This window comes from Panthera onca, chromosome B3, assembly GCF_046562875.1.
Source record: "Panthera onca isolate mPanOnc1 chromosome B3, mPanOnc1 haplotype 2, whole genome shotgun sequence".
Lineage (NCBI taxonomy): Eukaryota > Metazoa > Chordata > Mammalia > Carnivora > Felidae > Panthera > Panthera onca.
In genome coordinates this window covers 6,087,157-6,209,937 of record NC_138344.1, presented here as the reverse complement: position 1 = coordinate 6,209,937, position 122,781 = coordinate 6,087,157, and the positions used below count along the sequence as shown (strand labels likewise).

At 47.3% G+C, this 122,781-nt stretch overlaps 2 protein-coding genes and 1 long non-coding RNA gene across 7 annotated transcripts; 2 read left to right on the top strand and 1 right to left on the bottom strand.

The window, feature by feature from the left end:
* The first annotated feature begins 1,780 nt into the window (after window positions 1–1,780).
* Window positions 1,781–10,842, top strand: LOC132668689 (uncharacterized). Its single transcript, XR_009605700.3, has 3 exons — window positions 1,781–2,610; window positions 5,178–5,287; window positions 9,202–10,842. It is a non-coding gene; the product is annotated as an uncharacterized LOC132668689 (long non-coding RNA).
* Window positions 10,843–42,021: 31,179 nt separating this feature from the next.
* Window positions 42,022–89,534, top strand: TICRR (TOPBP1 interacting checkpoint and replication regulator). The gene is made up of 22 exons (XM_078449011.2): window positions 42,022–43,610; window positions 49,630–49,909; window positions 51,353–51,591; window positions 52,726–52,960; window positions 53,929–54,058; window positions 58,281–58,420; window positions 59,221–59,439; window positions 61,899–62,050; window positions 63,038–63,135; window positions 63,446–63,539; window positions 63,635–63,714; window positions 63,877–64,116; window positions 64,605–64,701; window positions 67,171–67,228; window positions 68,833–68,982; window positions 79,332–79,422; window positions 81,925–81,986; window positions 83,291–83,425; window positions 84,009–84,166; window positions 86,257–88,396; window positions 88,517–88,642; window positions 89,422–89,534. Exons 1-22 carry the CDS (start codon window positions 42,948–42,950, stop codon window positions 89,532–89,534), a joined length of 5,700 nt encoding a protein of 1,899 aa, XP_078305137.2. The 5' UTR covers window positions 42,022–42,947.
* KIF7 (kinesin family member 7) lies at window positions 88,515–118,252 on the bottom strand. 5 transcript variants are annotated; one of them, XR_013556441.2, is made up of 21 exons: window positions 116,939–118,248; window positions 115,007–115,358; window positions 113,375–113,575; window positions 112,596–112,989; window positions 111,822–112,377; window positions 111,188–111,301; window positions 110,451–110,678; window positions 109,542–109,690; window positions 109,082–109,197; window positions 108,753–108,905; window positions 106,877–107,079; window positions 95,226–95,423; window positions 94,805–94,930; window positions 94,453–94,629; window positions 93,437–93,652; window positions 92,536–92,742; window positions 91,607–91,805; window positions 91,337–91,483; window positions 90,529–91,198; window positions 90,135–90,285; window positions 88,515–89,686 (listed from the first exon to the last, which is right to left on the bottom strand). XR_013556441.2 is itself a non-coding variant. In XM_060617668.3 (19 exons), the coding sequence occupies exons 2-19, from the start codon at window positions 115,332–115,334 to the stop codon at window positions 90,855–90,857; spliced, it is 4,053 nt and encodes a 1,350-aa protein (XP_060473651.3). In that variant the 5' UTR covers window positions 115,335–115,358; window positions 116,939–118,252; the 3' UTR covers window positions 90,361–90,854. The 5 variants fall into 5 exon arrangements, 4 of the variants coding, with proteins under 4 accessions (XP_060473651.3, XP_060473653.3, XP_060473648.3 ...); XM_060617668.3 differs by lacking the exons at window positions 88,515–89,686; window positions 90,135–90,285 and having other exon boundaries at window positions 90,361–91,198; window positions 94,453–94,626; window positions 116,939–118,252; XM_060617670.3 differs by lacking the exons at window positions 88,515–89,686; window positions 90,135–90,285 and having other exon boundaries at window positions 90,364–91,198; window positions 108,753–108,902; window positions 116,939–118,249.
* Window positions 118,253–122,781: the final 4,529 nt, after the last annotated feature.

Here is a 122,781-nt window from a genome sequence, read left to right as displayed (position 1 = left end):
CTAAGCCCTTCGTGAGCTCTGTACTACCTCTGCAGGTTCCTCCTGCGGAGCAGGGCTGGGGGTGGGAGGGCTGGACGTGGCTTCTGTCCTCCCGCTGCCCTTGCCTCCGCAGCTGCGCTGGCTGCTCTCCGTGGGGAGTCCAGTGCGTGGCAGCCCCACCGGGACAGACGAGACGGACAGAGACAGGCCGAGCCCTGTTCATCACCCTCGGCCCCCTGGGGGAGGTCTCCCAGGCCGGCGCCCCAGAGGCCCCAACGTGCAATGTGCTTTGAGGAGTGTCGGTGGCCTCAGGGTTCCTGGCCAGGCCTGGCCTTCCAGACAGTGAGACGAAGGGAGAGATCTTGCACGGGGTCGACCCCTCTGTCCCCACGGGGGCGTCTGGAGTTCTCTGTGCAGCCTAAATGGAGGTACTGCTCTCCAGACAATTTTAAATAGTCCCTGAGTCCTTGGACAGCCAGGCCTCTGGGAATTTGCCACTGGCACTAAAGTGCGGCCAGAATGCAGTGGTGTGGCCAAACCGGAGTGCTGACCTGGACCCCGGGCTTCCCCCAAACCAGCCGCTGAAACATCAACACTCTTCTAATGGGGACCCTCCAGAACCTCCTCTCCACTCCCACCACCTCCTCCAACCCCACCCCCCCCACCCTTTGCTGCTACCCTGATGGTTAGATATTTTGACCACCTCCTCTTTGCTCACTTTATCATCCAACACACATTTATTGCAAACCTATCATGAGCCAGGTCCTATGCTGGGTGCTGCTCTCAATGTTTTCCTGAGCCCCCAGGGGAGAGAGACATTCGCATGCCTTAATATAGTATGGCAGGTGTAAAGACAGAGGCCTGTAGAGAAAAGACAGAGGCCTATAGAGAGCCTCCTGGGGGCACCATTGGAGGTAGGGAGTGTCTGTGGTGGAGTCTCAGAGGAGTTATACATACTGGGTCTTGAAGGATAAATGGAGGTTCATAGAAAGACAAGGGAAGGGAATTCTAGGAAAAGGGAGCAGCATGTGCAAAAGCACAGAGGTCATCCATAGGACGTGGAGAGAAAATATTAGAACTTGTATTTATATTCCTTTTTAGTCTCATACTTCTATTTTATAGACATTTAATGGTGGGCCTAACATATTAACATATATTTGTGGTTTATTTTTAATACACATATTCTGAGGTGTACCTCCCCACATTTTTTACTGATGCATAATCCAAATTGTTGCCAAGCCTGGTTTAGGACGGGTTGTATTTGGACATGTAAATGTCCAAGAGGCAATATCTAGTCTTGGAGCTAGACATGGGTGTGGGTCAGGGAGATAGCCTTGGGTGCTGGGTGGGGAGGAAGAGGAAAAGGTTTAGATTGAGTGGAACAGAGCGGGGTGGAGGAGGAAACCAGTGGTTCTCAGCCTGTCTGCTCTTTGAATCACCTAAGGAGCTTTTAAAAAGTACTCACTCCCAACTCCTTTGATTTTATTGGCCTGGAGTGAAGCCCAGGCATCATCCTCTTTCAAGTTCCCCAAGTAATTCCAATTGTAACCAGGAGTTGAGAACCACTGCCCTATAGATCAGGTTTCTTCAAACTTTCGTGCTTGTGCACCCCCTAAAAGGATTCTGGAAAACGACATACTCTCATATTTTTAAATTGATATCTAAATTTTTGGTCACAATCTTTTTTTTTTTAATTTTTTTTAACGTTTTATTTATTTTTGAGACAGGGAGAGACACAGCATGAACAGGGGAGGGTCAGAGAGGGGGAGACACAGAATCTGAAACAGGCTCCAGGCTCTGAGCGGTCAGCACAGAGCATGACGCAGGGCTCGAACTCACGGACCGCGAGATCATGACCCGAGCCGAAGTCGGCCGCTCAACCGACTGAGCCACCCAGGCGCCCCTGGTCACAATCTTTTTAAGTTTATTTTTGTTTATTTTGGGAGAGACAGAGACAGCACAAGGTGGGGAGGGGCAGAGAGAGAGAGAGGGAGGCAGAGAATCCCAAGCAGGCTCTACACTGTCAGTGCAGAGCCCGATGCGGGGCTCCAACTCACAAAACTGTGAGATCGTGACCTGAGCTGAAACTAAGAATTGGATGCTTAACCGACCGAGCCACCCAGGCACCCCCTAAGCATAATTTTAATAGCTGCAAAAATATCATTTCCTGCATGTTGTATATATTTTCTTCAGAACCTCAGAGTTACAAATTTGGTTGATTTCATTTATGGGACAGTTCTGCCATATAAGCGAATTGGCAAAGCCAGAATTCATTGTCAAACCAGTCAACCCAGTTAGACTATCTGTCCAAGGAAAATCTGGATACAGTTTTCACTTCAAACAGATGTATTAATGCATAGGCTGGTGACAACCATCTCACTTCCATATTCTAATTCTAAGCTAAATAGATGCCTCATCACCTAGAATTTGTCCCTTCGATGGAATAAGATGCTTCCCCTTTAATATTTACGGCTGATGTTCAGTGTGCTTTTTCGAAGGGGTCTCTCTCTCAGGAGCGCACACGTTCTAATTGCCCCTTTGTTTATTTAGGTCCCCAGTGGTTTGCACACATCTAGATGATGCACCATGGTCAGACTGGGGTGGAGTGAAAAGTGAACCCTACTTGGAAAGGTAAGTGAGAGGACAAAGGAAAACTGGCTTGATGTTTGATGACAGAGGCAAATACATTCATTAAATAAAATGAAAATAAAATAAAAATAAAATAAAAAAATAAAATAAAGTAAATTTTTTTAACGTTTATTTATTTTTGAGACAGAGAGAGACAGAGCATGAACGGGGGAGGATCAGAGAGAGAGGGAGACACAGAATCCGAAGCAGGCTCCAGGCCCTGAGCTGTGGGCACGGAGCCCGACGCGGGGCTCGAACTCACGGACCGCGAGATCATGACCTGAGCCGAAGTTGGACGCCCAACCGACTGAGCCACCCAGGCACCCCACAAATAGATTCATTTTAGAAAGGAGGACCTAGGGACACCTTGGTGGCTAAGTCAGTTAAGCGTCTGACTTCGGCTCAGGTCACGATCTCATGGTTTGTGGGTTTGAGCCCCGCATCAAGGTCTGTGCTGATAGCTCGGAGCCTGGAGCCTGCTTTGGATTCTGTATCTCCCTCTCTCTCTGCCTTTCCTCCACTCGTGCTCTGTCTCTCTCTGTCTCTCAAAAAAAAATAAATAAACATTAAAAAAAGTTTAAAAAATAAAATAAAGAAAGGAGGACCTAGGGAGGTTGAGGATCTAGAAAGTGGTATCTTTAAAATTGTTCATGGTAAAAAACAAACAAACAAACAAAAAAAAAAAACAAAAAAAAATTGTTCATGGTAGATCCATACATATATGGTATAGAATTGCTTCTGCAATTCTGTGGGGAACACAAAGTTTTTATGCCTACTCCCAAGGGGAAAAAAAGTGAGCTCTGATCCCTTCCTCATGCCATAAACATTAGTTCAAGATGGACCACAGACCTAAATGTGAAAACTAAACCAATAAAGCTTCTGGAAGTAAACACAGGAGGGAATCTTCACAAACAGGCAAAGATCTTATGAGCAGGACATAAAAAGCACTTTTTTAATTGGTAAATTGGACTTCATTAAAATAAAAACCTCTGTTTATCAAAAAATGCCATTAAGAGAGTAAAAGAGCAAGAGAAGACTTTCACAATATATACATTAGACAAAGGACTTGTGTCCTTAATATGTAAAGATCTCTTTCAAATCAATAAGAAAAGGAAAACCAAACAAACAAAAATGTGGGCAACAGTCTTGAAAAAGAGGCTATTTAAAGGGCTTGTAAGCATATGACAGGGCTCTCAACACAATTCGTCCTCAGGGAAACGCAAAATAAAACCTCAATGAGATTCTATAATACTCATCAGAATGACTCAAATTGAAGCAATCAGCAATAAGAAAAGCTGTCAAGGATGTGGAGCATCGGGAGCGCTCATGCCTTGCCTGAGGGGAGAGTAAATCAGTCAAAAGAAAACATACCCCTACTCTTTGTCTCGAAATTCCACTCCTAGGCATATATCCAAAGTGAGGGGGTAGCTGCAGTTCAGTCAGTGTGTGGCCAATAAGGGAGTATGTTGTTGCAGAGAATTTAGGACAGTAATGAAAATGACTAAAAGTCAGTCTGTTTTGGGGGATCCTGGCGGGCTCAGTCAGTAGACCATGGGACTCTTGATCTCAGGATCATGAGTTTGAACTCCACGTTGGGGGTGGAGTTTACTTAAAAAAAAAAAAAAGTCAATCTGCTTTTTATTATCTGTGCACCAGGACCAGCAATGCCAAAAGATGATAAAATGTGCCCCCCCCCCACATCTTTTTTGGTCTAAGTTCTAAACAATTGCTATAATTACCATTATTTGTTTGTTTATTTTTGAGAGAGAGAGAGAGAGAGAGAGAGAGAGAGAAACCACACGTGGGGGAGGGGCAGAGAGAGAGGGAAAGAGAGAGAATCCCAAGCAGGCTCCAGGCTGTCAGCGTGGAGCCCAATGTGGGGCTCAAACCCACAAAACCATGAGATCATGACCTGAGCTGAAGTCCGATGCTTCACTGACGGCACCACTGAGTTTTAAAAATGGTCTCAAATTAACATATTCACAGTATGTAAATGAATGCTTTTGTAAGCATTGCATTCTTTGTGGAAGTTGATTTAGAGGATGTCTGGTTATGCACTTGGCCCCCGAGACACATGGGCTTTGTGCATTTATGTATTTATTTAATGACACTTTTTCTTTTGATTGTGGTCAAATATATGCAATCTACAATTTGCCATTGAAAACCAAAACTGTGTTTGAACGTACAATTCAGCGACATTAATTACATTCACACTGTTGTGCAACCATCAATCACCATCCTCCACCTCCAGATTTTTTCATCTTCCCAAACGGAAGCTCTACCCATGAAACACTAACCCCCCACCTCCCCTCCCCCTGTCCCTTGGTAACCTCTCATATACTGTCTCTATGACCTTGTTGACTCGAGGTACCTGGTATAAGAGGAATCCTACAGGATTGGTCCCCTTGTGTCTGGTTGATTTCACTTGGTACAAAGTTTTTCAGGTTCCTCCATGTTGTCACATGGATGATGACTTTATTCCTTTTTATGGCTGAGTCATATTCCATTGTACCTGCATTCATTTTGAGGATAATTTTCCTAAAGGTTTGGAACCATTCAATCCTTTTCAGATTACAGTTCCAGTCTCCAGTCCCCATGGTATGACAGACTCCTGCACTTGACTGTGTATTTGAAATAAGGGTAGCAGCATGATTTTAAAGACAAAGAAGCAGAAACTAAGGTACTTTAGTTCTTTCATTTTATGGGATTACTGGCATTTTTGTGTTTAAAATTGAGAACAGTAAAACAGAGTATAAACTGATAAAAGTTTTGGTCTTCTTTTTAAAAAGTTAACACACTTTAGGAAAGAGCCGAAATGTCCATCGACAGATGAATGGGTAAAGAAGACGTGGTATATATATATATATATATATATATATATATATATATATATATACACACACACACACACACACACACACACACACACAATGGAATATTACTCAAAAAGAATGAAATCTTGCCATTTGCAACAGCGTGGATGGAACTAGAGCATATTATGCTAAGCAAAATTAGTCAAGAGAGAGACAAATATCACATGACTTTCCTCATATGTGGAACTTAAGATACAAAACAGGTGAACATAAGGGAAGGGAAGCAAAACTAATATAACAACTGGGGCAAAACACAAGAGACTCTTGAATACAGAGAACAAACTGAGGGTTTCTGGAGGGGCTGTGGGTGGTGGGATGGGCTAAATGGGCAAGGGGCATTGAGGAGGGCATTGAGGAAGGGATGGATGAGTCAATGATTTCTAGTCCAGAAATCATTACTGCACTATATGCTAACTAACTTGGATGTAAATTTTAAAAATAATCATAATAAAAAATAAATAATTAAAAAGTTAACATATTTTAAAAGTATTAATCCTTTTTTGGATATGGTAATATTTTCTTTTCATTTTTTTGCCAGTGTGATTACATGTACATGAAGTACAATAAAATAAAATATCACTGTCTCCTTTCTTGCCATTATTATTAGTATTATTAATTTCATTATTATTGCTGAAAGCAATTTTGCTGTATCGAGGGCTGGGAGCATTACAGAGGATCTATTCCATGGGGCACCTGAGTGGCTCAGTTGGTTGAGCATCTGACTCTTGATTTCAGCTCAGGTCATGATCCCTGGGTTGTGGGATCGAGCCCCACATCGGGCTGTGTGCTGAGCATGAAGCCTGCTTAAGATTCTCTCTCTCTCTCTGTCTCTCTCTCTCTCTCTCCCTGTCTATCTCTTCCTCTGCCCCCTCCCCTATTCCCACTTGCTGTCTTCCTAAAAAAAAAAAAAAAAAAATTCATTCCAAGTGTCAGATACTCTAGGTTCACCACTGGATATACTCCAGAGAAATGAGCGTAAATGTCCACCAAAGACAAGAATGTTCAGAGCAACTTTATTCACAAAAATGTCAAACTGTAGATAACTCAAATGCCCATCACTCAGGGAATAGATAAACAAGTTGCGGATTTTTCACACAATGGAATACTGTGCAGAAATAAAAACTCAGTAATTACTGACACATGCAGTCAACCTGGATGGCTCTCACAAACAAATGAAAGAAGTCAGGAGCCAGAGTACGTGCTCTACGACTCCATTTACATACATTTTGAAGACAGGCAAAGATTTTTTAAGGTTTTATCTAAATTCCTGTTAGCACACAGTGCGAGTGATTCAACGGTTCCCGTACATCACCCCATGCTCATCGCGACAAGTGCCCTCTGTAGTCCCCATCCCGTTTCCCCCATCCCCCACCCCCCTCCCCTCACGTAACCAGCAGTTTGTTCTCTATAGTTAAGAATCTGTTTCTTGGTTTGCCGTTCTCTCTCTTTTGTTCCCCTTTGCTCATTTGTTTTGTTCCTTAAATTCCACATATGAGTGAAATCACATGGTATATGTCTTTCTCTGACTGACTTATTTTGCCTAGCATAACACTCTAGCTCCACCCATGTTGTTGCAAATGGCAAGATTTCATTCTTTTTATGGCTAAATAAAAAAAATATATATAATATTCCACATTATACACACACACACACGCACACATATATCATATCTTCTTTATCCATTCATCTATTGATGGATATTTGGGCTGCTTCCAGAATTTGGCTATTGTAAATAATGCGCACACACACACACACACACACACACACACACAGGCGTGCATATATCCCTTCGAATTAGTATTTTTGTAGATACCCAGTAGGGTGATTGCTGGATCATAGGGTAGTTCTATTTTTAACGTTTTGAGGAACCTCCATACTGTTTTCCAGAGTGGCTGCACCAGTTTGCATTCCCACCAACAGTGCACGAGGGTTCCCCTTTCTCCACATCCACGCCAACACCTGTTGTTTGTGGTGTTGTTGATTTTAGCTATTCTGACAGGTGTGAGGTGACCTCTCAGTGTGGTTTTGATTTGCATTTCCCTGATGATGAGTGGTGTTGAGCATCTTTTCGTGTGTCTGTTGGTCATCCACATGTCTTCTTTGGAGAAATGTCTGTTCATGTCTTCTGCCCATTTTTTTTTTTTTTTAAGTTTATCTTTGAGAGAGAGAGAGTGTGTGCGTGCATGAGTAGGCAGGGAAGGGGGAGAGAGAGAGGGAGACAGAGAACCTCAAGCGTGCCCATTTTTTAATTGAATTATTCATTTTTGGGATGTTGAGTTTCGTAAGTTCTTTATGTATTTTGGATATTAACCCTTGATCAGGTATGTCATTTGCAAATATCTTCTCCCATTCTGTAGGTTGCCTTTTAGTTTTGTCGATTGTTTCCTTTGCTGTGTAAAGACAGGCAAATTTCATTGATGGTGAAAAAAGTCAGGGGAATGGTTATGTTGGCGAGGGGGAGGCAGTTATGGATTGGGGGTGGTGAGTACTCGGATGTATATAATTCTAAAAAGTTATCAGGCTTTACATTTAGGATTAATATATTTCACTGTACATAAATTATTCCTTAGTACAGAAGAAAAAAAATGTAAGCTCCAAAGGGCAGAGATTTTTGTCTGGCTCAACTCTATCCTCAGAGATTAGAGCAGGGCCGGCATATGGCAGCACACAGGAAGTACTGAATGAATGAATGAACTTGAGATTGCTCTTAGCACACCATCATGTAAGTCTCACAAGGTGACGTTTATGGATCTGTCTCCCTTGTTGGTTTCTGGCCTTGGGGATCTGGGACCTGGTGGAGGGGCCATGAGCAGTGAGGCTGGTCTGTGCCTGGGGTTGGGACAGTTTGAAGACCTGGGTACATTCCTCTACCCCCAACTCCCTTTAGGGGAGATTAAGGTGGGCTGGTCTCTGGAGCTGCAGAGCATTCAGGATGCACTCAAGGACTTTGAGATGGGCCACCAGTGATAATAGAATAAAGGAAGGAGAGAAATAAAGGCCCTAAAGTCTTTCACGTTCCCCAACCTTAGATCATACTGTAGACACTGCTTCAGCCCAGGGTCCCTCTGTCTGGCTCGGGTGGGAGATCTGCCCCGGACAACTCTCCCAGATGTTTTTGCATCCTTCTCCATGGTGGATGCTCCCTTCTGATTGCCTCCAGCAGCTTCCCTGCCTCTCTCTCTCTCTCTCTCTCTCCTTTTTTGAGTAGAATTTATTACAATCTTATTTATTTTTTTTAATGTTTTGTTAATTTTTTGAGAGAGAGAGAGAGTACGAGCAGAGGAGGGGCAGAGAGAGAGGGAGACACAGAACCTGAAGCAGGCTCCAGGCTCCGAGCCGTCAGCACAGAGACCGATGCGGGGCTCAAACTCACAAGCTGCAAGATCATGGCCTGAGCTGAAGTCGGACGCTTACCTGATTGAACCACCCAGGTGCCCCTGCAATTTTATTTCTTATCACACAACCGTGCATATTTATTTGTTCTCCTTTCTTTAAACAGTTCAATGGGTCTCTTTCCTCTCTCTTGCTCCAAACCTCTTATCCCGATCTCCAGCTCCCATGTCTGGAGTCACTTTCAAAGGTGACTCATCCTGAAACCAACCTCCCTTATACCTGTGTTCCCATGAAACACCTTTCAAAACCAAGAGAAACATGGGGAGGGCAGTGGCTTTATCCACAAGGGCTAATAACCCCCCCGCCCCCCAATTGGGTCTTTTAACAGCTTATAATCCAAACATGGCAGGTGGATCGGTGTGCCCAGGAGGGGCCCTTGGCAGAAGTGAGAGCAGTGAGAAAGATCTCTGAACACCTTCCTGCTCCCTCCCATCTCGGCTTAATGTGGCTCCAGGAGCTGAGCAGTGACAGAGACATACCTAATCACACCTGTCCAGCACATAAAGAGCTGTTTGCCAACAGAGCGAGAAGACAAGATTTTAATCTTCATTTTTTAAATCCTTGGGGATAAAGCAAATGACCCTGGATTAAAAGCAGCAGGAAGGATCTGGGCTCCAAATCAGAGAAGAATTGCCAAACCGGCAGTGAGAACGCGGAACTTGGGCATGACCCGGCAGGAGCGGTGGGACAAGCCCCTACTGGGAAGTCCTGAGCACAAAGGCAATTCCTGAGTCAGCTGGATTTATGGGCCGAGCCTAACCCTGGAGGGATGGCCGGGCCAGGTGAGCTATATTGCCAGGGAGTCGGTGACACGAAGCGTCTAGGGAGTCTGTCCCCACCAAGGAGGGCTTCTGGGCAGGGCTGGTCCTGTGGAGGCCGGTTAGGAAACTGAAGCAACAACAGATTTGCCCAGGAGGGTTGACTCTTGTCCATTTTCTTTCCTGACCAGCTCCTCTGAATCTGTCAGGATTCAGCACAGGTATTACCTGCTCCAGACAGCTTTCCCTCAGGGCTCTGAGCACAAGGCACCCTGGACCCAGCTGTTTCCCTCTCCAGACCACAGATCCCTTGAGGGGCAACAGTGGGTGATTCATCATCGTGTCTCTCTTGCCTGACAGGGGCTCAGCGATGTGGAGGGAAAGAGGAAGGTATGGAGGGAAAGACAATGGGAGGAGGGAGAGAGGAAGGAAGAGAGAGGTGGGGAAGGAGGAGTGAGAAGGAAGGATGGAGGGGGTAGTGGAAGAAGGAGAAAGGAAGGGAAGAGGGTAGGAGGCAGGGACTTCTGTGCCCAGAACTTACACAGGCACCCAAAGCTCACCCCTGCTCCATAGACAGTGGTTCGTCCATAGCAACAATCCCCCAGGCTTCCCGGCAGCTGGGACCGGGGCTGCTCCGAGGTCCCTCCCTGCACCCCCAGGCCCAGCCCAGGGAGAGAGGCCCCCCAAGCCGGTGGTTGCTGAGCGTCAGAGCTGGGGCTTGCCATGGCACAGGTTACAATGGGGTTTATGGGTGAGGGCGGCCCAGCTCTGGGGGCCGAGGGGAGAGTTCAGTGGTGGTGATTGCTATTAGATGTAGTTCTTGTTTGTTTAAAAAAAAATTGTTTTTAATGTTTATTTATTTTTGAGAGAAAGAGCACGAGTCAGGGAAGGGCAGAGAGAGAGGGAGACACAGAATCTGAAGCAGGCTCCAGGCTCTGCTCTGTCAGCACGGAGCCCGACACGGGGCTTGAACTCACGAACCGTGAGATCACGACCTGAGCAGAACTCGGACGCTTTACTGACTGAGCCAGGCGCCCCAAGCCCTTGTTCATTTCTACTAGATTCACGTAATTTCCGCGCTGTATTCTTACGGGGAAATGTGCTTTCACTTAATTTAATGTTTTCATAAGGTGACAATAGCAGTCTTGTTCTTTCTGAATATAAAGGAAAGAAAGCGCATTATGGCAAATAGAAACAAAGGAAAGAATACAAACATGACCTGAAATCCCAGAGATAACCGTTGTCAACATTTCGTTGCACGTCATTCTAGAATGTATATGTATGTGTGTGTGTGTGTGTGTGTGTGTGTGTGTGTTAACATGTTTCAATATAGAAAATATTTTTTGAAACAAACAAAACTGGAATCACACTGTACGTAATGTTTTGTAACCTGCTCTTTTCCACTCAGTAATGCCTTATGAACACTCTTCCCTACCAGCAAATGCAGTTTCGCATCATTTTGATGGCTGCCGGTATTTTAAGTGAATGAAGGTACCATAATTCACTTATTTTACCTCTTTGAACATTTAGGATCCCCCCCCCCAGTTTTTTACTGTTAAAAAACAACTTTGGGGGGGCACCTGGGTGGCTCAGTCGGTTGAGTGGCCGACTTCGGCTCAGGTCATGATCTCGCGGTCCGTGAGTTCGAGCCCCGCGTCGGGCTCTGTGCTGACAGCTCAGAGCCTGAAGCCTGCTTCAGATTCTGTGTCTCCCTCTCTCTGACCCTCCCCCGTTCATACTCTGTCTCTCTCTGTGTCAAAAATAAATAAACGTTAAAAAAAAAATTAAAAAAAAAAAAAAACAACTTTGGGGAAGGTGCAACAGCCCTCACAGTGTCATTTTTAAAACACACAGACACTGGGTGGCTCAGTCTGTTGGGTGTCCGACTCTTGATCTTGGCTCAGGTCATGGTCTCATGGTTCCTGAGTTCAAGCCCTGCATTGGGCTTCTGCACTGACGGCAGAGAGCAGGACGTGGGGCTTGAATGCACAAACCGTGAGATCATGACCTAGGCTGAAGTAGGATGCTCAATGGACTGAGTCACTCAGGAGCCCCAAGATATAATTTTTATTTTTTTCCCAAAATATAATTTTTAATTAAAAAATTTTTTTAATGTTTATTTACTTCTGAGAGAGAGAGAGAGAGAGCGAGTGCGGGAGGGGCCAAGAGAGAGGGAGACAGAATCTGAAGCATGCTCCAGGCTCTGAGGTGTCAGCACAGAGCCTGACGTGGGGCTCAAACTCACAAACTGTGAGATCATGACCTGAGCCAAAGTTGGATGCCTCACCTACTGAGCCACCAGGGTGCTAGGGATCCCTTACTGTTCAGGCACCGAGGGAGGCTCTGGAGGGGAGAAGGAGCAGTGAACAGGACCCACCCACTTCTTCCCCTCCTGACAGGCTTCATGGAGAAGCAAAGGAGACGCTCACGCCTTCAGTAAAGAGGGCACGCGGGGTCCCTAAGAGCCAGCCTTCTCCCCGCTTCTGTGGTCCTGAGCAGCCGCTGTGGGTAAGCAGTTCCTGGGCGCTGGTTCTGTGTGGCGCACGCCCGGAAAATGGGAAGATGCTTCTCTCAGACAGACCAACTTGTTGGAATCCCCTGCCTCGTCCAGAGTCACCCGGCCCTCCCTGTGCTACACCGCACAGCACACACCTGCCCCCCACACCGGTCAGGCACACGGTGTTTGTACTCCCGTTCTGGAACTCAGGCAAGTTTCACAGTTGTTTTCAGGAGGCTGGAAAAGAGCTTAAAGGTCACCTTGTCTAACCAACCTGGTCTGCTGAGGATGGAATCTTCTCTCTGATCCCCCACACCTCAGGGGATACCTTAGGTGGCAAGAAGAATTTTCTCTCTCAATGCGGCCCACTTATTCTGTAGGAGGCCACTACTCACTGATTCGTTCAATCAAATGGTGTGTATTAAGTGCTATGTACTCAGTGCTTCCTATGCACTAAGAAATAAGCCAGTGAGGGGGCGCCTGGGTGGCTCAGTCGGTGAAGCGGCCGACTTCGGCTCAGGTCATGATCTCACGGTGTGTGAGTTCGAGCCCCACGTCAGGCTCTGTGCTGACGGCTCAGAGCCTGGAGCCTGCTTCGGATTCTGTCTCTGTCTCTCTGCCCCTCCCCTACTCGCTCTCTCTGTCTCTCTCTCAAATATAAAAAATAAAACATAGAAAAATTAAAAAAAAAAGAAAGAAAGGTATCAGTGAGTAAAACACAAAAATCTCTGCTCTTCCGAATCTTACCTTCTAATGATATGGGTTGGGGAGGACAAACATTAAACAAAGTAGATAAATTATAAAGTGCTACAGAGTAATACACACTAGAGCAAAAAAAAAGGGGGGGGGGAATATGCAGGAATGGCTCAGGAATGGCTCAGGAATGGCAATTGTAACTAATATTAAAACATTAGTGTTATTATGTGTTAACTAATACATGTTAACTAATAAGTGAGTTTTAGCAGGGTCACGGGATGCAAGGTCAATAAACAAAACTCAAATTTATTTCTATATATTAGCAATAAACAAGAGGAAATTGATAAAAATTGAAAACATCATTTACAGTAGCAACAGAAAACATGAAATACTTCGGTAGAAATCTAAGAAAATATGTGCAAGATATGTATGCTGAAAACTACAACACACTGGTGAAAGAAACCAAAGAAAGCCCAAAACACGGGGAGATAGACCATGTTCGTGTTTTGGAATCTGGGCTTAATAAAATTCTCCCTGCATGGATCTGTAGATTCAATGCCAAAAATTCCATTTTTGCATTTTGCATTTTGGCATTTTTTTTTTTTTTAGAAACTGACAAGCCGATCTTTTTTTTTTTAAAAAAAGGGAACTATAGGGTTTTTTTTTTTAAGTTTATTTATTTATTTTGAGAGAGAGACAGAGAGTGCAAGTGGGGGAGGGGCAGAGAGAGAGGGAGAGAGACAATCCCAAGCAGGCTGTGCACTGTCAGCCCAGAGCCCCCGGCCACGGGGGCTCGAACTCATAAACTGAGATCATGACCTGACTAAAATCAAGAGTCAGGGGCGCCTGGGTGGCTCAGTCGGTGAAGTGTCCGACTTCGGCTCAGGTCATGATCTCGCGGTCCGTGAGTTTGAGCCCCGCGTTGGGCTCTGTGCTGACCACTCAGAGCCTGGAGCCTGTTTCAGATTCTGTGTCTCCCTCTCTCTGACCCTCCCCTGTTCATGCTCTGTCTCTCCCTGTCTCAAAAATAAATAAAAACGTTAAAAAAAAATTAAAAAAAAAAATCAAGAGTCAGACACTTAACTGACTGAGCCACCCAGGCTCGTCCCCTGACAAGCTCATTTTAGAGTTTATTTGGAAAGGCAGTGGAACTAGAATAGCAAAAGAATTACAAATAACAAGTCACTACTAAGAAGAGTGTTGAGAGTGGAGGTGAGGACTGAGAAGTAAGAGAGGGGAGGTCCGCGGGACGAAGACTTTCACTGTGTGCCTTTAATACTTTTCCAGTGAATGTGCTGCCTGTTCAAACATGAAACATATAATAATATTAAAAAAATAGAAGTCCTTGGGGGTGCCTGGGTGGCTGACTTTGGCTCAGGTCGTGATCTCACGGTTTGTGAGTTCGAGCCCTGCATCGGGGTCTGTGCTGACAGCTCAGAGCCTGGAGCCTGCTTTGGATTCTGTGTCTCCCTCTTTTTCTGCCCCTCCCCTGCTCATGCTCTGTCTCTTTCTCCTCAATAATAAACATAAAAAAAAATTTAAAAAAATATATAAATAAAGTGGCTCTAGCAGACTCAAACTCTACAACATGGAGGTTTGATTCAGTGGGTATGACCTAGAGGGAAGCACCAGAAATCAGAGTTCTACTGGGCTTGGCAGGGCACTTACCCTCTGCTAGGCAGGGACCGTAAAATGGGGCCTCTGTTTATGCATACACAGCTCTGGGTGGGTTAGGCAGGTCACCTGTGGAGCACCCTGAAAATCTCTGGGAAGGCCAGACCCTCAAAGGCTGCTTGCTTGGTCCTCCGGCCCCTCACTGGGTGTGGAGAGTGAGAACGAGTTCTCATGGTCTCTTTAGTCATAAGGCTACAGAGAAGCTTTCCTGGTGGGCAAGTGGGTGGCATTCAGATGTCATGCTAGAATGATCATGTGTCCCATTTGCCCAGGGCAGTCCTGTTTACACCTGCTGTCCTGGTGTAATTATTAATAATGTCCCCTCTCACTCTGTTTTGGGTGATAGCTAGGGTCACCCTAGCGATAGTTCAGGTTTGATCCCCAGAACGAAAGGAAGATGATTCTAAAAGAGCACTGGTCCAGGAGTCAGGAACACAAACTTTTGTCCTGCTGCTGACAAACTGGGGACCTTGGCATGTTTTCTCTGGCTGAATTGAAGAGTTTGGATCAGACAGCCCCCTTTTAGCTGGGCAGTTCATGCACGGGAGATGTGGGTCACAGGGCGGGGGGTAGGGGGGTCTGATTCAAGACCTTTCTGAACCCAGACCTAATACAAATAAGTAAAAAACAAACAAACAATAATGAAATGAGCCCTCGTCTCAGTTGTGAGGGAAAAGGTTGGACAACTGGGGGACATGGTCAAACCTGGAAGGGACTTTGTGAAGTGTCCCGGAAGAAAGTCTTTCCTGGAGGTTGGACAGGACTTGGTAGGGGGCGAAAGGAAGGGAAGAGAAGGGAAAGAAGAAGAGATTTAGGGGGAGGTTACAGTGCCATAGGATCAGAGAGGGGATGGGAGCGCTCCAGGCTGTAGGTCCTAAAGGTATCAGTCTGTAGGGAGGTGACACTTCTGAGTGCCACCTGGACAGAGTGATGCCTTTGGGCTACAATCTACACGGCTCCGTCCCATGGGGGCCCATATGCAGCATCTCTGGCATGTGAAGAAAGATTTCGAAAACTTCTCTCCCACCTATGACTTAAATTGGCTGAGCCTACTTGCTCCCGCTTTGGGGTGGGTCCCCATTGTCACACCCAAAGGAAACACCGATGTTACTTAGAATGTGTTTTTATGCGTTTCCTGGAGGCTTTCCTGGACTCGGGATAGGAACAGCGGAAGAGAAATCGTCTCCCCCAGTGTCAGCCAAAACCCTCCTTACCCATCTCTACCCCTCCCTAGACACCCTCTTCTCGGGACAGCTTGACCTCATTTGGATCTCATTCCCTGTAAACTCCAAAGTGGTGGTTCTCAAAGCACGGTTCCCAGACCAGCAGCATCAGCCTCACCTGTAAGCTTGTGGGCACCTGGGTGGCTCAGTCAGTTGAGCATCTGACTCTCGGTTTCAGCTCGGGTCATGATCTCACGGTTCATGGCATCAGGCTCTGTGCTGATGGCACGGAGCCTGCTTGGGATTCTCTCTTTCCCTCGCTCTCCCCTACTTGTGCCCTCTCTCTCTCTCAAAATAAATAAACATTAAAAAGAGAAATGCAAATTATTGGGCTCTGTGGTATCCAGAATCCTGGCTCACATTATTGTTATTTTTTTTTTAACGTTTATTTATTTTTGAGACAGAGAGAGACAGAGCATGAATGGGGGGAGGGTCAGAGAGAGAGAGGGAGAGACAGAATCAGAAGCAGGCTCCAGGCTCTGAGCTGTCAGCACAGAGCCCGACGCGGGGCTCGAACTCACGGACCGCGAGATCACGACCTGAGCCGAAGTCGGAGGCTTAACCGACTGAGCCACCCAGGCGCCCCTATTGTTATTTTTTTTAAAGGGTTCAAATACAATTTATTGTCAAGCTAGCTAACATGCAGTGTGTAGAGTGTGCCCTTGGCTTCGGCGGCCCCCCCACGGCCCCCCAGAGTCTGTGAAAATGTTACTTCACGTGGGCTCTCATGCTGATTAAATTAAGGATCTTGACCTGGGGAGATTATCCTGGGTAATTTGAGTGGGCCCAGGACAGTCAAGAGGTTCATGGTAAGTGAAATGGGGAGGCAGGTGTGCTAGGGTCAGGGCGGGAGATGTGATAATGGAGGGCAGGAAGGTGGAGGGAGAGGCCACAAGCCCAGGAAGGCAGGTGGGCTCCAGAAGCTGGGACAGGTGACGGAGCCGGCCTCCTCCGGAGCCTCCGGAGGGAATGCAGCCCTGTCGGCCCCTTGATTTCAGCCCACCGAGACCCATTTCGAACTCCTGACCTCCAGCACTGTAAGGTAACAGATTTGTGCTGTGTAAGCCATTAGATTTGTGGTGATTTGCTAAAGCCGTAAGAGGATGGACCTGGAGAGCATTAGGCTAAGAGAAATAAGTCAGAGAAACGGTAGCTATACCTGCAGGGAGCACGGCAAAATGTGGGGAGCGACTCACTATATTGTACACTGGAAACTAACATTGTGTGTCTACCTCATTTAAAACAATGCAGCAATCGGAGACTCACGCAGGCTCCATCCCAGACCTGCTGAGTCAGAAACTGCAGGTTGTGTGTTATAAGTTCTTCCAGGGATGCAGAGGTGGGCTCCAGTCTGAGGACCAGTGCTCCCAAACAATGGTTCTTGGCTTTCATGGCACAGCTGACTTACCTGGGGAGTCTCTTTAAAAAACAAACAAACAAACAAAAAACCCACGAATACCCAGGTCAACCCCCAGAAGTTCTGATTAATTGCTCTGGAATAGAACTCAGGCACCCCACTTTCAAGACCTCCGTCTCTGATTCTGGTCCCAGGCCAAAGTTGAGCCTTGGGATTCTTGTCCCCCCTGCCTGCTTCGGCCTCTGCTCCCTCCTGACCCCTGGGTATTGGTTTTCTCTTCCCCTGCTCTGGGCTGAACAGTCTGTGAGACTTCATCCTGAGACACAGGCTTGCCAGTATTCCTAATTAAAGAAAAAATATGTATATTATATATACATATATAATGTATTATAATTATTATAATGTATTATATATATATATATATATATATATATATATATATATATATATATACATACCTGTCACAAACTCACTAAGCCATGCAGGGCACAGATTTAGTCACACTCCTAGAAGGAAAAGATCTTGGAGAAGTGTCTCGTCCAGCCACATTCTTCCCAGTTGAGGAAATTGGGGCCCAGAAAGACGACGTGACCAGTCCAAGGCTATACAATGAGCGAGGTTCAAAGCGTGGAACAAAATTCTAGTTTGAGGCCTGCTATCCTTTCCCTTCTTCACATCATGGTCCCCTGACATGGAAACTAGAGGACTCCGGAAAGGAAAGGAGCTGGCTCTTTAAAACCATCCCCCATTTCCAGGCAGAAGGGAGCCTGTGTAGTGAGCAAGCCAACCCTCTGGAGGTGACCTTGGCTTGGGGGGCAAGGCAGGAGAGATTCTGATGGTCCAAGATAAGGGAGATCTGAGGGGGAGGAGAGGCAGCCAGCTGAGACTAACGCCTAAGGAACAGCTAGCCTGTTCCCAGCCACCTACACGGGGTGGGCACTGGGGGTTGGGATGGAGGAAGACGAGAGAGGGTGGAGGGGAGGAGGGAGCATGGGGCAAGGGCCTGCAAATAAATAGCCCCCTACCCATTGCAGGGGCCCCGGGCTAACAGGGGGTAGGACACCACCATGAGGCTACAAAATGGTCAGTCTGGGAGGGGCAACAGCTTGCTGTATGTAAAATCAGAGGCAGTGTTTGGAATCACACACATGGGGATTCAAATCCTGAATCTGCCAATGTTTTTTGTTTTTTTAATGTTTATTTATTCACTTTGTTTTTTTATTTTTATTTTTTTTACATTTATTTATTTTTGAGAGACAGAGAGAGACAGAGCATGAGCAGGGGAGGGGCAGAGAGAGGGAGATACAGAATCTGAAGCAGGCTCCAGGCTCCGAGCTGTCAGCACGGAGCCCGACGCGGGGCTTGAACCCACAAACTACGAGATCGTGACCTGAGTGGAAGTCGGAGGCTTAAGCGACTGAGCCACCCAGGCACCCCTATTTATTCACTTTGAAAGAGGTAGAGAGAGAGAGAGAGAGAGCGAGTGAGCATGAGTAGGGGAGGGGTAGAGTGAGAGGAGACAGAGAATCCCAAGCAGGCTCTGCACTGTCAGCACAGAGTCCGATGCGGGGCTGAAACTCACAAACCATCAGATTATGACCTGAGCTGGAACCAAGAGTCAGGTGCTTAACCGACTGAGCCACCCAGGTGCCCCTGCCAACACTTTTTTTTTTTTAATGTGTTTTTGAGTTTATTTATTTTTATTTTGAGACAGAGAGTGTGTGAGCAGGGGAGGAGCAGAGAGAGTGAGAATCCCAAGCAGGCTCTGCTCTGTCAGCTCAGAGCCTGACATGGGGCCCAAGATTGCATGAACCATGAGATCATGACCTGAGCAGAGATCAAGAGTTGGACACTTAACTGCCAGGTGCCTCTGCCAGCACTTTAAAAAAAAAATTTTTTTTTAATGTTTATTTATTATTGAGAGACAGAAACAGAGCATGAATATGAGAAGGGCAGAGACAGAGGGAGACACAGAATCCAAAGCAGGCTCCAGGCTCTGAGAGGTCAGCACAGAGCCCGACGCGGGGCTCGAACCCACAAACGGCGAGATCATGACCTGAGCTGAAGTCAGACACGTAACCGACTGAGCCACCCAGGCGCCAGCACTTTCAACCACATGACCTGGGCCTCTCTGAGCCAGTTTGCCTTCCTGTGAAATGGGGCTAACAATCCCTGGCCCTTGTGAGGATTTTGAGAGAATCAGGATCAGAGAGGTTAAGCCAATTTCCCATAGTCACACAGCTGATGTGTGGTGGGGGTGGGACCCACCCCAGAGCCTCCCTCTTAACCACACTGCACTAGCCTACGTGCTCAAGCATGCCAATCTGTGCCGTTCAGCATGGGACTCAGGATCTAGTGCCCTTCCCCCGTCCTCCACAAGTCATGAAAGTTGCCAAGATCACTGTGTGAGCAGAGAGGGCAGTGGGGAGGAAGGAGGCCCCGGTAAGGACTGAAACTGAAGGCCCCTCCGGCCTATTGGAGTCAGACTTAAGCTGATTTCAAGCAAATGAGGAAGGGCAATGTTTCTCGGGCACCTGGTTGCAGCTGCAAAGTCTTGCCTGCCGTACGCCCTTTATCTTATTTAACTCTCAGAGGAACCGTGTCTCCATTTCACTCATGAAGAAGGTGAAGCTCCTCGAAATTCGGAGACTCATTCAAAGTCACAGAGCTGGGAAGTGACAGAGGCAGGCGTTCAATCCCAAGTTCAGCCTCCTAACTGACAACTGTCTGGACTTTTCCACATCCCTGGGAGCCTTGCGAGTGGCCACTGCACAAGCATGGGGTGAAAAGGCTGGAAGGGACCAAATAATGGGGGGAGGGCAGAGACAGCTTCTGGGTGAAGGTGGCCTTCGAGCCAAGTTTTCGGGGATAAGTAGAAAGGAGCTTGGCAGAAAAGGGCCGGGAAGAGAGTATCGGGCGTGGAGACCCAGAGATGAGAAACAGCAGGTTCTGTCAACAGCTAGGAGCTCAGACGGGAGAGGAACTGGCCCAGGACACGCCTTCTGTAACCGCTGGTGACCAGTCCAGCATTCCTTGGGGCCCCTCACTGGCCAAGGGCAATCACAAGGCTGCCTGGCCCCGGCTCCCTCCCCAAGCCTCCCTGAATTATACCACCGCATTCTCAACGTGCCTCTGGAACATCAATGCGTGTCCCATCACTGGGAATGCCGTGAAGACAGGGATTCTGATTTGTCAGGACTGGGACGGGGCCTGGCACTCCTCAGGCCTTTCTGTCATGACCTCAGGCAATGCTCCTGGCCCGAGGACCACACTTTGAGTGGCATCATCCAGAAAAGTATATGTTGAGCCCCTGCTGTCTGCCAGGCATTGCGCAAGCTACCTTCTACACTTTTGCTAATGTACTAATCATCACAATGCTCTGAAATAGGACTTATTATTTCTACTTCCCAGAATAGAGAACGGAGGGGCTGAAAGGTGAAATATTTTATTTACAAAGTTAGTAGCAGAGCTGGGCTTTGAACTTGGGTCTGTCCAACTCTATAGCTGATGCTGGGCCTCCTGGTCAGAGGGACGGCTATAGACTGACTTGTGTCTCCCCAAGACTCAAATGTTGATGCCCTAACTTTGAGTGGGGCTGCATTTGGAGTTAGGTTGAATGGGGTCATAAGGGTGGCACCCTGATCCTATAGGACCAGTGTCCTTTTAAGAGGAGACATCAGAGAGTTCTCTTTCTCTCTCTGCCACATGAGGGCATAGTGAGAAGGTGACCTTCTGCAAGTCAGAAAGGCTTGCACCAGGAACCAAACTGGCTGGCACTTTGTGGGGTTTTTGTTTTGTTTTGTTTTAAAATGCTTATTTATTTATTTTGAGAGGGTGTGTGTGTATGAGTGGAGGAGGGGCAGAAAGAGGGAGAGAGAGAATCCCAAGCAGGCTCTGTACCACCGACACAGAGTCCCACACGGGGTTCAAAGTCATGAACCGTGAGACCATGACCTGAGCAGAAATCAAAAGTTGGACACTTAACCCACTAGGCCAGCCAGGCGCCCCTGGTCAGCACTTTGATCTTGGACTTGCAATCCCCAGAACCATGAGAAGTGAATGTCTATTGTTTAACCCATTCAGCTTGTGGCATTTTGTCCTGGCAGCCCAAGCAGACAAAACAGGGGTCCAGCTGCTACCGGTCAGCCAAGGATGCCAGTTAAAAGGAATGGCTCCCCTTCCATGGAATGTGGCTCTTCCCAAACTGCATGGGACAGGAGGAGAACCAAGATGGTGGTGATTATAATGGTGATGGGGATGATGAGGATGTTGATAATGGTGATGGCAACAATAATAACTCACACCCAAGCCAAAGCCACCTGTACCATTTGCAAAATGAAACCACCACAGAACGACGTAGCTATCCCAAACCTCACGCCCTGATTCCAAAGACGTTTCAGGAGAAGACAGGAAATGGCCCAGTAATCAGGTGCCATCCATTAATTTGCTGCATGTACTGTGATGGCTGAGTCTGCATCCTTGTGGAGTGGACACATAGCACAAACAAGCAAAGCCTGCTTCCTCAGTTAGCCGGGCCCCCTGTGCCCGTGTGTCAATGGAAAAGGGCAACATAGTAGACTAGATACCTGAGTGAATCTCCCAGTGACAAACCTAAAAACCAAATGCTGAATACAATATTAAACAAAATATCCTCTTAAACGAATCACTGAATTGACACAAAACTGAGCAATCCACAGACTCCCAGACTGGAGTTAAGGAGCCCCAAAGCCAGCTGGCATGCTGAGGTTTCGTGCAGGACACGGGAGACCTTGAGCTTGTGCTTTGCTGCCCCCCGGTGAGAGATGAGAAGATAAATCTTAGGGGTCCACCAGAGGATGTAGGGAAAATGTATGCACACATATGTACACAAATTTTACTGATTCAAAGATTGTATAGCACATCATTTATAACAAAAAAAAATAATAAGGTGTGCTTGGGTGGCTCAGTCAGTTAAGCGTCCAGCTTTGGCTCAGGTCATGATCTCAGGGTTCACGGGTTTGAGCCCCATGTCGGGCTCTGTGTGGACAGCTCAGAGCCTGGAGCCTGCTTCAAATTCTGCGTGTCTCTCTCTCTACTCCTCCCCTGCTCATGTTCTGTCTCTCTCTCTCTCTCTCTCTCTCTCTCAAAAATAAACATTTAAAAAAAAAAAGACATACTAGGGCACCTAGGTGGCTTCGGATTCTGTGTCTCCCTCTCTCTCTGACCCTAACCCACTCTCATTCTGTCTCTGTCTCTCTCAAAAATAAACATTAAAAAAAAGTTAAAAAAAAAAAGACATACTCTTTACTGTAAATTCGACACAAACAATTGATTCACACAAAACACTTACGATGGTTTATGCTAAACCCTCATATCCATTGCCAGCCTATGGTTGTGGTTCACTCTAGATCTAACGTGAATGTTGGTGGACACTTTTCTGGTTTACATAAAGGAGGAAGATGAAAGAAAACAAAGACATGTTGGAATTTCACTCATTAATCAACAGCATAAGCTACTTCTTTGCTAAATCAGGTTATTATTATTTTTTAAGTTTGTTTATTTTGAGAGAGACAGAGATGGTGTGAGTGGGGTAGGGGCAGAGAAAGGGAGAGAGAGAGACAGAGAGAGAGAGGGAGAGAGAATCCCAAGCAGGCTCCACACTGTGAGCACAGAGCCCGACATGGGGCTTGAACTCACAAAACCGTGAGATCATGATCTGAGCTGAAACCAAGAACCAGATGCGCAACTGAATGAGTCACCCAGGTGCCCCAGATCATTGTTTTTGAATAGTGGAAGAATAGTTCCCCAGGCTTGTGTGTGTGTGTGTGCGCGCGTGTGTGCTTGTGCACGCGTGTGTGCACTATTCACAGTGAAATGACCACAGGCATAACACACTTATAAGTTTAATCTGAATGCTTAACATTTTCCCAACACTTTGTCTAGACAATCGATAAAACATTAAAGCAAGGTTTGACTTGCGGCTCTTAGAATGGTGTGTGGTACACAGTGGACGTTGTCAAAATGCTGGCTATTATTTATTGTTATTTGCAGTGTAAGTCACTCCATGATGTCTCCTGAGTTTCAGTATGGCTGGCTTCTGGATTGTGGCCACATGTGTCTGGAGAACTATGTTCCTGGTTCAAGTCCCAGAGAAAGGCAGGAAGGTGGGTGGACCCAGGTGGCTAAGGACAAGTTTGGGCTGGGTGAGTGGAAAATCCAGTGGAAGTCTTCCCCTCCCTTCCACCGTGTGCTGAGAGGGACCCTGGGTGGATGGCTGGAGCCCGGGACGTGCGCGGGTTTCATCCCCATGATGGCACCGACAGAGCTGAGTCACAGCACAGTGTTTAGACCTGGCTGCTATACATCATTGGGCTAATTGATTTGGGTGTCTCTTGCTCAATATTCTGAATTTATGGGTGCGGCTTTCTTTTCTTTTACTTCCCCCTTTTCCCCGCTCATATCTACCGCACTTGGTCTCTAGGAATCTTGGGGATCCCAGGCTCATGGGGTCCTCGGGCCAAGGTGATAACTATCCGTTGAGTTTCGCGAGCCCCTGAAAGAAGTATTCATCACAGGACACTCTTAAATTTCAAACAGGCCCCAGGGAAAATCTGCTGGGCTGGCTTGGCAGAAGTCCAGCTCTCATTTGTATGATCTGATTAAGGAGACTGACTCCTCTGTGCCAAGAAACACGAAGTAAATTGCCAACGTAGACAAGACACTGCTCTTTTTACAGACATCACCAGTGGAACAGTGATTCTCTCCCTCAGCATCTGTCCTGCTGGTGTCACCCCAGCACCCTGGGGCTTCGCGTCTCAGTAGGGGCTGACTCCCCGCACGACTGGGGCTTGGAGAAGTGGAGGACATGGGCGCAAAGGGCTCTGACTGCATCCCAGCAACGTTGTCTCCTTCGCTCTTTAGGCACAGGATGGGGAGATCAGGTGGTAAATTACTCTGAGCTCTTAGCTGCAAACAACAGACCCCGCTGTGGCGAGTGTGAACAGAAAAGCCTTTCGGGAGCCCCTGAGAATCGCTGTGAGGACGCCAGGCCAGGTTGGAGAGCTGGGACAAGGCAGAGCTGCTGTGAGGAGACGCCACTGCCATCCCGATGGAGTGTGGGCCACATGTGGCTGCTTGCAGGGCCGTTGCTGCCTAGGGCAGTGGGGGCTTCTGACACCCTCCCCCCAAACTGGCCCTCACTTCCCAACTCGTGATCGGTGGACACCAGTCACACGTCTATGCCCCTACTGCAAAGGAAGCTGGGAAGGTACGTTTCTGGTTTCTGCTTTAGGGAGACATAAACTCGAAAGGTAGAGGCATCCCCAAATAAGAAAAGTGTGTGTGGGTGGGCAAGTAGAATGATAAATGTTCACACGTAATCAGTGATCTCACATCACATGATTAAGACATCCCCCCCCCCCCCCCTCCTCGGGCGCCAACCGCACTGCCTTGAGAAAGTCCCCTGGGCCCTGACCCACTGCCTGGGTCCTCAGATACTCACTCTGCCGGTCCTGAAGCTGGTCCTGAGTCCTTACCAGGAGCCTTCAATCTCTGTGTAACTCAGAGGTATGGCTTAATTGTTGCTCGTATGTTTGGTTGGGTCTTTGGGTTTTTTTAAGTTTATTTATTTTGAGAGACAGAGAGAGAGAGAGAGAGAGAGAGAGAGAGAGAGAGAGAGAGAGAAAATGAGAATATATCCCAAACAGGCTCCACACTGTCAGCCAACTCTCAGTGCAGAGACGGATGCGGGGATTGAACTCAGGTACCGTGAGATCATGGCCTGAGTCGAAGACAAGAGTCAGACGCTTAACGGACTGAGCCACCCAGGCGCCCCATGGTTGGGTCTTTGAAGGCAAACACAAATGTCTTCAAGGGCCAGGCAGGTAAATTAGTGGAGGAAGTGAGCAGAGAGAAGGGCATGTGGAGGACAGAGGAACTGAAGGAGCAGTCCCTGCCCAGATGTTTCCATTTGGAAATATGGACCCAGTGGCCAGATCTCTGTGGATTTCTTGATGTGAAATACCCAGATTTGGTAATAATTGGTCAAATATTCTTGATCTGTTAAACATTTTCATTATATTAAAAACTCCAAACATAAAGAGAAACAGAGTGATAGTATGATGAACACCCACATCCAAATACACTCATCACTCAGATTTAACATTTTGCCACATTTTATCTACTTTTCTTCTGCTTCAGTATTTTAAAGTAACAAAATCAGAGAAGCTAATAAAATATTTTATCCTTAAACATTTCAATAGGCATCTCTTCAAAAGTAGATGCTACTTTTCCAAAGTAGTAGCTAGTTAATAATACCTAAGAAAATTAACAAACACCAGGGCAACTGGGTGGCTCAGTTAGTGTCCTACTCTTGATTTTAACTCAGGTTTTGTTTTTTTTTTTAATTTTTTTTTTTTAACGTTTATTTATTTTTGAGACAGAGAGAGACAGAGCATGAACGGGGAAGGGGCAGAGAGAGAGGGAGACACAGAATCGGAAGCAGGCTCCAGGCTCTGAGCCATCAGCCCAGAGCCCGACGCGGGGCTTGAACCCACAGACCATGAGATCGTGACCTGAGCTGAAGTCGGACGCTTAACTGACTGAGCCACCCAGGCGCCCCTTAACTCAGGTTTTGATCTTGGGGTCGTGAGTTCAAGCCCCACGTTGGGCCCCACGCTGCACACTGGGTGTGGAGCCCACTTAGAAAAGAAAAGAAAATTAACAAATACCCTGTCTTCATTCGTATTTCTTTCACTACCCCAAAGACGATGCTTTAGATGGATTGTTCAAACCAGAATCCAATAGAGGACCAAAAATTGGATTTGGTGGTTATGTGTCTTAAGTATCTTTAATCTAGAAGAGATTCCCACTGGTCTGTTCGTTTTGTTGCTTTTTTAATGTTTATTTATTTTTGAGAGAGAGAGAGAGAGAGAGAGGGAGAGCGTGGGCGGGGAGGGGCACAGAGAGGAGGAGACAGAAGATCCAAAGTGGGCTCTGAGCTGACAGCAGAGAGCCCAACGTGGGGCTCGAACTCACAAACCATGAGATCATAACCTGAGCCAAAGTTGGACGCTTAACCGACTAAGCCACCCAGGCGCCCCTGTTTTGTTATTTTTTGTGTGTGTTTCAACTGACACTGATTTGAAGAACTCAGACCAGTGTCTTGTTGACTGTCCTATTTATCTAGATAGGTCTGGTTGTTTCCTTGTGATGTCACTTAACTTGTTCCCTTATCCTCTGTATTCCCTGCAAACTGGAAGTTAGAGCTAAAGGCTTGATTACATCGATGTTAACGTTTTGTCAAGAATGTACCCCGGGTGGTGCTGACTGCCTAATCCAGGACCTCAGAAGGCACAGGACGCTGTCCTATTAGTACAGACGTTAGATGAGAGACTGGGTTGAGATCATTCCCTGTCTTGTAGCTTTGCGTTTTCTTCCTTAGATCATCATTGCCCCCCAGGAGCATTTTACCAAATGGTTTTAGCATCCCTTGATACCCCCTGCCCGAATCAATTACTTCATTAGGGATTGCAAGAGGGTGTTTTTCTAAGGCTCTTTCTTTGACATTTATTAGCTTGCATTGTTCTATGACGAAGAGCTTTCTTGTGTCATCAACTGGGGCTGCCTGAAACTGGGTCTACTTGTTCTTTCTGGATGGCAGAAAAAAAAAAATAATGTTTTGGCTTTAATTACCAACTCTCGGAGTAAAGAGTTGGTGCAACAGCTTTGGCCAATAGAGTAGTCCCCCCTTATCCATGGGGAGCATGTTCCAAGACCCCCAGTGGATGTCTGAAACCACATATAGCACTGAACCCCATAGATACTATGTTTTTTTCCTGTACATACATACCTATGACACAGTTTAATTTATAACCTAGGCACAGTAAGAGGTTAATGACAATAATAACAAGATAGAACAGCTGTAACATTATGCTATATTAAGACTCATGTGGATGTGGTCTCTCTCGCAAAACATCTTACTGTTCTGGACTCACTCTTCTCGCGAGGCTGTGAGGTGATAAAATGCCTACGTGAGGAGATGAAGGGAGGTGAATGACGTAAGCACTGTGACAAGCGTCAGGCTATTACTGACCTTCTGACGATATGCCAGAAAAAGGACCCTCTGCTTCCAGGCCGCACCTGACTGTGGGTAATTGAAACTGCAGATCAGAAGGGACCACTGTAACGACAAAGTGTTCTTTTCCTTTTTGAAGTATTCACTATTCTGGCTGCTGGATTTTTACGTATTCAATATTGTATCATCAGTTACAGCCTTTAGTCTTTTTTTTTTTTCTTTTTAATTTTTTTAATGTTTATTTATTTTTGAGAGAAAGAGAGAGACAGAGTGTGAGCTGGTGAAGGGGCAGAGAGAGGGAGACACAGAATCCAAAGCAGGCTCCAGGCTCTGAGCTGTCAGCACAGAGCCTGACGCGGGGCTCAAACCCATAACCGTGAGATCATGACCTGAGCCGAAGTCGGGCGCTCAACCGACTGAGCCTCCCAGTCGCCGCTGCTTTATTCTTTAAAAAATTTATTTATAAAACATATTTAAATGTTTTTATTTATTTTTGAGAGCGAGAGAGCAAGAGAGCACAAGCAGGGGAGGGGCAGAGAGACAGGGAGACAGAGGAAGCCTCTGAAGCAGGCTCTGCACTGACAGCAGAGAGCCCGATGCGGGGCTTGAACTCATGAACCATGAGATCGTGACCTGAGCTGAAGTCAGATGCTTCACTGACTGAGCCACCCAGGCTCCTCTCATAGACTTTATTCTTTTTTGATGCTCAAATTGTTCCGTCTTGGCCAGGGGGAGCCCTTGAGGATGGTTTCTGTGTGGTTTTTGATGTATCTCTGCTGCCTTTGGTCACTCTTCCCCTCCAGGCACACCTTGATGTCCCATGTTCCCCAAGGGAACTCTTCCTGCTCCAGCCCTGAGATGAACCATTTCTGCAAGAGCTTAGGTTCCTTTTTTCAAATACTTTAAAGGCATTCTGCAAGTTACACAAACCATGTAGCTCAGCTGGATACAGCCCATGGCATGCTAGTTTGCCACCTTAGCTCTTAAGTTTCTGCAGTTTTATGCTATAAGACGCAAGCAATCAAACGTCCGTGCATGTGGTTGTTGCCCTTATTGGTGGACCATTTGTTTTTAAACCTAACACATGTCTGTGCGGGACCCACCTGTCCATTGACTACTATGCTCACTGGAGCCTGTGCGTTTCCTGGTTTCATGCAGAATTCTGGGGAATGATTTTCTCACAATCTAGGTTTGCCTTGTCACCTCCCACGTTTGGTCCCACTACTTTAGGATTATACTGTGTCCCTCCCGCACCTTCACGACCCAGAGCATTTCAGAATAGCTGACTGCTTCAAGCCCCTAATCGTGACACGGCAAGACCTCCATGATATACTGTTAACTGGGTGGCAAGGAGGAGGGCCTTGGAAATTGGCATTTTCATCTCATGCTATTGAGAATATAAATTTGTATCACTTTCCAGTATTATTCTGGACTCCCTCACTTATAAGTGACAGCAACCCAGGCAAAACTAGCTTAAACAAACACACAAAGGATGTTCACTGACTCAATTAACCGGGAAGACCGAGGGAGGGAAGGCTTCAGGCATAGCTGGATTCAGGGGCTCTATCTTTGTGACTTCTGATCCAAAAGGGAGAGAAAGAGCCCCCTGTGACAGTAGTTTATAGAGTCTCAGGGAATACTTTGATTAATTCTCTCTGGATCTTATGCCCATCTCTGAACTGAACACTGCAGCCAGGGTTAAGAGAGGATTCTGGCTGCCTCAAGTAGAGGAGTGGGGGAAGCCTGGCTCCCTACAGGAAAAACAGAAGGCTATTATTAGAAGACGGGGGGAAAGAATTCTGAACAGGGGAGCACATCGGATGTCCATTTCATTTAGCAAAAAAAGCCAACAAAGATTTTGAAACTTTAAAACAAAGATTTTACCTTCATCTAAGAGAATAATTTCACATCAAAGAATTCACGAACAAAAAGATCACGGACAAGGGCAGACTTGTGTCCAAGGATGTTTGTAATCACAGTACTGTGTATAATAGCAAAATATTTTAAGAATCTAAATGTCCATCTAGAGGAGATCAAACAACTTAGTGCACATCCGTGTTACTGGGATGCTAGGCAGCTCTTGAAAATGATCATTATTTCCTTGTATTTCATGACCAGGAAAGACCCCCATGATATACTGCTAAGTGGAAAAGACAGTCTACAAAATAGCACACATGTTATAATCTAATTTTTTTTTTTTAAATTGGCTCTATACCCACTGGGAAATAAACATGGTCAGAAACCACATCACAGGATTAATAGAGGTCATCTCTGGGTGATTATTTCAATTTATTTAATTTGTCTACATTTTCTATGATAAGCACGTATTACTTTTTAATAACAGATTTTTTTTTTTTTAAGAAAAGAAATCAGGATAAACACACAAAGATACTCAAAGAATAGACTAACAAGTAAGGGGGGGGGGGTGGCCCAGGACCATGCCCACAAGGTCAGAGATGCTCAGAGGCAAGGACACCAGGCCTGTAGGTACCTGTGGGGGCTTAGCACACCTATTCATCAGTGCTGATTCCCTGTCATCTTGACGATTCACAGTTGCCACATTAATCGCAGGGTGGGGTGGGCAGGATGGGCTGACCAGGGCAGGCCACCACTGGCCCTCAGCTGAAAGAAGTCAAGTCCTCTTTGTCTTTTCCTCATCTGGTCCTGCCTGTGAAGACCTCCTTTTCCCAGCCAGCCCTATCCCCATCCCAAGCCCTGCCAGTTCTGGTCTCTGCACTCTCAGGTTAACTGAGAGTTAACCCATCACCCAACTTGGCAGTAAAAGCCAGCGGGCCAGAAGGCAGGGAGGTGCCATAGTGACCTGGGAGGATCCCCTTGGCCTGATGCCCTGATGCTCAGCTCCCCAGCACTGGCTCAGCAGACCCCAACCCACCTCTTCCCTTTACTCCCCCTAGGGGCTGGGATAAAAGGCTTTGGCCAGGCAAGGACCTCCAGCTCCAAACCAAAGTCAGCCTCTGCGCTGTGCCTGTTGGGGGATGCTGGGGCTCCAGGCCTTGGGTCACCTCTGTGTCTCCACTTGGGGAATGCTGAGGGATCTGTCCGGTTCTGCATTCACAGTGGAAGTCCCGATGTGGAGCTTGAACTCATGAACGATAAGGTCATGACTTGAGCTGAAGGCGGATACTCAACCGACTAAGCCACCCAGGCGCCCCTGTTTTCCACATTTTAAATGAAACATTTCAAACATAATTATTTTCACAGTGAAAATATCCCTATACCCACCGCCCAATTTCTACTATTAGTAGTTTACTATATTTGCTTTATCATATGTCTCTCTGTCTATCCATCCATCAATACGTTTTATTTTTTGTGCATCTCAAAGTAAATTGCAGACGCCGGTAACTTCCCCCGAGTTACTTCAGTATGTTTATGTTAACTAGAGCTCAGTATTTGTTTATAGTTTTTTGAAGTGAAATCTATAAGCAATGAGATACAGACCCTTAAGTATACAGCTGCCAAATTCTGACAAATACATAAACCTGTGCACCCCAACCTCTATCAAGATGTAGAACCCTACCATCACCCCAGAAAGTTTCCTCATGTCCCTTCCCTATTGATACCTGCCCCCAACCTCTCGGAGAACAACACTGTTCTGATTGGTTCTACCCTAGGTTAGTTTTACCTGTTCTGGAACTTTATATAAATTGAATCATACAGAATATACTCTTTTGTTCAAAGTTTATGTCACTAAACATAATGATGTTGAGTCACTTATGTTGTTGCATGTACCAATAGTTTGTTCTTTTTTTTTTTTTTTAAGTTTTAAAATTTATTTTTGTGAGAGAGAGAGTGCAAGCCAGGAGGGGCAGAGAGAGAAGGGAACAGAAGATCCAAAACAGGCTCTGCGCTGACAGCAGCGAGCCTGATGTCCCATGAACTGTGAGATCACAACCTGAGCCAAAGTCAGATGCTCAACCAACTAAGCCACCCAGGCTCCCTGTTCTTTTTTTTTGTTTACTAGGAATAATATTCCATCGTATGAATCTAGCCCCGTTACCCATGTTCCTTTTGATGGATGTCTGGGCTGTTTCCAGTTTTTTGGCTCTTAGGGAAAAGCTGCTATGAACATTCTTATACATATTTTTTTGTAGACATATACATCCTATCAGGTCAATACCTAGAAGTGGAATTGTTGGGTCATAGGGTTGGCGTATAATTAGTTTTTAAAAAAATATTTATTTTGAGAGAGCAAGAGTATGTGCGTGCACGAGTAGGGGAGAAGCAGAGAGAGAGGGGAAGCGAGAAAATCCCAAGCAGGCTCCACGTTGTCAGCACAGTGCTTGACACGGGGCTTGATTCCACAAACTGCAAGATTATGACCTGATCTGAAATCAAGTCAGAGCTTGAGGGCGCCTGTGTGGCTCAGTGGGTTAAGCATCCAACTCTTGATTTCGGCGCAGGTCATGATCTCACAGCTTCGTGGGTTTGAGCCCCACACTGGGCTCTGTGCTGGCCACATGGAGCCTGTTTGGGATTCTCTCTCTCTCTCTCTCTCTCTCTCTCTCTCTCTCTCTGCACCTCCCCAACTCGCTCTTTGTCTCTCTCAAAATAAAGAAAAAAAAAAAAAGAGATGCTTAACGAACTGAGTAACCCAGGCACCCCGGTGTATAATTAATTTTAAAAGAATTGGCCTTTTCATCATTTCTTGATGTGTCAGGTGCTTTACGCGCTTTATTTATTACTTTATTTATTTATTACTTTATTACTTTATTTATTACTTTATTTATTTACTTACTACTTACTATGTGTCAGGTGCTTTACTTGCTTTATTTAATTTTGGAAATAGCTCAATGTGGAAGGTGAGGAAGGTGATATCATCTCATTAAAAAATAAATAAAGAAAAGAACTGGCCTTTTCCAAAGTGGTTGTATTATTTTACATTCCCACTAACAATATAGGAGAGTTCTGGCTGCTCTTTATCCTCGTTAGCCTTTGGTGGGGGTCAGCTGTTTAAATTCTGTTGCGTATGTTGTAATATTTTAATTTGCACTGCCCTGATTATTAATGATATTGTCTTTTTCATGTGCTTGTTATCCAGTCATCTATCATCTTTTATGAGCCATCTGTTCAAATCTCTTGCCAGTTTTTCACCGGGGTGGTTTGCCTTTTTATTTATTGAGTTGTAGAAATTCTTTACTCATCCTGGATACCAGTTCTTTTCAGACATGGTTTGCAGATGTTTCCTCCAGTCTATAGCTTGCCTATTTGGGTTTTTAAAAAGTTTGTTTATTTATTTTGGGAGAGAGGAACAGAACGCACGAGCAGGGGAGGGGCAGAGAGAGAGGGGGAGAGAGAGAATCCCAAGCAGGCTCCTTGCTGTCCATGCAGACTCTGATGTGGGGCTCGAACTCATGAACTGTGAGATCATGACCTGAGCTGAAGAGCCAGATGCTTACCAACTGAGCCACCCAGGTGCCCCATCATTTTTTTTTTTTAAAGATTTTATTTCATTATTATTTTTTTAAAGTAATCTCTATACCCTGTGTGGGGCTTGAACTAACAACACCAAGGTCAAAAGTCACATGCTTCACTGACTGAACCAGCCAGACGCCCCTTGCCCATTCATTTTTAAATGAGGTCTTTGAGAGCTTAAACTATTGATAAAGTCTTATTTATCAGTTTTTTAACTTATGGTTATTGCTTTCTGTGTCCTAAGAAACATTTGCTACTCTTAGCCACAAAGATATTCTCCTCTGTTTTCTTCTTCTTCTTCTTTTTAAAATGTTTATTTATTTATTTTGAGAGAGAGAGTGAAGGAGAGAGAACAAGCAGGGGAGAGGGGCAGAGGGAGACAGAGAATCTTGAGCAGGTTCCACGCTGTCAGCACAGAACCCAACACAGGGCTTGATCCCACAAACCATGAGATCATGACCTGAGCCAAAGAAATCAAGAGTTGGATGCTTAACCCACTGAAGCACCCAGGTACCCCACCTCTGTTTTCTTCTAAGAGCTTATGGTTTTACCTTTTATGTTTACATCTATGATCCATCTTTAATTACTTTTTGTGTACAGTGTGAGGTAGGAATTAAGGCTATTTTTTTCTATATAGAGATCCAGTTTTTCAGCCCCATTTATTAAAAATATTTTCCTCTCCCCCTTGGATTGGCTTTGGCACCATTGCCAAAACCAAATGACTAAATAAGTGTGGGTCTATTTTCAGCTCTCTCTTCTGTCCTTGATGCATTGCTTGATCCTTATAATGGTACCACACTATGTTGATTACTGTAATTTTATATTAAGTCTTGAAGTAAGGTAATGTAAGTATTCTAACTTCTTTTTCAAGATTGCTTTGGATATTCTAGATCCTTTGCATGTCTACATAAGTTTTATTTTATTTATTCTTAATTTTACTTTTAATTTTTTAAAATTTACATTCAAATTAGTTAGCATATAGTGCAACAATGATTTTAGGAGTAGATTCCTTAGTGCCCCTTCCCCATTTAGCCCATCCCCCCTCCCACAACCCCTCCAGTAATGCTCTGTTTATTCTCCATATTTATGAGTCTCTTCTGTTTTGTCCCCCTCCCTGTTTTTATATTATTTTTGTTTCCCTTCCCTTATGTTCATCTGTTTTGTCTCTTAAAGTCCTCATATGAGTGAAGTCATAGGATTTTTATCTTTCTCTGACTAATTTCACTTAGCATAATCCCCTCCAGGTCCATCCACGTAGTTGCAAATGGCAAGATTTCATTCTTTTTGATTGCTGAGTAATACTCCATTGTATATATATACCACATCTTCTTTATCCATTCATCTATTGATGGACATTTGGGCTCTTTCCATACTTTGGCTATTGTTGATAGTGCCGCTATAAACATGGGGGTGCATGTGTCCCTTCGAAAGAGCACATCTGTATCCCTTGGATAAATGCCTAGTAGTGCAATTGCTGGGTCGTAGGGTAGTTCTATTTTCAGTTTTTTGAGGAATCTCCATCCTGTTTTCCAGAGTGGCTGCACCAGTTTGCATTGCCACCAGCAGTACAAAAGAGATCCTCTTTCTCTGCATCCTCGCCAACATCTGTTGTTTCCTGAGTTGTTAATGTTAGCCATTCTGACAGGTGTAAGGTGGTATCTCATTGTGGTTTTGATTTGTATTTCCCTGATGATGAGTGATATTGAGCATTTTTTCATGTGTCAGTTGGCCATCTGGATGTCATCTTTGGAGAAGTGTCTATTCTTGTCTTTTGCCCATTTCTTCACTGGATTATTTGTTTTTTGGGTGTTGAGTTCTGCATAAATTTTAGAATTAGCATGTTAATTTCTATAAACAAACCTATGGAGATTATGATTTATGAATCAAATCTATAAACCAATTGAGGAGAATTAACAATATTGAATCTTCTAATCCATGAACATGGTATGTCTCTCCCTATGTTTACATCCTTTAAACATTTACCTTAGGAATGTTTTGTAGTTTTCATTATGTAAGTCTTGCACATCTTTTGTTAAACTTATTCTTAGGTATTTTCTGGTTTTTTGTCTTTATCGTAAATTGGATTTTATTTTAATTTTACTTTTCAGCTATCTACTGCTAAAAGAATCTGGAACACTTCACAAATTTGATGTCATCCTTATGTGGGGACTGAGTTAATCTTCCATATCATTCTAGTTTCAGTATATGGGTTGCCAAAATGACATTGTATGTTTTTAATAAAAACAGAGTATCATCCACTCCTGTGAATTTTTAAGATACACTCCAGGCAATGGGGCACCTGGGTGGCTCAGTCAGTTAAGCATCCTACTCTTGATTTGGGCTCAGGTCATGATCTCACGGTCAGGAGATGGAGCCCTGAATCCAGGCTCTGTGCTGGACATGGAGCCTGCTTAAGATTCTCTCTCTGCCCCTCCCCTACACACACACACACACACACACACACACACACACACGTGTGTGTGTGTGTGTGTGTGTGTGCTCTCTGTCTCTCTTAAAAAAGAAAAAAAAAAGATACACTACAGGTAAGGAAGTCGCTTCTTACCTGGATCCCTTTGGGCTCCTAGCACAGTGCCATGGACCCCGACAGGGAGCATTATGGGATCTCTGCCCAGGGTGCCTTCTCCTCTGGGTCACTGTCTGGCTCTCTGAGGTTGGAAGCCTACATTCTCCACTACAAACTCCACACACTCACATCAGCTGTGATTTTGTAAAATGGTTCATCAGTCCTAAAACATGGTGGCAAAAAAATGCTTCCTGAGCCAGAACCTGATTTACTGGCTCGTTCCTCACATTCATCCCCAAATATTACTGGAGAGAGAAAATCCCATCTCATGGACCTAATGATAGCCAGAAAGACTGAAAAGAGAGGCACATCTGTCAGGCTCTTTAAAAGCCATTTCTAACCTCTTGGGTGGGTCATGATGACCCTTGAGGAGAAGACAGTGCCTCCCGCAAAAGCTGGGTGGCCCCAGCCTACAGGTGCTCTTGGAGGGCGCGGAAACCTCTCTTCAGCCTCAGATGAGACTGGCCTGACATGCTTTCTAAGCTAAGCACAGTATCATATTCTTCTTCTTCTTTTTTAATTGTAGTGAAATATGCATAACATAAAAGTTACTGTTTTAACAATTTTAAAGTAAACTGTTCAGCAGCCTTAAGTAAGTACATTTGCACTATTGTGCAAACATCACCCCCATCTGTCTCCAGGACTGTGTCTCATCCCCTATCACGGTTCATCTTAGAAAATTATTTTTCATCTGACCTATGCTTTTTGAAGAATGAATTAAAAGCAGGTTGCCCAGCCCTCCACTCCCAAACCACTTCGCAGTCCTGGGATCCACAGTGTGATAGAAATCTTTCCTCCTGGCTCGCATTAGCTGGTCCAGGCCTCGTGGGCTTAGCCCAACGCAGGGCTGTGAGCCCTCGGGCCCCCTGTCCGAAGGGGGTGGGTGGACGCCTAGGGGGTGGGGCTTCCAGATTAGCTTCCGCCCCATCCTCTGGTCTGGCCCTGGGTCCATTAGGGAGATTGCAGTCCTGCCCACCACCCCCCTCCCCCCCAAATTGTCTGGGGCTTCCGTTCCTTCCTGCCCTGCCACGAGGACCCCACAACTTTCCCGAGCCTCTACAAGCCCCTCCAAGCGTCCTGAGGGAATGTGAGATCCTTCTTTCAGGGTGAAGCTAGCCCCGCCCTGGGGCAGAGCCTGAGGCCATGATCTTTCCCTGCCTACCTGCCTCCTCACGTGGCAGACCCAGTTTAATTTGTAGTATAAATGACTTCAGAGAAGGGCTTTGATTCTGTAAGGAGTTTCAGCGGGTGCAGTGGCCCCACAACCACCGCTTTGGCCTCATTTCTTCATGGGCTTCTGCCTGCCAGGGGACCTTCCTTTCATCCTCCATTTCTCCCATGGTGAGTGGGCCTGGTGTTCCAAACGATTGTCACAGGGCCCAAGGTGAAGGGTTTCTGAGCTCTGTGCCGTCCTGATAAGGCAGGCCTGGGCCATGCCTCACTGGCTTCAGCCACAGCTTGGCTTTCTCAGCCAACAAAGAAGGCCAGGCCCACAGGACTCTGGAATCACACTGGCCCTCAGACCTGGTTTCCCAGGGAGCACTGCTGGGGTCGGAGCAGAGTGAGGTTGGAACCAGAGATTAGGGTCCCAGGCCTTAGGTCAGGAGGGGTCTGAGAGAGGAGAGGGCAGGGGTGAGGCAATCACCGCCCAGCCTGCACTCCTGCTCCCCACTCCACCCCATCTCTGAGCCACAGCCCTGCTCCTCCAGGAAGTAGAGCGACCACTCAGTGAGCTGTGTGACGTCCAGCAACTTACTTAACTTTTCTGAACTGTTAAAATGGAGATGTACACATGGTTTTGGGGATTAAATAGGAATGTTCTGGTTGAACAAATGCCTGGCGTGGAAGAGAAACAATCTCCTCGGAAGACCCACCCCTTATCCAGACCCACCAAGGACACAAACGCTGTATGTCAATGCCAGTAAAAATCCCCAGACCTGTGACCTCAAGATTCCCTGCCCAACGGGAGCTGGAGGGGTCCAGACACCTCAGCTCCTTTCTCAAAGGAGGGTAAGGACATTTGTGTCATCATCACCCTCAAGGAGAAACCAGAGTTTCACTGGGCCCCTGGGTGGCTCGGTCGGTTAAGCATCCGACTTCAGCTCAGGTCATGATCTCACACTTTGTGAGTTAGAGCCCCGCGTTGGGCCCTGTGCGGACAGCTGGGAGAATGGAGACTGCTTCGGAGTCTGTATCTCCCTCTCTCTGTGCCCCTCTGCCCCTTGTGCTGTTTGTGTCTCTCAAAATAAATAAACACATAAAAACATCAAAAAAAAAAAAAAGGGGGGGGGGCGCCTGGGTGGCTTAGTCGGTTGAGCATCTGACTTCAGCTCAGGTCATGATCTCACGGTTCATGGGTTCGAGCCCCGCATCAGGCTCTGTGCTGATGGCTAGGAGCCTGGAGCCTGCTTGGGATTCTGTGTCTCCCTTGCTCTCTGCCCCTCCCCTGCTCACGCTCTGTTTCTCTCTGTCTCTCAAAAATAAATGAGTGTAAAAAAAAAAATTTTTTTTTTTTTTTTTTTTTTAGAAAAGAAAAGAAAAAAACAAACAAACCAGAAACTCAGAGCAAGGAGGGAGTTTGGTGGTATGCCCAAGCCCCACCGCAACCCAACTCAATTAGAATCTTTGCCGGGTAGGGCCAGCTTTGGATAGTTTTTAAAAGTCCCCGGGTGCTTCTAATGTGTAACCAGGGTTGAGAACTGCTGGTTTAGTCCAACCTCCTCATTGCAGAGATAAAAGAACACACAGGGGGAGAAAACCCCAGAAAGGTTAACAGAAATCAAGTATTTAAAGTGAGAGAGTATGGTTCAAATTAGTTGCCCTAAAGAGGGAAGTTGTTATGATTTCCCTATTTCTCTTATTGCTCTAGGCAGGCTAGCTCTGTGGACATGTGTCTTATAGGGTCACACCGGCCCCTCGTGCTTGGAAGGGCCCTGTGCTTGACTTACTGCTCTGTTGCTGCTGTTTTGAAATGTTTAATTTTTTTAATAAGGGGTCCCACATTTTCACTTTGTACTGGGCCCCGCTGGTCCTGGCCCTAGATCGCACAGCTCTTAAAACCAAACTGGATTATCACCCCTTTAAAGGAAGACGAAGAATGCAGGGCTCAGAGGCTTGCTGGATCTCCTGGGCTCCATTGCCCAAAGAGGTCCCTTCTGTCCACTCCATCAGGGGAGGAGGCTGTCCTGGGATCTCCTGCGGGAAGCAGTGAAAGAGTTCCAGTGCTCTCTCTTACAAGCTGTGAGAGCCCCTCTGAGCCTCAGTTTTCTCATCTGTAAAATAATGCCTGCCTCACAGAATTACTGAGAGTGGCCAGAATTATGCCTGTCCCTCTAGATGCTGGAAATATGTGACTTCCCTTGCTTTATAGGAACACAGAACGCATCGTTCCCCAAAAGAATGGGACCCACGTGCTCCAGGTGCAGCCTTGTCAGCCACCCCAAGGTCCCTTTTTCTCCCTCAGAGGCCCAATTACAGTAAGTTCCCAGATTTTTGCTTTTCTCACCCAAATGAAGGACAAGCAGTTCTGGGGAAAGCTTTCATTCTGGAGTGGGCTTGTAGGCTTGAGAGTCCCTGGTGAAGGGTTGCTGCTGCTGCCCTCTGGTGGTAATGTGTGTATATGCACAAATTCCTAATCTGGGAAACGCTTGGTAACATACTGCATTTCAATTATGATAATAATTTACTGCTACTCTGCTAGGCAAGAGGGATACAAAGACAAATAAAACATAGTTCTTGCCCTTTAAGAACTTTAAGAACTCACAGCTTTTAGAAAGTGAAAGGGAGATAGCTCGAATACAGTGTAACGTGAGAAGTTATAATAAAAACAACTCCCTGGGCACCTGGGTGGCTCAGTAGGTTAAACATCCGGCTTCAGCTCAGGTCAAGATGTCACGGTTTGTGAGTTCAAGACCGGCATCGGGCTCTGTGCTGACAGCTCGGAGCCTGGAGCCTGCTTCAGATTCTGTGTCTCCCTCTCTCTCTGCTCCTCCCCGGCTTGTGCTCTAGCTCTCTCAAAAATAAACATTAAAAAAAAAAAAAAAGCGAAAAAACAAAAACAACACCACCCGACTTCTAGCTCCAGACAAAATAGGGTACACATATTCCTATTATTCCCACTAAGTAAAGCTGAAAACTTATGGACATTCTATATACACAGACATGAGAAGACCTCTTTGAGGTTGAGAGAAGAGGCAAACTTTGCTAGGGGCCTTGAGACCCAAAGAATGACATGGCAGTGAGTTCCCAGGGTTTTCTTTTGTCCTTTTATATCTGACTGGATACTGGAGAAGCTGGCGACCTTATACATCCATGGACGCAGACTAAAAAAATCCCCGAGAAAAGTGTGCTCTCTCCAGTCAAAAGACCAGGAAAGGGGTAGACAAGCAAGACAGAAAACTTCTAGACAATAATCACTCCCGTCAGGTAAAACTCCAAAAAACACCAAGCCAACCCAAATCAAACCAACCAACAAACAAGCAAACAGTGTCCCAGCCCCATCAGCAAAGGCTGAGTGGGATCCCACACTTGCGCCCACGCTGGGCATCACGAGGCAGCCCCTTCCCCTGCCAGGGTGGCATCAGAGGCCAAGTGGGGAGCTGGCACTTTTATCCCCACCCGATGGTAATGAGGACCAAAGTGGAGGTCCCTTAGGGAACCTGGACTCCCACATCTATCTGCTGGGAACAAGATGCCCCCTCTGCCCCTGCTGGGGTGATGTCGGAGGAGGCACAGCGGAGAAACAGGACTGGCACAACCCCTGTGGTGACACAGTTCCCCCACCTGCAGTGTCAGCAGAGGCCACAGAGGCCAGGGGGAAGGGGGTGACATTTTCTAAATGATGGGGGTGGGGAAAAAAAAAAAAAAAGATCTGTCAACCCAGAATTCTATATCCAGTGAAAGTCCTTCAGAAATAAAAACATTCTCAGAAAATTAAGGAATTTTCTGCAAGCAGACTTACTCTAAAAGAATGGCTAGGGGAAGCTGTAAATCACAGGAAAAAAATGATAAAAGAAGGAATCTTAGAACATCAGGAAAAAAGAAATAACAATGGAAAGAGTAAAAGTATGAGTAAAGACAATACAATTTCCTTCTCAAGTTTTAGAAGTTTGATGGTTAAGGCAAAAATTATAACCAATGTAGGTATTAATATTTATAAAGGAAACAGACAATTTTAAGTGAGGAAGGGTAAGGGGACTTAAAAGGAGGTAATATTTCTATACTTTACTACATTATACTTCACCAGACTGTGGTTAAGTTATACATACATATTGTAATACTCAGACAAAACCCTAAAAAAATCTATACTGGGGCAACTGTGTGGCTCAGTTGGTGGAGCATCTTACTCTTGATTTCGGCTCAGGTCATGATCCCAGGGTCATAGGATCGTGGCCGCGTTGGGCCCTGTGGTGAGTGGGGAGCCTGCTTAAGATTCTCTATTTCCCTCTGCCCCTCTTCCCCCACCCGTGCACTCTCAAATAATAATAATAAAAATCTATATAAAGAAATACACTAACAAAATTAATAAATAAAAATTGAATTAAAAAAAAAGGTTCGGGGTGCCTGGGTGACTCAGTCAGTTAAGCGACCAACTTCAGCTCAGGTCATGATCTTGTGGTTTGCAAGTTCGAGTCCCACGTGGGGCTCTGTGCTGACAGTGCAGAGCCTGGAGCCCCTTTCAGATTCTGTGTCTCCCTCTCTCTCTGCCCCTCCCCTGCTCACGCTCTCTCTTTCCTTCAAAAATAAATAAATATTAAAATTTTTTTAAAAAAGTTTCAATTAGCACTGAGGGAAGGAGGAGGAAAAAACAAAAACCAAAAAATGAAATGGCAGACTTAAGCCTTAATAATCAATAATACATTACACATAGATAGTCTAAATACATCAATTAAAAGATAGATTGGCAGAACAGATTTTTTTTAATGTTCATTTATTTTTGAGACAAAGAGAGACAGTGTGAGCAGGGGAGGGGCAGAGAGAGAGGGGGAGACACAGAATCTGACGCCGGCTCCAGGCTTCGAGCTGTCAGCACAGAACCCCACATGGGGCTTGAACCCATGAACCGTGAGATAATGACCTGAAGGAAGTCGGACACTCCACCGACTGAGCCACCCAGGCGCCACTGGCAGAACAGATTTTTAAAACTGACTCAATTATATGTTATGTAAAGGAACTCACTTCAAACATAATGATATAGATAAGTTAACAGAAAAAGATCCGAGCCAGATATACTATGCAAACACTAATCAAAGAAAGCAAGACAGGCTATATTAATAGCAGATAAATTTATTTCTGAGCAAAGAAAAGCACCAGTTACAAGAAAGGACTATTACATAGTGATAGAAGGGCCAATACACTAAGAAGACACAGCAATTCTAAGGGTGTACGCATCAAACAGAGATGCAAAACATGTGATGCAATATAATGATAGAACTGAAAGAAATAAGACACATCCACAATTATAGTTGAAGACTTCAACATCTTCCTCTCAACAACTGAGAGAATAGTTAGAAAATCAGCACAGATATAGAAGCACTCAAAAAACACACTAACCAATGGGATCTAATTGGTATTTACAGAACACTCCACTCAAAAATGGCAGAACATGTCCCTTAAACTGGTCCCATCTCCCACCCTTCCTTGACCTCCCTACTGCTTACAGTAAACACACTCCCCCTTTGTCCTCAGCCTCTACCTTGAATATTCCCTTTACCTTGTTGCCTGATTAGAAACCTGGCTTCTTCTATTTGCAACAGGAAATGCTTTTTAGTCACTAAGTATATTTCTTCCTGACTATAAAAGTAACAAGGGGATACAGAATAGAAAATTCAGAAAAGTGTGAAATAGGTATATATGTTTATGTTTAAAATCACCATAATGTCCTCATTATGACAACTTTCGGTACAATTTTATCATAACAGTTTAAAAATATACGCACAGAAAATTGGGGGTTCTCACTGCATGTGCTGTTTCACAGTCCTTTTTTAAAAAATCTAATGTTACATATAAAAATATTTTTGAAAGCTGCTTGATGTTCCTTCCCTTTAGGCCGTACCGTACTTTAGTCATGCCCATTTGAGCTGTTTTCCAATCTTTCTCAAATTAAGTAAGTAACTCTATGATGTACCTAAGTCTTTTATTTGGATCTAATTACCTTCTTCAGAGAAACTCCTTGAAATTATTGGGGCAAAGTGAACTTTTGATTGTTAATAAATTTTTCTTAAATTACACAAAACGAAAATTTCATCATCGGATTCTACTCCATAGAAAGTCTAGGGCGGCTTCCTGCCAGTTTGAATCGGACCGTCTCAAGTTCCCCTCCAGCCCTAAATTTTCAGTCTCGGTAAACATCTCCCAGCAGCCCGCACCCACGCCTGCGCACAATCGCCCAAACCCAGGCCTCCTGACCAAAGGGGAAACTTAAGGACACGCCCCCGAAGCGCAACCTCTTTAAATTTTAAAATGAAGGCCCAAGCCAATGAATGTTAAGTTTCTCCCGGAACTGGGTGACCCGCTCACAGCCACGCCCTCCACCAATCGGGCAGAGAGCTTCTCCGTCGTCCTTCCAATCAGCGCCAAGGCTGGGAGTTACTCACGTAAGTTACGTAAGGGGAGCGACCAATAGGAGCTGACTCTGGGGGCTGACTCCGCCAATGGCAGCAGCGCTTGGAGAGCGCGGGAGCTTTTCCACCGGGACTCCTGAGGGAAAGTGGTGAATGGCGCTGGTTCCCTGAGGCGAGGGCCGAGAGGACGGCGGCGCGGGCCCCGGCCGGAGCCCGGGGGCGGCGGCGCGGCCGGCATGGCCTGCTGTCACAACGTTATGTTGCTGCTGGACACCGCGGGCGGTGCCGCCGGCCGGAGCCCGGCCCGGCGGGCCGCCCTGCGCCTCCTCACTTACCTGAGCTGCCGATTCGGCCTGGCCAGGGTCCGCTGGGCCTTCAAGTTCTTTGACTCCCAGGGGGCGCGGAGCCGGCCGTCCCGCGTGTCTGACTTCCGCGAGCTGGGGGCCCGCTCCTGGGAGGACTTCGAGGAGGAGCTGGACGCCGTGCTCGGGGACGGCGCCCACGGCGCCCACCTGCCGGGCCCGGCGCCCAGGGCCAGCCACACGCACGGCGCCCTGATGGAGACGCTGCTAGACTACCAGTGGGACCGGCCCGAGATCACGTCGCCCACCAAGCCGATCCTGCGCAGCAGCGGGAGGAGACTGCTGGACGTGGAGAGCGAGGCCAAGGAGGCCGAGACTGCGCTCGGGGGCTTCGTGAACGCGGTCTTCCTGCTGGCCCCCTGCCCGCATTCGCAGAGGGAGCTGCTGCAGTTCGTGTCCGGGTGCGAGGCGCAGGCCCAGCGCCTGCCGCCAGCCCCTAAGCAGGTGATGGAGAAGTTGCTGCCCAAGCGAGTGCAGGAGGTCATGATCGCCCGAAAAATCACCTTGTACTGGGTGGACACCACCGAGTGGCCCAAGGTGAGTTAATGGTTAGGTCCGACTTGGTGCACGGTGTCCTGCGGGATCAGCCGGAACCTGGCGGCGTCCGCAGAGCCGCCAGTGGACCCAGAATGCGACCGGCCTGACCCGCATGGGTCCGTTCGGGAGGAAAGTCCTGTGGTCACAAAGTGGGACAGTCTTCACGACAAAGCAGGTAGGTCCTTGGGCCCTGCTGAGGTCAGCGTTTAAAGCCCTTCACAATTTGGGCCCTGTCCGCCTTCCCAGGGAATATTCCAGCAAGTGAAGAAGCATGGTCTCTTGGGTCAACAAATCTTGAGTGCTTGTTCTGTCTTATCAGCCACCCGGAAGCCTTTGCGAGTCTAAGCCTCGCTTCCAACGCCCTGCCCAGTGGCAACACCTCGGTCTCTGTCTTGAATTTCCACCCACTTTTGTGGCACTTACCCTTTCCCAGTGATCAGTTCCGCTGGTGCAAGTCTCTCCCTTTCATCTGGTCTAAAAACGTCTCAAAGGCAAGTCCGCACACCCCTCTGTGTCCCCTGCAGATGGCACCTTGAACGTTGTGCGAGCTCAGTTAAGTATCTGTTGACTTAAAGGAGTACATTTAGGTACTTCCGGTTCTAAGTGGCTCATTTGGGGCCCCAGCTTCAGTTAAGCGCCCCTGATAAGTATATATTTTTACCTTCATTTTTCTGCTGTCTGCTTGTTGTAATAGTCAAGCCATTGCACTGAGCGCCTACTGCACGTTGTAGCTGCTGGGGGTGCGGTGGTCAGCTGAAGTGCTTTACCTTCTGGTGAGGAAGATTCATGAAACAGATAAGATTAACAGATCAAACCGGTGAGCAGGAGGAGGTAAAAGGGTAGGGGGACTGTTGTATATAGGGTGATGGTCGGGGGAGGCCTTTATAAGCAGAGAAGGTGAAGGAGGAGGAATGTGAAGGCTGGGAAAGAACATTCCAGGCAAAGAACAGGTATAAAGGTTTGACCTAGAAATGAGCTTAGTTTGTTTCAGCAAGTGCCCATCTATGGGGCTTAAGCAGTAAAAGTGCCGATTTTCTTCTAATTGATGGGAAGTGGGTTAACCAGGTGAAAGATGTGATTCCGCTTATTGAAAACTCCTGCCACTGAACGAGGGGTGGGTTAAATTGCAAGATTACAAATGGAAAATGAGCAGATGCTTAAATAATGGTATGTAATGTTAAAATTTCCAACGTGCTTTCGCATGCAAAGCCCAAAAAAGGCGTGGGAAATGCAAAATAAGGCAGCAGCTTGTCAAAAGGAAGGGACAGAGTGTTTAAGGGGATTGTAAACATTTCATGGAGAAAAAGGAATCCTAGAACTTAAAATTTCTTAAGGCAGCAAATGAAGTGTTGGACCCATGCACAACACATAAGTGTTTGATTTGGGATGATTGACACCAGATCACAACAAAGACTTGGTTCTGAAATTATATCAAATACTGGCTAGAAATCTTAACAGATGGGGCTTGGAGATCCTTCTCTCCTTTTTCTCTTTTTGGAATAGCTTTGCAATAAGGAGATTGATGGTACCTTTTTGGAGACCCCTTCCAGTTCTAACACTCTACCTTCTGAGGGGATGGGTCTTCTCTGAGGCTTCCCTTCTCACATTAGCTCTGTCCTTTCCCCTAAGAAAATGTCCCATCAAACAGGCTTTTCCGGAATTTTTTTTTCTGGTGAAGATTGATCCTTTACTATTCAGAAAGCCTCTGCCCGGCCACACCTTGGAGACAAAAGGGAGCTTTGGGTCCTGTCCTTGGAGCGCTCTGGCTACAAGGGCAGAGAAAAGGGAAGGAGAGAAAATCCAGGCCCTGTCTGGTGGAGCTCCCCATCTGGGAAATGGAACGGGAGAAACAGAACCTGGGTTCACAGACTGGGGGAGGAGGGATCCAAGCACAGAACTCTGGCAGAATAAAGGGAACGTAGGAGACTCCTGGAACACTTTCGGCTTTCTCTCCGATTTATTCAACACCTACTTATTACATGTCTGCTAAGTGTGCTGAGTGTACCATTAAGTGAACCAGACAGATGCTTTCCTGGAGTTTATAGTCTTGTGGACATTTATAAATCTCCAGATTCGAAACTATCACTAAGGCTTGTCTGTCAGTTATTCTGTAATATGCATAAAAATGAAAAATATAGGGGCGCCTGGGTGGCTCAGTCGGTTAAGCGTCCGACTTCGGCTGAGGTCATGATCTCGCGGTCCGTGAGTTCGAGCCCCGCGTGGGGCTCTGTGCTGACAGCTCAGAGCCTGGAGCCTGTTTCAGATTATGTGTCTCCCTTTCTCTCTGACCCTCTCCCGTTCATGCTCTGTCTCTCCCTGTCTCAAAAATAAACGTTAAAAAAAATTTAAAAAAAAATGAAAAATATAACCATACTCTTTATATTGATTGTGTTTTTTGTTTTGACATAACTTCAAAAAAAATTTTATTTACATCCAAGTTAGCTCACATAAAGTGTACTAATGGTTTCAGGAGTAGAATTTAATGATTCATCACTTCCATATAACAGCCAGTGCTCATCCCAACAAGTGCCCTCCTTAATGCCCATCACTCATTTAGCCCATCCCCCCACCCAGCACCCCTCCAGCAACCCTCAATTTGTTCCCTGTATTTAAGCATCTCTTATGGTTTGTCTCCCTCCCTGTTCTTGTATTATGTTTTCTTCCCGTATGTTCATCTGTTTTGTATCTTAAAGTCCTCATGTGAGTGAAGTCATATATTTGTCTTTCTCTAATTTTGCTTAGCATAATACCCTCTAGTTCCATCCACGTTGTTGCAAATGGCAAGATTTCATTCTTTTTCATCACCGAGTAATATTCCGTTGTGTATATATACCACATCTTTATCCATTCATCCATCGTTGGACATTTGGGCTCTTTCCATACTTTGTCTCTTGTCAATAGTGGTGCTGTAAACGTTGGGGTGCATGTGCCCCTTCAAATCAGCGTTTTGTATCCTTTGGGTAAATACCTAGTAGTGCAACTGCTGGGTCCTAGGGTAGCCCTATTTTAAATTTTTTGAGGAAACTCCACACTGTTTTACAGAGTGGCTGCACCAGTTTGCATTCCTCATGGTGGTTTTTTCAAATCATGTGCATATATTACTTCTCATCAAAAGTTGATTTTTTTTCAATTCTTATTAAAGCTTTACTTTTCAACTGATTAGCAGATTTTTTTTTCCTGGCTATCCTCTAGCCAGAATCTCTAACAATTTCAACAAATTTTTTTGTTTCCCTTTGGTGGAAAACCCCAATCAGGATCTGTGGTGTATGAACTAGCTTACCATTCTCCCTTATAGCAGTGAACACAGGCGTGGACACATGGATGGTAATGGCAGATATTGATTAATTTCCAAACTGGCATGCGTAACTGAAAAGTCTTACAATATATTGTTTATCTTCGTTACATGTGATATTTTCTGTTCTCTGATATTTCCTATCCTGGTGTTTTTTTTTTTAAACGCTGATCATAAGCCAGGAAATGGATCCATCAAAGGATCCATCCGAGTCCATCAAAGGGTCATAACCCTCATATTAAAAGCACTATCCAAGATAGTTCTGGGTTCTTGGACTAGTCTATCCTTCCCTTGCTGTGACCTTGGGCACTCTTATGCCCCTCTTTGAACTTGAATATATGGAAAGTTTGGAGATGTCCTGGAAGACCTCACATTTCCATAGCAATTTATTGTCTACAGTTATTTACTGTCCTGTGGAGTAGGCAAACCAGCACAATAATCATATTTTGGGGTAGGCACTCTTCTGTTCCCATACTACTTGAATAGTCTCATGTTATATTGTGATGCTGCATTAAATATTTCATTTTATTATTGTTTTATTCCACCCCCAACTTTAAAATTCTAGAAGACAGGCACTGTGTCTCACTAATCTGTGGCGTATAAAGTTTGCTCAATGAAAGTTTGAAATCCATGCTTGGGTGTTGAGACTCAGAGGGGGTCACCTCAATGCTCCCTGATAGAATTCCCACTGATGAAGTAGGTCAGTTCAGGATGTTTGCTCAAATGGGTATTGGAGTTCGACCAAATTGTTGTAATAAAGCAAGATTTTAATGCCTTAAAAAAAAAAAGCTTGTTAAAAGAAGGTTGAATGGAGCGTTGGCTGTGTGTGAGGAAGCGAAGAGCAGCTTTTACAGAGAAAGCAGTATTTGAGCTAGATTACCAAACTTAGTGAAGAGGGAAGGGGAAGACACGGGAAACAATGAACAAAAGCATGGATGATAAAACAGGGAATGTTCAGGAAACATTAGTGGTTTAGTGTGTCTGGAAAGCAGCGATGGGCGAGGGAAAGATAATGTGTTTGGAAAGTTTGTTTAGGGCTGGGCTATCCAAGAGTTACGTTATCGTGGAGGCAGTGGGAAGCCCTTGAAAGTTTTTTAGAGAAATAGCATGATGTGATACATGATTTGGAAGAATACTTCTTAGAGAAACATGGAGGACAGATTCGAGGCGGGACACAGACTTTAGAGGCTGTACAGTAAGAGTTCAGGCAAGAGATGATGAGGACTTTGGTGAGAGCAGTGAGGACAGAACTGAGACCTGCTTGGTCCCCACACAGTCATGTGGAGTGGGTAAGTCAGCAGTGATCCCCCTCTAGGAGAGGGGCTCCTGCCTAGCTCCCTTGGTACCTAGCCATTGTTGTGTTCTGTTGTGTAGGACAGAATTATTTTTATTAATGGACTGTATGTTTCTTTTGACTCTTGACATTTCATGATTCCTCTCCAGTGATTTTTATCGCTTCTGCTCCTTGCCAGAAAATAGAACTCAAGTGTTGTTTTCACTACATGGGCACTTTCTAGAAGGCATAGTATGTAGTAGTTATATTCTTAGGCTGTACAGTAACAGGATACTGGCCATTTGTGTTTGGCTTAATAAATACAATGATTGTGGAATTTGATCCTTTAATGTAGATGCCAGCTTGACTTTCTCTTGATCTCCCTAAGCTTGCTTTCTTTTTTTTAATATGAAATTTATTGTCAAATTGGTTTCCACCCAAATTGAAACACCCAGTGCTCATCCCAACAGGTGCCCTCCTCAGTGCCCATCACCCACTTTCCCCTCCCCCCCGCCCCCCATCAACCCTCAGTTTATTCTCAGTATTTAAGAGTCTCTTACGGCTTGCCTCCTTCCCTCTCTGTAACTTTTTTCCACCCCCCTTCTCCTCCCCACTGATCTTCTGTTGAGTTTCTAAGGATCCACATATGAGTGAAAACATAAGGTATCTTTCTCTGCCTGACTCATTTCACTTAACTCTCCAGTTCCATCCATGTTGCTACAAATGGTCAGATTTCATTCTTTCGCGATGCCAAGTAGTATTCAATTGTATATATAAACCACATCTTCTTTATCCATTCGTTGGATAATAAATAAATAAAGTTGATGGACATTTAGGCTCTTTCCATAATTTGGCTATTGTTGAAAGTGCTGCTATAAACATTGGGGTACAAGTGTCCCTATGCATCAGCACTCCTGTATCCCTTGGGTAAATTCCTAGCAGTGCTATTGCTGGGTCATAGGGTAGATCTATTTTTAATTTTTGGAGGAACCTCCACACTGTTTTTCAGAGCGGGTGCCCCAGTTTGCATTCCCACAAACAGTGCAAGAGGGTTCCCGTTTCTCCACATCCCCTCCAGCATCTATAGTCTCCTGATTTGTTCATTTTGGCCACTCTGACCTCACTCTGTGAGGTGGTATCTCAGTGTAGTTTTGATTTGTATTTGCCTGATGAGGAGTGACGTTGAGCATCTTTTCATGTGCCTGTTGGCCATCTGGATGTCTTCTTTAGAAAAGTGTCTATTGATGTCTTCTGCCCATTTCTTCACTGGATTATTTGTGTTTTGGGTCTGGAGTTTGGTGAGTTCTTTATAGATTTTGGATAGTAGCCCTTTATCCGATATGTCATTTGCAAATATCTTTTCCCCTTCCGTCGGTTGCCTTTTAGTCCCCTAAGTTTTCTTTATGGGTGCCTCATTTATAACTACCTGAGGTTCTTTATAATTTTTATTTCAGTTGTGGGAGTCCCCAGATCACCTTGGGTACTGGACAGTGTGTCAACTGCTCCACCTTGTAGGAGGCACTATCTTACCATCCGAAACTTTCCGCCAGGATTGTACTAAAGCTGGGAAAATACTACTTGGCGGTGAAAAAAAGCTGTCAAGTGAATCTCCCCTCACTTCATGGATTTCGACTCTGCCATCTGATGCCACTTTAAACTGTTTGCTCTATAATTCTCCTGCGTATGAAGCCTCATTTCCACGGATGGAAGGAATGTTATTTCTCCCTGTTGAAGGTAAGCAAATACTATTTTGGGGGCTTTTATGGTCTCAGGTACATTCATTTCCTCAAGGCAGATCCATGCTTTTCATTTGTTTAGAGTTTCCAGCAGCCTAGGCGCTCAATGCTTGTAATTAAAAGATACCCATGTGAAGGGGCACCTGGGTGGCTGGCTCAGTGGGTTAAGCATCTGACTCTTGGTTTTGGCTCAGGTCATGATCTCACAGTTCATGGGTTCGAGCCCCACATCGGCCTCTGTGCTGGCAGTGCTGAGCTTGCTTGGGATTCTTTCTCCTTCTCTCCCCTTCCCTCTCCCCCCTCCCACTCTCTTTCCCTTTCTTTCAAGATAAATAAACTAAAAAAACAACAACAAAAAAAGATACCTATGTAGAATCAGAGGTACCACAGGAAACGGTTGGACATGGGCACAGTATAACTGCCAGCCCACCTTTGAAAAGAACTAGTGAGTGATTGTTTAAAGAGTTTCCCAGCTGGGGTGCCTGGGTGTCTCAGTCAGTTAAGCATCCGACTTCCGCTCAGGTCATGATCTTGCAGTTTGTGAGTTCAAACCCCTCATCTGTCAGCACAGAGCCTGGAGCCTGCTTTAGATTCTTTGTGCCTCTCTCTCTCTCTCTCTCTCTCTCTCTCTCTCTGCCCTTTCCCCACTCATGCTCGAGCGCTCACTCTCTCTTTCCCTCTCTCTCCCCGCTCCCTCTCAAAAATAAACATTAAAAAAATTTTTAAAAAAAGTTTCCCAGCTGTTGTAAAGAAGGATAATATTGTTCAGGTGCCCAAGCAGAGGGGGTGGTAAGATTTCCCACCTCATAGAAGAGATTGAACAATTGAAGACCACAGAGAAGCGATGACTGATTAAGAGAAGAAATAAATTAGTTAAGAGGCGCTGAGAATGGTGCTTGTTACCAGGAAGAGCCAGCATGGTGAACTCTTCGTAAATCGGCTTTGCCGTGTGGTCTGTCGTATGGTGAATCTCCTTTGTGAATCCTGTCTCCACACAGGAGTAATCCTGCCTAGAGATGTAAACCTAAAACTATGTGATGCATTACGTTCAGTTTAAGGAAACTCCAAGAGTAGTTTTGTTTAACCAGTTCTGTCATACCTAGTTTTTAGACTTTAACATTTTAATAAGATCTGATACCCTGGACTTAAGAGGCAGTGTTGTCTTTTTTGTAAGTAATGAGTATTACTTGAATACTTACGTCGAAGGCGTAATTATTGAGAAGTTCTGACATTTAGTTGCACCCGTGTAATTCTTTTCATCTATCGCTCTTCCCAGAGAGCGAGATGAACTTGCTCTGATAGCCTGTTGGCAGTGGAATGACGGTTGAAGTGTGAAGTGACAGTTACCAGCACCTCGACTGACAATCTGATTTTTTTCTTCTTACTATTCTATTTTTAGTGCCTCTCACATTAGAATTTTAATATTCCTTATTTCTAATAGACAAAGAGATTCAAGAAACATGGACAGTCACCCTAGAGCCCTTGGCCATGCATCAGAGACACTTTCAGAAGCCAGTCAGAATTTTCCTAAAAGGCACAGCAGCCCGGTGGTCTCTCCCAGCGAGTAGCATTTTGGGCACCGATAGCTGGTTGCTACAAAGTCCAGAGGAGAGCGAATCAACTCAAAGGCTGTTATTTCAGCAGCTGGTAAGCAGGCTGACTGCACAAGACTTACACCTGGTAGGTACCGTGTACGCGCCGAATTATTCCGGTCTGATAACGCACTTGTACGGTTCAATAAGGGGTCCGTGAGGAGCCAAGGCTGGATCTACATAACATACTTTCAGTGACACAGGTGATGTTTTTGTGAATCATACTATTTCACGGTAGCATCATGACGGTGCTTGTTGGTGAAGAAACAGTTTATAAAATTGCATGTACCTTGATTCCCATTAAGTTAAGTTATATTCACATGGGAAGAAAAGGCAGCAGGTCAAATGGAAGTATTAGGGTGGTGAAATAATGTGTGGTTTCTTGCTATTTTTTTGAGTGTTCTAATATGTATTTCTAAATTTACGTATTTTTATATACTAAATGTCATGCTATGAAGCCCTTCACTGTAAAATTGGATGTAATAGTGTTTAATAGTTCCACAAACTTAGAAATGTCTTCTGAAAAACACATAGGTACCCAGATTTGATTGAAAGGTGATGATTATTTTCAACTACTGGCAAATTTTTTTACCTTACTTTGTCTTTTGCCTCTGTAACCTCAGAAGGCTTCTGTCATCTAGATCCTTTGTGAAACATAGAAAAACTGTACAGTCTCTGGACCGATGTTCTAAGAGTTAGGCGTGTTCTTAATGAAAGAGCTGGACTCAGGGAGTCAGCTGGGCCTCTGCTCTGTTCTGCAATTATGTATCTAAATCCCTTAAGTGGTAGTATTGCCTCATGGTTAAGAGCATGGGTTTCGAATTCATACGCGTACAGGCTTGGCTTCTGCCTCTTACCAACTCAGTAACTTTAAACAGGTTGCTTATTCCTCAGCCTTAATCCCTCCTCTGTAAAATGGGGCTAATAATCATTTTGTTACCTCAGAGCGGCTGTGAGGATTCGGTGAGTTATAATCACATAATAAGTACTTAGTAAATATTCCCGGTAACCTTAGGTTTTTCTTGTTTATAGATTGAGAGATTAGGATCATGTGGTCACTAAATTCAATTCGAGCACTAATACCCATCCAGCCCGTCTGTTCCACAGTTTTGTCTTTTGTAATAATCATTGGGAGAGACTATCATTCTGTCTTTTACCAAGCTACCTTCTCCTTTAGCTGTACATCAACAGTCTTCTCAATTAATTAGACCTTCTGATGTAGGTTGCCAGCGTGGACCCTGGTGAAGGCTGGCCCCCCATCACTGGAGTTATTTCCCCCCTCTCTACCAATGCTACAATTCTCACTGTGTTCCGCACCGAGGAGGCTGAATTTCAAAGACATTTTCTCCAAACAGTTGTGGCAGAGAGCCCCCAGGATACAGCGTCCCTTTTTTCTGATGTTATGGATATTGTACTGAGTCAGATTCACAGTTCACTTGAGGATCCTGCCACCTGTGGTAAGCTCCTGAACCGATAACTAACATACTCTAGGGCAGTGGTTTATAGTTTCTTCTACCATCAGAATTTTTTTCACTGTGCTCTTTGTAGAACCCCAATATGTATTATAAAACAGATAAAAGCAAGCTACAATACTTTAGGCAGTTTAAATCATCATTATTTGTAGAAATCCTGAAGCACCTCTGAGGAGGCCAAAGGCTCTATGAAACTGGTGTGAAATCAGAGGTATGAGATGAAACCCGTATTTTAATATACTTATTGAAGACTGCACGTGAAAGTATTGTGCTTCTGTCCACCTCCAGTCTGGTGCATTGTTACTAATAACAGTACAAACCCTATTTATGCCAGGTAGATATAAATATAATCAATTTGATATTTATCCCATTCATTCAACAGATTTATTGAGTGCCTGCTATGGCAGGCACTGTTCTAAGTAACGGGAATATAGCAGAGAACAAACTAGACAAAAGTCTGTGTTCTTACAGAGTGTACCATCTAGTCTGGGGAGACCAGACAGTGAATAAGGAAATTGCATAGTATATTTAGAAGAGATAAGTGCCATAGTCATAAAGCAAGAAAAAGGGAATGGGGAGAGTTAAGGGGTGGGGGGTTGAAATTTTAAACAGGCTTTGTTGAAAAAGTAATATTTGAGCAAAGGCTTGAAGGAAGTGATACAAAGAGGTAACAGCAAACGCCAAGACTCTGAGAAAGGTGTGTGTCTGTTACATTTGAGGGACCGCGAGCTAGCCTGCGTTTTGTACACTGTCGGGAGTGGCATTTTTCATTGACAGCATAGACCCGTTGGGGTTGGTGGTGTGGATGGAGGAGTGTTGTTAGTGATGCGGCTGTGCATCCTTTGTAAGAAAGCGGCCAATCCAAGGGAGGAGCAGGTGTTTGGATTCTCTGCTTCGGTCCTAATGAGTCTTTTTCTCTCCTTCCTCTCCCATCTCTGCTCCTGTCCCTGTAGCTCCTCCTGTTCCAGAGTGGGCCCAGCAGGAGCTTGGCCGCACCGGTCCTTGGAGCGCGGCCGTCATGGAGAAGTGGTTCCCCTGCTCTAACCTGACTGGCGCTAGTTCAAGTCTGATGGAGTCATTTTGGTAAAACTTTATTTCTCTGGCTATTGATTGATGAAATCGGCCCTCACTTATCTGCTTATGGGTTTGTTTGGTTTTTTAGCATACTGCATTTGCTTAGTGTAGTCCAGTAATACTAAAAACTACACATGGAGAGCATTGTTTAATGGGGATAGAGTTCAGTCTTATAAGATGAAAAGAGCTCAGGAGATGGATGGAGGTGATGGTTGCACAACATTATGTATCTACTTAATACTACTGAACAGTGTACTTAGTATATTTTAATTTACCACAATTAAAAAACTTGGGAAAAATTAATTACAAAAACAAAATGTTCTCATTATGGAAGAAAATATTTAGTATTAAATCTCAGTAAAAATGAAAAATAACAAATTTGTATAATGCAGCTAAGTTTATGCATACAGGAAGATTTAAGAGCTTAAACTGTCTTTTTTTTTTTTTTTTTTTAACGTTTATTTATTTTTGAGACAGGGAGAGACAGAGCATGAACTGGGGAGGGTCAGAGAGAGGGAGACACAGAATCTGAAACAGGCTCCAGGCTCTGAGCTGTCAGCACAGAGCCCGACGCGGGGCTCGAACTCACGGACCGCGAGATCATGACCTGAGCTGAAGTCGGACGCTTAACCGACTGAGCCACCCAGGCGCCCCTAAACTGTCTTTTAAAGAAGAAAAGTTAGGGGCACCTGGGTGGCTCAGTTAAGGGTCTGACTTGGTTTGGCTCAGATCATGATCTCCTGGTTCGTGAGATCGAGCCCCACATTGGGCTCTGCTCACACCTAAGAGCCTGCTTGAGATTCTTTCTCTCTGTCTCTCTCTGCCCCTCCCCTGCTCACGCACGCTCTGTCAAAATAAATAAACATTTAAAAATAATAAGGGGAGTGTAGGTGGCTCAGTCAGTTAAGCAGCCAACTCTTGGTTTCAGCTCAGCTCAGTTCGTGATTTCGATCAAGCCCCACATCAGGCTTCCCATTGATGGTGCAGAGCCTGCTTGAGATTCTTTCTCTCTGCCCCTTTCCCACTCACTCTCTCTGTCTCAGAATGGATGAATGAATAAACTTAAAAAAAATTTGTTTTAATAAAACAAAAAATAAAAAAATAAAAATAAACATTAAAAGCCAATTAGCTAAGGGTCCAATACAGTAAATAACACAACAGAGTAAATCCCCAAAATAAAGAAGGTAGTAATAAAGATAAGAACAATAATCACAGAAAATAAACAATAGAAATCAACAAACATAAAGTGATTTTTTGAGAAGTCAAATAAAATGGAATTATCTATTGTAAAATTGAGTAATTTTTTTTAAAAAAGAAGACATAAACCATATTAGAAATGTAAAAGATGAAGCAGAAATTCAAAATAGTATTAAGAGGTAAAGTCAAGGTTTATTTTTGCCATATAGATGACCAGTTGTTCCAACCCTGTTTATTAAAAGTCTTTTTCTCATTAAATTACTGTAGCACTTTGTCCAAATCAGTTCACCACCATTGTGCAGGTTTATTTCTGCAAAGAATCTAGTCCAGAAGTTGTTAATACCACATTGTCTTGAGTACTGAAATCGAGTAGTTTTAGTCCTCTCAACTTTGTTTTGTTTGGTTTTGTTTTCAGAATTGCTTTGACTATTTGAGAAACTTTGCATTTCCCTGTAAATTTTAGAATTATTCTGTTAATTTCCACCAGGAAACCCTGCTAGGATTTTAACTAAGAGTACATTGAGTCTGGAGATCAATTTGGGAAGAATTGACTTAATAATGAGTCTTCTGATTCCTGGATGTGGTATAGCTTGCCAGGGCTAAGACAGGACAGGTGCACTTTTCCCTATAAGATAGCAGTGTTTACCATAAAGCACTAATAAATAAGGTGGTGTGGTATTGGTGCAAGGATCAACGGAGAGACCCATACAGCAATAGAGCCCAAAGAGTGACCCACACATGTATGGGAGCTCAGCATACACCAGAGGCAGAATTATAAGTAGACTGTTGGGGAAAGAATAGACTGTTCTATTAATGGTGATGTGACAATTGGCTCTCCAGAAGAAAAGCAATAAAAATTAGATTTCTACCTCACAGCATACACAGTAATAAGTTCCTGATAAATTTTAAACAAATGTGAAAAGTAAAACTTTAAAATCTTAAGGGAAAACACAGGAGGAGTTCAGGCTTGGAATGGTTTTCTTACATAAAACATCAAGCACTGAAACCATGAAGGAAAATATATGACTATAATTTAAAATTTCCTATATGATGAAAAGGCCTAGTCATAGGCCTAGGTAGCTGTAATCCATATAACCAGCAGAGGATTTGTATCTAAATTAGCACAGAGCTCCTAAAAATCAATAAGAAGAAAAGCAATTGGGCACAGAATGCAAACAAGCAATTCATACAATGAAATCCAATAGAGCAGTAATTTGAAAAGATAAGATACTCAGTTTCAGGGTGCCTGGCTGGCTCAGCCAGTACAGCGTGTGACTCTTGAACTCGGGGTTCTGAGTTTGAGCTCCACATTGGGCCTAGTAGAGCTTACTTTAAAAAAAAAAAAAAAAGCTCAGTTTAAGCAAATGGAAATGAAAACGACAGTAAGAACCCCCCCCCCCCCCCACAAGATTCTGTTTTATACCCATTAGATTGTCGAAGGTCAGTAAGTCGGATATAGCACATAAAGAAATGAGAGCACTTTCGATGATAGAATTGTAAATAGTTACAACCATTTTAGAGAACAGTTTGTATTCCTCGTAAAGGAGAAGCTTTACATGCTGGCACCCAGCAATTCCACTTTTACATGTCTACATTAAAGTATTTGCACAAATACAAGGAGAGCTACGCTCGATTGTTCATTGCCAGTCGTTACAAGTGAAAAAGTGGAAAGAACCGGCTGTCTCTCAGCGGGGAAACGGATAAACAGACTATGGTATAGTTACACAATAGAACATTATAGATAGATTAGTAAAACGGAATAAACGAGCTATTTATATACTCATGAAAAATGTTGAGTACAGACAGAAAATTGCAAAAGGATGATGTATGGTATTTTTTAAAACTTCCAATGTATACAATAGCAATTTATGTTGGTTTTGATACATACGTATGTCTGTATAAATCAGATACTAGTCTAGGAATACTTCTGGAAGGAAAGGATGGGAAAAGATTGGGGCTTTTCTGTGTCTATAATGCTTAATTTCATTAAAAGAATCTGAAGTCGATAAGGTCAAGCTTTAGCAAATATTTAATCTTTGTGGGAAGAACATATCTAATAATGCTTTCACTACTTTTCTGTGTAATTGAAAGGCTCATAAGTTCTAAAAAAAATTAACAGAATGAAAAACAAACCATCCCCACAGTTAAAGGAAATCCCAGCACACTTAGGGAGAATTAGTCTGCTTCAGAACTGCACGTGTGAAGCCGAGAAGCCCAGCCCATTCAACCAATGTCACCATAACTTCCTCCCACTTTTAGATCAGATAATGGAAGATAGTGAAATATAAGTAATAAGTTTTTGTTTTGTTTGTTTTTGAATGTTTACTTATTTTTGAGAGAGTGCGAGCTGGGGAGGGACAGACACAGGGAGACAGAGGATCAGAAGCAGGCTGCTCATGCACTATGGGTGCACCGTCAGTGCAGAGCAGGGCTCAAACTCACAAACCGTGAGATCATGACCTGAACCGAAGTCAAACGCTCAACCGGCTGAGCCACCCACGTGCCCCTACAAGGAATACGTTTTCAAAGTTGTGCTCTTTTCATGGTTTCCCTTAGTGATGTTTAGCCCCAGGCAGAGCTTTTAATATCTAATCCCCTCTGCCACACTTCCTCCCCTTCTCATCAATTCCAGATTAGTTTACTATGATGTAATGGTGATGTGAAGGAATTATTCAGAAGGCACTGTGACACTCACTATACTGTATTGCATCGTCTTCTACTTTAATGTATGGGCAGTGAGTAGAAAACAACTATGGAATAGTTGCCTAAATTAGACATGTACCGTAGGACCTTAAGGATCTCATCAATATAGAAGTCACTACCATATGTAATGGTTAATGGTTTTGTTAACAGGTGGCTTCTGTCCCTGAGTCTGTTTAAATCATAAATGAGAAGAGAGAGAAAATACATTTTTTGAAGGCTGCTTGTGGGGATATCTTTTGATTAGCTTTTAAAGGCTAATGAATTTTGTTTTTAAAGCATTTTGAAAAATCAGAATTTCAGCTTTGTACTAGACATCTTGACTTGTTCGCAGGTTACTACAGGCTGCCTCATCTAATAAGGAAGAGTCTTCCAAAACTGAAAGTGAATTAACGTGTTGCCTCTCTGACCTCTACCAGAGAAAGTCTCGGGAAGAATCCACTGTGTCTAATCAGGAAGACAGCAAAAAGAAACGTATGCACATAGACTGTTTCTTGGTGCAGTCTTTCTTGAGAGAGTGTGTGTTTTAAAAGACTGGAATTCCCTAAAATGGGGTTGAAATGGTAACTGAATAAGAGGACAAGTTCTTGCATTTCAAACTTGAAAATGATTACATTAGTACAAAAGTGATGTTAAAAAATCGCCTACAATCTTACCTTCTTAAGAAACCATTTCCATTTTTACTTATGCAAATACAACTTTGTATGCTACTCATCAATATTTATTTCCCTGTGCCGCCTTGCCTTTTCAGTTACTGTTCCACCTCATTGCCTCACAAGATTGATGAAATTTTTCTGTTGTTGAACAGTTTTCAATTTTTATCATTATAAGTAATACCGTAGTATATGGGGTGCATAGGATTTATTCTTTGAGTGACTTCCTTAGTGTAAATTGTCTGGAACAAGTTACTGTATCAAAAAGTGGGGGAAAAGTAGCTTGCAATGCATACTGCTCAGTTGCCTTCCAGAACTTTGGTCACAACTCTGTGACCACTGGGTGATGATACCTTGGGTCTGTTCGGCCTCTGCCTTCCTAAAAATCATCCGATCTTGTTGCCATATTTAGTTCCTAAACTTCCGTTAAAAGAAGAGCTCTCTTTCTCTTCTGTGTTGTAGGTACAGACCGATGGGAGAACCACCTCATTCACATCCTCCCGAAGGGATGTACTTTATTGCAGTATCCCTTCACAGAATACTGAGTCTGAATTAAAGCATTACTAATTCTGCAGAAGTAAAAGCTATTTTACTTGTCTTCCCACGATGCTGTTTTGGTAGGAGGGGTCCCTCGCACCCCAGTGAGGCAGAAGATGAACACCATGTGCCGTTCCTTAAAGATGTTGAATGTCGCGAGGCTGAACGTGAAGGCCCAGAAGTCGTGTCCAGATGGCAGTCCAGATGCCACCGGGGAGAAGGGGATCCCAAGGGCAGCCGTTGGAAGAACGGCAGATAAAGTGGAAAACCGAGGGAGAACACTCCGAAGCTCTAAACCTAAAGGTATTTATTCCTCGATGCCATCGCGTTTTGGGGTCTAAGGCCACACTTATTCTTTCATACCCTCGTATTTTTATAAATTTTAATCCTGTCCTTCAGTTAATGAACATTTATTGAATATCTGCTGAATTCCTCAAGGTGTGTTATGGGGAATACAATAAAAATAGGATCATGTCCTATTCTCAGATTTATGATCCAATCACAAAGATGACAATAGCGAATTCATATATGCATGTGTACATGCGAGCATACACACACACACACACACACACACACACACACACACAGTACATAATGGACTAATACAACGTAAGACATAAGAGAGCCAAGAAGCTACAACAGCAAAGACATACTAGGCGTCGAGAACGAGAAGGTCAGCCTTGGGCCAGAAGAGGCTGAGAAGGCTTCTAAGGAGGCAGTGGAGCCCAGGCTGGAGTTTAAGGAACAAGCAGAATTCAGATGGCAGGAGGGTAAAAGAAGAGCTTACTAGATGGGAGATTAGCCTCAGTAAAGTCACAAGAAGGGCCATGGCATGGCCCTAGGACAGGTAGTTAAAGAAGCTTTAGCCATTGAGGAAGAGAGGGAGATGGGGAAGCTTTGTGACTCATCTAGCATATTGAGGTCTTTCAGAGTTGGGCAGAAGAATTTCATCCAGTAGCGTTAATTTTCCTATTTGTTTCTTTCTTTGCTAAAAAATGGATTGCACTGCAGTGTGTTTCTTGTCCTCAGGGCACATTCTTAGCTCACGCTACCAGAGCTGGTCCTGTGGGAGGTGAACTTTGGACAATACCTGCATGATGTTACGTTTGATTTCTTTTGAGAATTCTGGAGTAAAAGTTTTCTGCTCCTTGAAGAGTTTTTTTTTCCCCCCACCTTTGGAATGCTAGATTCACAGATGGTAATCAGTTTGAATGGGACAGAACATCTTTAATGAGCTAGTAAAAAAGTATTCACGAATGTGGATGGTTCATTCAAGGGAGAGCAAAATTAACAGTACTCAAGTGCCATTAATATTAACACAGTTTCTGGATTAGATTCTAAGCAGAAATAGACCCGCCCAGCAGTGGTACATGCTTTTGGACAAAGGTGCCCCAATAATTCAGTGGGAAAACGATAATCTTTTCAACAAATGGTGCTGGAACAGATGGGTGTCTTGATGGAAAAAAATGAACTTTGACCTCCCCTCTTAGTATTTCAAATCTCTGCTCTATTTTTCCATTCTAATACTGCTTATTTATCCTTTCTCTATTTAATATTCCTCAGTCTTAGTATAGATTTCTGTATCTGGTTTTGCAGAGAATTATTTTTTTGTTTCTGCTGATCTCTCTTGTTTTTTTTTCCCTATTTAATTCATTTCTGTTCCTGTCTTTAGTATTGCCTTTGTTTTTTGGATTTATTCTCTCATGCTATTTCTTCTGTTGTACCCTTAGCTAATTGGTTTTTATTTTTCTTCTTTAAAAGGTTATTTAAGTCTATGAACTTTCCTTTAAGTTTTAATTTAAGTGCATTATACAAGTTTGCTATGTTCTGTTTTCATTGATACTTCTAAATATTTGGTGACATCCAGAATATAAGGGAATTTTTTAACCCAATCTGATAGTTTCTCTTAACCAGCATGTACATTTGTGAAATAGATGTTTATAATTATTGATAAGCTTGGATGTTTTTTAGAGTCTTATTTTGTGCATTCTAGGTTTTTTGTTTTATCCTTTCTAGCAGACTGGGATTAATCAAGTTTTGTTTGTTCCTCTTCCTTTCTGCTGGGTTTGGAGGTTATATAGGTGTTTTTTTGTTGTTTGAGAGAGAGAGAGAGCGAGCGTGCGCGCACGTGAGAGTGCAAGCAGGGGAGACGGGCAGAGGGAGAGAGAATGAATCTCAAGCAGGCACCCCGCTCTGTGTGAAGCCTGACGCGAGGCTCGATCCCACAACCCCTGGGATCATGACCTGAGCCAAAATCACTAGTCAGACGTTCAACCTACTGAGCAACCCAGGCATCCCTTTTCTTTTCTTTTTTTAAGATTTTATTTTTAAGTAATCTGTTCACCCAACATGGGGCTCGAACTCACAACCCTGACATCAAGAGTCGCATGCTCCACTGACTGAGCCAGCCAGGCGCCCCTATAGTTTCTTTTCCATTAATAGTTATCATTAAATTTATAATGTCTACATTTGATTTGCAGAGCCTTAAAATTAATCAGGATCTCTGCATTTCTCAGCCTCCCCACCACTGACATTTTGGATGTCTGTTAGGGGCTGTCCCTTGAACCACAGGATGTTTAGCAGCATCCCTGGCCTTTGCTCACTAGATGCCAGGAGCACCCTCCTCCTCCCCACCAGTCTGGCAACCCGGAGGTAGCCACACGTGCCCTGGGAGGCAAGATACCTAGCTGACAACCACTGGCTTAAGCCGTACAGTGACTTCAGCTGGATGTGATGATCAACTTAATTTTTTTTTTCCACAGACTTTAAAACTGAAGAGGAGCTCCTGTCTTATATACATGAAAATTACCAAAAGACTGTGGCCACAGGAGAAATCATGTTGCATTCATGTGCTCGGAATATGATCTCAACCATTAAAGCATTCCTAAAGTCAAAAGGCACCAAGGAATTGGAAGTAAGAGAGTATGGATGTTGCTGTTTATTATAGGTGGAGTGGTTGGTTGCTCGTTGGTGGGTTTGGTTCATATGTCTTGGGAAATGATTGCTATGCAGTGTGTGATTCAAAAATAAGAGAAGGGGTGAACTTAATTCCAGATCTTGGGAGGTAGACACAATGAACCGGTAAAGCAGAAATCCAGGAAATAGGCTGGGTGAGGGTAGTGGTAATTACGTGAACTTCTTTTTAATTTTTTTTAAAGAGCAGAGGAGAGGGGGAAAGGGACACATCGAGAGAATCCTAAGCAAAGCTTCATGCTCGGTGTGGAGGCCGACGTGGGGGGCTCGATCTTACAACTGCGAGATTATTACCTGAGCCAAAATCAAGAGTTGGATGTGTAACTGACCCACCCAGGCGCCCCTTCGTGTACTTCTTTTCTAACAAAATCTCTGTTCTCAACTACATGTTAGCTGCATGAATTAAACCAGCGGTTTTTACCTTAGGTGACTTTAGAGTCACCTAGAACATTTTTGAAAAATGCTAATGCCTGGTTTCCTCAAGACCAACAGAAACAGATCTCTTGGGCTTGGTTCCTGGGTATATGTACTTGTAAAAAGCTTCGTAGATGATTCTATGCAGAGGGAGTATTGTAAACCACTGGTTTAGACCATGCTGTCATTGTCTTTATTCACGGTTAGTGCTGAAAGCCAGTCTCCTTCTCAAAAATAGATAGGAGTTATTTATAGTCCTTAAGGTTGTTTTTTTTTAAGGTCAGACATGGAAGCTTGTTGTATCCACACCTCCTTGCTCTTAAATATCTTTTTTACCCTGTTTTTTTTTTTTTAAGATACGAAATAAGAACATTCATTTCACTATTTTTCGTTCAATAAGAGGGAAAGACCTAAGGGGATATACTTCCCTTCTTAGGGCATTAGTCAGCTGTGAAATAAATTAGATATAATAAGTAACTCAGTTTTCTCCTAGGTAATAATTCTGTATTTTCAGATGAACTGCCTGAATCAGGTAAAAAATCACCTCTTAAAAACTAGCAAAAGTCTTCGACAAAATCTGGGCAAAAAACTGGATGAAGATAAAGTCAGAGAGTAAGTAACTACCTTTGTTGATTGATTGATTGATTTACCACCACTCCCAAACAAAGCTCTAAGACTTGCTTCTATTCATTTAAAATAGATTGCCAATTGTTCAAAGAGGCTTTTTGTGCCTGATTCTTCGTGATGTTTTAAGGTGCAGTTTGAGTTACCCATTTATCTAATAATCATGTCATTACTTAGAGAAAGCAATGACTCTTCTTTTTGGTTGTCGGTTCTTCTGGAAAAAGATCTTTGCTTAAGGAAGGAGCTTTTAGTTAAATGGCACTCGTGATCGATATGACCAAGTATTTTTTCTCTCGAGGTGCCGGCTTCAGGTATTTCTTCGTTTGGAGATGTGTCTGCAGTGTCCTTCCATACATGAAAGTGGAGATGATATGGAGCAAATGGTGAAGGAGGCAAGTATATAAGCCCAGCGCCCCTGGGAATCGGCCTCAAAGACTTTCAGCGTCCCTGTAGAAGGCATATGGTAATTTTCCACTGTCTTCTTCAGGTGACGGATTTGCTGCGCATGGTGTGTTTAACTGAGGATTCGGCATACCTCGCGAAGTTTCTGGAAGAAATTTTGGAATTGTGAGTTTGAGGGCTAGTAACTTTACTACTCTTTTGCCAGGAACCACGTGCGGTATTGTGTGCGAATCGTGGAACGGGAGGACGGCTTCTCGTGCTGGATGAGGGGTGGAACAGAGAGGGTGGAATGGTGGCTGCTCCACGTTCAACCAGTCTGTTCCGCAGGTATATTGGCTCCATCCCGAAGACGCTCGGAACTCTTTACGACAGCCTGGGGTTTATGATTCCTCAGAAGCTAGCTGGCGTCCTTCCTCTAGACTTTTTCAGCGATGACCCCATGACACAGGAGAGCAGATCACCGCTTCTTTCTGTGCCTCTTCTGTCAAGTGCTCAGAGATCAGTGTCGGGCGGCACTGAATCTGACCAACTGGAGGAGCTTCGTACCAGATCAGCTAAGAAGAGAAGGTGGGAGCTCAAGAGATTGGAGGAATTACTGGCACTGTTGTAGTTCAGACAGAGGGCAGTTGCCTTTAAATAATTGATTGAATTCCTAGCTGCCCTTACTTCTGAATCATAGAAACCACTTCTCAGAGTTCCTAACCTACATCATCTGATGCCTTTCACTACCCAGGGAGTGTGCAGTGTCGATGACGTGGTCCGCAGTGTCCTTCTTACCTGTCCGCATGGGGTTGCCGGGAGCCTTTTATGAGACAAGTTGAGGGCTTCCGCGTACTTTCTGTTTTTCTTGATGTTCTTCATTGCTCATAACTAGTTGAATTTATAGCAGTTATTTTGGAAACTGTGAAGTTGGCGTATTTCACTACAGATTCAGACCTGTGTCAAAAAAACTGACTTTTATTTAATGTTCTCTTAGAAACTCGGGTTCTTTTCTAATGTAACTACTTGTCACCTCTATTGAATGTATTTTGGCTCTTTGTTTCTGTTTTTAAAAGGAAAAATGCGTTAATAAGACATAAAAGCATTGCAGAGGTTTCACAGAATCTTCGGCAAATTGAAATTCCCAAAGTGTCCAAGAGAGCTACAAAACATGTAAGTTATTTCCAGAGGACAGGAAATGGTGCTTCTAGGTCTGTTCTTTCCAGCAGGAGTTGATTCGATAAGTAAGATTGAAAGGCAGTGTCTCTACTTTGAGGAAATGGTCATTGGAGAATATAGAAATAAAAGTAGATGTTTTTAATCCAACAAGTAAAGAACTATAAATTTGTTAAAGACAAACCATCTTACCCAAAAGAGTGACAGTTAGAGGTGATACAAAGAAAATCAGCAAGTGAAAGTTAGGAATGAATAAGTGAATTCAAAATATCTAGATAAGAAAACTCATAAAATAATAACTAACATAAGCAAAGAGACCATGGAAAAAATAATGTGCATCTTGATAGGACTTTGATTGCAGATCAGAAGGTGCTTTTCAGTACCTTTTACTTCAGTAAGGTGGGGTGGGGGAGGGGTGCTGTCGGGACCCAGGTGATCTGCTTTTCTGTGACAGTAGATGGGAGGACTTGAACCCAGCTGCAGTCTGTTAATATTAAGTAGAACTGATGTTTTATTAAGGAAAGAAGAGAGTACCTTGAAACTTTCTGGAACTGCAGGCACTCTGAGAAGAGTTAAAATTCTATAAGAACTAGTTTTAGAAGCATTAATCATAACAACGGTTTGCTTTGTTTCTAGATATGTATAGCTGTCCTTTGGGATTGGAGGTGGGATTGTATTTTAAGAGCTAGTGGTATTCACTTCCTTGGTGTGCCTTCATGAGTGTCCATGAATCAGGCACTAATCTTATGTGTTGGAATCCTGAGTGGAGAGCAGGAAATCCAAAAGTGACAGCAGCAGAAGTGGCAGTCTTCCTCTCTCTAGATGTTACAATGATTCACAGTCCTTTCTAGCGCTCCTTAAGTCAGCCTCCATGTGGTAGTTCATTCTTCAAGTAACACATTGGCACAATGGGAGAGAAACAACCCCAAGCTTTAAAAACAATTCCATTGTATAGCTGTATCTATATTTTTAGATTATTGTATAGCAAATAATTTAATATAGAGACTCCTTAAGATTATAGTCATCCTTGGGGTGCTGGGGTGGCTCAGTGGGTTAAGCATCTGACTTTTGAATTCGGTTCAGGTCATGATCCCAGGGTTGTGGAGTTGAGCCCTGCACTGGGCTCTGCGTGGAGCCTGCTTAAGATTCTCTCTTCTCTCTCTGTCTCTGTCTCTGTCTCTCCCTCTCTCTGTCTCTCTCTCCCTCTCTCCCATACTCACAGTGTCACTGTAAAATTTAAAAAATGGGGTGTGGGGCACCTGGGTGGCTCACTTGGTTAAACATCTGACTTCAGCTCAGGTCATGATCTCGCAGTTCATGAGCTCAAGCCCCACTTTGGGCTCTGTGCTGTCAGCGCAGAGCCTGCTTCAGATCCTCTGTCTACCTTTCTCTTTGCCCCTCCCCCACTCATGTGCTCTCTCAAAAATAAACTTTTTCTTTTTTATTTTTTTATTAAAAAAAAATTTTTTTTTTGACGTTTATTTATTTTTGAGACAGAGACAGAGCATGCACAGGGGAGGAGCAGAGAGAGAGGGAGACACAGAATTTGAAACAGGCTCCAGGCTCTTAGCAGTCAGCACAGAGCCTGACGCGGGGCTCGAACTCACGGACCATGAGATCATGACCTGAGCCGAAGTCGGACGCTTAACCGACCAAGCCACCCAGGCGCCCCACATTTTTTTTTTTAAAGAGTATAGTCATCTTCTAATTTATACGGGTTTTCCTTTACTTTTTTAGTATAGAAGGTATACATGATCATCGTTAAAAAACTGAAACCTTAATAAGTTAAGAGTGTCCCTCCTCTTCCCAGGCCCCTTTCTGTATACACCAATAGCACACATCAAAGTTTTCCACATACCTGGATGCACGCCTATGCATAAATGTTACAAATCGTTACCAAGCTGCTATACTTCTCCTTCCCACCCCCACCACTTTCTCCCATCATGTAGCTCTTTCTGTGTATGTACAGATAAGTCTTCCTTCCTTCTCTATTTTTAAAGGTCTTACTAATGTTTTAGTCTCCTTTGGATGGATGTATCAAAATGTCTTTCATTCTTTATGGATATTTAGGGTGTTTCTTTTTTTTTTAATTTTTTTTTAACGTTTATTTTTGAGACAGAGAGCATGAAGGGGGAGGGTCAGAGAGAGAAGGAGACACAGAATCTGAAACAGGCTCCAGGCTCTGAGCTGTCAGCACAGAGCCTGACATGGGGCTCGAACTCACAGACCGCGAGGTCATGACCTGAGCCGAAGTCGGACGCTCAACCGACTGAGCTACCCAGGCGCCCCTGGGGTGTTTCTTATTTTGCACTACAATGCAGGCTTCAGTGTCCTTGGAACATATATCTGTTTTTGTGCATTTTACAAGTATTTCTGTTAGGGGTTCCGGCAAGTGGAATTGCGAGGGTCAGAGGATTTCATGTGGAATTTTTGTTCTTTTAAATGAGTGCCGATTTACTCTTTCAGGAAGGCTCTCACCTTACTCTTCAGCAGCCTCCAGTCCTGGCAAAAGATACAGTGCAAGGTATACTTTGTCTTCTCGGTGTACGCATGTACTGACTAGGATGACAAACTTAGTTTAATTACATGTATTTAAGCAGCTGCATACAGTTCTAAATTATAATTTTATATGATCGTTGGTTAATGAGATACGTCCAGGTATCATATGTCCTAAGTCCAAATACGTCCTAAGAATATCTTAGGAGAATAAGATATTCACATGGTCTCAAAATAACTGCATTCTGCAAAATCACGGGCCAGAAATCTTTATTTTATTTTTTTAACTAAGCTTTACACCGAACATGGGGGGTGAACTCATGACCCTGAGATCAAGAGTTGCATGCTCTACTGACTGAGCCTTCCGGGTGTCCCTGGCCTGAAATCTTTTTTTTTTTTTTTTTCTCAACACCATTATTATTGAAAGCCACAGAAAGGAAAAGAGGCTGAGGCTGTGATACTGGTCTAGATGAAAGCACTTTAAGTATGACAGTTGAATGCACTATATGATCCCTGCCTGGATCTTAAATTCAGGGAGGCAAGAAGCCATAAGGGATATTGAGGCAGTAAGAGAAATGTGAAGATTGGTAGTATGCTGGGTGATAGGCCCTTATTTTTTGTGGTGTTCCTACCTTACTGTGCTGTGTTCCTGGTGGGAAACTGTGTAAATGTAGAGAGTGATGGAGGGAGAAAACAAAACTTGACAGTTGGTGAATTTTAGTGATGACTCTACGTGTAATGAATTAGTCATTGGCATTTTCTGTCAATGTTAAACTTTTATAAACTTGGGAAAACAAACCAACAAATCCAGCTTGGCTGTCAGATCATAAATGAGTTTCAGGCGTTTGTTTTTGAAACTTGGGTATCACTGGTGTCCTTAACTTTAATGTCTGTCATTGATCGGTAAATATAAGGGCTCCTCCCAACTTGTGGGTCATGGTTTATTGGGGTTGTAATTAAATGACTTGCTCTCAGAAGAGTTACCGTGGTGAGTGAGTGAGTCGGCTTCCCTATAGGCCATCTTGCTTCGGGTGAAGATGCCATCCTGCTGGCTTTGTCAGGTAGTTTTTGATGGATTCTTCAGCTACTTTCCTCAACTTTAAGTCTATAAATGGTCACACACTCCCATGTTCTGAAGTCAGGAAGAGAATTTAAAATAATGCAGCAAATTCGTGAAATACTCAAATCCACAGAGTGAAATCTGTGGGTTTGAGAAGAACACTTTTTCTCCTTGGAGCCGAGTACAAAGCAGTAAAAAGGCCCAAAGTGAGGAAAATCCTCACAGTTCTGGCATACATTGAAACAGAGCCTGGTCTACACTACCGGCCTCCTGAGGACTGTGTCCATTTTACAATGACGACAGACTCTGGTTTAAGTGATGTGGGCCTTCCTTGTGTTCCTGAAAAGTTAGATTTAAATTGAATTTGTAAAAGTAAATAGTCTTTATGTACCATATGAGTATAATATTTAAGAAAATCCTGTTAGGAAATGTGAATATAGAAGCCAGTCTGTAGAATAGTTCCTTAAGCTTAATCAGCCGCTTTCTGTTTTGGATGTCTTTCTTTTCCCAGATATGGCATTTATTAGTGATAATATTTGGTGCTTTTGTTTGTTTTTTTTTAATGCTTTCAGAAGTGACCAAAGTTCGAAGAAATCTCTTCAACCATGAAATGATTTCTCCTTCAAAGAGATTGGCAAAGCGGGGGTTGCCTAGAAGCCATTCTGTGTCGGTTGTGGAAGGTTTGGAGAATAAACTTAACAACTTGAAGAAGAAGACAAAAGGTATTATATTTTAGGGTAACCAATAGAAGGGGATTCTTGGATCCAAAGCAGTCTTCAGACTCTGTTGCAGAAGCTCATTGATCTCCTCCATTTTCCTCTCTGTGGTTACCATCAGTTTTCCCCTTGGGGTCTGTCTTCCTCCAAGCTTGGGTGAAGACTTAATCCTGGGATCTGGTCAGTCCTCTCCTACCTAGTCACCCCTACAAGTATCTGTTTGACAAACCAGTGAAAAAGAAATGAAGGATAATGACCAGCTTTTTTTCTAGTCTTTTGGGTGTTTTGGTTTTTTCCTTTTTCGTTCTTGTAGTAATTGAGTAAAGAATGCAATTCACTGGCCTTCATTGTATTCGTGAAGTGGTGCAACCGTCATCACTAATTCCAGATTGTTTTCATCCCTCCAGAAAGAAACCACATATCCGGTACAGTCACTCTCCTGTTTCCCCCAACTTTCCCAGCTGTAGGCAACCACCAGTCTACTTGCTGTTTCTGTGGATTCACCGCTTGTGGATATTTCTTTTAGGTAGAATCATATACTATGTGGTCCTTGTAACCAGCTTCTTTCACTTAACATAATGTTTTCAAGCTTTATGTACAGGTTGTAGCACATCTCAGCACTTCATTTCTTTTTATTGCCATAATACACCATTGTGTGGATAAACTGCCTTTTATTTGTTCATTCATCAATTGGCGGACATTTGAGTTGTTTCTACTGTTCAGCTGTTAGGAATATGCTTCTATAAACACACACAAGATTTCACGTAGACGTGTTTTTAATTCTCAGGCACATGCCTTGGAATGAAATTATAGGGACATATGGTATCTCTGTGTTTAACTTTCGAGGAATTACCAAATTGCTTTCCAGTGTGGCTATACCATTTCACGTTCCCGCTGGCAATGTGTGAGGGTTCCAGTTTCCCCACACCTCCCCCCACCTGTGGTCTCTTTCTTTGATTCTCCCCATCCTCCTGGGTGTGCGGTGGTAGCTCATTGTGGTTATGAGTTGCATTTCTCTGCTGACTGGTATTGAGCATCTTATCCTGTGCCTGCTGGCCATTTGTAGATCTTCAGAGAATGTCTATTCAAATCTTAGCCCATTTTCTAATTGGGTTGTTTGTCTTTTTACTGTTGAATTATAAGAATTCTTTATGTATTCTAGATATTGGGCCCTCATCAGATACATGATTTGCGAATATTTTACCTCGTCTGGGGGTTGTCTTTTCACTTTCCTTGATAGTGCTCTTTGATACACAAAGTTTTTAATTTTGGTAAAGTCCATTTGAAAGCAGTTTGTGAATTTTTGTCATTGCTCATGCGTTTGGTGTCCTAACTTAGGAAAAAAAAAACGAACAGAATCCGCTTTTAACTTTAAACAGTTACGTTTCAGTCTTTGATCCGTTTGGAGTTAACTTTTGTGCGTTATTTTGTGTGAGATAGGAGCCCAACATCGTTCTCTCATATATGGCTATCCAGTTGTTCAATTAGTTGAAATGGCTTCTTTCCTCATTGAATTGTCTTGGCATCTTAAAGTCAATTGACCAGGGGTGCCTGAGTGGCTCAGTAGGTTAAGCATTCGATTCTTGGTTTTGGCTCAGGTCATGATCTCACGGTTCATGAGATCAAGCCCTACGTTGGACTCTGCTGACAGCACAGAGCCTGTTTGGGATTCTTTCTCCCTCTCTCTCTGCTTCTCCCCTGTTTGCTCACTCTCAAAATAAATAAACTTTTAGAAAAAGTTAATTGACCATATATATTAAGGTGTTAATTTTTTTTAATTTTATTTAAATCCAAGTTAGCTAACATATAGTGTAATAATGATTTCAGGAGTATAATTTAGTGATTCTTCACTTACATATAACATCCAGTGCTCATCCCAGCAAATGCTCTCCTTAATGCCCATCACCCATTTAGCCCATCTCCACACCCAGTACCCCTCAAGCAACCCTCAGTTTTCTGTATTTAAGAGTCTCTTAAGGTTTGCCTCACTTCCTCTTTTTATCTTTTCTTCCCGTTTTGTTTCTTAAATTCCACATGAGTGAAGTCATATATTTATCTTTCTTTGCCTATTTAGCTCAGCATAATACACTCTAGTTCCATCCATGTTGTTGCAAATGGCAAGGTTTCATTCTTTTTGATCACCGAGTGATATTCCATTGTGTATATATATCACATCTTCTGTATCTCTTCATCAATCAATGGACATTTGGGCTCTTTCCATAACTTGGCTTTGGTTGATAGTGCTGCTATAAACATTGGGGTGCATGTGCCCCTTCGAATTAGCATTTTTGTGTTCTTTGGATAAATACCTAGTAGTGAAATTGCTGGGTCTTAGGGTAGTTCTATTTTTAATTTTTTGAGGAACCTCCCTACTGTCAGAATGGCTACACCAGTTTGCATTCCCACCAGCAGTGCAAAAGTGTTGCCCTTTGTCTGCATCCTTGCCAACACATGTCATTGCCTGAGTTGTTAACGTTAGCCATCCTGACAGGCGTGAGGTGGTATCTCATTGTGGTTTTGATTTGTATTTCCCTGATGATGAGTGATGTTGAGCATCTTTTCATGTATCTGGTAGCTATCTGGATGTCTTCTTTGGAAAAGTGTTCATGTCTTTTGCCCGTTTCTTCATTGGATTATTTGTTTTTTGGGTGTTGAGTTTGATAAGTTCTTTATGGATTTTTGGATACTAACCCTTTATCTGATATGTCATTTGCAGATATCGTCTCCTTTTCCATCAGTTGCCTTTTTGTTTTGTTGATTGTTTCCTTTGCTGTGTAGAAGCTGTTTTCTTGAGTTTGCAGTAGTTCATTTTTGCTTTTGTTTCCCTTGCCTCCAGAGACATGTCTGTAAGAGGTTGCTGTGGCTGAGGTCAAAGAGGTGTTGCCTGTTTTCTCCTCTAAGATTTTGATAGTTTCCCATCTTACATTTAGGTCTTTCATCCATGTTGAGTTTCTTTTTGTGTCTGGTGTAAGAAAGCGGTCCAGGTTCATTCTTCTGCATGTCGCTGTCCAGTTTTCCCAGCACCACTTGCTGAAGAGACTGTCTTCATTCCATTGGATATTCTTTCCTGCTTTGTCAAAGATTAGTTGGCCATACGTTTGTGGGTCCATTTCTGGGTTCTCTATTCTGTTCCATTGATCTATGTGTCTGTTTTGGTGCCAGTACCATACTGTCTTGGTAATTACAGCTTTGTAATACAGCTTGAAGTCCAGAATTGTGATACCTCCGGCTTTTGTTTTCTTTTTTAACATTACTTTGGCTATCTGGGATCTTATTCTGGTTCCATACCATTTTAGAATTGTTTGTTCTAGCTCTGTGAAGAATGCTGGTGTTATTTTGATAGGGATTGTATTGAATATGTAGGCTGCTTTGGGTAGTGTCGGCATTTTAACAATTTGGTTTTTAAACTTTTTTATATGTGTATTTATTTTGAGGGAGAGGGAGAGAGAGAGCATGAGCGGGAGACAGAGCATGAACGGGGGAGGGGCAGAGAGAGAAGGAGACACAGAATCCGAAGCAGGCTCCAGGCTCCGAGCTGCGAGAACAGAGGCCGATGCAGGGCTTGAATCCACGAACCATGAGATCATGAGCTGAGCCGAAGGCAGATGAGCCACCCAGGCGCCCCAACAATTTAATTGTTTTTTAAATGTTAGGTAGAAGTCAGCAGTAAAGCCATCTAGTCCTGAGAACTTCTTTGTGGGAAGGTTTTGATAACTACTTCCATCCTTTCACTTGTTACATACAGGTTTATTCAGATTTTCTGTTTCTTCTTGAGTCTGTTTTCAGTGTTTGTGTCTTTGTAGGAATTTGTCCATTTCTTCTTGGTTATCTATTTTACTGTTACACAGTTGTGCACCGTATTTCCTAATAGTCATTTGTGTTTCTGCGAGCTCAGTAGCAATGTTCCCTCTTTCATAGTAGTTTGGGTTTTCCCTCTCTTTTCTTGGTCAGTCTAGTTAAAGATTTGTCAATTTAACAAAGATGGGAGTAGAGTTTACTGATTCTTCACTAAAAAGCACTGGGTGTTTTATGGTTCTTCTCAAAGAACCGACTTTTGGTTTCATCGGTTTTTCTGTTGTTTTTTAATTCTTGATTTCATTTATTTACTATGTAATCTTTACCATTTCCTTCCTTCTACTTGCTTTGATGTTAGTTTGATCTTTTTGACCTTTTCAGGTTTAGTTTAGGTTATTGATTTGAGATCTTGTTTTTTAGTACAGGCATTACAGGTACAAATTCCCTTCTAAGCACTACTTTAGCTGTGTCCTGTAAGTTTGGGTGTGTTGTGCTTTCATTGTCATTATCTCAAAATATTTTCTAATTTCCCTTGTGATTTCTTCTTTGGCCCATTGACTATTTATGTGTGCATTGACCTTCATGTATGTGTGAGTTTCCCAAATTCCTTCTGTTGTTAATTTCCAATTTCACTCCATTGTGGTTGGAGAACAAACTTTGTATTTTAGTCTTATTAAATTTGAGACTTATTTTATGTTCTACCATTTGACCTGTAATGGAGAGTGTTCTGCGTGTGCCTGAGAATAATGTGTATTCTGCTCTTACTGGGTAGAGTGCTATACTAATCTCTGTGACCTGTTTATTTTATAACTGAAAGTTTGTACCTCTTAATTCCCTTTATCTATTTCACCCACCCCCCACGCATCTCCCCTCTGGGGACCACCAGTTCTATGTATTGAGGAGTCTGGTTTTGTTTTTTTAGGTTCCACATATAAGTGAAACCATATGGCATTTGTCTTTCTCTGACTTAGTTCACTTAGCAAAATACCCTCTAGGGCCATTCATGTTGGCACAGATGTCAAAATCTCATTTTTTTTTATGGCTGAGTGATATTCCATTGTATATATGCCACATCTTCTCTATCCATTCATCTATCAATGGGCATTTGAGTTGCTTCCATATCTTGGCTATTGTAAAGTTGCAATAAACAGAGGTGTGTGTATATCTTTTTTAATTAGCAGTTATCATTTTCTTTGGATAGATACCCAGTGGTGGAATTATACTGGTGAATTATATGATAATTCTGTTTTTAATTTTTAAATGAACTGTCATTGGGCATTAAGGAGGGCACTTGTTGGGATGAGCACTGGGTGTTACATGTAAGTGATGAATCACTAAATTCTGTTCCTGAAATCATTATTACACTACATGTTAACTAACCTGGATTTAAATAAAAAATAATAATAGTCCAAAACGATAAGGTTTAGAATCAAGATATGTATGTATATATATATATTAAAAAAACAAGAATTTCCTCTACAAAAAAAAAAAATAATAAAATAAAGGAACCTTCATACTGTTTTCCCCAGTGGCTGCACCAGCTGGTATTCCCACCAACAGTTCATAAGACCTGTTGCCATTCTGTTGCCAGAATGTTGTAGCCATTCTGACAAGTGTAAAGTGACCTATCATTGTAGTTCTGATTTCAGTTTCCTTGATGATGAGTGATGGTTGAGCATCTTTTTATGTCTCTGTTGGCCATTTGTATGTCTTTGGAGAAATAGCTGTTCAGGTCCTCTGCCCATTTTTTAATTGGATTATTTTTCTGGTGTTGACTTGCATGAGTTCTTTATGTATTTGGGATACTAACCCCTTATTGGATATGTCATTTGCAAATATCTTCTCTCATTCAGTAGGGTTGCCTTGTCGTTTTGTTGGTTTCCTTTGCTGTGCAGAAGCTTTTTATATTTCAGTGTAGTCCCAAAGGTTTATTTTTGCTTTTGTTTCTCTTGCCTGAGGAGACATACCTAGAAACAAGTGGCTGATGTCAAGTTACTGCCTGTGTTCTCTTCTAGGATTTTTATGCTTTCAGTTCTCACATTTAGGTCTTTAATCCATTTTATTTTTGTATATGGTGTATGAAAGTGGTCCAGTGTCATCCTTTGCACGTAACTATCCGGTTTTCCCAGCACCATTTATTGAAGAGACTCTTTTCCCATTGTATAGTCTTGCCTCCTTTGTTGTAGATTTACCACATAAGAGTGGTTTAGTTCTGGGCTCTTTATTGATTCTTTTGATCTGTGTGTCTATTTTTGTGCCAGTACCATACCGTTTTCATTATAGCTTTGGAGTATATCTTGAAATCACAGATTGTGATACCTCTAGATTTGTTCTTTATCAAGATTGCTTTGGCTAATTGGGATCTTTTGTGGTTCCATACAAATTTTAGTATTTGTTCTAGTTCTGTGAAAGATGCTGTTAGTATTTTGATAGGGATTATCTTAAATCCATAGATTGCTTTTTGTAGTATGGAAATTTTAACAATATTAAATCTTCAAATCCATGAGCATGGAATATCTTTCCATTTATTTGTGTCATCTTCAATTTCTTTTATCAGTGTTTTATACTTGTCAGAATACAGGTCTTTCACCTCCTTGGTTAAGTTTATTCCTAGGTATTTTATTCTTTTTGGTGCAGTTGTAAATGGGATTTTTTTTTTCTTCTACTTTGTTATTAGTGTGTAGAAAGGCAACAGATTTCTGTATATTAATTGCAATCCTGCACCTTTACTAAATTTATTTATCGGTTCTAGTGCTTTTTGGTGGAATCTGTAGGGTTTTCTATATATAGTATCATGTCATCTGAAAATAGTGACAGTTTTAATTCTTCCTTACCAATTTGGATGCCTTTTATTTCTTGTTCGATTGCTACAGCTAGGAGTTCCAGTGGTACTGTGTCGAATAAAAGTGGTTGATACTCTTGTCTTTTTCCTGATCTTAGAGGAAAAGCTCATTTTTCACCATCGAGTATGATGTTAGCTGTGGGTTTTTCGTCTATGGCCTTATTACTTTGAGGTATGTTCCCTCTAAACCTACTTGGTTGAGAGTTTTTATCATAAATGGATGCTGTGGTTTGTCAAATGTTTTGTCTGTGTCTATTGAGACGATCATACAGTTTGTATTCTTTCTCTTGTTCATGTGAAGAATCACGTTGTTTTGCAAATATTGAACCACCCTTGCATCTTTGGATTAAATCATACTTGTGGTGAGTGATTTTTTTAATGTATTGCTGGATTCGGTTTGCTGATATTTTGTTGAGGATTTTGGCATTTTTGTTCATCAGAGATACTGGGCTGTAGTTTTTTGTAGTGTCTTTGGTTTTGGTATCAGGGTAATGCTGGTCTTGTCAAATGAATTTAGAAGTTTTTTTCCTCTTTTATTTTTTGGAATAGTTTGAGAATTAGGTTTCTTTTAATAATTTTTATCACTTTGTTGACAGTCTCATTTTGTTCATACATTGTTTTACTGATTTCTTTGTGATATCCTTTATTTCTTTGTGATATTCTTGAGTCATTGAGCACATTTAGAAAACTTGATTTATTGTCCTTGACCAGCCATTCTGATGGGTTTTCTTAAGGATGGTCTCCATCAAATTCTTCTTTTCCCGTGGATGGGCTCTATGTCCCTGTTCCTTTGTATATTTTGTAATTGTTTGTTGAAGATTAGATATTCTGACTATTATAATGTGGCAACTTTGGAAACCAGATTCTCCCGCTCCTGAGTGTTTGCTCCTCTTCGCATATTGAGGACTTCAGCTGTCTCTGTTTTCCAAACCCGCGACGCATGTAGTCCATATTGTGTGTGGTCACCGAAGTTTCTGTTCTGTTATCTCTGGTTTGCCAGTAACCTGACCAAGATTTCCTTAAATGTCTGACTCTAAAAAGGGAAAAACAAGAAAGTATTCTTGTCCCTTTAAATATTCCCATAGCCATCTTGGGAAACGCAGCTGCCTTCTGGAGGTCCCAAAACGAGAGGCAAGTGTCTGCGCCCGCCCATCAGGGGTCCATCAGATTAACCACACAACCCCAAGTTTGGAGGACAAGGTGTCTGCCCTACCACCAGCCACCTGCTCCCGGAATGTGGGCCCCTTTCCCCACAGCTGCGGTGAGGCTGGGGAAAGGAGATCAGAGCTTCATGCGTGGTGCTCGCTTACCAAAACTCAGCAGCATCTTCCTTGCATAAATCATGTCCCTCATTGTTGCAAGTAGCCCCTTGGGTTCCAGAGTTCCAAAATACTTGATTCTGATCATTTCCCACCCCCCACTCCCCTGCCAGTTTACTAGCTGTTTTGGTGGAGAGACCAACCCCTAGCTTCTTATGGCACTATTTAGTGTAACATCACTCCCTCTGGGGATTACAATTCCTATCTTCTAAGAGCCTAATTCAGATTAATACCAACTTCATTTCAGCAGTATTGAAAAACTTTGCTCCTATAAATACAGTTCTGTTTCCTACCCCCTCCTTTGTGCTACGTTGTTATACACATTACATCTTCGTACACTCTATGCCCATCAACATCAATTTATAATCACTTTATTTTTCAACTCCTAGGAGAAGAGAGTTACAAACGGAAACTGCTTCTGTGCTGTACGTTCTATTTATTTATGTAGTTCTTTCCCTGGTGCTTTTTGATTCTTCCCATGGATTTGCCTCACTCTTGAGTGCCCTTTGCTCTCAGCCTGAAGGACCCCCTCTAGTATTACTCATGGGGCAGGTCTGCTACTGAAAAGTTCTGTTTTTGGGGGGGGGAATTTGTTTTTAACCTGGGAATGTGCTAATTTCTCCCTCATTTTGAACAATAATTTTGCTGGATATTCAATTCTTGGTTGAGTCTTTGCCCTTTCAGTGCTTTTTTTTTTTTTTTTTTTAATGTTTGTTTTTGAGAGAGTGCGAGTGGGGGGTAGAGACAGAGAGACACACACGCAGAATCTGAAACGGGCTCAGGCTCTGAGCTGTCAGTACAGAGCCCGACGCAGGGCTCGAACCCACGGACCACGAGATCATGACCTGAGTCGAAGCTGGACACTTAACCAACCGAGCCACCCAGCACCCCTGCATGTCTCTTTTTTTATTGACAACTGGACGTAACATAATAAGGCACTTCTGACAGACTTCTCCCCTCCCCTCCAGTGTTTGTTGTTTTTGTTACTGCTTTTGTTTGGTGACTTTCCTGAACTAATTCTTTAAAGTCTGTATTCTGTCATGTGTGGCCACTGACGTCTGCTCACTTAGCTTAGCGATCCAGCTAATGATTGGACAGATTTTCTTTGATGCCTGGAACCAGTAAGTTTCTCAGCCTTTGCTGAGGGCCTTTGGTGCGTTGGCTCATTTCTTCAGTACTCAGCCAGGCAGCGTATATTTCTCTCTGCTTTTCTAGAGCCTCAAGGTGAGCCGTGGGTGACAGCTTAGGGCCTTCTTGGGTTTACCCTGGGCGTGCACACAGCCCTGCATTGCATGGAGTTTTAGGTTCCAGGAATATGTTGAAGGTTTGTTGAGTCCTCCATAGACACCTCATTCCCTAGTTTCCCCTTTTACACTTTTGGTTAGCTTGTTGTTTGCCCCAGCTGTTATCACTCCCCTAGGCAGCTGTGATGTTCACAATTGCTGCCGGTTGGTTTCAGTAAGTGCTCCCTGGAAAAAGCTCATTCATACTGGGTGAGTCCTGAGGTCAAATAGAGACTACTTGAGCCCGTGAGATTTTGCTTTTGCGGGGGAACTGCCAGACAGGTCAGATAATGACATCTGTGAATGGGGCTTTGGAGGAGCTCCAGTCTCATTTGGCCCTGTTCACACACAGGCCCCTGGGCAGGGGCGTTGGTCTGCAGAGTGATTGCAGGCTGGTGGTTTTCAAGGCTACGGGGCTGGGGGCGCTGGGGCAAGATAAAGTTCCATGGACTTGGCTGTTGTTACTGGGATTCACTGTTTTTCTTGGATAAATACTCCATGGATTGTTGCAAACTAGTTAATTTCCAGAGTTCTGAAAAGGCTGATTTTGCCCATTTTCGCCCAGTGTTCTCGTTCCTTTTGTGGAAGAGTTATTTCAGAGGTTCTTACACCACATTCCTGCCGACATCACTTCTCTTCCTGGTCACTTTTAATTCCCTCTAAACTAGTCCTCCCGTGATCAGCTTGGTTGCATACCCCACTGCGGAAATGCATGCCGGCTAGATGGCGCTCGCTATTCAGTATCTTAATATCTGTGTGGCATGTCAGCACTTTCATACTCTATCATTTCATCATAAATATAAGAAGCACTGGTGAGATGGATACTTATTAGTTCTGATAAATATTTTTATTTTTTTTCAGAATTGCTTATTAGAATTTTACAGTATTTTACACTAGCTTATTATTTAATCTCTAATGCTGATTAACTGTTGTGTCATGTTAAATTAAGTCCTATGGTTAGACGTTAGCCCCAAAACAATCAAGAACCCCTCCGGTAAAGACAAACAAAAACCACTCCAGGCGAGTAGTAAGCCATACAGAATTTCAGACTGCTCGCTTTGCCTTGCTGCCACTTCTTGATAAGGTTAAATGAAATTGATGCTATTTACATTTTAGGTTATCACAAACTGCTGACTAAGAGTGTGGCTGAGACTCCAGTACATAAGCAAGTCTCCAGAAGGCTTCTTCATAGGCAAATCAAGGGCAGGTGAGTAACACCCTTGCCTAGCTACTTTGTGTAGTCACACAGCCTTGCTAATGATCTTGCGGGCCACTGTCCACCTTCTCGGAGCCCCTGTGACTGATGTCTTAACTGTCTTATTACTAAAGAGTATTCAGCATTCTGTAAATTCTGAGGGCTAGAGAATCATACAGAATGTACTCTTTTGTGTCACCTCTTTCACTTGGCATAATTATTTTGAGATTGGTCCATGGTGTTGTATGTATCCATATTTCTTCCTTTTTGGGGCGGTGAGGGGTTGCTGAGAAGCAGTCCATCAAATGGGTATTCCACATTTATAAACTTTTTTTTTTTTTTTAATTAAAAAAAATGTTTTTTAACTTGTTTTATTTTATTTTTTTTTTAATTTACATCCAAATTAGCATATAGTGCAACAATGATTTCGGGAGTAGATTCCTTAGTTCCCCTTCCCCATTTAGCCCATCCCTCCTCCCACAACCCCTCCAGTAACCCTCAGTTTGTTCTCCATATTTAAGAGTCTCTTATGTTTTGTCCCCCTCCCTGTTTCTGTTATTTTTGTTTCCCTTCCCTTATGTTCATGTTTTGTCTCTTAAAGTCCTCATATGAGTGAAGTCATAGGACACTTGTCTTTCTCTGACTAATGTCACTTAGCATAATACCCTCCAGTTCCATTCACGTAGTTGCAAATGGCAAGATTTCGTTCTTTTTGATTGCCGAGTAATACTCCATTGTACATATATACCACACCTTATTCATTTGTCCATCGATGGACATTTGGGCTCTTTTCGTACTTTGGCTATTGTTGATAGTGCTGCTATAAACACGGGGGTGCATGTGTCCCTTCAAAAGAGCACACCCGTATCCCTTGGATAAATGCCTAGTAGTGCAATTGCTGGGTTGTAGGGTAGTTCTATTTTTAGTTTTTTGGGAACCTCCATACTGTTTTCCAGAGTGGCTGCACCAGCTTGCATTTCCATTATAAACTTTTTAAAAAATTTTTTTCAGAGAGCGTGTGTGCATGTGCTCACACATGGGGGAGGAGCAGAAGAAGGAGGGAGAAAATCCAAGCAAGCTCTGCGCTCAGCCACCCACACAGGGCTTGATCCCAAGATCCTGGGATCACGACCTGAACCAAAGTCAAGAGTCTGGTGCTCAGCTGACTGAGCCACCCAGTCCTCCCCTGCACAATTTTAAAAACCATTCTTCATGGCATCTGGGTGGCTCAGTCATTTAAGTGTCTGATTTCTTGATTTTGGCTCAGGTCAGGACCTCATGGTTGTGAGATCAAGCCCCATGTTGGGCTGTGTGCTAAGTGCAAAGCCTGCTTAAAGATTCTCTCGGAGCGTCTGGGTGGCTCTGTCACTTAGGCAACCGACTCTTGGTTTCGGCTGAGCTCATGACCTCATGGTTTATGTGTTCAAGCCCCACGTCAGGCTCCGTGCCACCTGCTTGGGATTCTCTCTCTCTCTGTGCCCCTCCCTTGTGCACCTGCTCTCTCTCAAAATAAACATTTTAAAAAACCTTCAAAAAAATTCTCTCCCTCTCAGCTCCTCCCCTCACATGCTCACACTTTCTCTCTCAAAATAAAAAAACTTAAAAAAAAAAAAACCCATGCGGGGCACCTGGGTGGCTCAGTCGGTTAAGCTTCTGATGTTGGCTCAGGTCATGATCTTGTGGTTCATGAGTTCAAGCCCCATATCCGGCTCTCTGCTGTAAGCACGGAGCCTGCTTCAGATCCTCTGTCTCCCTCTCTCTGCCCCTCCCCTGCTCTCTCTCTCAAAAATTAAAAAACAAAAATGCAAAAGCATTTGTCATTACATGGAGGGGGTCATCATCACTGCTGGGCCAGGCTGCAAGTTTAGGATCTCGGCTCAGCCTATGGGTGTGGTGGGCCACAGTTTTCCATGGTAGTTAGTGTCTGAAAGTTTGTCGTGCTAAGCTGCCCCTTTCCTGGTTCTTTGGCTAGAGAAAGCTGACTTTTCTTAGGGCAGTTTTGGTACCTGTTGACATATTTGGGTTGTCTATTTCCCCAGCACCCAGTCCAGGATCCAGGAAGCAAAAAGGGAACTCTCTGGGAGCTCACTGCCCTGTCTCTCTTTGGGTCCTGTGATCCCCAGCCACCTGCCTCTTCTTGTCACTGTTTAATCTGTAGTTCATTTTAATATAACATCCAGGGTTTTTAGCTGAACTTAACAGGAATAATAGGAAGGTTTCATCTTGACATTATTTGTGTACAGATTTTACATACTTCTGCAAGTTATCTACAGGATAAATTGCAAGGAGAGAAATGGGTGCGTTAGAAGGCATGCATATTTTTAATTAATTTTTGTGTTGTAAAACCACTTTCCAAAAAAGTGTTCTAACCATTTTACTTGGAACGGTCAAGTATATGAGAGTGCTTGCCAGCACTGGTACTCTTAAGCCCTGTGGTCTCTGTTGCTTTGTGAGGCTTATGGTGCATGAACCATGAGTGATACTAAATAATCCCTATGCTTGTTATTCGTTAAGGTCCTCGGAGCCTGGCCCTGATATTGACATAGTCGAAGAGTCCCCAGAAAAAGGAGCAGACGGTATTACCTATGTTTGTTTTGTGCTGTTTTCTCTAGTTTCTTTGAAAACCCTCTATTTGTGGTGGTGTTCAGCATGTCCTAGGATATTGTGCAGACAGTATGACAGCTCTGGGCCTGCAGTGTAGATCAGTAAATGTTTATTAGTAAATGGTCTTTTACACAGAATTTCCTGAGGGAATTTCTGGAGAAACCTTTTTTTTTTTTTTTTTTCAACGTTTTTTATTTATTTTTAGGACAGAGAGAGACAGAGCATGAACGGGGGAGGGGCAGAGAGAGAGGGAGACACAGAATCGGAAACAGGCTCCAGGCTCCGAGCCATCAGCCCAGAGCCTGACGCGGGGCTCGAACTCACAGACCGCGAGATCGCGACCTGGCTGAAGTCGGACGCTTAACCGACTGCGCCACCCAGGCGCCCCTCTGGAGAAACCTTTTTACACAGTAGGAACAGAGGTCAGGGTACGGGCTAACACGGGGTGATACAAAGTGCCGTGGCTTCTTTTTAAAGTACATGTAATACAGGGGATTCCAAAAGCAAACATTTTGTTTTTTCCAAAAACAAAGTCATGTTTTTAATGACTCAAGTAATTTGTTTATTGTAGAAAAATCAGAAAAGTAAATCAAAAAATATAGAGAAGTCAAATTAAAAAAAAAAAAATTTTTTTAACATTTATTTATTTTTGAGAGAGACAGAGCATGAACAGGGGAGGGTCAGAGAGAGAGGGAGACACAGAATCTGAAACAGGCTCCAGGCTCTGAGCTGTCAGCACAGAGCCTGACGCGGGGCTTGAACTCACAAGCCGCGAGATGGTGACCTGAGCCGAAGCCGGACGCTTAACCAACTGAGCCACCCAGGCGCCCCAAGAAGCCAAATTTTTAATAATTGTTTGGTAATCCCACAACTCAGAAATACTTAATATTTTAGCTTCATTGATACTCTTACAGGTGTCGTTTCTACACAAATGTATGTATCATAAACATGAAAACTGCAATTTTTAAATTTAAAAAAATTTTTGCAAAAGTCACACCATATAAACCCTTTTTTCACCCAGTATCATGGTTAAAAGGGTGGCAGTTTGAGATTTCCAAAGGTCACAGTCTGGTAGGTCAGTGGTTTTTCTGAACTTTGTTGGAGCCATATGTCCTACCCCTTGTAACCTTGTTACACTTCAGAAGTCTCAAGGTCAGTAATTTGTGACAGTCTATCTTGTATGTGGTATAACATAAATTTTACCCATTTCATACACAGGCAAACGTAAAAAGCTTGTGTTTCTCCCTGGTTACTAACTGTGATTCTGGTTTTGTAGAAATAAGCTTGAGACGAAGTCCTCGAATCAAGCAGTTGTCACTCAGCAGGACAAATTCTGGTTCCTTCTATTCTGTGTCTCAGCCCAAGTCTCGAAGTGTGCAAAGAGTTCACTCATTCCAGAAAGACAAGTCAGGTAACTTGCTTGCCCACCGCCTCGTTGTGTGCCTACTTGGCGGGAAGTATTTTTGGGAAAAGAAGTATAAAACTTGGCATTTTCTTTCTTGATATTGGAGCGGTACAACAGGCATATTCAGTAGAGGTGTAGAGTGATGGACGATCCATGACATTCACTAACAGTGTCCTTCCTTTGGATTCCTACAGCTGGTCATTCATACTATCCTTTTGGTAATTTATTCATTCAACAGGTAGATTACCTGTTATTTCTACCATGTATTCACATTCTACACTCGGGTCCTAGGTGGAAGGGGCTACCTGTTTGTCCTTCATTCTTTCATCCATCATTAGTTTGGATCATCAGATAATGTGTTTTTATATTTATAAATTAAATTGTTTTACTTGCCTCACATAAGCGCTGAGGTAACTATGCAATCTTATTAAAAGTCCAGATGGCAGCAATAATTGGGGTTGCTGGCATAATTAGGTGGGATCCCCCACTCCCAGTAGCTCGAAAAAAATTGTTTTCTTGTATGGACTGGCTGTTCTGTTAGTATTGGGAGGGCAGGAGTTGAGAAAGAATTACTGATTTTGACTTGCAGACCAAAGAGAAAAATCTCCAAACCGAAGTATTCGTTCTCCCAAGAGCCTGCTTTTTGGGGCATTGCATGAGATGGTCAGTCCTTCTGAGAAGGGTTCAGCTCGACTTCAGAGGACTTCAAGAAGCACATTGGGTTCTGAGATACCTACAGCTTATCAGGTATAACATTTCTATAATGTTTAAAATAGTGTGGTCTTGTGGAGAGAAACAAACATGGCCCAAAAAACCCACTGAGAACATTAGGGACGAGAAAGCAGGTGATCTGTCAATGTTAATACGTATTTGGGGGTGGTTGGGTTGATCGAGATGAATGGTTATTGGGTATATAGGGATGTAAGGCAGCAGTTTGGCTGAGGCCAAGGTGGTAGGAGAAAACAGAAATGATCTCATCTAGTCTCTTGGTCTCGTCCACCATTTTTATCATACACTACGTATAGATCTTCCTGAAATGTACAGGCATCATTCATCTGTTGCCCTTACACTACCCACCCAATCCAGTCATCCACGTGAGAAGCCTGAGCCACTCCCAGACATAGCCATTTATACCCATTCCCTTTTCTCCATCCCTGCAGTTCTGCCCTATTCCAGTTCTGCCTGGAACATTTCAACCGCCTTTTCCCTCTTCCCTCTCAAGTCCATCCTGCCCCCAGAGGCCAGAGTGAGCCTTCTTTTTTTTTTTTTTTTACATTTATTTATTTTTGAGAGAGCACAGTGGGGGGAGGGGCAGAGAGAGAGGGAGACACAAGATCCGAAGCAGGCTCCAGGCTCTGAGCTGTCAGCACAGAGCCCAACGCGGGGCTCGAACCCACAAACCGGGAGATCATGACCTGAGCCGAAGTTGGATGCTTAACCGACTGAGCCACCCAGGCACCCCCTGGAGTGAGCTTTCTGACTGCATCACTTTGCTTAAAGCTCTAGAGACCTGTTGTTAAGCAGGGTTTTCTGAAAATGGAATCCTTATGTTAAAAAATAATTTTTATTTGGAAACCCAATAAACTGCTTAGAGTTTGTGGGAGGACACACAGCTATGGAGATGGGTTTGAAGACCACAGATTTACGGAACCAGGTTCAGTTCTCTCCAGATGGGCATGGGCCTCCATCGGCTGGCTCTGGCCCCCACTCTCCCTCTGCTCTGTCCTCCACCTTTCCGGTGACGTCAGGTTGCACATAGGTCTGCATGCAGCTGCTGGTTTTCATTTTAGGCAGAGAAAATGATAGAGCAAAGGCACCAGGGGCACCTGGGTGGCTCAGTTGGTTAAGCATCCAACTTCGACTCAGGTCATGATCTCATGGTTTGTGAGTTCGAGCCCCGGGTCGGGCTCTGTGCAGACAGCTCAGAGCCTGCTTCCGATTCTGTGTCTCCCTCTCTCTGCCCCTCCCCTGCTCACACTCTGTCTCTCAATAATAAATAAACGTTAAAAAAAAATTTTTTTTTTTAAAGACACCAAAATTACCTCTTCCCCGCTTTCCCACCTTTTACATTTACCTGCTGATACCCATTCTTAATGACCTAACTCACTGTTCCTGTCCCCCCTTCAGGCTAGCTGGGTTAGACAGTCCTCTCTTGTGCTGCCAACACGTGTTGTCCCACGCACATCCCTGTCGGTGCGCTGGTGACACTGTTACCATCTCTCTGTACCCTATTCAACGTGAAATACCCACTAGACCAGGATTCCCTTGAGATGATCACGATGGGCGTCTGACCTGCTTTACCTGTTGGAGTGTTTAACTGCATTTTGCCAGAAGGAAGGGAGATTTTTTGCTGGGGAGTGTCGCTCCTGAGACGTCGTCTTTGTTGCTGGACCTTATGTATCCATATATTCCATACTCCATCCCCCCCACCCCCCCCACGGCCTGGCACATGACGGGCGTGTAGCAAGCACATGTTGAAGGCAGGTGAACAGCAGATGATGTGACACCTAGAAGCTACTTCAGGAAGGGAGCAGGAGCGGTGCGGTGGAAGAGAACGTGGCAGTAGTGGAGTGATCCACCGTTGAAGGCGAAGCGTGTTTTAGCTGTAGTATGCATCTGAAGACACTTCTTGGTCTTAGGACCAAGATCGGATTTGGTGCTTAGTGCTAGGAAAAGAAAAGTGTGCATCATGTTTTGGAAGTTGAAACGTGTCACTGTCAGAAATCCAGGTTAAGGATTTCCCATGTGCCTTTCTGATCGTCTTAGAGGTGACTCAGATGCTCTGTAGAGCATATGGGTGATGACATTCAGGCACTGAAATGAGCATTTCTTTACAGACTCCCAAGAAGAGTAACCGGAAATCTCCAAGCTCTTCTAAAGCGACGCTGAGACGGTTCCCTCGTATGCCACGAACTCCACTGCGCACCCCTGAAAGGTGGCAGAAACCCCCTACCGAAGTGACCCCTGCGAAAAAGGCCATTTTTGAGGAGTCCTTAAAAGACTCCTCACAGGACTGGGGCTCACCATCTCAACCAAAAGTCACTCCTCAGAAAGGCTGCTCCCTGGCGAAAGGAGGAACCTCTCCTCTTGAAAAGAAGATCCCAAGAACCCCCAGAAGGCCAGGTGGTCAGCCAGCTGGATTTCTGCGGAATTCTACTTGGCCACTCTCGGTGACCTCCAGTCCAGAAAGCACCCCCTGCCCCGCAGCCCCCAACGGGACCGCAGGTCTGAGTCCTGCCGGGTCCTCTCCGCGAGCGGCAGCCTCGGGGGTGCGGGGAGAGACGCCTCCGGACCAAGAGCACCACCGTCCCTGTGTCCCCGGGGCCTCCCAGGCAGGGGAGCTAGCAGAAAAAGGAGAGGAGAAAGCCGCCTCCACCCCCGGGAGCCCGGGGATGACAAGTCTGGTGCCTCCCCCATCTCCTCCTCCAGAGAAGCCTTTCACCTTTCCCTCAGGCAAGGCTTCCAAGAAGAGTCCATTTCAGAAATTTTCGACAAACTCTCCTTCCCCCGGAGAAATGGACTGGAGAGAGCCCTGGAAAGCCCCCAATGTAGCCTCACCTCTCTCCTGTCCTGCTCCCTCAACTCCTCCCAGAATCCTGCAGAATGCCCAGTCTGACCCCGCACCTGCTCTGCCCCCTTCTAAAACTGGAAAAAGGTGCAGAGAGCCCTCGGATCTTGCGAGCAGCTTCCTGGAACACCAGCCTAGTGCCTCTGCTGCTCCTAGAGAGGCCCCAGCTGACAACCCAGCTGCCAGCACAGATGCCAGAAAGGACCAGAAGGAAGCGAGTCTCTCTCTTCGGTCTTCCCCTGAAAGACACAGCTACCCCGGGCTTGGCTTCAGGAGGGACTGGCGTCTGTCCTCTCCGCTGCTGATGGCGAGTGACACAGAGTATCTCACTCTCTTGGACAAAGCACAGCTTGACGGCAGTGATGGCTTGAAAAGTGATGTGGCACCAATGGGAGAGGAGAGGCAGTCAAGGACGATGGTTGCCAAGAAGTCTTCTCCGTCGAGCCCTGGGGTTCTTCCATCCCCTCGTTCCTGTGGGCCTGGCTCTCCCCCGACACCTTCCTATGACCTGCGCTGCACTGCAGACAGAAGGCAGCGCCAGGCCGCCGCGCAGCTGGAGGATCTGCAGGCGTCAGCTCAGCTTCCAGAAGCCCCCGCCAGCCCGCAGACCTACGAGGTAGAGCTGGAGATGCGAGCTTCTGGCCTGCCCAAGCTTCGCATCAGAAAGATCGACCCCGGCTGTGTGTGCGAAGCTGAGTCCCTACGAAGGGCGGGGAGCTCCCGGGGTGACGAGAGCTCCCTCCCTGGTGTTGGCCTGCCCCGGGCTGGCAGGTCCTCAGGGAGACCCGAAGCCACCTACGTGTCTCCCCCCTGCCTCCGCCCCTCACACAGCACCCCTGGCAAGAGCGGGGGACAGATGTACATCTGCCAGTCCTGTACCCCCACCCGCGGCCCCTCTAGCACCCCCTCTCCGTTTCAGACAGACGGCAGTGTTCCTTGGACCCCGTCTCCCAAGCACAGCGGGAAGACCACTCCAGACACCATCAGAGACTGGCCCCGCAGGAAGCGGGCAGTGGGCAGCAGCTCTGCTGCGAGGAGCGAGGTCAGCGCTGACCTCCCTGCAGGGGTGTCCCTACTCGAGCCGGAGAGGAGGGAGCGAGGCCCCGAGCTCAGCATCAGCAGAACTCCCCTCTTGGGGGATTTTGAGCTCGAGGGGGTGTGCCAGCTGCCCGACCATTCGCCTCCCGGGGACAGTGTGCCGAAGGCCGAGGAAGCCTGCTCCTGGGGACAGTTTGGGCTGGGTTCCAGGAAGAGGCTCCTTCCTGCGGAGGAGGAAATGGAGTGTCAAGCAAAAAGAGCGTGTGATGGGCAGAGAGGAGACCCAGAACTCAGCAAGAGCGAGGAGCGGTCTCCGGGCACGAGCGTGCTGTACCTGCCCTCGACGGGGGACGACGAGGTGTTCTTTTCAGGTGAGGCTGCCACCGTGGGTTTTGGGGGTTGGGGGGAGCGCCTCAGAGCTGCTCCTTGAAGAGGCCCGGGCCCCGTGGCTTGGGGTGCCACGGAGCCGTGCTCACCCTGCGTCTCTGTAGGTTCCACGCCTTCTCCCGGCTGTGCCGTGCGGAGCGGCGTCTCTGCAAGCGGGCTGCAGGCCCTGACCCAGTCTCCACTGCTGTTCCAGGGGAGAACGCCTTCCTCTCGGTGGAACGATGCCAGAGGTAATTGTTCACGGAAGGTCCTGAGGAGTGACTGCTGGGTGCCTCCCCGGGGTCAGCTCGGGGCTGCCAGGCCGTCTGGGGGAGGAGTTCTAGGGAAGGCCGGGTCTGGGACAGAGGACCGTCCCTGCAGGGTCCCGTGCTCTTCCCAAAGAATCTCCGCATTAGAACCCCATGGTGTAGTTACGTGCAGTCCTCAGATCCTGATGTGTTTTCTTTAGCTTCTTGAAACTGTGACAGATGTGGACATCCCACATCCCGTGTGGCGGGAGTGTGTGGAGGAGAGGGGTGGGTGGCACGCTGGCAGCTTTCCCACAGCGGGTTCCACGCTTCTGTACTGTGGTAGATGGAGGACTGGCTGTCGTGATCAGACTCGAGGCTTCCCTTTCCTCGACCCCGTGGCTTGCGTCTGCTGAGTGCATGGGTTAGAAAGGTCTCCTGGAACTGAAGGGGGGGGAATGCAGGAGTGGGGGGCCTTTGGTGGTTCCTCTCCCTTGACACTCAGACATAAATCACGTGAAACAGCATAAACCCCACAATCTGAGCCAAAAAGAATGTACAAACCCAGCTGAGGGAGTTCAAACTGCAGTACTTAGCTTTTTCCATTATTTACTGCCGTCCAGTCAGTGCTGATGGGTGGGGGGCGCTCACACAGCCCGAGAACCTGCAGGCAGTGCTGGTGTCAGTCCGTCTTCGGGTGTGGCCTCTCCAGTTCAAGCCCGTTTTCTTTTGTTCTGTCCTCAGTGACTTCCTGCCCACTAAGTCTTTCTGCCTTTCTCTAGATGAGGATATGGATGTTTTCCCGGCCACGGCAGAAGACTCTCCTTTCAGCCGAGCCTTGTCCAGGAGACGCCCCATCGGCAGAACTTACACACGGAAGAAGCTGATTAGCTAGTGAGGCTGGAACCGGTTGGGGGACTTACATCCTCAAACACTACGGAGCGTGGCCGGAGCCCCCGTGTCCCCAGCACAGAAGACGTGTTCTGAGTGGTCTTCTCCGGGTTGGAAGTTCCAGGCTGCTCTCTGTCCCACGTAACCCTGGGCTTGCTGCACAAAAACAGGAATCGCCAGGGCTCAGTGGAGCCAAGGGAGTTCAAAAGAGGAAGCTGCAGTCAGCCCGGTCCCCATGCCTCTTTGTGGTCAGCTGTCAAATTCTTTACTCCCTCTCCGGGAATCCAGCCCTACCCCTCCTTGGGGAGGTGGTGTCGCTGGGGCTGGGAGTCAGGCAGCAGGCAGGAACTGTAAGACCAGGCGCTCATTCCAGCCCTGCCCTCCGAGAGACCAAGGCAAGTCAGTCAACTGCCCCCACCCCCAGCCCCTTCGTGGGTTCTTTATGAAGCTGCTGTTAGGCTGGGACCCGGAGACCCCGGCAGGGCTCACGAACTAAAGCACCACACACAAAAACGAAGGCGGTGGCAGACAGAAGAAATTTCTTGCCTTCCCCGTATAATAATAAAGTCCTCTCTTGCTACTCAGTGCATTTCTGCTTACTCACCAGGGCCGAGCTCTGGTGGTTCCTGGAACAGCCACATCCCCAGGTCTGCTCTGAAACCAGCCAGTGCCCAACGGTCCTCACCGTGAGTGGGGAGACGCACCGGAGTCGCACAGAGGCCCGGCGTGTCCCAAGGAGCAGCTTCTGGGGACTCCTGGTGGGGGTCCCGGTCCACAGTTCTGAATTGGGCCTCAGGGGCTCTAAAAAGCCTTCACACCTGTCATGTTCTCAAATCTGACTCGTGTCTTGTAAATCAAACCAAGTAAAAACTCCCATTCTTCCCTTCAGAGTCTCATTTATTATAAAATGGTTTTACAAAAGTCTAAAACTATGCCAAGCTTCCCACTTCCCACCATATACATAAGACCATTTAAAACACAACCCGGTTGCCACTCACTGTTGTGTGTCCAGCACCGGCTGAACCCCAGCACTGTGGGCACCCGCACGCAGGTCTGGGACCAGAATTGCCTTTTGGGAACTCTCAAGCCAAAAGATGGCAATCCGGTACCGGAGCTCAAAGAAATGAGGGGCAGGAATTTACAGATGAAAAAAAAGGAGTCTGATCCACTGGGGCCGGTGGCCCAGGTTCGCTGATCCCCACTGTGTCAAGATCAGGACCCGGATTTGGAGGGAGAGCTAAAGGCCGTCTTTCACGAAGCGAAGGGGGTTGACCGTGCCCGGGAGCGGGCTCAGCCTCCCTGCGAGGCGGGCTCTGCGCACAGCCTACAGCGGGTTTCTCCGGACGTCGATCATGCCCGAGCTGGCCCGGCGCGGGTCCCGCCGGGGCTTGGGCAGGGGCCCGGTGTTCCAGGGCAGGCCCGCCTCACCCACGGGGGGCGCCCGCCCCCCTAGGGGCTCCTCGGCGCCGCCCTGCTCCTCACCGCACAGGCTGGAGCGCTTCCACGTCAGCGGCAGCGGGGCCCGGACCAAGTCCCGCACCTCGTCCCGGGCGCGGGGGCCCCCCTCAGGGAGGGACTGCTGCCAGAGAAGCTCGGGCACGGGGCGCAGCTCCTCTTCGTTTCCGGGAGCCGGTCTGCTCTCCAGGCACAGGGCCCTCTTCTCCCCACCTGTCACCGAGACCAACGACGCTCGTCAGAAACGGAGGCCTCAGCTCCCCTGTGGGAGATGCCCACGGAAGAGCGGAGGTTAGAGGGGTTCCCAAGCCTTCCCGGAGGCCGGCCCAAACCGGGTCAGGTGAGCCTCACCCCTGCTCTGGCCCGCCGCACTCAGGCTACTGAGCTTCTGTTTCAGTTCCTGGTTCATCCACAGGTGGCGGCCCAGCTCCTTCTCCAGCGCTTGGATCCTGGTCTCATACTGCCTCCTGCTGTCCGCTAGCCCCTCGCCGAGGTGATCTAGACGGGAGGGGACACGGAGGAAGGCCGGGAGGGGCGGAGGAGGAAGACGGGGAGGGGCCGAGGAGGAAGGCGGGGAGGGGCCGCGGGCGGGGGGAGGGGCCACGGGCGGGGGCGCCTCACCTCGGCTCTGCTGGAGGAGAAGCTGCATGTTCTGCTCGTGCTCCTTCTGCTGCAGGGTCAGCTGGCGGTCCATCTCCAGGCGCTGGCGCTCCAGGGCCACCTCCAGCCAGTAGACCAGCCTCTGCTGCTCCTCCAGCTGCATCTCCAGCTCGGAGAAGGCGATCTGCTGCTGGTGCTGCTCCTCTCGGAGCGTCACGACCTGTCCCAAGACCCAGCCGGGCTCAGCCCCCAGCGCGGATCATTCCCGACCGGAGCGGCAGCTATTCAGGTACTCGGCAAACTTGTAGCTACCGCCCCCCACGGGCGGACGTCGCTAAGGAATCACCAGGGTGTCCCGCTGAGACAAGACCTGGCCTCCCACACCTTCTCAACAGTGTTCTAGGCAGGGATTTCCAAATGACAAGAGTCAGCTGTCAAGAGGAAGCTTACTTCCTACCCCTGCCTCAAGCTCCTTCCGAGTCCCAGACTCCTAAGCCAGCGGGCGGAGCCTTGCTGAGGCCCAGCTTCTCAAGCTCCGCCCTACTGACATTTCAGGCAGGGAGTCTGTGGTTGTGGGGACCTGTCCTGCCTGCTGTAGGGTTAGCAGCATCCCTGGTCTCTACCCTCATGGCTGTGAGGACCGGAAGCATCTCCAGACTCAGCTAGATGTCCCCTGGGGGAAAACCATCCCTGCTGAGAACCACCGATCTGGGTGCACTGAAGGGGCCAGGAGGCCGGAAAGGGGGAAGAGAGGAGACCGGGTCTTCGTTTCACTAAGAAAGTTAGGGTTTAAGGAGGAGAGTCTGAGGCAGCCCTGGAGACTGGAGCAGGCCCTGATTCTGTCCCCGCATCTGGGAGGAAACAGACCCCCGTCGGGAGCTGCCAGCAGACCCCTCCCCCACACAAGTACCAGACGGAGGTGGCGGAGGGCCCGGGAGCCGGTGACCCACCTTGTCAAAATACTTGCAGAGCAGGGCTCTGGTCTCCGAGGACGAGAGGTAGCTGAGCTTGGCCATGAGGTTCATCTCACACTGGGACAGCAAGGAGGCCGACGCCCGCAGCACCCGCTGGCGGCACGTGATGGCCTCATTCTTGTATTCGATGGCAGCATCCAGGGCCTCGATGGCCTCGTCCAGCTGGAACAGCGTCCGCTCCTCCTGCGGGACACGGGCGGGCGTGGAAGGGGAGGCCCGGGTGCCCACACCACGCACACCCACTCCCCGGATGACGGCCCTGGGCAGACGGCACCAGCACCCAGCCACGGGGGAGACGCTCTGTCGCCTCATCCTGAGCTCACAGCACATCCAAAGTGTCCCTGACTGGTATGGCAGGGACAGGAAGCTTCCGTCACAGCCCCGACCCCGGGGGAGGCCAGGCTCTGCTGACGGGCTGCTCTCTGGTGTATCGCCTGTCGCGTGATCTACAGAAGCACAGAGCGCTCTACGCCAAACAGAAGATACGGCGGGTCTGCTACGGGCACCAGAGGGGCCACCGGGGTGAGTTTATTACAAGAAGGCTCTCTCTGCTGCTCAGGGACTGGCCACGAGGCGCAGGGACGTGCTGCCACCGCTCATTCCCACACGGGGAGCCGAGGCGCGGACGCGCGGGCTGACACGGCTCAGGACACAGAGCGCCCCCAGGGTCCAGCCGGGCAGGAACCGCGAGGGCCAAGTCCGTGCGTCCCTGCTGCGGGGGCCGCAGCGGGAGGAAGGGCCAGGCCAGCACGCCCGCTGCGGCCACCCCACGCCCTGGGTCTCACTGGCAGGGAAAGCGTGTCGGGAAGCAGCAGGGCCCGGCCCTGGGCCGGGCCGAGGCCGGGCAGGCTGCGAAGGTCCGGGCCGCGGGGCTCACCTCGGGCGACAGCAGGCTGCCCCTCCTCAGCTTGCCGTCGATGTCCAGGCGCTGCTTCAGCAGCGAGTCCTTCTCCTGGCGCAGGGCGTCGATCTCCCCGCGGAGCCGCTGCTGGCTCTGGGCGCTGCCCTGCCGCAGCTGCCCGCTCTTCTCCGACAGCTCCTTCTCCAGGTGCTCCAGCCGGCTGGACACTCGCACGATGTCCTCGCTGAGGGCCTGGGGGCGGCGCCACTGGGGGTCAGGGAGGGGGCGGCCCCACCCTCGCAGAGGTCACAGAAGCGGCCCAGCCACGGGATGCTACGGAGGCTGCGGGCCTTTCCCTCAAGAGCCCTACAATCCGGGAGTACCGCCCGGCGGGAGGGCCCGGCTCTCGACTCTGCGGCGGCTCGGCCAGTGGGGCCGGTGGGACCAGAGCCTCGGAGGAGGGACCCCCAGAGACGGCCCCGAAGGATCCCAGCAAGCGTAGGAAAAGGCACTCCTGGCAGAAAGGGGGCAGCACCGGACAATCCAGCAGCGCCCTGAACCCTGCTGGACTTCAGAGCACTCTGGACCCCCGTGGGCACTGAGTCTGAGCACCTGCTCTGGGTCTGACATCCCCCCCTTTTCCACCGTCCTGGCACCACTGTGATTCCACCGGCCGAAGAGGGCACTGGCTCAGAAGCTCCTTACTCAAGAGGAAGCAGTGGCGCAGGGGGGACAGAGTACTGCTCAGCGGGGAGGCCGCCGTCTGCCCAGGTCTGTCGGCCTCCAGCGCCTGTGAGGCCTGCGTCTCCTTGGTCATCCCCCTTTCCACACCTGCTGTTCCTTGTTTCCTGCACGGCCCCCAGCAAGTGCAGAGGGCGAAACGAAGGGGACGGAGCCTCACGTGGCTGGAACTTGCCCGGCAGGGACATCACCCGGAAGAGCCTCCCCTGGCAGGGTTGTCACCGGGAGGGACCTCCACGGGAGGGGGCCACCCGATGGCCTCTCACCCGGCAGGACCTCACCCGGCACAAACCCCGCTGGCGGGGCCTCACCTGACTGGACCGCAGGCGCTTGCTCTCCAGCCCCGTCTTCTCCTGCATCAGGGCCTCCTTCTTGGCCAGGATGGCCTCCCGCTTGTGGAGCTCCTCCCCCAGCTCCTCCAGTGCCCGCCGCTGCTGCAGGACCTTTTCCATCTCCTGGTCCAGCCACTTCTTCTGCTCCTCGATCTTCTGACGGGGGTGGGGGAGGGAACTCAGCTCTCACCCCTGGCCCCACGGGCCCCCCGCCCGGGGTCAGTGGGGGAGAAGGGTGCGCCCCCCCCCCCCATCCCCCACCTCCGCTGCGCCCCAGGGGGACCGAGGCAGCCGACGGGGGCTCCGGGGACGCCGGCCTGGCCCGGCCCACCTGCTGCTGCTCCAGGCTGACCACAGAGCCGTTGCTGCCGCTGCGCCGCTTCCTCTGGAACGCCGCGATCTCTTCCGTCTTGATCTTCAGGATCTTTTGCTGCTGCTCGTGCCGCCGCTCCAGCTCCTGGGGATGCGCCCGGCGAGCAGCTCAGGGGCAGGGTCCCAGGGGGGCGGGGGGGCCGCGTCTCCCCAGAGCCCCTCCGGAGATGGCCTCGCCACCCACGTCTCCCTGGGCCTGGGCTCCTGCGGGCCGCCGGCCGCGGGCACGGCTCACCTCCTGAGTCCCGCCCGCCTCGCGTGCCCTCCGGCTCTCCTCATTGTCAGGGGCGAGGACGAACTCAGGGAGGCCGAGCCGCCAGCTCGGGAGGTCCCGCGGCCGCGAGTCCCGGCGACCCCGGGCGCCCCCGACCCGACCCGACCTTGACACGGTGCTGCCGCTTGTTCATCTCGGTCTCCAGGCGCCGCTTCTGCTCCGTCTCCTCGCGAAGCCGCCTCTGCAGCTGCCCCTGCTGCTGCCGCATGAGCTGCACGTGCCTCTCGAGCTCCTGCAGCCGCTTCTCGCTCTGGGCCGACAGCGACGCCAGCCGCTCGGTCGCCTGCTTCTTTTCCTTCAGCACCTGGACCGACACAGCCTCGGCTGGGCCACCACGAGATGGCACCACCCCCGACACTCAACCAGGGGGGGCAGGACCGCAGGACGATGGACGGAGAGAGGGACGGACGGAAGGGCAAACAGGCCAGTGGGTAATGGACTAATGACGGCGAAAGATGGTGGCTACCAGGACATTTTCTCTGTACGAGGCACACATCACGTGCTCTGTGGGTATCAAATGATCCTAACAATCCTATGGAAAAAATAGGATTATCATTATCCCTACTTTGCAGACGAGGAAACTGAGGCACAGAGAGCGCAGGAAACTTGACCGAGGGCACAAGGCTACTAAATGGCAGGGCTGGGATTCAAACCCAAGCAGTCAGGCTCCAGAGCCCGTGCCCTTGACCATTCTACTGAACTGTCTCTTAGACAGCTGAGCTGAGGAAGGGAGGCGGGAAGGGAGGGGGGGAAGACGGATGGACAGACAGCTATAAAGTTTGGTGGATGGAAGGGTGGGTGGACAGATGGATGGGATCATACAAGGGTGAAAAACAGGGTGGGGGCGCCCGGGTGGCTCAGTCAGTTAAGCGTCCGACTTCAGTTCAGGTCGTGATCTCAACAGTTCGTGAGATGGAACCCTGGCGCTGGGCTCTGCGCTGACAGCCCGGAGCCTGCTTGGGATTCTCTCTCCCTCTCTCTCTGACCCTGCCCCACTCACACTTTCTCTAATAAAGAAATCGATCTTAACGACAAAACAGATGATACATGGATCAATAAAAGGCCATAGAAAGACGAACGGATAGATGGATAAACGGACAGTTAGTCACATCAACTGATAAAACGTGTTGGGGAAGGTCAGCAAAAGGATGTGATCTCCCATTGACCCATGAGCTGGACCCGGGCGATCAGAGGCTCCTCACCCCCCCTTCCCTGTCCTTGGAATGTGGGCCACACTTGGCTTTCCTGCTCCCAGAGGCAGCTCCAAGGACACGGCCTCGAGAGGGTGACGAGGCGCTGAGAATGCTGCGTGTACACGACTGAACCCGCGTAGACCTTTTCATGAACTTCTAAGATACAGCAGGTGGGCCCGGGGATCCACTCATCCTGCTGCCACCCAAGACGAGCCTTGTAAATAAGTTCCCTTTGCTGATTAAACCTGCGACTTCCCCACGGGGAGTGGCTGCCTCTTTCATAGCTTCCCCCGCCCTCTGCATGCGGGGACCGGTTTAAAGTGACATCCGGGAAGCTCGCGAGCAGATTGCCACGGAAAATGGCAGCAGGCGAAACCCGGAGTCGGCCAGAGACCTGGGTGGGGAGAGGTGGCCCCTATGCCAGACGCTCACGGATGGCCGCATGAGCATGGGGGCATCCTTAAAACGCTGATTTAGGGGCTGGCTTGGGAAGCTGCACGGCACGCCGGGGCAAAGAAGGAAGAGGTAAGGCTATTCTGCTGCCCACTGGGCTGGAGTGCGGGGTAAGGGGTGTGGGGTAAAGACCTTATAAAGCTACGAGGGCACAAGATGCCTCTGATTGACATCCGGGTGCTTGTGACAAAGCCTGATTCAGATGCTAAGAGCTGGAGTCTCTGAGAAGGTGAGGAGGATGAGGAGGTAACTGAGGAGGAAACAGACAAGATGCCCCATGTCTTCTGACCCTGACACAAAGGAAAAATTTCCTTTACTTTTTATTTTTTTTAAGTTTATTTATTTTGAGAGAGCATGAGCGTGTGAGCTGGGGAGGGGCGGAAAGAGAGGAAGAGAGAGAATCCCAGGCAGGCTCCACGCTGTCAGCGCAGAGCCCGACGCAGGGCGCAATCCATGAACCGGGAGATCATGACCTGAATCGAGATCAAGAGTCAGACACTCAACCAACTGAGCCACCCAGCGCCCCACAAAGGACAAATTTAAATAGCAATTACCCCAAACTCCTTGAAGAAAACTTGCATGCTTTGTCCCTTGAATTTGTAAGTCTTAGCAATTCTTAGTAAATCTTAGTCTTTGAAATATAAACACCCCAGGACATGACCAAAGCATTGCCCACAGAGACTGAAAAAGGCAAAGTGGGGCGGGGAGGGGGGGGGGTGGGGACCTTTTAAAATACAGACTGCTGGGGCACCTGGGTGGCTCAGTCGGTTGAGCATCGGACTTCAACTCAGGTGATGATCTCACGGTTCGGGAGTTTGAGCCCTGTGTCAGGCTTTGCACTGACTGCACGCAGCCTGCTTTAGTTTCTCTGCCTCCCTCTCTGCCCCTCCCTGCTTGCGCACGCTCTCTCAAAAATAAACATTTAAAAAATTAAAATAAAACACGATAAAATGCAGACTGCTGGAGGAGTTCCCTTGTCCAAAATCCAGTCCACAGCCTCTGAAAGATCACGAATATCAATAAAAGCTCCAGCCATGTGAGCGGGCTGGTTCATGGCTGGAGCACTGAAATGAAAGCTGAGAGAGTTGTAGGAGGCCGCTAAGCTCACCTCATCTCATGGATGCAACTGGAAAACACATGGGAGCAAACAACCCAGAAAACAACCAGAAGACAGGCAGAACAAACCAAACTAAATGAAGAGAAGACACCCGTGGAAGAGGGTGGGAAGGGCGGAGACACGGTGGGAGCTAGATGGACGACAGGACCGTCCATGGGAAAGGGGGACACCAAGGAAGCGGAGAAGGGACAAAAACAGACCCTCACACCAGGGAGCCTGCCCGGGGAAGATCAATCACCCTAACATTTGGCTTTGAAAACCAGAGGGGCCAAATTTTGAGAGTTCTTAAAAGTAGTGGGACTTAAAGCATGGAACTTTAGGAGTGCCGGGGTGGCTCAGTCAGTTAAGCATCCAACTCCTGATTTCGGCTCAGGTCGTGATCTCAGTCATGAGACCGAGTCCTATGTAAGGCTCTGTACTAAGTATGGAGCCTGCTTAAGATTCCCTCTCTCTCCCCTCTGCCCCTCCCTGCTTCACGCACACTCTCTCTCTCAAAATAAATAAATAAATAAAAATTAGAATTTTAAAACTCAGCGGGCTCAGGTCTGGGAGAACCCAAGGGCCACAGGAAGTGGAGTCCCACCCTTAAAGAGACAGCACAACACACAGGCATGGAGATACAGACAGAAGCAGGAGTTTGAAAAATGCCCAGGGCGTATGGAGGGACAGTCATTTACTAATCTGGAGGGACAGACATCACTGAGGGACTCCTCCAGGAACAGAGGACCTGGCAGGTGCCATTTCCAGGCTCTGCCCGCCCCCCCCCCCCCAGCATCAACACACAGCCCCTCGTGGGGGCCAGCGCGACACCAACACTCACTGCCTAACTTACACTGAGCCTCATCCCACGGCGCTCCAGCAGATCTGCCCCTGCAGCCAGACCTGCCTCAGTCCCAGCAAGACAGGACTCCTCCCCCAGAAGGCGGGCACAAACCTTGCAGACACCACGCACCCCGCACTTTACAGATCCACCTCCTCCGCCCCCGTGGCGGGTCCTGGACATAGTAGCAGGAGGTCCCCTCTCACAAGAGGACAGCTCACAAACCTCGCTAAAACTGGACGCCCTGCCCCTGTGCACGTCGCAGACCCGTCCGCTCTAATATGCTCTGGGCCAGAGCCCATCCAACCCAGGCCACAGCCTGGCAGTGTGGAAGCAGCCCCCACAGAGGCCGGCACTACTCCAAAGTGACTCCTGCCCCAGAGAGATGGGAAGACAACCACACTAGTCTGACTGCGGCGCCAGCAGTGGGCTGGGGGCAGACAGAGGGTCTTGCTGGAGGCCGTGCGCATCCACAAAAGCTTCTCGGGAAAACACAGGGAAAGGGCCCTGCAGTTCGGTGCTTCCACGGCTCTGGCAAATCCCTGATCTGACTCAAGCCCGGCGTGGCCCCAGACTGGCCCACTAACGGCACAGGGACCAAACTCTGCCCACAGCAGACAAAGAGAGCCCCTGCAGACCACTGGACGGATGGCAAAAGCGGCCACAACAGTCAGGTGCACACGATGCACATGTGAGATATTTGTGAAGCACCAGGTTCTGGTGAACGGGGGACACTGCACTACAGGACCTCTTCCTCATGAGGCCACATTTTCAAGAGCAGAGGATGTAGCTGGCTTTCCTAACACACAAAACCCGACCCAGAGTTAGACAAAATGAGGAGACAGAGGGATGTGTCCCAGATGGAAGGACAGGACAAAATCACAGCAAGAGGCCGAAACAAAACAGAAATAAGTAATATGCCTGATAGAGGATTTAAAGTAACAGTCATAAAGATACTCACTGGACTTGAGAAAAGAGTGGAGGACATCAGTGAGACCCTGAACAAGGAGACAGAAAACATAAAAAGAGAACCAACCAGAAATGAAGAACACAATAAATGAAACTAAAAAGACACTAGGGGGAATAAATAGCAGACTAGAAGAAGCAGAAGAATGGATGAGGACAGAGTAATGGAAAGTAATCAAGCTGAGCAGGTGAGAGAAAAAAATTATGCAAAATGAAAACAGATTTAGGGAACTCGGTGACTCCATCAAGTGTGGCAACATTGGCATTATAAGGATCCCAGAAAGAAAAGAGAGAAAAGGGCAGAAAATTTATTTCAAGACCTGATACCTGAAAACTTCCTGAAGCTGGGGAAGGAAACAGATATCCAGATCTAGAGGTACAGAAATCGCCCCATAAAATCAACTCAAGGAGGCCCACACCAAGACACTGAGTAATTAAAATGGCAAAAAGTAGTGATGGAGGATTTTAAAAGCATCAAGAGAAAACAGTTACATACAAGAGAAACCCCATGAGACCATCAGCTGATTTTTCAGCAAAAACTTTGCAGGCCAGAAGGGAATGGCATTCACAGCACTGAAAGGAAAAGTCTGCAGCCGAGAATAATCTACCCCGTAACACCACCATTCAGAATAGGAGGAGAGAGAAAGAATTTCCCAAACAAAAGCTAAAGGAGTTCACAACCACTAAACCAGCTCTGCAAGAAATGTTAAATGGGACTCTTTCAGTGGAAAGAAAAGATCATAAGTAAGAGTAAGAAAAGTAGGAAGCATGAAAGAAGTAAAAATAAGTATATCTGTAAAAATTAGTCAGGGGACTCACAAAGTAAAAGGTTGTAAAGTATGACATCATAAATCCTAAAATGTGGTGGGGAGAAGAGTAAAGAATGGGTTCAAACTTAACCGACCGTCAACTTAATATAGACTGCCATTTGTAGAAGAGGTTAGATATAAACCTAACGGTAACCACAAATCAAATACCAGGAATAGATATGCAAAAAATAAAGAGGAACGAATTCAAGTATATCATTAAAGAAAGCCAACAAACTGGGAAGAAAAGAGCAAAAGAATAAAGAAACTGAGAGGAACTATAAAAAACAACAATAAAATGGCAATACATACATACCTATCAAAAATTACTTTGAATGTAAATGGACTAAATGCTCCAATCAAAAGACACAGTATTGGGGCACCTGGATGGTTCAGTTGGTTAAGTACTCGACTTCAGCTGAGGTCATAATCTCATGGTTCATGAGTTCAAGCCCCGCATCAGGCTCTCTGCTGTCAGTGCAGAGCCTGCTTCGGATCCTTTGTTCCCCTCTCTCTCTCTCTCTCTGCCGCTCTCCCTTCCTCTCTCTCAAAAATAAGAAAACATTAAAAAAAAAAAAAAAAGACACAGTGTGACATGGATTAAAGAAACAAGACCCACTATTTTCTGCCTAAAAGAGACTTATTTCAGACCTAAAGACACCTGCATATTGAAAGTGAGGGGATGGTGGGATGCCTGGGTGGCTCAGTCACTTGAGTGTCCAACCCTTAGTTTCGGTTCAGGTCATGGTCTCATGGTTCATGGGTTTGAGCCTCACATTGGGATCCACTCTGTCATCGCAAAGCCTGCTTGGGATTCTCTCTCTCTCCCTCTCTGCCCCTCCCCTGATCATGCTCGCTCTCGCTCTCTCTCTCAAAATAAATAAACTTAAAAAAAAAAAGTGAGGGGATGGATGTGATAAGAAATCTGGGGTAGTAATGTATTCTATCAGACAATATAGACTTTAAAACAAAGATTGTAACAAGAACAAGGAAGGACATTACGTAGTCATTAAGGGAACAATCCAACAAGATAGAACAATCATAAATATTTATGCACCCAACATGGAAGCACCCAACACATAAAGCAGTTGATAACAAAAAGTAATTAATTAATAGTAATACAATAATAATAGGGGACTTTAACACCCCACTTACATTCATGGACAGATCATCCGAACAGAAGATCAACAAGGAAACAGTGGCTTTGAATGACACACTGGACCAGATGGACTTAACAGATATATTCAAAACATTTCATCCTAAAACAGCAGAATACACATTCTTTTCAAGTGCACATGGAACATTCTCCAGAACAGATCACACATTAGGCCACAGAACCAGTCTCAACAAATTCCAAAAGATCAAAGTCCCACCATGCATCTTTTCTGACCATAACTAAAAATCAACCACAAGAAAAAATCTGGAAAGAACACAAATACATGGAGGTTAAATATGCTACTAAACAATGAGTGAGCCAACCAAGAAATCAACAACCTATATGGAGACAAATGAAAACGAAAACACAATGGTCCAAAACCTTTGGGATGCCACAAAAACTGTTCTAAGAGGGAAGTTTATGGCAACACAAGCCTACCTCAAAAAGAAAAAAATCTCACATCAACAATCTAACCTTATACCTAAAGGAGCAAGAAAGAGAACAGACAAAATCCAAAACCAGCAGAAGGAAGGAAATAATAAAGATTAGAGCAGAAATAAAATAGAGACTAAAAAAAATAGAACAGATCAATGAAACCAGGAGCTGGTTCCTCGAAAAAAATCGACAAAATTGATAAACCTTTAGCCAAACCTATCAAAAAGAAAGCAGGGGAGGGACTCAAAATCAGAAATGAAAGAAGAAAAATAATAAGTGACACCACAGAAATTATACAAAGGATGGTAAAGAGAATATTAAGAAACATGATACACCAGCAAATTGAACAACCCAGAAGAAACGGATAAATTTCTAGACACATAACCTACCAAAACTAATCACCAAGAAATAAAATTTGAACAGACTGATTACCAGCAATGGAATTGAATTGGTAATTAAAAAAAAAAAACAAAAAAAAAAAAAAAACAAAAAAAACTCCCAGCAAACAAAAGTCCGGGATCAGATGGCTTCACAGGAGAATTCTACCAAACATTTAAAGACGAGTGATACCTATTGTTCTCAAACTATTCCAAAAAATAGAGGAAGGAAAGCCTCCAAATCCGTTCTGAGGCCAGCATTACCCTGATACCAAAACGAGTCAAAGACATGACCAAAAAAAGAGAACTACATGCCAATATCTCTGATGAACATAGACAAAAAAATCCTCAACAAAGTACTAGCAAACCAAACCCAACAATGTATGTAAAAAATTATTCACCGTGATGAGGTAGGATTTACTCCTGAGGTGCAAGGGGTGGTTCAACAGTCACAAATCAATGTGACACATTACATCAATAAGAGAAAACAACCATATGATCGTTTCAATAGATGCAGAAAAAGCATTGGACAAAGTACAACATCTATTCATGATAAAAATCCTCTACAAAGTAGGTGTAGAGAGAACATACCTCATCATAATAAAGGCCATATATGAAAAACCCACAGCTAACATCATGCTTAATGATGAAAAACTGAGAGCTTTTCCCCTGTGGTCAGTAATAAGGAAAGTATGTCCACTCTCATCACTTTTATTCCACATAGTACTAGAAGTCCTAGCCACTGCGAGCAGACCAGAAATAAAAGGCACCCAAGTTGGTAAGGAGAAAGTAAAACTCCTATATGCAGATGACATGATACTATATATAGAAAACCCTAAAAATTCCACCAAAACACTACTAGAACTGATAAATTAATTCAGTAAGATCACAGGATACAAAATTATACAAAAATCTGTTGCATTTCTATACACTAATGATGAAGCAGCAGAAAGAGAAATTAAGAAAACCCTTTCATTTACAACTGCACCAAATAATAATAAAACATGTAGGAATAAACTTATTCAAAGAGGAGAAAGACCTATACTCTGAAAACTATAAATCACTGACGAAAGAAACTGAAGATAACACAAACCAATGCAAAGACATTCCACGCTCATTGATTGGAAGAACAAATATTATTAAAATGTCTATACTACCTAAAGCAACCTACAGATTTAATATAATCCCTACCAAAATGCCAACTGAATTTTTCACAGAGCTAGAACAAACAATCCTAAAATTTGTATGGAACCATGAAAGACCCCAAATAGCCAAAGCAATCTTGAAAATGAAAAACAAAGCTGTGGGTATCACAACTCCAGATTTCATGTTACATTACAAAGCTGTAGTGATCAAAACAGTATGGTACTGGCACAAAAATAGACACATAGATCAATAAAACAGAATAGAGAGCTCAGAAATAAATCCACACTTATGTGGTCAATGTTTAACAAAGGAGGCAAGAATATACAATGGGGAAAATAGTTTCTTCTGCAAATGGTGCTGGGAAAACTGGACCGTCACATGCAAAAGAATGAACCTGGACCACTTTCTTACACCATCCACAAAAATAAACTCAAAATGGATTAAGGACCTAAATGTGAGACCTGAAACCATAAAAGTCCTAGAAGAGCACACAGGCAGTAACATCTCTGACATCAACTTCTTTCTAGATAGATCCCCTGAGGCAAGGAAAACAAGCAAAAATAAACTATTGGGATTTCATAAAAATAAAAAGCTTGTGCAAAACAAACAGTAAACAAAACTAAAAGGCAACCTATGGAATGGGAGGAGATATTTGCAAATGACATTGACAATCAAGAGTTAGCATCCAAAATATATGAAGAACTTACCCAACTCAACACAAAAAAATACTCCCATCAAAAATGGGCAGAAGACATGAACAAACATTTCTCCAAAGAAAACAGGCAGACGGTCAACAGACACACGAAAAGACGCTCAACATGACTGATCATCAGGTAAATACAAATCAAAACCACAATGAGGTATCACCTCACACCTGTCAGAATGGCTTGATGTAAAAAGACAAGAAATAAGTGTTGGTGAGGATGGGGCGGGGGGAGGAACCCTCATGCACTGATGGTGGGAATGCTAATTGGTGCAGCCACTGTGGAAAACAGTATGGAGGTTCCTCAAAAAATTAAAAATAGAATTACCATATGATCCAGTAATCACACTACTAGGCATTTACCCAAAGAAAATGAAAACACTAGTTTGAAAGGATATAAGCACCTTATGTTTACTACAGCGTAATTTACAATAGCCAAGATATGGAAGCAACCCAAGTGTCCATCGATAGATGAAGGGATAAAGATGTGGCGTATATGTACAATGGAATATTACTCAGCCATAAAAAAGGGATGAGATCTCGCCATCTGCAACAACATGGATGGACCTGGAGGGTTTCATGCTAAGTGAAATATGAGAAACGCAAATACTGTATGATTTTGCTTATATGTGGAATCCAGAGAACAAGTAGCACAAACAGACCCATAAATACAGAGGACAAACTCACGGTGGCCAGAGGGGAGGGGGAGGCGGCCCGGGTGAAGGCGAGTGGGAGGTACAGGCTTCCAGTTATGGAATGAATAACTCATGGGACAAGACACAGCATAGGGGATAAAGTCAATGGGATTGTAACAACGTTGTGTGGTGACCGATGGTAGCTACACTTGCCGTGAGCACAGCATAGGTACACACTTGGTGCATCACTGTGTTGTGCACCTGAAACTAATGTAACACGTCAACTATACTTCAAAAAAAAAACAAAACAAAACAACCCAGCAGACTACAGTAGTAACAGATAAAACCACTCTGGCTGGGTGGACTAAAGTACTCCCCCAGGCTTTCATACATGTGAGTGATCAACCAGTAGGGCCCGTGCCCCATATGCCAGACTGGGGCCTCTTGCCAAGGCACCCAATCCCGTCGAGGTATGGAAGTCATGGGAAACAGCCACTGTCTCAACTCTCACCATGGAGCCATGTGCTGTGCTGCTGAGAACACCAAGCCCCACCACGCCTGGGAAAGGGATGGTCTACCAGAACTTGCCTAGGGTGTCCCATCTGGATGGGTGAGTTACTTCGAGGGGACTCCTCGGTCTCCACTGGGATCCTGTTGTCCTGCTACAAGCCCGACCTGGTGAAACGCACTAGACGCGGAATGGTAAATGTGCCACTGGGAGAGGGAAGAAGGTGGGAGTCCTGGTTGGGCACATCCCCCAGTCCATCTCTTCACGCCTGGCAGAGCTGCCTCCCCCAGCCAACAGGTACGGTACGCACGACCAGGTCAATATCCTAAAGCTTCGAACTTCCCTCTCCTCAAGGCCAGGCGGACGCTGTTTTCCAACAGTACGATCGTTTGGCCGCCATCTTGGTTCCCTCCACTGGGCTGGAGGACAGTATAGCACACAGAGAAGCCCTTACTAAATTCATCTAGCAAGCTTAAATGACAGCCAAAGAAGCCTGTCCTCAACACTGAAAGGTCTCTGATGAGAACAGCTATCCTCCAAAATAGAATGGCCTTGGACATTACTGTCCTACGAGGAGGCCCCTGTGCCATTATCCAATCACAACGTTGTGTGTTCGGCTAACGTGTGATCCTTGTTGAATCTAGTTGACCCATGAGCTGGGTGGACCCAGGTGATCAGAGGCTCCTCACTCCCTCCCCTGTCCTTGGAACGTGGGCTCTGCTCGCCTTTCCCACTCCCCGAGGCGGCTCTAAGGACACGACCTTGAGAGAGTGATGTGGCGCTGAGAACGCTGCGTGTACACACGACTGAACGCAGTTCAGGGAGCCTCACAAACTTTTAAGATGTGGTGCGCGGGTGCGGGGATCCACTCACCTTGCTGCCGCCAAGACAAGACTGGTATGCAAGCTCCCTTGCTTAGGAAACCTTTCTACCTGGGGTGGCTGCCTCTTTCTTTGGTCTCTCCCTGCCCTCTGCTCGCAGGGACCCATTTCAGGTTACACCCAGGAAGCTCCGGAGGGGGCGGGGGTTACCAACCAACAGCGTGATAGACAGATGTTCGAGTCAGACAGACTGACGGCCCGAGGGGTAGACAGAGAAGACGGGACGGAGAGAGAAGTGGCCGGGGAGCTGGGGGGGAGGGGAGGGGGGCTGCATGAGGAAGGGGTAGCTTGCTTTCGATGCCCACCCTTCCCCCCTCACTGGGCTGCAGGCAGCACTGGCCTCCCTGCCTCTGCTGTGTTTACAGCTGAGACACCCCGCTCAGCGCTGCTGACTTCTGTGTAACACCGGCCTCACCCTGGGAGTCGGAGGTCGTTCCCCAAGCCAGCCAGGGGCTGGGCCACGAGGGCCTGAGCGCCCACGGGTGCCGGTGAACCTGGCCTCGGGGCCCACCTGGCTTGATCCCAGGCCCCCAGCCACTGCCCCGGGATCCCCGTACTGACCTGCACCTGGCTCTGGGCGACAGCGACCCTCTTGCGGAACTCCTGGAGCCGGGACCGCTCGCCGGCGTCCTGGGGCTCCCTGCCCTCCAGCTCCCGCAGCTGCCTCTGGCTTTCGCTCAGCTCCGCCCGCACCTGCTCCGCCTCCTGCTCCAGCTCCCGGATGTGCCGGCTGTGCTGCCGGTTCAGGGCCTGGGCCGCCTTGCCTGGAAGAAAGAGCGGGGGCCTCATCAGCACAGGCAGCGCCTCTCCCCCAAGGGGACCATCGCTCGGCTCCCCTGGGAGGGGTTCCAGACCTCTGTCAGCCATGGTCACCTGTGGGGGTTTTGCCAAGCCTCTGTACCACTGGTACCGTGAGTTATTTACTGTATTTTCCTTTAAGCCGCTTACTTTTTCAATTAAAATTAGCCTCATCCATAGCAATGACCCATAGAAATTAGGGGTTAAACTGGCTTTATTTTTTTAAATGTTTGTTTTTGTGAGAGAGAGAGAGAGAAAGAGAGAATGCACGTGCATGTACGCAGGGGAGGGGCAGAGAGAGGGGGAGACAGAGAATCCCAAGCCGGCTCCGCGCTGCCAGCACAGAGCCTGACTCGGGACTCAAACTCACGAGACGTGAGATCGCGATCTGAGCCGAAGTCAAGAGTCGGAAGCTTCATCGACTGAGCCTCCCAGGCCACCCCTAAATTGGCTTTATTTTCACCTGCCACCTACTAACAAATACACAGGTTGGGCCTGCATGTAATTAAGCCTCCAGAACTGACTTCCATTGGCGGGAAATCTGGCGAGCGGAGGGATGAGTTAAATACCACCACAAGGAAGCCAATGGGCAAGTCCTGAACACGAGGGGTTTGGGACAGTCTCCAGGACTGTGAGGAGACAGGAGAAGGGACGCTTTAGAGACCTCACGAGCACGGTGTGGGACATGTGTGGAGCCGGGTGCCAGCAAATCAGCTGTCCACGGACTCTGCCAAAGACCTGAGGGAACAGGCTTGTGCTCTGGGCGTGGGGGGGACGTGGAGCTTCGTTAGACGTGCTCGTGGCACGTCGGTTAACGTGTCCAAAAAGAGGCAAACTGAACGGTGTGGGGGTGAGATGACAAGATGCCTGGGATTGCTTCAAAACACCTCAGCGAAGACAAAAGAGACAAAGGAAAGGGATGTATGGGAGAACCTCGTGACGCTAAATCTGGGTGACGGGCGCACGGGGCCCTGCTGTGCCAGCCTTCCTCCTCTTGTGTTTGAAATTCTTCATGATGCATTTTGTAAACATTTATTTATTTTTGAGAGACAGACAGACAGACAGACGCAGAATCCGAAGCAGGCTCCAGGCTCCGAGCTGTCCGCACAGAGCCTGACAGGGGGCTCGAACCCACGAACCGTGAGATCGTGACCTGAGCCGAAGTCGGACGCTCAACCGACTGAGCCACCCAGGCGTCCCTTCATAATGCATCTTGTAATAAATACACGACCCTTCAAATAAAAAGGCTCAGCTGCTTCTTTACATGTGTCACCAGTGGCGGACGTAGCATGATTTGGGGCCATTGTTTGCACCCTAAGAGTAGGGGATCCTGTGCCCAGCAAGGTGCCTAACGCGGCAGGCAACTGACAAATACAACTACCGCTACCACGAATAGGTATTGCTTTCTGAGAACCGGTCTTAGCGCTTCAGCTGAATGAAGTCCCTTCAACGGCCCAAAAAGCAGGTACAATTACTAGCCCCACTTTAGAGAGAAGGAAACAGAGCCACAGAGGGGCTATTCTACTTGCTCAAGGTCACACAGGCCCAAGAGGCTGAGTCGGCTACCACACTAAGCCACCTGGTCCCCGCTCCTAACCACCCTCGGGCGGGAGGCCCGCCCGAAGGCCCACTGCCTCACCTGTGCGGACCAGCTCGCCAATGAGCTCCTCCTTCATGCGGATGTTGATGGCCAGCTCCCGGATCTTCTGTTGGGCTTGGGCCAGCCGCCGCTCAGAGGCCGTGGCAGCTGGGGTCCGGCGGGGCCGCGCCAGGGCCTTGCTCCCACCGGCTACTGTAACAAGCCCGCCGTCAAGGCCACCACCCCAACGATCAGTGGGGCAGGCGGGGGAGGGGAGAGGCACGCCCCGGGCAGGGGCGGCGAGGCATGGCGTGTGGACCGTCTGGGACAGCCAGTCCAGGATCACGGAGGGGAGGGTCAGAGCCCTCTCTGCACCAGGCCCAGCTCACCTCTGGGCCCCGGGATGGCTGCACCCAGTTCTTCGGGGGGAAGCTCTGGGCCCTTCCCGGCACATGGACTTCCTGGGCGGGCCCCCACCCTCTGGCTCCACTTGTTGATCCCGTTCCTGGAAGACAGAAGCAGGACTCAGAGGAAGGAAGAGAGGCCACTGTGGTCTTCTGTCCTCTCAGGGTCAATGGGGCCTCGGGGCATCGGCCTGGCAGAACCGAGGCCAGGGGGCTGGGCTGTTGGGGGCACCGAAGGCCGCCGTGAAGGCCGAGAACCAGGAGGCCCGGGGCCCACCCTGTGGCGTACTCACCCCACCGGTTCCAAGCCCACAGTCCCCATCTGCTCTCCCCACCGGACGGGGCAACATAGGTGAGGGCTCCCTGAGACCACAGTGGGGTCCTCCTCCAGCCCAGCCTGGGTCCTGAGGTGCTTTGGGTCAGGTGGGCAGCTGGTCCCACTCACCTGCGCAGGTGCGGGGGCCGCAGGGGCGGCTGCCCCTCCTCCTGCCCCTCCTCCTGCTCCTCCTCCTCCGAGGCAGCTGAAGAGCCGCTCCCCTGGCTGTCTGCCTCTGCCAGCAGCTGGGCGCCAGCCTCTCTGCCATTTGTCACCTGCTAGGGGAGTGCCAGGGTTTCAGGACAGAAAGCACCCAGGGCACCGTCCATCAGCCATTTTCCATCATCAATCTTTGCTCGTGCCTATGTCCGGCCCTGCCCGCCCTCCTCACAGCCCTGCCAATCCCAAGCGAGAGTAGGAGCTTCCTCCCAACCTGCCAGCGCCTCCTCCCCTGTGGCGCCCATAGCACCTGGGACTCCACGGGTGACAGTTTGCCCTATCTTTGTATACAGCTCACCAGCAGTGCCCTGCCAGAGTGGTGGATGTATAACAGACTCCGGTCAAACTCACACCCTCCCTCCCCGCAATGCCTTGGGCTTTTACAGCTGAGATGACCCAGAACTTTCAGGAAGACGCAGGACAGCCTTTGTCCAGAAGGTCCCAAGTGACTAGAAGGCCGGGCTCAGGGAGATTAGGGCTCATGGAAAAGTATACTTGCAAAGACAGAAGGGGTGGCCTCAGAGGTGATAAGCCCCCCATCTCTGGAGGTGTGCAAGCTTTCCATCCAGCGCCTGAAGCCCAACTCCCTCTGTAACTTCCTCACTTCAAAAATCTCCAGCCAGCCCAGGGATGCCCAGTGGTACCAGACCCTTCTGAGCGGCCCTACAGAGTCCCCCAAATTTTGGCCCTTTCTCTAGGAGCACTGGAAAGGGGTATCTCACAGCTGGTCCCGGGAAAGGCTGGATACATTCGGCAGCACCGCCCTTCCCCTGCCCGAGCCTGTCCAATGCGAGACACCCGGCCTCGCCACCTCCTCACCTCTCCCCAGTTCTCAGGGCCAACTTCATCTCCAGGAAGGCAGACGGGGGGCACCATGCCCAGCATGTGGTTGTGGGCACCGCCGAGGGGGGCTGTGTGAGGCCGGGGCGCAAAGGAGCCGGCAGACAGGCCCTGTAGGAGCCCTGGGGCCCCCCAGCCAGGCCGCACCAGCTCTAGCCGCAGCCGAAGCTCCGCCATTTCCTGCTGCTGCTCCCGAAGCCGGTCGCTCTGGAAGACATGTTCCGGGTGCTGATGGGGGGTGCGGACGGGGAGGGTGCCGGGATGCTGGCAGGCAGAAGTGCGGGAAACTGAAGAAAGGGGCCACCCCACCCTCTCTCGGCTAAAACTGAGGAGGGCCAGATACCTCTGACCACTTGTTGCCCAAACACACACACGCACACCAGTTGTTCAGGGTCAAGCTCTCACCCCACCCAGCTAGCTCCAGGTCAGTCCTCCACGTTCATGCCAGTCACTGCCGCCAGAGGGCGCCGGGAGCAATGCTGACCCAGTTGCCTTGGGACGACGGGGACCCGTCCGACTGCCCCTCCAGTCCCACCTCTCATCCAGGGTCATGGCCGTCAGGCACAACCACCCGCACCATTCTCTTCCTCACCTCCACGCTGTCGCTCAGTTGTGCCCCCTCCATCTCTTCCCACCCTGCCAGAAGCCCGCCCTGGCTAACTCCCCCTTCTCCCGGAAGCTCAGCTCGATTTCACCTTGAGGAAGCCTGCCCCCACCTGCAGTTTGTACTGCTCCATGGCGTCCTCCAGGGCCGCCAGAAAGTCTCGGTTCTCCTCCTCCAGCCGGGCCACCTGGCTCTGCAGGGCGAGCAACTGCAGTGCCCCATCTTCCTATGATAGGGGCAAGGAGAGAGGCTTCAGGGGCGGGAGCCGGCGGACAAGCCTGCCTGTCTCTGGGACACCCCGGCCCTCTCTCTGCCCTGCCAGGGGTTCCCCTAGTCCAGCTTGCTACTCTGCTGCAAGCCCTGCCTGCAGTGGGGCTCCAGAGCCCACCCAGCCTGTGGTCCCCTCTGCAAGCTATTTGGGCCATCTCTTGGATTATGAATCATACTTTTATTAACAATAACAACGGCATCACTATTATTGGGAACCCACTGAGGCTCCACTAGCGTGCTGCGCTGGGCACTTGGTGCACCTTCGGCCCTTACAACAAGCCTAGGAGGTAGGTACCCACGTTATCCCTGTTTCACAGACAGAGACCCTGAGACTCGGGAGGGTAAAGGACGTGGTCAAAGTCATCAGAATCGCCTCTGAATCAGGAATGCGCTGCGCTGATGGACAAGGGGCAGGGGCGCCGCTGGCCGTATGAAGACGGCTCCCTTCCCCGCTCCCTCCCTCCCCGGGGCCACACCTGGCCCTTGGCCACCTTCGGCCCCCCGCCGGGCCCCTGCGTGGCCTGCTCCTCGGCGGAGGCGCTCTCGATGCCGCTGTCGGGCCCGGAGGCGGAGCTCAGGGCGCTGCGCTCCCCCTCGACGGCGCACAGCCAGTCGCGCACCTTGCGGGCGGCGGCGCCGGGCAGCCCCGGCTCCGCCTGCAGCTCGCGCAGGAGGCTGTAGGCGGCGTCGGTGCGGGCCCGGTAGCGCGCGCACTCGGCGCCCAGGCGGGCGGCGGCCGCGGCGGCGGCGGCGGGGGCGGCGGGGGCGGCGGCGGGGCCGGGGGCGCGCCGTCCGCGGTGGATGATGCGCGTCTCCGAGCGGTGGCGCGGGGGGCCGCGCGCGCCGGCCGCCGCCTCCTCGGGCGCGCGCTCGGCCTCGGGCCGCCAGTTGACCGTGGCGCGGTTGCGGATGTTCTGGGCGCGGCTGGCGTAGTTGAGGGTGTTGAGGGTCTCGTCGAAGTCGGAGGAGGAGGGGCTGACGCAGGCGATCATCACCGTCTTGGCGTTCCCGCCTAGCGAGTCTTTGAGGATCCTGAGGACGCCGGGTGGGGGCGCGTCAGGGGCGCCGGAGCGCCAGGACGCGCCCGGCCCCGGGACCCTGATTCGTCGCCCGGGGGGCCTCGGAGCGGTGGGCGGCGCGGCCGGGAAGCCAGAGGGGCCCCACCCCCTCCTCGCCTCGCCTCCCGCCGCCCCCTGACCCCCAGCGGCCGGAGAGGGGCCCCTGCTCCCGTGGGGCCGCAGGGCCCTCACCGGGTGATCTTGGAGTCCCGGTAGGGGATGTGGCTGCCGCGGCGCTGGGGGTCGCCCAGGGCGCTGATGACGTTGCCCAGCGCCAGGAGGCTGCTGTTGATCTGGATGCTCTCCTTGAGCCGCTCGCCCGTGCTGCCCGTCTTGAGCACCCGCTCCGAGCCCGCCAGGTCCACGAAGTGGAACTTGGAGACCAGCAGCTGGCCCGCCGGGGGTCGCGGCAGGCGGCTGGGGGCGCGCCCCCGCTGCTCCAGGGTCACCGTGAAGACGGTGTGTGAGCGGCTGGACAGGCGGTTGAGGTGTGTGGCGCCCGTGTGCCGCGCCGCGTTGCCCATCTCCAGGAGGCTCAGCACCTCGTCCAGGCCCTCCACGTCCACCTCCTTGACGCCACACAGCACTGAGGACACGCAAGGCTGTGAGCCCAGCGCGGGGGCAGCCCGGGACTGGCCAGGAGGGCAGGCAGAGCAGGGCTAGCCCTTTCCAGCTCTTCCCGACTCAGATGCCCCTTCCCCATGCCTGACAGGCAGGGGCGGGGCGGGTCCTGCCCATCCTGGCTCCGGCCCCAGGGGCTCCCGCTTGCCCGTGCCCACCTTGCACTCTGGGTACAGAAGTATATACCGAACTCAGGGGAGACGGGAGAAAGGAAGGCAAAACCTTCCAGGGCTCGGGTTTCCCAGTTAGGAGGTAGCCCTCCCAGACAGGGGAGCCACCCCTCGGCAGGTGAAGCCGCATCAAGCCACACGTCCCACTCCCGGCCAGTGGAGGCCCCAGGAGCTCCTCACCAACATTTCCGCGGTCATCTTCCCGCAGCTGGATGTCACGGCTGGCGGTGCCCACCTCCAGCAGATCTCGGAACTCCTCCTTATACACTTCCAGGTAGGACACGTGCACCAGACAGTCAAGCAGGTCATTTTCATCGATCAGCTTGAAGGCTTCAGCCATGGCCCGTGGGATGATGCCCTGCTCGTCCTCGTGAAGGGAGGCTGGGGAGACACGGCAGAGCCTCCTGCCACCATGCCTTCAGCGGACATGGCTCGAGGCCCCAGGGCCCCAGCCAGCAGCTGGAGGGCAGGGCTCCAGCGTGAGCGTCGCAGCGGAGGCCAGGACGGCTGGGTAGCCTGAGCCAGACCACCCTCCAGGAAGGTCAGGCGGAATTATGGAACTTCAGAGTTGGCAGCAACCTCTCAAGGTTCGGCCAACCCCTTTCATGAAGTAATAAGCATCCCCTCCACCACATCTCTGCTAGATCATCAGATACCCTTGGCTTGATTACTCCCCGGGTCAGGGAGCTCATTACTATAGTCTACGCTCAGTTAGCTAAAGGACCTCCTAAATTTATCCCAAGGAAGTAATAAGAGGGTGTTCGGAACAGCACTCTTCGTAACTTCAAAAGAATGCAAACATCCTAAGAGTCCATCCTACGATCCAATAGGGATCTGGTTAAATAAGTTAACTTAGATACACAATGGAATGCCAAGCCACCATTAAAAAATCAGCTTGGAGGGGCGCCTGCGTGGCTCAGTCGGTTGAGTGTCCGACTTCAGCTCAGGTCATGATCTCTTGTGGGTTCGAGCCCCACGTCGGGCTCTGTGCTGCCAGCTGGGAGCCTGGAGCCTGCTCTGTATTCTATGTCTCCCTCCCTCTCTGCCCCTCCCCAGCTCACACTCTGTCGCTCGCTCTCAAAAATAAACATTAATTTTTTTTTAAATTAGCTTGAATATTTAATGATCTAGAGACATGTGTATGATATGTTGTAAGAAAAAAGCAGGCTATAAAAGCACAGGTACAATATAATCCATTTTTTAAAAGGTAAAATGATTTTCTCAGAGAAATCGGAATGGTATCAGGGCGAGTGATTTCTGGAAAGTACCAAATGCTCGTGTTTGTATTTTCCTAATTTTCTACGGCACACCTGTATGCGTTTGTAACCTAAGAGAGAGAACGTTTGTGCTACTTAACGTGGGGCAGTTCCTTCCACTGGCCCAAAGCATCCCTCCCAAACGAACGCTCCAGGGCCTCACTGAACTGCCGGCCCCCTTGCCGGGCAGCAGCCAAACTCGGCTCTTCCAGAACAACCCCCCCTCCCACTACTCTGACTAGAACACGGGTCCCTGAGCCGTGTCAGCCATCCTGACGACCTCCAGAGACCGGCCGACTTGCCCCGCCCTTCCTCCCCCTGAGGTCCCCGGAGCCACACAGTGTGACCCCATCTCTGTGGAGGTGCAAAAGGCTCCCCACGTCAAGGACTGTTCCTTCCCGTCCTGGTCCGCCTCCCGACACGGCCGCTCCCACCCGGGGCCGCAGGTCAGATTGGGAACCCGGCTCGCCTTGGACGGGGGTATGGCAGCAGGAACGCAGGGGCAGAGGTTGGGGAGACTCCACAAGGACGCGGGGCCTCCCGCCGGGTCACTCACCCACACTGGCCTCCCCCATGGTGTACGTCTTCCCGGAGCCCGTCTGACCGTAGGCAAAGACCGTGGCGTTGAAGCCCTCAAAGAAAGCCTCGAGGAGGGGCTGCACGCAGGCCTGGTACACGGCCTCCTGCCCCGTGTCCTCATCCAGCACCACGTGGAAGCCAAAGTGGCGGTCTCGACCAAGGGTGACGCGGCTGTGCCCCGGCTCCACCCTCAGGCAGCTCTGGTGCCCGTGCAGCAGCTCCTTGGGCAGCAGCGGCCGGACCCTCAAGGCCACCCTCACTGGGGCCTCCTCGGCCCCCGGCAGCCTCTGGGCCTCCAGCCCCATGCTGGGGGAGGGCAGCTCCCGGTCCTGTAGAGAGAGGAAGAGGCCCCTGGCCGTCAGCACCTGCAGGTGACCCGGAGCCAGATCCCGGGGCTCCCGGACCTTGGAGACATGGAAGGGAGGGTGCCTGGTGTCCGAATACTGCGAGGGCCACACGCGGTCCTACACGGTAACGCTGCGTGGTTCCCGTCACTGGCAAAAGAAGGCCCCCAACTCCTCCACTTGACTCCCAAGGGCTTCCGTGTTCCAGCCGCACCCCTCCCCGGTGACCCCATCTCCTAGAACACGCACGCTCCACCACCACCACATCAGGGAGCCCCTTTCCCTGATACCCACCAGGGTCTCCATCACCTCCGCCCTTGTCCCCTCACACCCCCCTGCCCCGCCTTCTTCAAAAAAGCCAGATCCTTCGAGACCAAACGCCTACCACCACACCTGCCAATTCCATCTCCTAGATATCTCTCAAGTGCACCCGCTTCTCCCCATCTTATTGCCAAAGCCCCGCTCCCCGCCACTGACATCTCCACAGGATGGCCGTGACCAGCTTCCTCACTGTTCTGTCTCCAACGCAGCAACCAGGAGCATCTTTCAAAACTGCAAATGCAATCATGTTACCCTCCTGCTGACACTCTCCCAAGAGAGGCTCCCCACCGCCATCCAAACTTTAACAGCCCTGCCTACCTTGTCTGCTCCCCTCCTGCACCCCACCCCGTGTTGCCCAAGGCTCCTCATTTCTCTGGTCTTGGACTGGCCCCCTCTCCCTCAGGGAGCCAGGGAAGCGCCTCTGCTCCGTGTCCGCACCGCGGCGCACACACGACGCCCGGTGACGCTCCCACCCGCCACTGGCCACTCTGTGGCAGAGGGAGCTGGGAGGCAGGGACCCTGCGTCTCCCTTCCTGCTGGATCTCCACCGCCCAGCACAAGGTCGGACGCTTAGTAGCTGCCCAACAGTGATGATGAAACTGCATCCAAAAAACTCTCCCCGTCCCCGTTCTCTTCTCATCACGGTCCACACCGCCTCCTACCCACCCGGCCCGCGGCACTTGGTTTGTCACTACTGAACTTCTCTGAGCACACGTAACGGTTCGTCCCTTCCCTCACTCAATCCTCCAGTCCCTTGCTGGGTGCCCGGCCCTGGGGACACAGCGGTAACTATCGCGCAATACAGTGGGCGCCTCGGCTCGCCCCGCACCCTGAGCTCTTCCAGCGCTCGGGACACAGAACTCCGCGCCCCCAAGGCTCCGGGACAACTGCACGGGTGCGGTCTGGCGCGAGAGGAGGCGGGCACGCGACAGGATCTCTCGGAGTTTGGGAAAGTGATTACACATGCGGGCCCGACTCTCCCAGCGTCGGCGCTCGCCCCTGCCGGCCAGGCCCGGGATGCTGGCCTCAGGCCCCCGATTTAGGGAAGGGGGCGCTTCCGCCCGCTCAAGGAGGGGCCTCCAGGAGGCTGATATGCAAGGATCGGGGCTCCTCGTGCTCGGTCCAGTGCTCCCCAAGTGCCGGCTCCCGCTGCCACCCCGCCCAGGCCTGCGCAGGGAGGGGGCGAGGGCGCGCCTCCCCCGCCCCCCTCCTCGACCTCCACCCCTCCCGGGCCCCAAACCCACCTGCTCGGGTGGGAGCACAGTCCCCCAGGGGTGCAGTCAGACTCCGAGCCTCCGCGCGGCGCGCTCCGATGCCGTCATCGGGACCCCCGCCCCCCAAAACATCCCGCCCCTCGCCCGCAGCTCCGCCCGCCTGGGAACTCGGGGGCGGAGGCGCGAGCCGGGCGGCGCCGTGGAGTCGGTCCGCAGACAGGGCGGGGTCAGGGCTGGAGGGGCGGGGATTGGGCGGGGCCTTGTCCGAGGGCGCGACAGGGGTGTGGGGCGGCCAATCGGGTTGCCGGAGCCGCGCTCTGATTCCAGCGCAGACTTGCCGAATTCTGGGGTCGCGGCGACCACCAAGGCGGGCCTGATTCTCCGAGCGGGAGAAGCCCGCCTGCTCATGCAATCTTACAACGCAAGTTGCAACAGGTGAGAAGACGAAAACTAACCAGGAGACTTTTTCGCTCCGCGAGGGGAGAGTGGATTTTCCAACTCTCGATTCTGAGTAACAGTTGGACTAAAGATAAGCTACTATTTGTTCATTAACTGATTCGTTCAGGTGCAGACCTGATCTCCTCCCGCCATGGCTGCCCCTCGATCCCAGCACTGCCGACGCCCCCTGAAAGCTCAGCAAATCTCTCCCTTCCCCATCCTCGGGAAGCCTCCGCCCCGCTTTTATCCCTGATTTCACGACCCCTTCTCTAAAGCTGAGAAGGATCCATCCCCCTCCCCCATGAGATTCTGGAGATTGGGCTGGGGGCCCACTCCACCCTGTGTGAACGGGCCCTGGCTGCACCTTCTGCACTCACACTGGAAACAATCGTTGCTGGGGCCCTTGTCTGCCAAGGCCCAGAGTGACCCAGACAGGGGGTGGATGGGTGAAGCCCCCAGAGAGCTGCTACTCAGGCCTTCTAGCGTGCCAGAGAGCAGGATGGAGCTGCCTCCGGGGGAGCCTCACCCAGGACAGGCCCTGACAAGGCCTGGCCCCACAGCGCTGGCTTGTAAGCCCCCAGTTTATAATGAGCAGGGGAACCACTGGTCCGCTGGTAGACCGCACTGGCACCCAGCCTCCGGTGCTGGATGGACAGCTGCCCCTGAAAGAGGCCACTGGGAGGTGAGGTTTGCTGTGGGGTTCTTAGCCAACCTCTCCAGTTAGGGAGCTTATGCTGAGTGAACAGCTCAAGGGAACCTTGCAGAGGTGTTGTTCATCCTGCATCTACCTGGGCAGGTGCTACCCGAGGCACTGCCCCCAAACAGCCCTTCCAGTGTGCCCCCCACCATCCATCCCATCACTCAAGCCGTCCTTGTCTCCTCCTCTTCTCTTGTCCAGGACTGAGCCCCTCCTTCCCCTCCTCTGTAGCTTCCAGTCCAGGCAAAACTCTTTGTCCTCTACGCCCTGGCCACCCAAGCTGCCACTATCCCTCACCTGGACCCCTGCAGAGCCTCCTCCCTGGTCTCCCTCCCATCTCTGTAATACCTGCCAGTTAAAATTATATTAACAGGGGCACTTGGGTTAAGCATCCGATTTCAGCTCAGGTCATGATCTCACGGTTTGTGAGTTCGAGCCCCGCATGGGGCTCTGTGCTGACAGCTCGAAGCCTGGAGCCTGCATCGGATTCTGTGTCTCCCTCTCTCTGCCCTTCCCCCTGCTCGTTCTCTGTCTCTCAAAAAAAAAAAAAAAAAGAATAGACATTAAAAAAAAATTTTTAAATACACATTTTAAAAGTTTTTAAAAAATAATAGAGTCCAAAATATGAAGGAGGCAGGTAAGAGAAGTCGATGTCTTGGAGGGTTCCCTTCCAACTCTTATTCTCTGTGTGTCTTAGTCCATTCAGGTTAATAGAACAAAATACCCCAAACTGGGCAGCTGATAAATGGCAAACATTTATTTCTCAAGCCTTGGGGGCTGGGAAGTCCAGGATCGTGGCATCGGAAGATTCAGTGTCAGATGAGGGCCCGCTTCCTGGATGCCCCAGGGGGCCCACATCACATGGCAGAAGAGACTGAGCTAACTCTCTGAGGTGTATCCTATAAGGACATTGACCCCATTCACGAGGGCTCCACTTTCATGACCTGATCAGCTCCCAAAGGCCCGCCATCAATACCATCACCTCGAGGGATAGGATTTCAACATATGAACTTGCGGGGGGACACGCGCATCCAGACTCTAGCCCTACGATATACAAGCACATACGTATCTATTACACACACACGTATGATACACGTATTATCGCTGGTGCACTTTACCTGCGACACTGAGGTCCTTGAAAGGAGTGTGCCTTATTTACCTCTGTGTCTCTTGTCCCTGGCCCAAGGCCTGGCACCATCACTCTGTAGAGGTTTCTGGTAACAGTTATTGAAGAAAGGAAGGAAAACCTTTTCGCATTAGCAGAAATACGGGTCACCGTGGCTCATGGTTTCCTGCTGTGGGCACAAAGTGACAGAGCGGTGCACAGGACATACCTGGAGAATAAAGGAGCATCCTCTTTGTGGCATCTTCTGCTTTAGGAGTCAAGTCCCCCATCTGCAGACCGGGCGATCCCGTCCTCAGCTCAGAGTCCCTTCTTTGGTCATCTCCGTTTTCCACTCTCAGTCCTGACCTCCGCCCCCCAGAAAAAGAAACCCAGTAGAAACATCTACCTCCTCACATCAAACAAAAAAGATGCTTCTTCAGTTCTAAGTTTCGCATTTTTCTCACATTTTAACATTTGTGACATCGAGTTACACCTTGTAGTCATTGCCAAGGGAAACCTGGCACCAGGAGAGGTGACAGGTGTCTAAGTGCCACCTCAAGGAGAGAGTGTCTTCACCTCTGTGACCTCTGATGGATAGATTGCATTGAGAGCACCATGCATGGTTGAATTTTAATTAAAATCTAGAAACATATTTGTCACTTTAAATGTCGTTAGAAAAACTGAACCCTGATGCAGCAGTGACATTTAATTTATTATGCCTACAGAAGATTGCCTGTCATAGACAGGCAGTGTAATTAAAGGCTGCAGAGAGGGGCAAGTCTCTTTGGGTAGATCTATATTAGGAAGGCCTCGACCTCAAGGAACACACACCACAACTTGAAGTGGCTTGAACAATAAGGCCGTTTCTTATCTCAGCTGAGAGGTGGATGAGAGGGAGGAGGGCTCCGGGGCAGGCTGAGTCAGTGGCAACGTGACAAAGGACCTAGCTTATCCATTTCTCTGGCCATCATCACCTTCGACCATAAAACATGCAGAGGAGGAAGAGAGCACTGTATCATGAGCAGGCTCTTCGCTCTTCGGATGAAGGGAGCTTTTCCTAGGAGCCCTAAGAGCAGGGTTCACACCTCATGTACCAAACAGCTGAGGGCTTCCCTCTGGAAGTAACCACTGGCAAAGGGGCGGACTGATTATGATGGCTTAGAATGTGCACCTGAGTCTGCATGGTGTTGGGAAGTGTGATGGTTCCCATCCTTTTATGTATTGGCTTGACTGGGCCGTGGGGTGCCCAGACATTTGGCAAAACATTATTCTAGATGTTTTTGTGAGGGTGTTTTTGAGTGAGATTAACATATAAATTGGTGAACTTTGAGTAAAGCAGATTGCCCTCCCCAATGTGGGTGGGCCTTGTCCAATCAAGTGAAGGCCCGAATAGAACCAAAAGGCTGACCCCGTCCCAGATAAGAGTTTTCCTGCCTGACTTTCCTTGCACTGAGGCTTTGGCTTTTATCCCACCTTCAGACTCAAACTGAGTCCTGAGCCTGCCAGCTTTTGGATTGGTCTAGAACTATACTATCGGTTCTCCCAGTAGTCGGGCCTTCAGGCTTGCACTTGAACAAACCATTGGCTCTCTTGGGTCCCAAGCTTGCTGACTCACCCTGTACATATTAGGACTCGCCAGCCTCCATGACTGTGTGAGTTAATTCCTTGTAATGAATCTCTCTCTCCGTGTATATACATTTCCTATTGGTATATACTTATATATATACCAACAGACCTGTTGGATCCGTTTCTTTGGAGAGCTCTAAAGACAGGACGTCATCTGCCACCGTGTCCTAGATTCTTCAAAGATGAAGAGAGGCTGGTCAATGTGTCATGAACGTTCTTAATTCAGGTACCAAGCCTCTCTCCGTCAGAAGCTGCCAGAAGATATGGCACTTTCTGCGATATATAATTCAAAATATAATTCGATATATGCAATAATGTAATAAAAATTCAAGCATTTGGGAAAAGTAGGTGAAACCCCCCCCCCCACTTTCTCTGATATGCTGTAGAATTATATTGTTGGTCCCAACTATTCTAAAGCAGCTGGGGTCCTGAGCTGAAACGATACGGAGAAGCCTGTTACCAGAGTGGTCAAAACAATTCATTTAGGGGCACCTGGGTAGCTCAGTAGGGCGTTAAACTTCGGCTCCGGTGATGATCTTGTGGTTTGTGAGTCTGAGCCCCGAGTTGGGCTCTGTGCAGACAGCTCGGGGCCCTCTTTGGATCCTCTGTCCTGCCCTCTCTCGCTGCCCCAACCCCGCTTGCACGCGCGCTCTCTCTCTCCTTCTCTCTCCTCTCAAAAATAAACATTAAAAAAAAACCAAACGATTCATTCAGACTCTGAATGTGAAGAAGCTGGAGACTAAACTTGGACCTTCATGCACATAAATGTAACAAAGATTGGTAATGGTTGGCGAAACCTCATGTTTCAGAGAAGGAGGTACGGGGTTATAATTATAAGAATAGTTATTAAGCTTAAAGAAAATAAAATTAAAATTTTTACAGTAACAATTTGAGCGAATTTTGTGATGTCAGAGTTCACTGAAACTATCGATGTAAATTCATGACTTTGGAAAGATATACCTTCTTTCCAGCTCTTACTAGTGGATATGCAATGTTGTTTTTTGTTTTTTGTTTTTGTCTGTCGCCAATAGGCACATGGAACCATTGGATATTTGTGCCCCAGCGTCCAAACTTGGGCTCTGTCGTGATTTCCTATTCAAAGTAGTTGATTCCACACGTTAGGTCAAGAACTGGGATCATTTTTTTGCGGGCAGAAAACTCAGATGACTTTAAAATGTCTGTGGTACACCTGAAGGGAAAAAGGGTCCCAACTAATGGGGCCAAATTGTGACAATCTGAGCATCCGAGCAAAGGATAATTGTAGTCACTTGAGACAAGTCAAGTCTGTGCAAATTTCTTTTGTGGAAACTGACAACCTGGCTCTGTTATTTAAATGGAAAAACAAAGAGCCAGAAGTTGTAAAGACATTCCTACAGAAGGGCCAAGGGTGGGGTGGGGGTGCCTGCCCAGCCAGATATGAAAACATACTTTAAACTACTGTAATTCAGACGACGTGTTCATCCCACAGGAACAGACAAACGGAACGTGTTTGGAAACTTGATCTGTGGCAGGGCTAGCGGGTGGATCAGTGAACGAAAGCCCAGCGAGGCTATACGTGAGCCAGAACCTGGTCTCTTAGCCCTATCTGGATGCAAGAAACAAGGAAACATCATTCAAGTTCAGGCGTCAGCAGGGCAGAAGCTCCCAGCTGACTTCCGAGGGGCACTCTTAACCTTCTCACAGTGTGCACTTCCACTGAGGAGAAACTAAAAATTCAAGAAATTAAGAAAAATATACAGGACCATCAGTTATCCGTGTGGAGGAAAGAAAATTGGATTCCTACCTCAATCATACAGCAAAATTAATTAAATGTAAAAAGCAAAACTATGGAAATATTCAAAGGAAATACAGGGGAATATCTTCATGACTTCATTGTAGGGAAGAGTTTTTAACACATAACTCCAAATCACAAAACATAAAAGAATTATAATGTTTATCCAGAAAATATGAAAAAAAAAAAAAAAAAAACACCTCTAAAAACCAGTGAGAAAAACTACTAATAGAAGG

Coding starts and splice junctions, on each gene's coding strand:
- KIF7 (XM_060617665.3), bottom strand. CDS start 115,334: ATGGGGCTGGAGGCCCAGAGGCTGCCGGGGGCCGAGGAGGCCCCAGTG. Junction 108,906..109,081: donor AGCCATCCCGGGGCCCAGAG/GTGAGCTGGGCC, acceptor GGCTTGTTACAG/TAGCCGGTGGGAGCAAGGCC. Junction 92,743..93,436: donor GCAGCCTGCTGTCGCCCGAG/GTGAGCCCCGCG, acceptor CGTGTCCCGCAG/GAGGAGCGGACGCTGTTCCA.
- TICRR (XM_078449011.2), top strand. CDS start 42,948: ATGGCCTGCTGTCACAACGTTATGTTGCTGCTGGACACCGCGGGCGGT. Junction 88,397..88,516: donor CGACGAGGTGTTCTTTTCAG/GTGAGGCTGCCA, acceptor GCGTCTCTGTAG/GTTCCACGCCTTCTCCCGGC. Junction 88,643..89,421: donor TCGGTGGAACGATGCCAGAG/GTAATTGTTCAC, acceptor GCCTTTCTCTAG/ATGAGGATATGGATGTTTTC.